The sequence below is a fragment of the Neoarius graeffei genome, chromosome 11, assembly GCF_027579695.1.
Source record: "Neoarius graeffei isolate fNeoGra1 chromosome 11, fNeoGra1.pri, whole genome shotgun sequence".
In the NCBI taxonomy this organism is placed as follows: domain Eukaryota; kingdom Metazoa; phylum Chordata; class Actinopteri; order Siluriformes; family Ariidae; genus Neoarius; species Neoarius graeffei.
This window is the reverse complement of record NC_083579.1, coordinates 14755933-14900111: the sequence shown is the minus strand read 5'-3', so window position 1 is coordinate 14900111 and position 144179 is coordinate 14755933. Positions and strand designations below refer to the sequence as shown.

Genomic DNA, 144179 nt, shown 5'->3' with positions numbered 1-144179 from the left:
GAGGCAACTTTTTAATCCATGCTTTAAAGCGGGAGTATGGACTGAGAGAGTCTACAAGACACCAAGAACACGGGCGATTGCTCTAAGACAACGAGGGAGGCTCAGCCTCCTCTAAAAATTCTGGATCTGAAATAGCAATGTTATAAGTTATAACATTGCTATTTAAGATCCAGAATCATAGAAATATATGTGCTCAACCCAACTACAGTGCGAAATCATTCCGTTATAACTTTCCCCAGTTCGTCTAATGTGTGCGTGAGTTTTTCCCCCTCGTGACAGCGCGATGCAGCCCAGCCTCAGTGGACTTCAATGGCATTTGGGAGCTCTGCGCGTTTCAATCTCAAAATGCAAGACAGTTATTGGACAAATACTGCGAAAACGCCCGCCCACGGAGTCCCAGCCTCAGTGGACTTCAATGGCATTTGGGAGCTATGCGCTTTTCAATATCAAAATGCAAGACGGTTATTGGACAAATACTGCGAAAACGCCCGCCCATGGACTCCGAGCCTCACATGGGAGGGACATGGCAGTTTCCGCGAGGAGACTGGTGATTGGTGAAAGCGGCCGGATATTTTCTTTGATTGACAGCTCGTTTCAACTATAGACAGGCAGTGGTGAATTTCAGTTCAGTCCCATGCGGATTCGCAAGTGCTGTGGTGTATTGTAAGAGATCGGCTTACATTTCGATTTCATTCATTACATACGGTTTCTACCAGCTTTTTTAGTTTGTATATATTTTTATTGTACATAAAGTGTAAATATAGTGCTGTCAAGTTTGCTATCTTAGTTCCAGAAATTTCGTTTATTTGAGTGACTGAACTTGAACTTGAGGGGGCTAGTCAGCTAGCAAGAAAGCTGCGCACGGATGCCAAGCATTGCTGATTTAATTTTGGCGAAGCCATTTGCCAGTCTTCCTTTTGAGAAAAAAATTAAAATTAAAGAGCAGGGTAGACCAACGCCTCAAATTGACTTGGTGAAAAAGGTAGGGAATAATACTCATTCCTTTCAGCTCTCCTGGTATGAGAAAGTGAATTGGCTAACAGCAAGTGACCCACATCAACAACAGTAAATAGGCTACTTTAGTAATATGTCATGGATGGACCAAAAATATAGAATCTATTTAAAATGTTTATGCTGAGTATATTATATTGGAATATATATTTTTCTGGATATGAATTAAACACAGCTACAATTTGGAAAACATTTTTAAACAAAAACACAGCCGAGAACATTTCACACTACAGACCTGGATTAAAAGTGAAGGGTTATCAAAATTGTCAATAAAACATTTCTCAGTCAAAATAAGTAAAATATAGGGAAAGTGTCATTGAATGAAATGTGTGGCACCCAGCTCTATGTTTGGCTCCCCAAGGTCAGTGCTTGTGCCTATTCCAGAACACTCTGCTGTTACTGCTGAGGTTCCTGACAAAGAGCTGCTTTCAATAATGATCAATTTTTAAACAACATGCCACAATTTTAAAATATAAAATGTTAAAATATACCCCTCCCCCCCAACACCACCATCATGACTATTGGACAGTAGGCTAATGGGCCAAAAGAACCTGTTATTTCACAGTTTGTGACCCTGCCAACAATCAGCCAGATCAGAGGCAAGAGTATGGGCAAAATTGATGTGTTTTTTCTTTTTTCTTTTAAAATCTGGAAATATCGTAACCGACCAGCCTCCCCTGTTTGAAAGACTACCAGCCGCCACTGACCCAGAACGTGCAAGGATGTTCGCACAAAGCTTTTTCATTCACAAGAATCCTCATCCACACTGCAAAACATCCTTCTGAAGAAAACTTCTCTCTACCAGAACATGTGATATCGAGTAAACGTCATGTCCTTATCCTAAAGCCAGGGAAGAAAAGAGAAAGAAAACCTCAATCATCAAACAAGGCAATAATGAAGCTATTAGTTTAATACAGGGCAGCACGGTGGTGTAGTGGTTAGCACTGTTGCCTCACAGCAAGAAGGTCCTGGGTTCAAGCCCAGTGGCCGGCGAGGGCCTTTCTGTGTGGAGTTTGCATGTTCTCCCCGTGTCCGCGTGGGTTTCCTCCGGGTGCTCCGGTTTCCCCCACAGTCCAAAGACATGCAGGTTAGGTTAACTGGTGACTCTAAATTGACCGTAGGTGTGAGTGTGAATGGTTGTCTGTGTCTATGTGTCAGCCCTGTGATGACCTGGCGACTTGTCCAGGGTGTACCCTGCCTTTCGCCCGTAGTCAGCTGGGATAGACTCCAGCTTGCCTGTGACCCTGTAGAACAGGATAAGCGGCTACAGATAATGGATGGATGGATGGATAGTTTAATACACGTTTACATTTGGTATTTATGTTTAAATATAATTATTAGGCAAGTGAGTATTCTGACCCTACCATTATTTCTATGCATATTTTGCAACCCCAAAGCTATATACACTTGAATGCTAATTGGATTGAAGCATTCTCAGGTAGTATTTATTCGTGTAATGAGGGAGGGTGTGGCCTAAAGTCATTAATACCCTATATTAAGGTGTGCATAATTATTAGGCGGAGCGCAGGTGACCAAGTGGTTAGAGCGCTTGACCGCTAAACGAACAGTCCCCGGTTCAAGCCTCAGCTCGACGGGGATCTGGGGCTTGCTCCCTGTCCACCCAGCAGTGAATGGGGACCTGGTGGAAAAACACTGGGGAAGTCAAAAGGCGGCGAGAAAAGGAACTGGCCACCCTACCTCACCATGCCGACGGCCTAGACAGAGTGTGCTCTCTAACAGGCACTCCCCCAACGTACGTACCCAAACGTATATATGGGACTCTTTGACTCGCTTTGAATTATTAGGCAGCTTCTTTATATCAGGCAAAATGGGCCAAAAAAAGAGATTTAACAGACACTGAAAAGACAAAAGTTGCAAAATGCCTATCAGAGGGATGCAGCATTCTCAAAATAGCTAAGCTATTGAAACATGACCACAGAACAATCAAACATTTTGTTGCAAATAGTCAACAGGGTCACAAAAATCGTGTGAAGAAAAGACGCTAATTAACCGCAAAAGACTTGAGAAGGATTAAACATGAAGCTACCAAGAGCCCATTATCATCCAGTGCCACCATATTCCAGAACTGCAACCTACCTGGAGTGTCCAGAAGAACAAGGTGTTTGGTGCTCAGAGGCATAGCCAAGGTAAGGAAGGCTGAAACACAACCATCACTAAACAAGACTCATGAGTTGAAACGTCAAGATTGGGCCAAGAAATATCTGAAGACAGATTTTTCAAAGGTTTCATAGATGGATGAAATGAGAGTGACTCTTGATGGACCAGATGGACAAGCCCGTGGCTGGATAACTAACAGACACACAGCACCACTTCGACTCAGACGCCAGCAAGGTCGAGGAGGGGTACTGGTATGGTCTGCTGTTATTAAGGATGGCCGAGTTGGACCATTTTGGGTTGAAGATGGACTTAAAATCAATTCTCAAACCTACTGCCAACTTCTAGAAGATACATTCTTCAAGCAGTGGTACAGGAAGAAGTCTGCATCCTTCAAGAAGGCCATGATTTTTATGCAGGACAATGCACCATCACATGCATCCAAGTACTCCGCTGCTTGGCGAGCCAGCAAAGGCCTTAAAGATGACCAAGTAATGACATGGCCCCCTTCCTCACCTGACTTAAACCCTACTGAGAACTTGTGGGCCCTTCTTAAACACGAGATTTACAATGAGGGAAGACAATACACCACTCTAAACAGCATTTGGGTGGCCATGGTTGCTGCTGCACAAAAAGTTGATCGTTAACAAATCAAAAAACTAACAGACTCCCTGGATGGAAGGCTCATGGCAGTTATTGAAAAGAAGGCTGGCTATATCGGTCAGTGAATATTTCTGAAATGCCAAAAGAGTTTATTTGTTAATTCTGAGTTGTTTATTTGTTACACTTACTCTAAAAATTAAAATAAACAAATGAGATGGGAAAATTTTAGCTTTTCATTTAGTTGCATGATAATTTTGTACACTAAATGTTGCCGAATAATTGTGCACACTTATATATTCCCCCGAGAAAGCCTAAACTTCCTTTTCCTTTGTTAAATATTCAGGTTTTAGGTTTGTTAACAATTTAGATCTGCCTAATAATTGTCCACACAGTGTCCGCCACACACTGTACGACTCGTAAAATTATCTGGAATGCTCAGTAATGTGGAAATAGTGATACTAGCTCCTGCTAACAGGACGTGTGGTCTTGTCGGAGTTAAACATGTGAGATAAAAACACGAGCCAGAACAGAAGAGCACAGCTCAGAGCACAAACACTGGCCAACAACATGCTCACTTTCTGTCAAAGGCACAAACATTGTGCGCTACATGAGAAAAAAAAAAATTGACAAGAAGATTAAAATCAAAAACTCATTCATTTCCATGAGTCTATATTAATACTTTCAAATCACTAACTAGCTCATCTTCATCTCATCTCATTATCTCTAGCCGCTTTATCCTTCTACAGGGTTGCAGGCAAGCTGGAGCCTATCCCAGCTGACTACGGGCGAAAGGCGGGGTACACCCTGGACAAGTCGCCAGGTCATCACAGGGCTGACACATAGACACAGACAACCACTCACACTCACATTCACACCTACGGTCAATTTAGAGTCACCAGTTAACCTAACCTGCATGTCTTTGGACTGTGGGGGAAACCGGAGCACCCGGAGGAAACCCACGCGGACACGGGGAGAACATGCAAACTCCGCACAGAAAGGCCCTCGCCGGCCATGGGGCTCGAACCTGGACCTTCTTGCTGTGAGGCGACAGCGCTAACCACTACACCACCGTGCCGCCTAGCTCATCTTACATTACTACATTATGTTAGAAGACACTTTGCACTCAATGAGGTTTCCAGGCCAATAGTCAACGAGTTTATAATCAGTCCAGCTGTAGAGTGTGTTCAACAACAACCAACTCAAACCAAAGACAAAACCGAAAGTTATTTTGACTCACTTCTATTCCAGTAATAATATTTACTAGAGCGGCGGCTACAATTATCGACACCTTAACGATCTTTTGGCCATTGCAAAAGTAGAAAAGACTTTTAATACGTAAATTGTGCATAAATAATTACTCAAACTTCCACTGGAAAAAAATGAGTTGATTTCCAATTACTTGGCATATCAAATCACGTGACACCATTCTCCAATTATCGACACCTTAACCATCTTTTGGCCGTTGCAAAAGTCGAAAAGACTTCTCATCTCATCTCATTATCTCTAGCCGCTTTATCCTGTTCTACAGGGTCGCAGGCAAGCTGGAGCCTATCCCAGCTGACTACGGGCGAAAGGCGGGGTACACCCTGGACAAGTCGCCAGGTCATCACAGGCGAAAAGACTTTCAATATGTAAATTATGCATGAATCCATTACTCAAACTTCCACTGGAAAAAAATGAGTTGATTTCCGATTACTTGGCATATCAGATCACGTGACCCCGTTCTACAATTATCGACACCTTTGTCTACAGTTATCGCCAACGTTCCACAATAATCGACACCCAGATAATTATTTATAAAAAAAAAAATAATCGGTATGTGGTATTATGTGATCCTGGTACAAGTGCTGTACAAGACCGGGTTGGATGGTCCAAGCTTTGACATGTCAATGCTATCAATTGACAAAGGAAATAAACCAGATCATTTGAAACCATTGACTGAGTTTTCAAGTGTTGTAACCAAATACCATGCTTTCTTGAATAAACGTGGGAAGTGTGTTTTAGTGAAGATTTTATCAATATGCTGTGTTTGCCATTCTTTGACACAGTTCTTCCATGATGCTTTCATTGAAGAAAAGAATCCGATATTGCAAGCCTGCAAGATGTGAGTGGCATTAGGCAGGAGACAGTAGAGAATTACTCCATTTGCAGTGCAAAATTCTGCTGTCACAAGGGAGATGTGGGTGGATGTGGCAGCGGGGGCGTGGTCAAGCGTCGGTCTGTGAATGGAGGGCGGAGTCAGGGAAGGTAGGTGGTAGAATCACTACACCTGATGGGAATTAGCCTGTGTTTGTGTGTCTTCCCCAATGACCGTGCCCGATAAAGAGGAGAGGGAGAGCAGAGGAAGAGAGCTCTCCTCCAACCTGAACACTTGTGCGTGTGTGCGAAAAGCAGAAAATAGAAGAGTTTTGTGAACTCCATACTGGCCTGCCGTGCTTCTGTGCTCCACCCACCTGGTCAAATACTACAGTGGAATGTCCATCAACAAAGAGAATGACAGGAAACTGAATGTGTTTCTCCTTCGCAAACTTGACAAAATGCTTCAGAAATTCAAAAACAAACCACGGTCCATCCAACTATTGTCAGTACAACCATAAATGGCTTCTGGGAAATCCGACAAACCTATATTCCTGAATCTCCGGCCAGGGAAGACAATTCCATCCATCCATCCATCCATCCATCCATCCATTATCCGTAGCCGCTTATCCTGTTCTACAGGGTTGCGGGCAAGCTGGAGCCTATCCCAGCTGACTATGGGCGAGAGGCGAGGCACACCCTGGACAAGTCACCAGGTTATCGCAGAGCTGACACATATGGCCCTTTTCCACTACCCTTTTTCAGCTCACTTCAGCTCGCTTCAGCTCACTTCAGCCCGACACGGCTCGCGTTTCGACTACCAAAAACCAGCACGACTCAGCTCGCTTCAGCCCTGCTTAGCCCCTAAAACTCGCACCGTTTTGGAGTAGGGCTGAAGCGAGCCAAGCCGTGCCGAGTGAGGCTGGGGGCGTGAGCAGACACTCCCCGTGCACTGATTGGTGAGGAGGAGTGTCCTCACACGCCCCGCGAGCGCGCTGGGATCTGTAAACACCGCAAACCCGGAAGAATAATAATTACGAATTACGAGAATTTCTGAAGCCTTATGCGCCTCGCCTCATCTATACGCTCTTGCCAGTATCTGTCCGCATTGTCGGTGACAACAAGCCACAGCACCAAGACCAGCAACACTAACGACTCCATGTCCTCCATGTTTATTGTTTACTATTCGGGTCGTGAGACTACCGCTGAAAAGATCACTGAATCAGTGACATACAGAGCATCGTGGACGAGTTCGCGGAGCGCAAGGCTCGTCGTATGCCCTTCAAATAATGCGCGCAGTAGGCTATTGATGTTTTATTATGAGCCATGTACAGTATGTCGCCTATGCAACTCCAACAGCCCCACTCAGCTCGACTCAGCTCGACTCGGCACGGCACGGCTCAGCCGCGTTTGTAGTGGAAAAGCGGCATTAGAGACAAACAACCATTCACACTCACATTCACACCTACGGTCAAAAGCCACCAATTAGCCTAACCTGCATGTCTTTGGACTATGGGGGAAACCGGAGCACGCGGAGGAAACCCACACAGACACAGGGAGAACATGCAAACTCCACACAGAAAGGCCTTCGCTGGCTTGAACCCAGGACCTTCTTGCTGTGAGGCGACAGTGCTAACCACTACATCGCCGTGCCGCCCCAGGGAAGACAATTAAAGGAGGCAAATAATCCCCTAAGGCAATGAAGCATGCCATAACTGTGATTTGACACTTTGCATTGGAAACAACTTGGTACACATGTCGTGAGGATACAGATGTTAACACCCGATTACTTGTAAATGTCACTTAATTCCACAGGGTGTCGATAATGGTGGACACCGGTGAAAGTGATCACTGTTATTGACACCTCACATGACTCCTCAAACACGCATTTAGATACAAAATGGTGACTGCCAAATGAAAGCGTAAGAAACAAAGTAGGCTTCGACGAGGAGATCATGAAATATTGGTGAATTTGATCAGTAAAAACATGTCCATGATCTTTCCACCATGCTTACCTGCAATGATGATGATAACGTCCGGGATTTCCTCAAATTGCTGATCGTGCTGAAAAAATTCCATCTCTGGTAACGAGCTGTGTCATCAGACGACAAGATCAAAGGGTGAGGCGGGTCTTCCGGTTGATTATTTAACCAATAATAACTGTTGGAACTGAAACTCACCTTTGTAAAATTGTTTTTTATTGGTAAATCTGAAAAGGTGTCGATAATTATGGACTGTTGATAACTGTAGCCACTGCTTTAATATATCTCATTTCATTATCTCTAGCCGCTTTATCCTGTTCTACAGGGTCGCAGGCAAGCTGGAGCCTATCCCAGCTGACTACGGGCAAAAGGCGGGGTACACCCTGGACAAGTCGCCAGGTCATCACAGGGCTGACACATAGACACAGACAACCATTCACACTCACATTCACACCTACGGTCAATTTAGAGTCACCAGTTAACCTAACCTGCATGTCTTTGGACTGTGGGGGAAACCGGAGCACCCGGAGGAAACCCACATGGACAACATGCAAACTCCACACAGAAAGGCCCTCGCCGGCCACGGGGCTCGAACCCGGACCTTCTTGCTGTGAGGCGACAGCGCTAACCACTGCACCACCATGCCGCCTGCTTTAATATATGTTATTAATAATAATAATAATACCTGAGGTATAAATCTTCCATCATTTGAGGTGCTTGTTTACGTTTACAGCTCTGCACAGAGACACTGACTTATCCTCTGTGTGTACGGTGCCATTTCTTTTGTCATAATTGAATAGTTAGTTTGATTCGTCTGAATTTATAGGTTTGTGTTGGCTCACTTCCTTTATTTTTATATTCCTTAATAAATACCAATAATATAAAAAATAAAACCATGGCCTAATGGTTAGAGACGCAGCTTTGGGACCAAAAGGCCACTAGTTCGATTCCCTGGACCAGCAGGAATGGCTGAAGAGCCCTCGAGCAAGGCACCTAACCCCCAACTGCCCCCCAGGGTGCTCTGGATATGTGCTACTTCGCTCTGGATAAGAGCGTCTGCTAAACGCAATAAAAACAAGTGATTTAACCGCTACAGTTTATTCCAGAAATATATGATTTTGTGTCGATCAAGTCAATGTTCACATTAGTTAGTACGATAGTTGTGTAAATTTGCACACCCTCAGGAGAATGAGTAGGATACAAACATTTTCCTGAATTTACAGGACTTTCACGAATAACAAATTTCTTGTGTAAGCACTCATACAAACTTTTTACAAATAAATACATTCGTATCCAGCTTGATTAATGAGGCTCATGATATTAACATAAAAATTAATGTCTTAAACAGAGGTGGAAAGTAACGAATTACATTTACTCACGTTACTGTAATTAAGTAGATTTTTTTGTGTATTTTGTAATTTTTTAAGTAGTTTTTGAAATGGGTAATTTTACTTTTACTCAAGTACATTTTGAACCAAGTATTTTACTTCGCTACATTCGAAAACCGCCCGTTACTGAGTAAAAAAATTAAATGCAGGGAAAAAAAAAAAAAAAACAATTGGCCTAAACTGAAAGGAAACTGCCACAGGCACGCACGTGAAATATCCATATTAGCCTACATGTATCGTTGGATGATGGCTGGTGCCGAGGTAGCCGAGCAAGAGATAGAGGAGGTCATGGAGGAGGTTGAGGATTGCCAAGAAGAGAATTCCCTGTGGAACAGCTGCGCCGGACAGCGAGGGAAATCCTTGGCCGTATCTCAGGTGGGGTTTACATTAGACCGTATCAGCGGATCATCAGATTAACGTTTTTAAAAACGATTCGCGTGCACACAGCAACGCCAATACACGGGTACGCTAATCACATGACTAATTAGACGGCACGTAAGTTGAAATGTGTAAATGTGTAATGTGTAAATTTCTCCTCAGCGGCTCGGCTCCGCAGGCATCCTGCGCTCCAAATCACTCCGCCCTGAACAGCGAGTGCCCTCTGGAGGGTGCGCACTCCGGCCCTGCGCAGCTCACAGAGCGCGCGAGTGAAGCGCACGAGCAGTGATTCGGGACTGAGCCGCTGTGTGTGTGATCCCAGTGCATATCGGGCATGCGCAAGTCACTTACCACTTGCAAGTGGAAGGAAGGCAAGCCTAAAGACAATCATAACTACACAATGGGCAGTATTTGCATCAGTATTTGCAGTATTTTCATACTTTTATACTCTTTAATGAAAGGTGATACAAGGCGGAAGTCCGGGACGTTTTTCAGCAGTCGCGTCACATGACCAACGCCAGCGAATCAGGAAGGTGGATGTCACAGTGACGTTGTCCAATGACGACGTCAGCTAGAGCTCAGCACAGCGTATCCGCGTATCCTCAATGTTTACACAGCACCGGACCAGACACGAACTGGGTTGAATACGTGGGCCCTGGCGGATTCCCGTTTCCCGGTGTTTTAATGTGAACGGACAGTGCATCCGCGAAGAAAACGAGACAGATATGGTCTAATGTAAACTTGGCCTCAGCCAGTACTTTGCATTCAAATGCAAACGAGGCAATAACATAATAATGCAATGCAAAATGTGCCTGCCCCGCCTTACAGAGCTATCAGTCTACAAAACTTCCACATCAAATCTGCAGAAGCATGTGGTGGTAAGTAGATATGTGCATTTACCTGTGTATCCCAAACGTTATATTTATTGTTTGGTTAAAACCTTCCACTGTTAAGTAAAATGTGCCTTCATTATCAATTCTTTTGGCCACCTAGCATCCATACTGATCGCTGTTTCAAGTGAAGTAGCCTAAATGAAATGAATCATCTCACGTTTACAAATTTGTTTTATCAGAACGACAGTCAGAAATAATACGAGTGCATGGTTTTAGTTGCAATTGGTCTCTTATGAAAAAATCCTAATTCATGTATAGACTAGCTCCTAGGCTGTTAGCTGTAGCCTAGACTAGAGCTTTGGGAGGTCACTGATAGGCCATCAAAACATTTTCACTGTCTTGGATACTTTGTTTGAGTTTGGTTTTATTTTCTTTTTTTATTGTGGTGTTTGAGTTGGACCATACAATTCAGAATTTGGCACTTTGCTTAAAATGTTTTATGGGGTGGTCTCAAAATAGTTTGCACATTACCTCTCGACAGGTTGTAAACATTATGCAGTTAATTTGTCAATTATATTTTCTATATAAGGAAGAGCACAGTGTGACTAAAGAATCGCTTAGCTGTCTTTAAATCGTGAGAGCCCTGGGCCCTGTACTACGAACGGAGGTTAACCTACCCAGAAGTAACCCAGGGTTCCCCTGCTAAACCGGGGTTGACAAAACCTGGTTATCTTGTTTGGGGTTAAACGGTACTACGACGCCAGTTATGAAGTTGATTTGTTGAACCTGTGTTAACCTAATCAGGGTTAATGCGCGTTCACGTTAAAGGGGAGCGCAAATCACCACTGTTCACAATGGCACGGTCGCCGTACTTCACGGAGGAAGAATGCACTGTCATAATGCAAAGCTACGAGGAGTTCAAAACAACATTAAGAGCAAAATCTAACACAGCGGCTGCCAATAGAGTGCTCCGAGATGATGCTAAAAATAGTAACCATGCGGTCGGCGCAGCCATCTTGGAAGTCACTCGCTCCAGAGCGCTCATAGAGTACACATCATAGAGTAAACATTCACCGATTCGTTTCCGCGTTAGAGGGCTTAGAAGCTTGGATTTTTTAAGAATTTAGACATCTGAAGTGATGGAGCACTACTGTGAAAGTTTGGATAAGCAGGCACGGGAGCGTTATGCTGAGAAGGTACGTTTCATTGGGAATGTAGATCCATACACTGTTAGTGAGAAGGAATGGAAAGCTGACCCCAGCTTGTTGCCGAATAATTATCAATTATTTTAGTCAGTGAATAAAATGTAGGCCTAGTATGTAACTTGTACTAATAGCATGTGTACATAAACATTACTAGGCCTAGATCTTAAATGCCATTTGATGCAACAATGCACTGCAGTAGACATAAGCTACCTAATGTGACAAATATATCCATTAATCATTGCTGAAAGTACATAGAAAAGATAATAGTTTGTATCACATTTATTTTAGTAACTATGAAATTCAAGACAATTTAACCTACCTGTCACAAAGTGATCAGAACAAATCCAGATACAGTCTAGTTGTCCTAAATTTGATCGGTTAATGGCAGCCAGCCACTGTCGTCTCCTCCGTTCGCTTTTCTCCTGTACTGCAATTCCCTGGTTAGTCACGACTTTAGGGAGTCTGTAGAAGCTTTTGCCACCCTTTTCCCCCCGGCTACTACAGCCAACAATGACACACGTATTCGGCATTTTGCTTCGCTGAGCAACAACAATGCACTGACACAGCGACGTTTGACTTCCAATATGGCCGCCGCCGGGTTCGCGCTGATCTCGAAGCACTCTATAAGGAGCGGCAAGCATGTTGGCAACGAATTGCCGATCGGGTAAATGCGTAAGTACATTCTCCCTTCTACATGTTCCAGAACAGAAGTATAGGATGAGAGAAAGCTTCATGATCAATCACAAGTCACAGAAAATGGTCCTTCGACGTGGCCCCAGTCATATATAGCTTGTTTAATGTCCGAAAAATCCTGAATATGTGCGGAGTCACCAGTTAACCTAACCTGCATGTCTTTGGACTGTGGGGGAAACCGGAGCACCCGGAGGAAACCCACACGGACAGAACATGCAAACTCCACACAGAAAGGCCCTCGCCGGCCACGGGGCTCGAACCCGGACCTTCTTGCTGTGAGGCGACAGTGCTAACCACTACACCACCGTGCCACCGCCAACTTTCGTAGTATAGGTTAATCGGGAAGTTACGCTGCACGTGATCAAGTTACTCTCGAAGTTACCCTGGTAAGCCAGAAAACCCGCTTCGTAGTACAGGGCCCTGGACACTTTGAGTTTGGTTGGTTTACGTTTCATATGTGTCATTTAGTAAGTCTGTTTTAGTGGCTTTAATAGATTAGATTAGATTAGATTAGATTAGATTAGATTAGATTAGATTAGATTAGATTAGATTAGATTAGATTCACTTTATTCATCCCACATCAGGGAAATTCACGTGTTACAGTAGCAAGAAAATGTCAAACAGATAACAAATAAAACTGAAATACAAATTAGACAAACAAAGGATTAAATACAGAGGGCTATTTGCATTATCTACCGTGAAAAAGTATAGAAAAATTGCCTTATTGAGAGGCTCGGAAAAATTGCACATTACAGGTAGACTCTGTGTATATATACACACATATATACATAAATTATATATATAAGTATGCATAAAAATAGCAGGCATTTGTCAGTAAAGAAAAAAATGGATGATAGAATTTACAAGTTATGCCACTTGTACTTGAAAATGTTTTATGGGGTAGTCCAAACAAAGCTTTATACATTATACTGCCTGAAAGGTTATTATGTGGACTAATACAACCCCGATTCCAAAAAAGTTAGGACAGAGTACAAATTGTAAATAAAAATGGCATGCAATAATTTACAAATCTCAAAAACTGATATTGTATTCACAATAGAACATAGACAACATATCAAATGTCGAAAGTGAGATATTTTGAAATTTCATGCCAAATATTGGCTCATTTGAAATTTCATGACAGCAACACATCTCAAAAAAGTTGGGACAGGGGCAATAAGAGGCTGGAAAAGTTAAAGGTACAAAAAAGGAACAGCTGGAGGACCAAATTGCAACTCATTAGGTCAATTAGCAATAGGTCATTAACATGACTGGGTATAAAAAGAGCATCTTGGAGTGGCAGCGGCTCTCAGAAGTAAAGATGGGAAGAGGATCACCAATCCCCCTAATTCTGCACCGACAAATAGTGGAGCAATATCAGAAAGGAGTTCGACAGTGTCAAATTGCAAAGAGTTTGAACATATCATCATCTACAGTGCATAATATCATCAAAAGATTCAGAGAATCTGGAAGAATCTCTGTGCGTAAGGGTCAAGGCCGGAAAACCATACTGGGTGCCCGTGATCTTCGGGCCCTTAGACGGCACTGCATCACATACAGGCATGCTTCTGTATTGGAAATCACAACATGGGCTCAGGAATATTTCCAGAGAACATTATCTGTGAACACAATTCACCGTGCCATCCGCCGTTGCCAACTAAAACTCTATAGTTCAAAGAAGAAGCCGTATCTAAACATGATCCAGAAGCGCAGACGTCTTGTCTGGGCCAAGGCTCATTTAAAATGGACTGTGGCAAAGTGGAAAACTGTTCTGTGGTCAGACGAATCAAAATTTGAAGTTCTTTATGGAAATCAGGGACGCTGTGTCATTCGGACTAAAGAGAAGGACGACCCAAGTTGTTCTCAGCGCTCAGTTCAGAAGCCTGCATCTCTGATGGTATGGGGTTGCATTAGTGCGTGTGGCATGGGCAGCTTACACATCTGGAAAGACATCATCAATGCTGAAAGGTATATCCAGGTTCTAGAGCAACATATGCTCCCATCCAGACGACGTCTCTTTCAGGGAAGACCTTACATTTTCCAACATGACAATGCCAAACCACATACTGCATCAATTACAGCATCATGGCTGCGTAGAAGAAGGGTCCGGGTACTGAACTGGCCAGCCTGCAGTCCAGATCTTTCACCCATAGAAAACATTTGGCGCATCATAAAACGGAAGATACGACAAAAAAGACCTAAGACAGTTGAGCAACTAGAATTCTACATTAGACAAGAATGGGTTAACATTCCTATCCCTAAACTTGAGCAACTTGTCTCCTCAGTCCCCAGACGTTTACAGACTGTTGTAAAGAGAAAAGGGGATGTCTCACAGTGGTAAACATGGCCTTGTCCCAACTTTTTTGAGATGTGTTGTTGTCATGAAATTTAAAATCACCTAATTTTTCTCTTTAAATGATACATTTTCTCAGTTTAAACATTTGATATGTCATCTATGTTCAATTCTGAATAAAATATGGAATTTCGAAACTTCCACATCATTGCATTCCGTTTTTATTTACAATTTGTACTTTGTCCCAACTTTTTTGGAATCGGGGTTGTAGTTCATTAAAAACAATTTGATTTATGACTTGTCCTTTCTTTTTTTACATCAAATAATTGAAAGTAACTAAGTAACTTTTACTCAAAGTACATTTTAAATTGAGTACTTTTTTACTTTTACTCGAGTAGATTTTTAGATGGGTACTTTTACTTTTACTTGAGTAGAATTTAAGCAAAGTAAAGATACTTTTACTTAATTACAATTTTTCAGTACTTTTTCCACCTCTGGTCTTAAATCAGAAGTGGTGTATGTAAACATAATACACTGCTGATAGATATTTATAGCACAGAAACACTGAATTCCTGATTCTGATTGGTCAGAAGGTTCTGAATAAATACGTTTTCTGTAACAGCAGGACAGTAATTCTGACTGCAAGACAAATCACAGGTTTATATTAATTCACTCGCTGGAATACATTTTTAGTTTCTGGAGTAACAGCTCGTTCACAGGGACGTGTACAGTTGATGCTACACATCATGAATAATGAGCTAATAATGAACATGCTGTTATTTAACAAAGAAAAAACGTATCATGGCGGCACGGTGGTGTAGTGGTTAGCGCTGTCACCTCACAGTAAGAAGGTCCTGGGTCCGAGCCCCAGGGCCGGCGAGGGCCTTTCTGTGTGGAGTTTGCATGTTCTCCCCGTGCCCGCGTGGGTTTCCTCCGGGTGCTCCGGTTTCCCCCACAGTCCAAAGACATGCAGGTTAGGTTAACTGGTGACTCTAAATTGACCGTAGGTGTGAGTGTGAATGGTTGTCTGTGTCTATGTGTCAGCCCTGTGATGACCTGGCGACTTGTCCAGGGTGTACCCCGCCTTTCGCCCATAGTCAGCTGGGATAGGCTCCAGCTTGCCTGCGACCCTGTAGAAGGATAAAGCGGCTAGAGGAGATGAGATGAGAAAACGTATCATTGTTGACATGGTGAAGCTTTCTGAAAGGACATTTAGGGAAGGAGTCTCCAGTGTTTTTGTGTACTCCAGTTTGTTAGTAACAGAACAAAATGTTGGGGGGGGGGCTGAGAGAGGAAGGGAGAGAGAAGGAGAAAGACCGGGGGAAGAGAGAGAGAGAGAGAGAGGAAGGGAGAAAGAGTGAGGGAGGGGGAGAGAGGGAAAGAGGGAGGGGGAGACAGACAGTGTGTGTGTGTGTGAGAGAGAGAGGGAGAGAGAGGAAGGGAGAAAGAGTGAAGGAGGGGGAAAGAGGGAGGGGGAGACAGAGAGAGACAGTGTGTGTGTGTGTGTGTGTGTGAGAGAGAGAGAGACAGAGTGAGAGAGTGTGAGAGAGAGAAAGGAAGGGACAGAGAGAGAGAGAGAAAGAGAGAGACAGAGAGCATGTGTGTGTGAGAGAGAGAGAGAGAGAGAGCTGAGTGAACTGTTGATTGCTGCTGTAATGTCGGTGATGAACCTGTTTTGTGGACGCTCCAGATGTTTATAAGAAAAGGACAATGTGTCATCTCATCTCATTATCTCTAGCCGCTTTATCCTGTTCTACAGGGTCGCAGGCAAGCTGGAGCCTATCCCAGCTGACTACGGGCGAAAGGCGGGGTACACCCTGGACAAGTCGCCAGGTCATCACAGGGCTGACACATAGACACAGACAACCATTCACACTCACATTCACACCTACGGTCAATTTAGAGTCACCAGTTAACCTAACCTGCATGTCTTTGGACTGTGGGGGAAACCGGAGCACCCGGAGGAAACCCACGCGGACACGGGGAGAACATGCAAACTCCGCACAGAAAGGCCCTCGCCGGCCACGGGGCTCGAACCCGGACCTTTTTGCTGTGAGACGACAGCGCTAACCACTACACCACCGTGCCGCCAGGACAATGTGTAATTCTTTAATTAATAAATAAAATGTAATCACTGGTGGATTGCTGCAGTGTAAGAGGAATAAAACAAACGGCAGTTGGAAAATTATTAACTTTGAGGCGGAAACAGCTCGATGTAAATTTGCATGACTCTGACTTATTCCTTCATGTTTTATTCCTTACATATAAAATATAATTATTATACTATAATATTTCCCTGCATAATAATCCATGCCTGTGTGTGTGTGTGTGTGTGTGTGTGTGTGTGTGTGTGTAAAAGTTTCACTTCAGTCTTTCTGTATTATGTATTCTGTATTATGGCAGGACCCTCAGGCTGTCATGTGCAGGTCACGGTGGCTGTGTGTCAGGGTTCACGAGGTCACGAGGAGGAACAGGATGCTTAATCACACCCGGCAGACTCGTCATTACTGCAGTGGGCCAGACTGAATTACCATATCACAGCCTGACAGACAAGAAGAGCGACTGAGTGGCAGCTCATGATGACAGGCGATCACTGAGGGAAAGTGCCAGCGCACGCAATCATGCTGGAGGACATCTCAGAACAACAGAAGAAAAAAGAACGTGAACAGTGACATGATAGCTTTGGTACCGAATAGAGAAGATGTTCAGGATGGATTTATGTGAATAAAATGACTCAAACTGAAGGACACCACTACAATCTCAATCGATTTAACTTGAAAACTTTTTTTTTTTTCTTGCCAGGAAGGTGATTAATTGACTGTACATCCAGACTGCTAAGAAGTTTGTGTTATTTTTAGGCAAAACAAGAAGTGGTAATTAAAGTCTAGTCTTAGCGAGAGGAACATCTGTGTTCATCCTGCATAATTACCGTCATTAATTCATGTTAATCAATCTAAAACAAATTATTTTTTAACACCTAGAATAAATCACAAAGGCTTCTTCTTTTCCACTGACCCAATCTGGCTGGGCTGAGTGATCGATCACGAGTAAATAAGACACCGTGCAGCAGCGAGGCTGATTGTACTCGTGCACTTCACACCCACCTGAATCATTCGTCCAAACGTGGAAATGGACTGAGGACGGAATCGGTTCGATCTAAACGAACGGCGCTGACAACAACCGCCGAATCGGGATTGAATCAGACAGAAAAAGATGTCATGAGAATAGAAGGATTTCGGACTGCGCTGTATTTTAATTGCTTGAGCATCCAGTGTGTCGTTATGCAGTGAGGCTGTGTGTAATGAGGCTTTCAATTTACAGCCTCAGGAAGTGATGTGTTAGAATATTTCCAAATGTTACCAAAAATCTCTCACACACACACAGACATAAATTAGAGCATGAGCAGTGTGGTCCTACACTCACATGCACACACCCCTATAAAATCAAACAGATCCAGAGAGGTTTATGAAAAGAGGAAAAGTGGGCCTGAGGGAATCCACCCACACCTGGTGCTGCTTTCAAATCTACTGGTGGACGTGTTAATCAAAAACTCAAGGGGAAAGGGTGCTATCTCACTTACACACTGCCATCTTTATCGATTCCATTCACTCCGACTCACAGCGATTCCACTTCTTTAATTATTAAATTGGCCCAAAATAGATTTTTCGATTTACGCCGCAGCAGTGACGGAGAAAACATACGACCATAACGAAAAGTGATATAAAAGAAACTGAACCAGATGAACAAACGCTGACGAAGATACAGAATGTGGCTGGAGATTTTAATGAATTCAGATCGTTTGGTCTGATCTCTTTCTTTTATTTTTGATGGCTTATTTTAAACATCAATTATCAAATAAAACTGATTTGGGTCCTATTGCACGATTTGGATAGACAAAAGACGATTTTTTTAGATGTAAAGCAAAACCACTGTATGTAAACGACACATCTGTCACTGAGACGCTTTTTGATATTTCACTCAGTTCTGCCCGCAAGCTCGGTTGAAAGAGTCTCCTCTCATTTTATGAGGCTTAAACCGGACCAACCATGTAGCACATGAGTATTTTTTGCCTCCTTAGTAGGAGAAATACTCTGTAGGAATACATGTACAGAATTCATCTCATTCATCTCATTATCTGTAGCCGCTTTATCCTGTTCTACAGGGTCGCAGGCAAGCTGGAGCCTATCCCAGCTGACTACGGGAGAAAGGCGGGGTACACTCTGGACAAGTCGCCAGGTCATCACAGGGCTGACACATAGGACAAGTTTACATTAGACCGTATCTGTCTCGTTTTCTTCACGGATGCACTGTCCGTTTACATTAAAACGCCTGGAAACGCCGGGAAACGGGAATCCGCCAGGGTCCACGTATTCAATCTAGATCGTGTCTGGTCCGGTGCTGTGTAAACATTGAGAATACGCGGATACGCTGTGCTGAGCTCTAGCTGGCGTCGTCATTGGACAACGTCACTGTGACATCCACCTTCCTGATTCGCTGGCGTTGGTCATGTGACGCGACTGCTGAAAAACGGCGCGGACTTCCGCCTTGTATCACCTTTCATTAAAGAGTATAAAAGTATGAAAATACTGCAAATACTGATGCAAATACTGCCCATTGTGTAGTTATGATTGTCTTTAGGCTTGCCATCCTTCCACTTGCAAGTGGTAAGTGATATGTGCTGGGATCTCACACACAGCAGCTCGGTCCCGAATCACTGCTCGTGCGCCATACTCGCGCGCTCTGTGAGCTGCACAGGGCCGGAGTGGGCACCCTCCAGAGGGCACTCGCTGTTCAGGGCGGAGTGATTTGGAGCGCAGGATGCCTGCGGAGCCGAGCGTATCCGTGTATTGGCGTTGCTATGTGCATTGCTATGTGCACGCGAATCGTGTATTGGCGTTGCTGTGTGCACACTAATCGTTTTAAAAATGTTAATCTGATGATCCGCTGATACGGTCTAATGTAAACCCCACCATAGACACAGACAACCATTCACACTCACATTCACACCTACGGTCAATTTAGAGTCACCAGTTAACCTAACCTGCATGTCTTTGGACTGTGGGGGAAACCGGAGCACCCAGAGGAAACCCACGCGGACACGGGGAGAACATGCAAACTCCGCACAGAAAGGCCCTCGCCGGCCACGGGGCTCGAACCCAGACCTTCTTGCTGTGAGGCAACAGCGCTAACCACTACACCACCGTGCCGCCCCCATGTACAGAATTAATTAATTAATTAATTAGATTCAATTTTATTTAAATAGTACTTTAACGATGGGAATTCTCACAAAGCAGCTTCACAGAAATCTAGATATGGATTTAGATTAAAGTGTATGTAACGCCTTATTGTAATGCTTTAAAGGAGAACTGAAATCATTTTTAAACTTGCTTTATTTCTTAATTAATGTGTTACTCAATTACATTTGCGGTTTTAGTAACCTTATATCGTGACTCGTATTGGCAGCTAATTGCAATGAAATATTATACTTATCGGCCTATTCGGTTTTTAGCCATGTTGAATTTCGTTCGTTTGGTCCACGGCAAGCGTCGCTTATCTGCACGATCTTCATGAGATTTGTGCAAGACTTCGAAACGTGAAGAAGTGTCAGCCAGGTGTCAGTGCCGCCATTTTGAAAACTGTTTTCCAAACGAAATATTGCACAAGAACGAGTTTAAATGACGATTATTGCCTACTTTTTTCAAACTTTCCTGATTGCTATCAAAACAAACAAAACTTCCCGCATTATTACAGGTGTTGGCAGATGTTGGTCACTTTGATTTCTGCTGTACGTTTTACTTCCGTCCTATGATGTCTCGCACAGGTCTCAACGAATCTCGTTTATGGCCATTGCTTTGACGTATGGACTGATATATTACATAGCACATTTCAAACACTCATAACTTGCTATAGCAGTGACAAAATAGCGATCAAAAATGCATTCGTATATTAATAAAATGAGATAAATATAATTTTGATAAGAAAAAATTTGCCTTCAGTTCCCCTTTAAAATGAATATTTTATTAAAATCCTGGAAAAAGGGAGCCTTGCCCCAGGGCTAATCTCGCATGACGTCACCCATGGAACCCCGGTTATCTGGGTCATTTCAGTTCATTTGACTCCGTGCTTGTTTACTCACTGAAATTGGATATTGTTTTTGGAATCTTACAAGAATAACGATTAGAAAGCGCTGCATTGTGTTTGAATGTTTAAATCCATATACAACAGGATATTCAGTTCACGAATTTCCAAGAAATGACACTAATCTAAAACGACAGCGGGTGAGGTTTGTGCAAATGAAGCAGGCAAATTTCATGTCACCTACTAATAATAAATCTCATTCATCAAGTGTTCACCACCACCAGAACGACCACATGGGAATTATTGGAGCAAAAAAGAAACCCAATGATTTAATAAATGACATTTGATCTGACATTTGGACAGTTCGTCGATTCCCCTATTATCACCCACTTCATATTTTCTTTCAATAATTACACTGAATAAGTGTACGTTTTAAAGATTATATTATTTCTGCATTTACTGAGGTACGTGTAAATATTTTCCCGATATTTTGCAATGGCCAGCTTAGAATAAAAATCCACAAACCAATCCGTGTTTCCAATTCTCTCTGGCTGGTGGTGCACTATCAGCGGTGAGTGGGACTGTTGTGAACTGAGTGAACTGGCAGTTTCTCGTTTTGGGGGCTCGAAAAGATAACCATTTACTCCAGAATATCCTTGATCTGACATTCCGCTTCATCCAACATATAAGAATCCCAATCACTATCAGAATTCTCTCCAAAACGTGATTCCATATCAAGACTGGTCTAACCACTGCTGTGCACATGAACGAAATTGATACCTGGATTGTTACACATGTGACGTCACGCACCCCTTCGGGATCTTCCAGTTCAGTCTCGGTAGATTCCGTGAAAATCAGCTGATCTTATTGATTTTCCATCAATTTATGGCCTTTTGGATCAGCTATGGTTCGAAAACACATGATAATGTGTACAACAACATAATGATTGTTGCTTTGTACGAGGAAGAAAGTGTGGTTTAGGGACATTACATTCACTTTAAAATCAAAGAAGCTCAGTGGCGACAGCGGCAAGAATAAACTTAGTGTGTGTGTATATACACACTCATCAGCCACTTTATTAGCTACACCCATACACCTGCAGTTTTAATGCATAAAATTATGCAGATACAAATCACGAGCTTCAGTTAATGTTCACAAGGTTCAAACATCAGAATGGGAAAAACTGTGATCTCAAAGTGTGACTTTCCTTCAAGGTGTTGGTTTGAGTCAGATGGACTGGTTTGAGTATTTCAGAAACTGCTGATGTCCTGGGGTTTTCCACACACAGCAGTCTCTAGAGTTTACACAGAATGGTGCGAAAAACAAAAAACACTGCGTGAGTGAGCGACAGTTCTGTGGGTGGAAACAAACGCCTTGTTGATAAGAGAGGTCAGAGGAAAATGGACAGATTGGTTTGAGCTGCCAGGAAGGATATAGTAACTCATATAATGACATACCGGTATAATTACAACTGTGGTGAGCAGAAAAGCATCTCAGCATGCAACAGCAGAAGGCCACATTGGGTTACACTCCTGCAGCCAAGAACAGGAATCTTAGGGCCCGTTTACACGAGGACGCTGTTGGGTAAAAACGACTAAATATTTTATCGGAAGTGCCTTTCGTCTACACGGGGATGGCGTTTCCGAGGCTGAAAAACGGAAAAAATTGAAAACGCCTTCCAGAGTGGATAAGTTAAAAACAGCCCCCGTTGCATATCCGTCTAAACTACCCAATACGCGAAACTCTGCTCGGATCTGCTCACGTCGGGTACGCGTTTACGTCATACATATGTCATATACTGTACATGCCAGCCCGGGAAGTAAGAAAGTAAGTAAAAAGTAAGAGCATGTCTGATTACATCGATCCAACGGACCTTCAAGCTGCTCTGGCAGCTTTAATAAATGTCCAGGAGTCCTTCGAACATCTATACCGAATCTGCACATATACCGTTAATGAAAAGAGGTGGGTATAGTATGCTCTTACTTTTTTACTTACTTTCTTACTTACCATAGCCAGAGTAGTCAAAGTTTTTGCGATGCAGATGTGCAGATCAGACAAGACGGAAGACGTTGCGCATGCGTGCAGACATAGCGGAGGTCTTTCACAGCACCACCTAGCCGCCTGGCATGCACATCCAATTGAATTCCACACATTTATGCGTCACCGTATAGACGCAGATTTCCTCCTTGAAAACGGTCGTGTAGACGCGGAAAAAAGTGAGAACGAAAACGGACTTTTGCGTTTTTGTTTCAGACCGTCCCCGTGTAAAGTGGGCCTTAGAATCAACAAGTTCCTATTAAAGTGGCTGGGAGTGTATATACCAAAGGTGCTCTGTTAGATTCAGACCTGGTGACTGGGGAGGCCATTGAGCTCATTGTCATATTAATGGACCAGTTTGAGATGACTTGTGCTTTGTGACATGGGGCATTATCATGTAATAAAAACATTATAAAATGGATTAATTGTGGTCATGAAGGCGTGCGCATGCTCAGTAACAATACTCTGATAGGCCCAGGCATTCAAACAAAGCTCAACTGTATTAAGAAGTCCAATGTGCGTCAAGAAACCATTCTCCATCCCATTACACTGCCACCACCAGTCTGAACTGTTGATGAGGCAGGTTGGGTCCATGGATTCATGCTGATAATGCCAAATTCTGACCCCACCATCTGCACATAGCAGGAGATCAGACCACATAATGTTTTTCTGATCTTCAACTGTCCGGTTCTTTTTCTTTTGCTCAGCGTAGCCTCAGATTCTTGTTCTTGGCTGACAGGAACGGAACCTGCAACAGTCTGCTGCTCTTGTAGCTCATCTGCCTCACGGTTCGAAGTGTCATGCATTCTGAGATGGATTAAAACATCAAAAGACTAATGTCCTCTCATAGAGGGTATTTGATGGAATGGAATGAGTCTGAAAAAGTCTAAAACTCAAGAACAACAAAAACGTTCATGACTTTATACACATTTGTCTGGTCAGATATGTAACTGATGAAATGATGCCAAGAATAATGCACATGGCTTAATGGTTAGAGAAGCAGCTTTGGGACCAAAAGGTCGCTAGTTCGATTCCCTGGACCAGCAGGACTGGCTGAAGTGCCCTTGAGCAAGGCACCTAACCCCCAACTGCTCTGGCAAGAGTGGTGGCATACCTTGTGTCTGATTAGCCAAAGAAAAGCTGATGATGTGGTCATCAGTTCGGGTGGTGCCTGACCGAAACGAAAAAGGGGAAGCCATGGCCTAATGGTTGGAGAAGCAGCTTTGGGACCAAAAGGTTGCTGGTTTGATTCCCTGGACCAGCAGGACTGGCTGAAGTGCCCCCAACTGCTCTGGCAAGAGTGGTGGTGTACCCTGTGTCTGATTAGTCAAAGAAAAGCTGATGATGTGATCATCAGTTCGGGTGGTGCCTGACCGAAACGAATTCATTTTTTTCTTAATGCACATTACTTTTCTTTTGTTTAGCTACAATTTCTTCTGTAAAGGACCTGAAACAATCCAAAAAGAATTAAATGCATAAAAAAAATAAATAAAAATACTGATCCAACCTCCAAATGATGACAAAATACTCAGCAAGCTCAACCTGAACAAAAATCCATTTCGCTCCATAAGTACGGGCTCCTGTGCCTCACTTACCTTGCTGATTTGATATTTAAACTAAAGAACATTTCGGTATCAAACAGTCTTCTAGACACAAAACTTAGTGGAGTCATCAGGCCCCACGAAAACAAATCTATCTGTCGTAATAGCTCCTATAAAAGTAGACCGAACCATTGCAATAAGGGCAAGTAAACAGGCAACAAATCCTCGTTTAAGTTCGAGTGTGCATTGAAGCACACCAAGAAGTAGAAATGGGATCGGGCCCTGGATGGACCGCACTGAACTGTGACTAAACACAGGGCCAGACAAAAGGCCAAAAGATCATCGGACAAGGACTTTATTAAGAAGCAGCCTTCCCTCCTCCCTTGCTCTCTCTCTCTCTCTCTCTCTCTCTCGTAGAAAATGAATTGCTCGACATGCTGTGTATTGTCTAGATCAGGTTCAATTCATAGCAATTACAGCCGCTTTCAAACTACATAACTCGCTTCATCAAGCAACTTCGTATTTCACACAGAAAACAAGCTTAGAGCTAAAAACAAGCCAAATACAAAGGCTTTCCAAAGCTGAAACAGGCTTTTGTCGTGGTGTTCATAGTCACACAAGCTTTTCATTTTAAAGGGGAACAGAGGGCAATATATAGAGTAAATATAACAATTGATGAACCTTATTCAAGACTTACAAAAGCTTTTTGTTCTAAGGTTGGAAAGTTAGTGTTTTGAAAGTAGCTCGAGCAAACTATTTCCGCAGTTTGAACAGCCCGCCATGATATTAATTTTATCCAATCAGAATGCACGTTCATTTTCTCTGCGTAACACTCATGACGTATGTATGTGCCCAGTTGTGTTGGCTCATTGAGGTTGGGAATAGCACGTGTGAAATACCTGTTTCTGCCTCTTGCGACGATTTCGCAAGTCCACGGGTGGCGCCTATCTCACTGCAGCAAATAAATTCTGCTGGACTCGTGAGCAACTCCACGTTACATTTTCCGCACGAGCACCACGCCGTGTCACCTGCACGCAGACGCTCTGCCCCACGCTCGCCATGCCCATGGTCAGCATCAGTCTCATCCTCGCCGTCATCTGAGCTTTCTTCTCTTATTTCATCACCGGAGTCGAGAGTACCTCTCCTAGGTTCAAACTGGTACCCTTCTAAGCCATAGCCTGCTTGCAGTGTGTCTTGCGGGATCTCTTCGTATGATTCGACAGAGCTGTCGCTTTCACTTGATGCGCCCGACGCCATGATTACACGCTTATCTCCTCTATTTCGGAGAGTTCCGCTAGTGCAGTGGGTAGCGCTGACGTCACGGTCTTTTAAAAATGGCGACTCTTGTGCGGTTTAGCGTATAAAGTATTATATTTACAATTACCAAGATATTTCGTTGTTTTCTAGTACATAAATTTGATAGAATACTTAAGAATATGTTACTTTGTCACATCAGCAACCTTATATATTATATTTTGTACCCCTTTAAGATAAAGTTCTATTAGAGATCTGTCAAAATACGTACATGAAATTAACCCCTTCGGACACAAGGAAAAATGCTATGGAACTTCATGCTATGGAACTTCATGTGTACAATTGTACACCTTATGTCCGAAGAGGTTAAACACACTGCTCAGTGTTTACAACTGAAATGAAATCAAAGTCACATGATGCAGAAAACACCAGGGTCAACCTTCAAACCAGAGTCATAGTGCAAAATAGACGGTTCATTTATAATCAATTAAAATCTACCTCAGGAATGCACGGCCATGTAAGACTGTAACATACACACACACGAAAGGTTTGGCGATTAATTTAATAATTCCATTTGCTATGCTGTCAAATTTGAGTAATTGTGGGTTATCAAAGATGGTACACACCTTTCTTTAAAGCCTTTCATACAAGGTCCTAAATCGTTCTTCTTCCAGCTGCTCCCATCAAGGGTCGCCACAGCAGATCATCCTTCCCAATTTATGATCCACATATTTAATTTGGCATAATTTTTTGCATGGCTTGGGACCAGCACTAACTATGCACTGGCTTGTGCAACCCCAGTGGCTGGGTATTTTACCTCATCTGCATATCTTTGAACTGTGAGGGAAAGCAGAGCACCCAGAGGGAACCCATGAGGAGAACGTGCAAACTCAGCCGTGAGGTTCAAACCAGGAACCTTCTTGCTGTGAGGCGACAGTGATAACCATTGCACCACCAACAAGGTCCTAATTAGGTACAGTTTACAAAACCAGCATCTCCAACATAATTAAAGGAGAAAGGAGCAGTACAAGTTTAGTGTTCCTGGGATAGGCTCTGGATCTACTGCGACCCTGTCCTGGATAAAGAGGATACTGAGGAGGAATGGAGGAATGCTTTCACATATTCAAAAAGCATAAATATGAATATGATTGTCAAGAAAGTGTAGACCATATTACAGTCATCGAGGCTTCGAGTGAAGTTCCACAACTAAAGGTTTGCTTACTGATCCTCGGCAATAATGTCACCACGTCTCCGCAGTAGAGATAATAGAAATGACTGATCTGTGAGTGGCACAGTGAGAGATTAAGCCAAACTTCACGTGAACAGACCCATGAGCAAAGACAGGAAACACAGCAGGTTCTTCTTCTTCTTCTTCTTCTTCCCCCCCACACAGGATAGCCAGCAGAGTATTTTTCATTAACGGAAAAGATTGGGATTTTCGACATATGCAACTGGAAGCAGCTCTGGACCACCAACCTCACTGATGACACAGACAATTTCATATTTTATCATTCACTCAATCAAACCAGTTCCTATCTCAGTCTTTGCTTTATACATGATGCAGCACACTGGCCATAAAAAACAGCACTGCTCGACCTTAATCAAACCCAGGCTAAGCCTTTCTTCAGGAAATGAAACACTGCAGCCCTCCAAGGCAGTATTACTGTCTGAAAACCAGAACGAGAAAAGACAAAATGCAAAACAAACAGGAAAGGAGTTTGTTTTTTGATGAATATTAACCAGCAAGAAGACACAAATACCTGTGGTTTTGTGATAAACTACTACAGGCATGCAGGATTATAGTGAACGCACCGCAAGTACAAGCAGAGTTAGCTGTTAATTGCTCTGCCACGTGGACAACAGCGCTAACACATCTGCCCAACATGACCTGCCTTGTACAGTATGAATGTCTTTGGCCAGGCTGGTCAGAAACACAGAGGAGGTGTGGAAAATTATGAAGAGATAAGCCAAAGCCCACCAATGATGGATCTAACGCACTGGCAGCGGCGGCCAGCAGCACTAAACGCCCTTCCATGCAAGGCACAGAAAGCCTCGACTTCATCAAGGCCCCTCGCAGGATCATCCCCCTTCTTAATGGATTACCGCTGTCTCCACACAAGCACGCCACAAATAATGATAAACCGCCGGCAGATTAAAGCACCTTACACAATCCGCAATTCATTACCTTTCCCCCCCAGATAAGGGCCAGCTAATAAAAATATGATTTTCTTTCCCACCAGAACAGTCACGCTTTTTTATCCATTAGGGGAAACAAAGAAGGAAAGAGAAGGTGAGCTGGGTAAAAATCAAGGGGAATAATGACCATCATTTCAATGATGTAGCCCCCATGGCGTTGGAACAAAAAGACTCTCGAGATTGATGACGCAGAGGTGCACGTGTAGAGTAAGATATTTCCTGAAATTAAACAACTTCCTGCAGGCACTGACATCCTCTAACAAGCTGCCAATGTGAACATTTTCTCTTATTGTTCTGTAAAAAGCAGTTTGAAAACGTCTTCTTGAGCAGAATCACAGACAACTGCTGAAGCGCTGGCTGCCTGATGCAATTTAAAACCATGTTTGTTTTTGGGCATTGGGACACATTTCCAGTTACTGCACTGGGATTTGCACCCGAAACGATTTTTATTCTCCTGGACAATTGTGCATTGAATTTCTAGTCTCCTCAGGACCTTGGGGTCATTACCACTTTTCAAACACACCTGTCAAGAATGTCATCTCTATTTTGTTAAGTCCAGTGGTGGATCTAGGCCGAATCCCATTTCACCCCTTGGACCAACCCCTTGGCCCTTCCCCTCCATTTTGCGCGTTCACGTGAAGGGGTAGGGGTATCCCAATCCCAGTTAATGCGGAGGGGTAGGGGAAGGGGTAGGGCTTCTGTACCCCTCCAAACGGAGATTTTCCTGGAGCTGACTCCGAACGAAGGGGTTTGAGTGATTTCCCACAATGCCATGCGGATTTCAGAAAGATGGCGGTTCCCGCGGCGAAAGATTGTCATAAATGTATTTTCTCCATTATTTACGTGTTTTAAGTTGTTATCCAGAGGAAACACGCCGCTTGATTCGCTTTCGAGCTGAGAATGAGCAGCGATTTCTGAAATCCAAGCTGCTGCTAAAAAGCTTTGGGAGTGAGTATTGTTTTCGGTTGCTTGACTGCGTACGTTTTGTTCTGTTATTCTCGCTTTTATTGTTTACATGAGTGTTCTGACACCTCATTCTGTCGGATGTGGTGCACGAAGCGCCAAAGATATCCCATTCAGTGGTGTTAGTTAACAAATCACACCCTGCCAGCAGAGATCTCTGGTTCTGCCTCTGGCTCTGACTGTAGCGGCTGGTCGCAGCCAATGACGCATTTGGTCGCGTTTTGCTAACATAAACGCTGACGGAGGTACGCGATGACGTATGCGATCGTTGAAGGGCTATCCCAATACGTAAGGGTTGAATTTCAAGCCCTATCCCTTGTAGCTCAGTTTCAAGGGGAAGGGCCAAGGGGAAGGGGGAGGGGTAGGGGTAGAAATTAGAATTGGGATTGGGCCCTAGTCACTAAAATGGCAGAATAGAGACAAAATGCTCACTTTCAAGACTAACATTCCACAATGTCAATATTTTGAAGAGGTACAATACGCTGAGTGAAGATATGAGCTTTATCCCAGTCCAACCAGCAATGGCTGATGTTCAGAAAAGGGGTCACAGACATACCAAGAAAAAAAAACAACTTTCATTTATAAATCATCCCAAATGCTGGACCCGTCACATACAGTTTGCCACAGAGCGGGTCATGAGGTTATGTGTAAAACATGCTGGTCTCTGTGCTGCGGGAAATGATGCCTTAACCACCATGATCCAGCTTGTAAAAACAACGCCCTGTAGGTAATTACCACAGTTTAAAGTCCAGAGCCTGGGTGGACTGGTGCCATCAAGAGGCAAGCAAAAGGCTGGTGGAGTGAAGGGATGTGCCACAGATCCATACTCAACTTTTTAAGGGATGTGTGCAAGGCATAAAAATGAAAACATAGAAGAGGGGATAAGAAAGGTGAAAGAGTATGTTAAAAGCCTGCTCAACATTTATAAGCCAAAACGGTAATAGATAAACACCAAAATATTTACGTGTATTAATTCTGGAAACCTCAGACAAGGTAATTAATATCACAGATGTGAAGAGAGCTAAAGGACTGGCAAAGAGTATATGGGAGACAATAATAAGCATGATATTTATACAAAAATGAGTTTAATCAATATATATAGCCTTATAAAACACTGCAAAAATACAATAGCAGGCTGATTATGAGTTAACAATGTAGAAATAAGAGATTCCACATTCATTGTTGTAAGCTATAGTGTATTTCCACCTTGTGGAACACTAAGTATAAGTCCTGGGTATGACTTTAAACTGCAGCCAGTGGTGAGTCACATGTCCAGGAAGATTTGAGTACTGGGGAAAGTGGAGTTACCCCTTAATCATCATTGCTCTCAAGTCTCTGACCTGGAGTGGAAGCACCTGCCTGGGTTCCAGCTATGGGTTAAATAGTACAACCCCGATTCCAAAAAAGTTGGGACAAAGTACAAATTGTACATAAAAACGGAATGCAATGATGTGGAAGTTTCAAAATTCCATATTTTGTTCAGAATAGAACATGGATGACATATCAAATGTTTAAACTGAGAAAATGTATCATTTAAAGAGAAAAATTAGGTGATTTTAAATTTCATGACAACAACACATCTCAAAAAAGTTGGGACAAGGCCATGTTTCCCACTGTGAGACATCCCCTTTTCTCTTTACAACAGTCTGTAAACGTCTGGGGACTGAGGAGACAAGTTGCTCAAGTTTAGGGATAGGAATGTTAACCCATTCTTGTCTAATGTAGGATTCTAGTTGCTCAACTGTCTTAGGTCTTTTTGTCGTATCTTCCGTTTTATGATGCGCCAAATGTTTTCTATGGGTGAAAGATCTGGACTGCAGGCTGGCCAGTTCAGTACCCGGACCCTTCTTCTATGCAGCCATGATGCTGTAATTGATGCAGTATGTGGTTTGGCATTGTCATGTTGGAAAATGCAAGGTCTTCCCTGAAAGAGATGTCGTCTGGATGAGAGCATATGTTGCTCTAGAACCTGGATATACCTTTCAGCATTGATGGTGTCTTTCCAGATGTGTAAGCTGCCCATGCCACACGCACTAATGCAACCCCATACCATCAGAGATGCAGGCTTCTGAACTGAGCGCTGATAACAACTTGGGTCGTCCTTCTCCTCTTTAGTCCGAATGACACGGCGTCCCTGATTTCCATAAAGAACTTCTAATTTTGATTCGTCTGACCACAGAACAGTTTTCCACTTTGCCACAGTCCATTTTAAATGAGCCTTGGCCCAGAGAAGACGTCTGCGCTTCTGGATCATGTTTAGATACGGCTTCTTCTTTGAACTATAGAGTTTTAGCTGGCAACGGCGGATGGCACGGTGAATTGTGTTCCCAGATAATGTTCTTTGGAAATATTCCTGAGCCCATTTTGTGATTTCCAATACAGAAGCATGCCTGTATGTGATGCAGTGCCGTCTAAGGGCCCGAAGATCACGGGCACCCAGTATGGTTTTCCGGCCTTGACCCTTACGCACAGAGATTCTTCCACATTCGCTGAATCTTTTGATGATATTATGCACTGTAGATGATGATATGTTCAAACTCTTTGCAATTTTACACTGTCAAACTCCTTTCTGATATTGCTCCACTATTTGTCGGCGCAGAATTAGGGGGATTGGTGATCCTCTTCCCATCTTTACTTCTGAGAGCCGCTGCCACTCCAAGATGCTCTTTTTATACCCAGTCATGTTAATGACCTATTGCCAATTGACCTAATGAGTTGCAATTTGGTCCTCCAGCTGTTCCTTTTTTGTACCTTTAACTTTTCCAGCCTCTTATTGCCCCTGTCCCAACTTTTTTGAGATGTGTTGCTGTCATGAAATTTCAAATGAGCCAAAATTTGGCATGAAATTTCAAAATGTCTCACTTTCGACATTTGATATGTTGTCTATGTTCTATTGTGAATACAATATCAGTTTTTGAGATTTGTAAATTATTGCATTCCATTTTTATTTACAATTTGTACTTTGTCCTAACTTTTTTGGAATCAGGGTTGTACATCACCAATAAGGTGCTGGCAGCAGGACGCTTTTTGGTGCAATGTGGCAAATGATCCCAACAGGGTCAATGGCGCACCACCTGATAGCATGCGGAAGAGCCACTCAAATGGCCAACAGATGGCATCACTCGGCAAGTCAGTTGTTACTGCGGGGCAACTTCCATACCCATCAGGTCTGTGGCACTTTTGTGCAGCACTTGGCACCAGGTCTAGAGGTCCAGAGAGAAAACACAATGGGGGCACGACATCGTTTGTCTTACCTTACTGTGCAAGGCGCTTCATTAGGAAAGGAAAATAAGTCTGGTGCGCTCTGGTGTGGGTCTCGCGGCCCATCTGCATTTTTGCGCATCCTAATGGAGCAGTCATCATCACTAGCGATGGACAACCGACAATGACTTCCACCTTAGGAAGGGCCTGCTACGTAAGAAATAAAACGTCAGGAAATAATCATTGCCAGTTCCTGTGGAGTGTCCTTGATTAAAGATAGTGTTATCACTTGTGTTATAGCAGCTTTAAACCGTTGTTCACTCAAAAGCGTCTTTTCTATCCTGAAGTTAACGAGACAAAAATTGCAGCTTGTGATGTTACCAAGAAACCGAACACTGAAAAACTTAACATCAACACTTACACACATTTTTCAAATCTGTTTACACTGAGCATCCATCAAAGGAGTCTGTATGAATTAGATATTACTGTCGAAATGATCAGGTATTAGAAAAACGTTTCATTTGTCTTGCAGACGGACTTACTGTCTGAGCTGATATTATAGGGAATTAAGACCTTCTGACCAATCAGAATCAAGAATTCAACAGCACTAAGGACATACAGTGCTCAGCGTAAATGAATACACCCCTTTTGAAAAGTAACATTTTAAACAAGATCTCAATGAACACAAACAATTTCCAAAATGTTGACAAGACAAAGTTTAATAGAACATCTGTTTAACTTATAACGTGAAAGTAAGGTTAATAATATAACTTAGATGAGATTACACATTTTTTCAGTTTTACTCAAATTAGGGTGGTGCAAAAATGAGTACACCCCACAACAAAAACTACTACATCTAGTACTTTGTATGGCCTCCATGATTTTTAATGACAGCACCAAGTCTTCTAGGCATGGAATGAACAAGTTGGCGACATTTTGCAACATCAATCTTTTTCCATTCTTCAACAATGACCTCTTTTAGTGACTGGATGCTGGATGGAGAATGATGCTCAACTTGTCTCTTCAGAATTCCCCAAAGAAAATAATTTCTTTACACCACAAAGGTGAAGGCTACAAGAAGATCAGCAAAGCTTTACTCATCAGTCAGAATACTGTAGCAAAAGTGGTACAAAAATTTAAGAAAGAGGGAACTACAACCATCTCACAGAGATGTCCAGGTCGTCCACAGAAGTTAACACCTCGACAGGAGCGTCTTCTGATGAGAAGGCTTGAAGAAAATCAGCATGCAAGTTCACTGCAGTTATCTAAAGAAGTAGAAAGCCAAACTGGGGTGACTATTTCCCGGGACACAATACGGCGTGCACTGCAGAGGAATGGCATGCATGGATGTCGTCCACAAAAGAAGCCTCTCCTAAAGCCCAGGCACAAAAAAGCCAGCCTAGAGTTTGCCAGGGCCCATGCTGACAAAGATGAAGACTACTGGGACTCTATACTCTGGAGTGATGAGACCAAGATAAATGTTTTTGGAACTGATGGCTTCAAAACTGTATGGCATCGCAAAGGTGAGGAATACAAAGAAAAATGCATGGTGCCTACAGTGAAACATAGTGGTGGCAGTGTCCTTATGTGGGGCTGCATGAGTGCTGCTGGTGTCGGGGAGCTGCATTTCATTGATGGCATCATGAATTCACAGATGTATTGCTCTATACTGAAAGAGAAGATGCTACCATCACTCCGTGCCCTTGGTCGTCGTGCACTTTTCCAACATGACTAAACACACATCTAAGGCCACTGTTGGATTTCTGAAGAACAGGGTGAAAGTGATTCAGTGGCCAAGTATGTCTCCTGATCTGAACCCAATCGAACACCTATGGGGAATTCTGAAGAGACAAGTTGAGCATCACTCTCCATCCAGCATCCAGTCACTAAAAGAGGTCATTGTTGAAGAATGGAAAAAAGATTGATGTTGCAAAATGTCGCCAACTTGTTCATTCCATGCCTAGAAGACTTGGTGCTGTCATTAAAAATCATGGAGGCCATATAAAGTACTAGATGTAGTACTTTTTGTTGTGGGGTGTACTCATTTTTGCACCACCCTAATTTGAGTAAAACTGAAAAAATGTGTAATCTAAGTTATATTATTAACCTTACTTTCACGTTATAAGTTAAACAGATGTTCTATTAAACTTTGTCTTGTCAACATTTTGGAAATTGTTTGTGTTCATTGAGATCTTGTTTAAAATGTTACTTTTCAAAGGGGGTGGACTCATTTACGCTGAGCACTGTATGTCTGTGAAGGTTCTCAGTCATCCAGGTCATCGTAAACCATAGGTGCAAAAGAAGGCAACTAGACTTGCTTGAAGTCCTTGAAGACATTTCACCTCTCATCCTAAAGGCTTCTTCAGTTCTGTCTGACTAGTGGGGAGTTCCATGTATTTATCCTCTAGTGGCCCAAAAGCAACCCTAAGGAGAATCATTGAGGTCACATGGGTCATTGACCCTCTCAGGCCCTGTCCACACGGCAACGGATTCAGGTGAATCCGATACAATTGTTTATCGTTTAGGCCTGGCGTCCACACGGCACCGGCGTTTTGGGTGCCCCAAAACGCAATCTTTTGAGAACGGGTTCCAGAGTGGAAAGATCTGGCAACGGCGCCGTTGCGAAGTCGTCTGGATGAGTAGAATGGATTTGTTTACGATGACGTCACAACCACATGACTGTGAGTGCTTCACGACGGGTAGAAGTGTAATGAGCTCGATGTGAGTTGTCAACAAATCCTATAACTTGGTTCATGAAACGCGCTTACAAAATATTTTCACTGTGAATATTTATTGTGTAATGGTGCAAAGTGAGAGAGAGAGAGAGAGAGAGAGAGAGAGAATAGCCCTTAGGGCAGAGTCAATCCCACCAGCAAAAATAGGGAAAAAGGGAGCGATCTCACCTCTTAAGATGTTGGTTTAAGTCCTACAATACATTCCTCAAAAAGGGCGTAGAACAACAAATTAATCCATCAACGTGTAGCATTCAATTTATTCCGGACCATTAAAGACGCCGCCTTCCGTGTAGAATCATACATCATCCTCGCCGCCATATTGGATGGGTCAAAGCGGAGAATAAAGATGCCTCATTCATGTGCTTCGTTTAACTGTACCAACAGGTTTACCGTCCAAACAAGATCACATGGGATTACCTTTCACAGGTGAGACTGGAAAAATACTTTTCATTGTATTTGGTCATTATAATGTAATTTTACGAACAGATTTTCCTGACTTTGTGGCTAATATGAAGTCTCGCGCATAATAGTTTATGCGCATGCGTCCTTACTTCTTCTATTGTTCTGGTGTCTCCGAAGGGACCGTCTTACAGCGCCCCTAGAGGTGTGGCATGTGTATTGCATCGTTTTCAGCAAGCGTTGCATTGCCATATGGACCTGATATTTTACTGATCGTTGCCCATGTGGACGCGATATTTTTTTAAATAACATCTCGTTGCCGTTGTCGTGTGGATGTAGCCTCAGGCTACGTTTACATTAGACCGTATCTGTCTCGTTTTCTTCGCGGATGCACTGTCCGTTTACATTAAACCACCTGGAAACGCCAGGAAACGGGAATCCGCCAGCGTCCACGTATTCAATCCAGATCGTGTCTGATCCGGTGCTGTGTAAACATTCAGAATACGCGGATACGCTGTGCTGAGCTCTAGCTGGCGTCTCATTGGACAATGTCACTGTGACATCCACATTCCTGATTCGCTGGCGTTGGTCATGTGACGCGACTGCTGAAAAACGGCGCGGACTTCCGCCTTGTATCACCTTTCATTAAAGAGTATAAAAGTATGAAAATACTGCAAATACTGATGCAAATACTGCCCATTGTGTAGTTATGATTGTCTTTAGGCTTGCCATCCTTCCACTTGCAAGTGGTAAGTGATGTGCGCTGGGATCACACACACAGCGGCTCAGTCCCGAATCACAGCTTGTTCACTTCACTTGCGTGCTCTGTGAGCTGCGCAGGGCCGGAGTGCACACCCTCCAGAGGGCACTCGCTGTTCAGGGCGGAGTGATTTGGAGCGCAGGATGCCTGCGGAGCCGAGCGTATCCATGTATTGGCATTGCTGTGTGCACGCAAATCGTGTATTGGTGTTGCTGTGTGCACACTAATCGTTTTTAAAAACGTTAATCTGATGATCCGCTGATACGGTCTAATGTAAACATAGGCTCAGTCATCCTGTAGGTGTGAGGGTCACTGGAGGCCAGGTGTGAACGGTGTTAGCAGCCTAGAGGGTCGTTAGGGTGATCTATGGGTCGTTGGCTCTCTCTGCCATCATGTGAGTCATTGAAGCCAGCTGAGTCTTGGTGTGGATGTGTATTCAGTTTTCTGGGAAGTGTGCCAAGGACTGCATTGTAGGTGGCTGATAAAGTGGTGTCTCAGATCACCTCCTCTGTTCAGCGATGGTTGTTCCAGGTTGTCGAAGATGGCTTCTTTTACTCCTCTTTCAAACCACCAATCTCCTCTGGCTAAAATGTGTACATTGTAGTCCATTTCTGGACTATCTGAGGCTACATCCACACGACAACGGCAACGAGATGTTATTTAAAAAAATATCGCGTCCAAATGGGCAACGATCAGTAAAATATCAGGTCCATATGGCAACGCAACGCTTGCTGAAAACGATGCAATACACATGCCACACCTCTGGGGCGCTGTAAGACGGTCCCTTCGGAGACACCAGAACAATAGAAGAAGTAAGGACGCATGCGCATAAACTGTTATGTGCAAGACTTCATATTAGCCACAAAGTCAGGAAAATCTGTTCGTAAAATTACATTATAATGACCAAATACAATGAAAAGTATTTTTCCAGTCTCACCTGTGAAAGGAAATCCCATGTGATCTCGTTTGAACGGCAAACCTGTTGGTACAGTTAAACGCAGCACATGAATGAGGCATCTTTATTCTCCGCTTTGACCTATCCAATATGGCGGCGAGGATGACGTATGATTCTACGCAGAAGGCAGCGTCTTTAATGGTCCGGAATAAATTGAATGCTACACGTTGATGGATTAATTTGTTCTTCTACGCCCTTTTTGAGGAATGTATTGTAGGACTTAAACCAACATCAGAAGAGTTTAGATCACTCCTTTTTTTCCCTATTTTTGCTGGCGGGATTGACTCTGCCCTAAGGGCTATTTTTTCTCTCTCTCTCTCACTTTGCACCATTACACAATAAATATTCACAGTGAAAATATTTTGTAAGCGCGTTTCATGAACCAAGTTATAGGATTTGTTGACAACTCGCATCGAGTTCGTTACACTTCTACCCGGCGTGAAGCACTGACAGTCATGTGGTTGTGACGTCATCGTAAACAAATCCGTTCTACTCATCCAGACGACTTCGCAACGGCAACGTTGTCAGATCTTTCCACTCTGGAACCCGTTCTCAAAAGATTGCGTTTTAGGGCACCCAAAACGCCGGTGCCGTGTGGATGCCAGGCCTAAATGATAAACAATTGTATCGGATTCACCTGAATCCGTTGCCGTGTGGACAGGGCCTGAGAAACTCAGGAGGATCTTCTACAAACACAACATCCCTGTATACTTCAGAGCCAGTAACACTCTGAGGCAGAAACTGGTTCACCCTAAGGACAGAATACCCAGACACAAACAGGACAACGTAGTGTATGCAACCCAATGCAGTGAGGAATGCACACTGGGGAAACGAAACAACTGCTTCACAAGCGCATGGCTCAACACAGGTCAGCACTCTGCAGTATATCTTCAACTCAATAACAAAGGAAACTTGTTTCAGGACTGCAGTGTACACATTTTAGCCAGAAAAGACCGGTGGTCTTATAATTATAATTGCAGTAATAATGCTACTCGTGACAAAAAGAAATGGTTCTTCAGAATTCCCAAAATAATTAAAAATGGTGACAAAACAGATGAAAAACTGTCCAGAGAACGCCATGGATTGTGGTTCAAAAACATACATCGTAAGGACTTAACTGAGGAAAAAGCTAATTACACCCACGTGTGTGGTGACCACTTTATATCTGGTAAGAGTTCATTGCGGTGACACGGTGGTGTAGTGGTTAGCACTGTCGCCTCACAGCAAGAAGCTCCAGGTTCAAGCCCCATGGCTGGCAAGGGCCTTTCTGTGTGGAGTTTGCATGTTCTCCCAGTGTCCGCGTGGGTTTCCTCCGGGTGCTCCGGTTTCCCCCACAGTCCAAAGACATGCAGGTTAGGTTAACTGGTGACTCTAAATTGACTGTAGGTGTGAATGTGAGTGTGAATGGTTGTCTGTGTCTATGTGTCAGCCCTGTGATGACCTGGCGACTTGTCCAGGGTGTACCCCGCCTTTCGCCCGTAGTCAGCTGGGATAGGCTCCAGCTTGCCTGCGACCCTGTAGAAGGATAAAGCGGCTAGAGATAATGAGATGAGAAGAGTTCATTGCTAATTAAAGTTATGTTTTCTGCTGATTAAATTGAGCTTTAACGCGAGCACTCTGCTTCTCACCTTGCAGGAGCACTGGCAAACCTACGCAATAAAACAAATCCAGATTAGGCACCAACACTCAAATTAGGAGACGATAAGATCAAGACGAAAACTCATCTCGCAGTATCAAGAAGCAACAGGATAAATGAAAGATTTGCCGAGAAAGACAGATTAGAAGCAGCACAAACCTTAGCTTTGTTCAAGGAGAACAGGAACCCGGTAACTTTGTTTTACTTATGCGCTTTTTGTTTTATAGACGTACCAGAGTCAAATGAAATTGTGCTGAAACCCTCCCAGCAGAGACGCACACTGAAAGTGGTTGCCAAACGGAACTCACTGGGTTACAAATATCTCAAATAGACCAGTGCAATAGTGATATGACTTGTGAATTGGTGGAACTTCAGAAAAAAATAATGGAAACTGATTTAACTTGATAAGATTGCCAAAGTATGCTGTGCCTTGCATACATGTCAACCTATACGGATTGTCCGGAAATTATACGGATTTTAGCTCATTTCAAGGGCGTACGGGCGTATAAACAAAGTCTTACGGATTTTCAGTATTTTCTGACCTAAATTTATTTTGTGTATTTTACTTGAACATCGTCAGCTTTTATTTATAGACAAAGAACAGCGTGTATGCAGGGGCAGATAACCCAGACTATGTGAAACCGGATGTTCATTCCTCAAGCCTCGTGCAGTATCGCGACTGCGAGACTTCGCTCGTTCCGGTCATGCGCAGATGCGGACAGGAGAGATTTCCAAACCTGAGAAAAACTATGGAGGCATTGCTGTGTTTACCTCGCAGCAATGCTGACTGTGAGAGGGTATTCTCACAGGTCAGGAAAATCCACACTGACTGCAGAAAAAACCTGGGCACAGACACCCTTACTGCACTACTGCAATGCAAACTGAACACAGACTTCTGTTGTGACATCACCCCCACAGAAAGGCAGTTACAGCTGGCAAAGAAGGCTGCCAGTGATTATAATCAAGATCATATGTAAACATGACTGACTGTGGACAAAAATGGTGAAGTTTGAGTGCTTTCTCTGGCTATATGAAAAGTTGACTGTGGACAAAAATGGTCTCTGTGAAAAGTATCCCATTGAAATGGGAGCAGCCTACACTTTGACTGACAGTGCACAGACAGTGGAGTTTGAGTGTTTTCCCTGAGTCTGTAAAAAGTATTTTCCTTTGGATTGGGAGCAGCCTACACTATGAACAATAGGATAGCAGTAAATATGTATTGTACAAATGTACATCAAAATAAAAGTTTGGTGCGATTCGAAGGCTATAAGGATTTTATGTTGATTTTATGGATTTCTTCCTCTGATACTACAGGTGGACGCCCAAAGAGGTTGACATGTATGGCCTTGTGTAATTTATCTCCATCGATTGTTCTTTTTGATGAGAGTGATTTTACTTTGTCGATGAAAAGGAAATACAACCCCGATTCCAAAAAAGTTGGGACAAAGTACAAATTGTAAATAAAAACGGAATGCAATAATTTACAAATCTCAAAAACTGATATTGTATTCACAATAGAACATAGACAACATATCAAATGTCGAAAGTGAGACATTTTGAAATTTCATGCCAAATATTGGCTTATTTGAAATTTCATGACAGCAACACATTTCAAAAAAGTTGGGACAGGGGCAATAAGAGGCTGGAAAAGTTAAAGGTACAAAAAAGAAACAGCTGGAGGACCAAATTGCAACTCATTAGGTCAATTGGCAATAGGTCATTAACATGACTGGGTATAAAAAGAGCATCTTGGAGTGGCAGCGGCTCTCAGAAGTAAAGATGGAAAGAGGATCACCAATCCCCCTAATTCTGTACCAACAAATAGTGGAGTTCGACAGTGTAAAATTGCAAAGAGTTTGAACATATCATCATCTGCAGTGCATAATATCATCAAAAGATTCAGAGAATCTGGAAGAATCTCAGTGCGTAAGGGTCAAGGCCAGAAAACCATACTGGGTGCCTGTGATCTTCGGGCCCTTAGACGGCACTGCATCACATACAGGCATGCTTCTGTATTGGAAATCACAAAATGGGCTCAGGAATATTTCCAGAGAACATTATTTGTGAACACAATTCACCGTGCCATCCGCCGTTGCCAGCTAAAACTCTATAGTTCAAAGAAGAAGCCGTATCTAAACATGATCCAGAAGCGCAGACGTCTTCTCTGGGCCAAGGCTCATTTAAAATGGACTGTGGCAAAGTGGAAAACTGTTCTGTGGTCAGACGAATCAAAATTTGAAGTTCTTTATGGAAATCAGGGACTCAGTTCAGAAGCCTGCATCTCTGATGGTATGGGGTTGCATTAGTGCGTGTGGCATGGGCAGTTTACACATCTGGAAAGACACCATCAATACTGGAAGGTATATCCAGGTTCTAGAGCAACATATGCTCCCATCCAGACGACGTCTCTTTCAGGGAAGACCTTGCATTTTCCAACATGATAATGTCGTGGCTCAGATGGCTAAGGCACCATACCATAACTCCGGGGACCCGGGTTCGATTCCGACCCAAGGTCATGTCCCGATCCCTCCCCGTCTCTCTCTCCCGCTCATTTCCTCTCTCTACACTGTCCTATCTATTAAAAAAAAAAAAAAAAACGCCGACGCATGCAAGTCGGTAACGTGTCTGAGGCTTTTACCTCTTCCTGTCGATTGGGTCAAAACCATCCGCTGATATAGAGCGCTCGCGTTATATATAAAACACATTTTTTTTTGTCTTTTAAAAACACATATATGTCGAGTATGTTCTTTAAAACACTGTTCCGCCCTCACCTGGTGGACACATCAGCGCCGTGGTTCGTGACGCTGCAGTTCCAACATTCCCCCTCCCCTTCCGGGTGTTGGACGCTTCCTCGTTGTCATAGTTACAAGTAAAGCGACGAACATGGCTCGGCTGGTGAAGTTGTACGATCAGATAGAGCGCGTTAAAGAGCAGTATTTTATCAGAAACAGGTAAACTCAGAAATACTTTTAATGTTAAATCTGTGAGTTTTTATTCAAATGTGGTATTTTTGGACTGTATATTACATAGATATTTATATGGCGTAAAGATCAGAATCAGAACCAGAACCATGTTTATTAACACAGAGAATTTGGTTCCTCCATGTGGGGGTCTGTCTAGTGATACAGAAAAGGGAGAATAACAAAAAGAGAGAGGGAAAAAAGAATATTTGTATATGTCATCGAAGAAAAAAATGTATACAGGTCCTTCTCAAAAAAATTAGCATATTGTGATAAAGTTCATTATTTTCTGTAATGTACTCATAAACATTAGACTTTAATATATTTTAGATTCATTACACACAACTGAAGTAGTTCAAGCCTTTTATTGTTTTAATATTGATGATTTTGGCAAAAAAGTAAAGGAAAACCAAAAATCCCTATCTCAAAAAATTAGCATATTTCATCTGACCAATAAAAAAATTGTTTTTAATACAAAAAAGTCAACCTTCAAATAATTATGTTCAGTTATGCACTCAATACTTGGTCGGGAATCCTTTGGCAGAAATGACTGCTTCAATGCGACGTGGCATGGAAGCGATCAGCCTGTGGCACTGCTGAGGTGTTATGGAGGCCCAGGATGCTTCGATAGCGGCCTTAAGCTCATCCACAGTGTTGGGTCTGGTGTCTCTCAACTTCCTCTTCACAATACCCCACAGATTCTCTATGGGGTTGAGGTCAGGAGAGTTGGCAGGCCAATTGAGCACAGTAATACCATGGTCAGTAAACCAGTGGTTTTGGCACTGTGAGCAGGTGCCAGGTCGTGCTGAAAAATGAAATCTTCATCTCCATAAAGCTTTTCAGCAGATGGAAGCATGAAGTGCTCCAAAATCTCCTGATAGCTAGCTGCATTGACCCTGCCTTTGATAAAACACAGTGGACTAACACCAGCAGATGACATGGCACCCCAAATCATCACAGACTGTGGAAACTTCACACTGGGCTTCAAACACCTTGGATTCTGTGGCTCTCCACTCTTCCTCCAGACTCTAGAACCGTGATTTCCAAATTAAATGCAAAATGTACTTTCATCTGAAAAGAGGACTTTGGACCACTGAGCAACAGTCCATTTCTTTCTCTCCTTAGCCCAGATAAGACACTTCTGACATTGTCTCTGGCTCAGGAGTAGCTTGATATTAGGAATGCAAAAGTTGTATCCCCTTTCTTGAAGATGTCTGTTCGTGATGGGTCTTGATACACTGACACCAGCCTCAGTCCACTCCTTGTGAAGCTCTCCCAAGTTCTTGAATCAACTTTTCTTGACAATCCTCTCAAGACTGCGGCTATCCCTGTTGCTTGTGCACCTTTTCCAGCCACCCTTTTCAGCAATGACCTTTTGTGGCTTACCCTCCTTGTGGAGGGCATCAGTGATCATCTTCTGGACAACAGTCAAGTCAGCAGTCTTCCCCATGATTGTGGTTGTGTGTACTGAACTAGCTCGAGAGATACACTGTGTTCATACTGTTTTACTCAAACTCGAAATGAAATATTCTAATATTTTGAGATGGGTTTTTTTATGGTTTTGTACTGTATGCCATACTGATTAAAATTAAAATAGAAAAATGCTTGAAACATTTTAGTTTATGTGTAATGAGTCTATAATATATAACATTTTCACTTTCTTAAATAACTGATGGAAAATATTGAACTTTATCACAATATGCTAATTTTTTGAGAAGGACCTGTATATGCATCTGTAATGTACAGTATGGGCAATATAGACATTATACAATATATATGCAATCTACAATAACTATTATAACTATTACATACAATACCTATATTATTACACAATATGTCTAAAATATCTGTATTATACTAATATATGCTATGAACAATTTAAACAGGACACAATATTCAGACAATATGCAGCATATTTACAGACAAGACACAATATACAGTGCCGTGCAAAAGTTTTCATCCCCCTTGGTGTTTCTCCTGTTTTGTTGCATTACAGGCTGGAATTAAAATGGATTTTGGGGGGGTTAGCACCATTTGATTTACTCAACATGCCTACCACTTTAAAGGCGCACATTGCTTTTTGTTTTTTATTGTCAAGTCAAGTTTATTTATATAGCGGTTTTAACAATAAACATTGTCGCAAAGCAGCTTTACAGAATTTGAATGACTTAAAATATGAGCTAATTTTATTCCTAATCTGTCCCCGGGGGTGGCACGGTGGTGTAGTGGTTAGCGCTGTCGCCTCACAGCAAGAAGGTCCGGGTTCGAGCCCCGTGGCTGGCGAGGGCCTTTCTGTGCGGAGTTTGCATGTTCTCCCCGTGTCCGTGTGGGTTTCCTCCGGGTGCTCCGGTTTCCCCCACAGTCCAAAGACATGCAGGTTAGGTTAACTGATGACTCTAAATTGACCGTAGGTGTGAATGTGAGTGTGAATGGTTGTCTGTGTCTATGTGTCAGCCCTGTGATGACCTGGCGACTTGTCCAGGGTGTACCCCGCCTTTCGCCCGTAGTCAGCTGGGATAGGCTCCAGCTTGCCTGCGACCCTGTAGAACAGGATAAAGGGGCTAGAGATAATGAGATGAGATGAGATCTATCCCCAATGAGCATACCTGTGGCGACGGTGGCAAGGAAAAACTCCCTCAGATGACATGAGGAAGAAACCTCGAGAGGAACCAGACTCAAAAGGGAACCCATCCCCATCCGGGCAACAACAGACAACATGACTATAACATTAACGGTCCTAACATAAAGCCAGCTTTGTTGATGCTATAAACCCCCACCAACGGAAACCCGAGCACAAAACCGTTCATGACAACCGTAGTCCCAAAGTCAGCAAGTCAACTGCAGTCCTAAAGTCAGCAAGTCAACTGCAGTCTCCAGCCACAAAAGCACCACTGCAAGAGTCTAGAGCGTCCTCCAGGTGCAACCCCCAACTGTCCACATGGGGCCACCCTCCACAGGAGCGATGCAATGAGACCAGGCAGGTCCGAGCAGCAGAAGAGGTCAGCATCTCAATCACAGGACCGACATGCAACTCAGAGGGACAGATTTTTTTTTTGGAGGGGGGGAGAAGAGAGAGAAAACACAGGTTGTTAGGTATGCCCAATGTCACCTGAATAAGTAGGAACAGTATACATATTGCACTGAGTACAAGCAGGGACTCCGGCAACTAACTATGACAGCATAACTAAAAGGGGAGAGCCAGAAGGTAACACAGGCATGAGGGAGCCCCGGGATGTAAAGCAGCCAGCCACTACACCGTCAACAAACTCGAGTGAGCAAGCGAGTGGGGACTGACAGCATCCATACATCCCAGTTTACCAAAACACTCTATGTCTGAGGACCCTCCAGATCTACACCTTTACCTCATAAACACCATGAACAAAAGGCTTGACGAAACAGATACAGTGGTGCTTGAAAGTTTGTGAACCCTTTAGAATTTTCTATATTTCTGCATAAATATGACCTAAAACATCATCAGATTTTCACACAAGTCCTAAAAGTAGATAAAGAGAACCCACTTAAACAAATGAGACAAAAATATTATACTCGGTCATTTATTTATTGAGGAAAACTATCCAATATTACATATCTGTGAGTGGCAAAAGTATGTGAACCTTTGCTTTCAGTATCTGGTGTGACCCCCTTGTGGAGCAATAACTGCAACAAAACATTTCTGGTAACTGTTGATCAGTCCTGCACACCGGCTTGGAGGAATTTTAGCCCATTCCTCCATACAGAACAACTTCAACTCTGGGATGTTGGTGGGTTTCCTCACATGAACTGCTCGCTTCAGGTCCTTCCACAACATTTCGATTGGATTAAGGTCAGGACTTTGAGTTGGCCATTCCAAAACATTAACTTTATTCTTCTTTAACCATTCTTTGGGAGAACAACTTGTGTGCTTAGTGTCATTGTCTTGCTGCATGACCCACCTTCTCTTGAGATTCAGTTCATGGACAGATGTCCTGGCATTTTCCTTTAGAATTTGCTGGTGTAATTCAGAATTCATTGTTCCATCAATTATGGCAAACCATCCTGACCCAGATGCAGCAAAACAGGCCCAAACCATGATCCTACCACCACTATGTTTCACAGCTGGGATAAGGTTCTTATGCTGGATTGCAGTGTTTTCCTTTATCCAAACATAACACTTCTCATTTAAACCAAAAATTTCTATTTTGGTCTCATCCATCCACAAAACGTTTTTCCAGTAGCCTTCTGGCTTGTCCACGTTATCTTTAGCAAACTGCAGACAAGCAGCAATGTTCTTTTTGGAGAGCAGTGGCTTTCTCCTTGCAACCCTGCCATGCACACCATTGTTGTTCAGTGTTCTCCTGATGGTGGACTCATGAACATTAACATTAGCCAGTGTGAGAGAGGCCTTCAGTTGCTTGGAAGTTACCCTGGGGTCCTTTGTGACCTTGCTGACTATTACACGCCTTGCTCTTGGAGTGAGCTTTGTTGGTCGACCACTCCTGGGGAGGGTAACAATGGTCTTGAATTTCCTCCATTTGTACACAATCTGTCTGACTGTGGATTGGTGGAGTCCAAACTCTTTAGAGATGGTTTTGTAACCTTTTCCAGCCTGATGAGCATCAACAACACTTTTTCTGAGGTCCTCAGAAATCTCCTTTGTTCGTGTCATGATACACTTTCACAAACATGTGTTGTGAAGATCAGACTTTGATAGATCCCTGTTCTTTAAATAAAACAGGGTGCCCACTCACACCTGATTGTCATCCCATTGATTGAAAACACCTGACTCTAATTTCACCTTCAAATTAACTGCTAACCCTAGAGGTTCACATACTTTTGCCACTCACAGATATGTGATATTGGATCACTTTCCTCAAGAAATAAATGACCAAGTATAATATTTTTGTCTCATTTGTTTAACTGGGTTTTCTTTATCTACTTTTAGGACTTGTGTGAAAATCTGATGTTGTTTTAGGTCATATTTATGCAGAAATATAGAAAATTCTAAAGGGTTCACAAACTTTCAAGCACCACTGTATGTTTTCAGCCTAGACTTAAACACTGAGACTGTGTCTGATTCCTGAACACTACTTGGAAGGCTGTTCCATAACTGTGGGGCTTTGTAAGAAAAGGCTCTGCCCCCTGATGTAGCCTTCACTATACGAGGTACCAGCAGATAGCCTGCACCTTTTGATCTAAGTAGGCATGGCAGGTCATAGAGGAGCAGAAGTTCACTCAGGTGCTGTGGTGCAAGACCATTCAGTGCTTTAAAGGTCAATAGTAGTTTTTTATAATCAATACGAAATTTGATTGGGAGCCAATGCAGTGTGGATAAGACGGGTGATGTGGTCATATTTTCTAGTTCTAGTAAGGACTCTTGCTGCTGTATTTTGAACTAACTGGAGCTTGTTTATGCACTTATTGGAATATCCAGATAGTAAGGCATTACAATAATCCAACCTGGAGGTAACGAAAGCATGAACTATTTTTTCCGCATTATGTAGTAACATGAAATTTCTTATCTTAGCAATATTTCTGAGCTCAAGGAAAGCTATCCGGGTGATGTTATCAGTGTGAGTTTCGAATGAAAGACTGGGGTCAATAATCACTCCAAGGTCTTTTACTGCTGCATGTGAAGAAACAGAAAGGCCATCCGGAGTTACTGTGTAATCAGAAAACTTACTTCTAGCTGCATGTGGTCCTAGTACAAGTACTTCAGTCTTGTCAGAGTTAAGCAGAAGGAAATTAATAAGCATCCAGTGTCTAATGTCCTTTACACATTCCTCAATTCTATTAAGCTGGTGTCTCTCATCAGGTTTTGCAGAAACATACAACTGTGTGTCATCATCATAACAGTGGAAACTAATACAATGTTTACGAATAATATCACCCAGAAGTAACATATATAAAGAAAAAAGCAGTGGACCCAAGACCGAACCTTGTGGAACACCAAACTTTACCTCAGTATGTCTAGAAATATCACCATTTATATCAACATACTGATAGCGATCAGTTAAATAAGAGCTGAGCCAGGAGAGGGCCGTTCCCTTAACTCCCACAACATTTTCTAGTCTATCCAGAAGAATGGAATGATCAATGGTATCAAATGCTGCACTACGGTCAAGCAACACAAGCAGCGAGACACAGCCCTGATCAGACGCCAACAGTAGGTCATTTACTACTTTAACCAAAGCTGTCTCTATGCTATGATTGTGACACAAACAGTAATTAACATGAAAAAACAAATCTGGAGTGTGCATAAGTATTCCCCCCAGCTGCAAGCCTCTTGGGGTATCTCTCTATTAGCTTAGCACATCTAGCCATTAGGATTTTTGCCCATTCATCAAGGCAAAACTGCTCCAACTCCTTCAAGTTAGGTGGGTTGCATTGGTGTACAGCAATCTTCAAGTTATGCCACGGATTCTCAATTGGATTGAGGTCTGGGCTTTGACTAGGCCATTCCAAGACATTTAAATTTTTCCCTTTAAACTACTCCAGTGTAGCTTTAGCAGTATGTTTACAGTCATTGTCCTGCTAGACTGTGAACCTTTGTCCCAGTCTCAAACCTCTGGCTGACTCAAACAGGTTTTCCTCCAGAATTGCCCTGTATTTAGTGCCATCCAGCTTTCTTTCAGTCCTGACCAGCTTTCCTATCCCTGCAGATGAAAAACATCCCCACAGCATGATGCTGCCACCACCATGCTTCATTGTAGGGATGGTGTTCTCAGGGTTTGGGTTTGCGCCACACATGGCATTTCCCATGATGGCCAAAAAGTTAAATTTTAGTCTCATTTGACCAGAGAATCTTCTTCCATGTGTTTGGGGAGTCTGCCACATGCTGTTTGGCAAACTCCAAACATGATTTTTTTAAGCAATGACTTTTCGGGCCACTCTTCCATAAAGCCCCACTAAAGTGGTCCTATGGACAGATACTCCCATCTCCGCTGTGGATCTTTTCAGCTCCCTCAGCGTTATTGTTGGTGTCTTTATTGCATCTCTGATTAATGCCCTCCTTGCCTGGTCTGTGAGTTTTGGTGGGCGGCCTTTTTCTTGTCAAGTTTGTAGTGATGCCATATTCTTTTCATTTTGCTATAATGGATTTAATGGTGCTATGTGGGATATTCAAAGTTTGGGATATTTTTTATAACCCAACCCTGATCTATATTTCTCCACAACTTTGTCTTTGACCTGTTTGGAGTGTTCCTTGGTTTTCATGTTGCTTGCTTAGTAGTGTTGCAGAGTCAGGGTCCTTTCAGAACAGGTTGTTTTATACAGACATTATGTGACAGATCATGTGACACTTTGATTGCACACAGGTGGATCGTAATCAACTAATTATATGACTTATGAAGTGAGTTGGTTGGCTCAGCTCTTATTCAGGGGTTTCATATGAAAGGGGGTGAATACTTATGCACACTCCAGATTTCTGTTTTTTCATCTTAATTATTGTTTGTGTCACAATAAAAAAACAATATGTACCTTTAATGTGGTAGGCATGTTGTATAAATCAAATGGTGCTAGCCTCCCAAAAATCCATTTTAATTCCAGCTTGTAATGCAACAAAACAGGACAAATATCAAGGGGGATGAATACTTTTGCAAGGCACTGTACTAAAACTATACACACAACACAGTCAGAGTACATTGAATTCAGTGAGGTCATGCAAAAAGGAGGATGGTATCTGAGGTACAACAATAGTATAATGGCAAGGATGGTCCAGGTCAGATGTTTATGACATAGATGGCACGGGGAAAGAAGCGACTCTTATGTCTGGTGGTTCTGGTTCGCAGTGCTCTATAGCACCTGCTGGAGGGGAGGTGTTAGAGAAGGTTGTGTCCAGGGTGTGAGGAATCCTTAATGATTTTCTCTGCCCACTTCCTGGTTCATGAAATGTACAAATCCTGGAGGCTGGGCAGGGGAGCACCGATAATCCTTTCTGCTAACCTTACTGTTCACTGCAGTCTGTTCCTGTCCTGTTTTGTGGCTGCTCCAGACCAGACTGCTTGCTTGTCTTAAGATGTGCACAGGACAGATTCAGTGACAGTGGTGTAGAGCTGTGTCAGCAACTCCTGCGACCGACCATGCTTCCTGAGTTGCTGCAGAACGTACATCCTCTGCTGGCCTTTTTAAAAGATGGAGTCGATGTTGGATTCCCACTTCAAGTCTTGTGAAATGGTAGTTCTCAGGAACTTGAAGGTCTCCACAGTTGACACAGGACTGCTGGATATTGTGAGGGGGAGTATCGCACAGGGGCATCTCCTGAAGTCCACTATCATCTCCACTGTCTTGAGCATGTTTAGCTCCAGGGTATTCTGACTGCACCAGAGAACCAACCGTTTCAACCTCCTGCCTGTATGAAGATGTGTCACCATCTTGGATGAGGCCTATGACTGTGGTGTCATCTGCAAATTTCAGGAGTTTTACAGTTGGGTCCATGGAGGCGCAGTCATTGGTGTCAAGGGAGGAGAGCAGTGGAGAACGGACGCATCCCTGAGGAGCACCAGTGCTGATTGACCACGGGCTGGAAGTGACTGCCCCCAGCTTTACTTGCTGTTCTCTCTCTATCAGGAAGCTGGTGATCCGCTGACATATCGCAGGTGAGACATTGAGCTGGGACAGTTTAGAGGAAAGGATTTCTGGAATTATGGTGTTGAATGCCAAGCTGAAGTCTATGAACAGGATTCTTGCATAGGTTCCTGGGCAGACAAGATGTTGCAGGATGTAGTGCAGTTCCATATTGTCTGCATCATCCACTGACCTGTTTGCCCTGTATGCAAACTGCAGGGGGTCTAGCAGGTGACCTGTAATGCTCTTCAGGTGAGCTAACACTAGTCGTTCAAAGGACTTCATGACCACAGACATCAGAGCAACAGGCTTGTAGTCATTCAGTCCTGTGATGGAGGGTTTCTCGGGGACCAGAATGATGGTGGAGTGCTTGAAGCAGGAGGGAACTTGACACAATTCTGGGGGTCTGTTGAAGATCTGTCTAAAGATTGGAGCCAGTTGGTCAGCACAGGCTTTAAAGGAACAGTCCACCGTACTTCCATAATGAAATATGCTCTTATCTGAATTGAGACGAGCTGTTCCGTACCTGTCCGAGCTTTGCGCGACCTCCCAGTCAGTCAGACGCAGTCAGACGCGCTGTCACTCCTGTTAGCAATGTAGCTAGGCTCAGTATGGCCAATGGTATTTTTGGGGGCTGTAGTTAGATGCGACCAAACTCTTCCGCGTTTTTCCTGTTTACATAGGTTTATATGACCAGTGATATGAAACAAGTTCAGTTACACAAATTGAAACATAGCGATTTTCTATGCTATGGAAAGTCCGCACTATAATGACAGGCGTACTAACACCTTCTGCGCGCTTCGACAGCGCATTGATATCTGAGCTCCGTATCAATGCGCTGCCGAAGCGTGCAGAAGGTGTTAGTACGCCTGTCATTATAGTGCGGACTTTCCATAGCATAGAAAATCGCTACGTTTCAATTTGTGTAACTGAACTTGTTTCATATCACTGGTCATATAAACCTATGTAAACAGGAAAAACGCGGAAGAGTTTGGTCGCATCTAACTACAACCCCAAAAAATACCATTGGCCATACTGAGCCTAGCTACATTGCTAACAGGAGTGACAGCGCGTCTGACTGCGTCTGACTGACTGGGAGGTCGCGCAAAGCTCGGACAGGTACGGAGCAGCTCGTCTCAATTCAGATAATGCCGCTTTTCCACTACAAATGCGGCTGAGTCGGGCTGAGCCGTGCCGTGCTGAGTTGGGCTGAGTCGAGCTGAGCGGGGCTATTGAAGTTGCATTTCAACTACAACCGCGCTGAACCATGCTGGCTGGAATTGGGTGGATACATTGGGTGGAGTTAGCGAAAGTGGGTGGACGTCACGTGATGTCGTTAAGCAGCGCAAACAGTGACATCAGTGAGCTTTTAAGCGGTAGTCTCACGACCCGGATAGGAAACAATAAACATGGAGGACATGGAGTCGTTAGTGTTGCTGGTCTTGAGCTGTGGCTTGTTGTCACCGACAACGCCAACAGATACTGGCAAGAGCGTATAGATGAGGCGAGGCGCATAAGGCTTCAGAAATTCTCATAATTCGTAATTATTCTTCCGGGTTTACGGTGTTTACAGATCCCAGCGTGCTCGCGGGGCGTGTGTGGGCATGTGAGGACACTCCTCCTCACCAATCAGTGCACAGGGGAGTGTCTGCTCACGCCCCCAGCCTCACTCGGCTCGCTTCAGCCCCACTCCAAAACGGTGCGAGTTTTAGGGGCTAAGCAGGGCTGAAGCGAGCCGAGTCGTGCTGTTCTTTGGTAGTCGAAACGCGAGCCGTGTCGGGCTGAAGTGAGCTGAAGCGAGCTGAAGTGAGCTGAAAAAGGGTAGTGGAAAAGGGCCATAAGAGCATATTTCATTATGGAAGTACGGTGGACTGTTCCTTTAAGACAGGAGGGGGAGACTCCATCTGGGCCTGGTGTTTTCCTGATTTTCTGACTCTGGAAGCGCCATCTCACATCCTCTTCACACACCTTGAGTGAAGCCTTAACATCAGGGGAGGGGGGAGGGGAATTACAAAGGGTGTGATAAGGGCTGTTGTTGATAGGCTGAAGTGGGTGAGGGGTATGAAACCTGCAGTAGAAGGCATTCAGGTTGTCAGCCAGGTCTTTGTTTTCCTCAGCAAGGGGGATGGTCTCATGTAGTTGGTAATGTCCTGCAGGCCTCTCCACATTGATGCAGGGTCGTTGGCTGAAAACCTGTTTTCCAGCTTTTCAGTGTAGCTTCTCTTATGGCCCTTTTCCACTACCCTTTTTCAGCTCACTTCAGCTCACTTCAGCCTGACACGGCTCACGTTTCGACTACCTCAGAACAGCACGACTCAGCTCGCTTCAGCCCTACTCAGCCCCCAAAACTCGCACGGTTTTGGAGTGGGGCTGAAGCGAGCCAAACTGAGCCGAGTGGGTCTAGGGGCGTGAGGAGACACTCCCCTGTGCACTGATTGGTGAGGAGGAGTGTCCTCACATGCCCACACATGCCCCGCGAGCACGCTGGGATCTGTAAACACCGTAAACCCGGAAGAAGAAGAATTACGAATTACGAGAATTTCTGAAGCCTTATGCGCCTCGCCTCATCTATACGCTCTTGCCAGTATCTGTTGGCGTTGTCGGTGACAACAAGCCACAGCACCAAGACCAGCAACACTAACGACTCCATGTCCTTCAGTTTATTGTTTACTATCCGGGTCGTGAGACTACCGCTTAAAAGGTCACTGATGTCACTGTTTGCGCCGCCTAACGACATCACGTGACGTCCACACACTTTCGCTAACTCCACCCAATGTGTCCACCCACTTCCAGCCAGCACGGTTCAGTGCGGTTGTAGTTGAAATGCAACTCCAACAGCCCCACTCAGCTCGACTCAGCCCAACTCAGCCGCATTGGTAGTGGAAAAGCGGCATTAGCTACTCTGATTTCCTTAGTCAGTGTGTTTCTGGCCTGCTTGTATCAGTCCCTGTCCCCACTTTTGTAAGCATTCTCCTTGGCCTGTCAGAATTGCCTTAGTCTGGATGTGAACCATGGTTTATTATTGCTGTAAGTGTAGCAGGACTTGGTTGGTACACACATGTCTTCACAAAAGCTGATATAGGATGTCCCAGTGTCTGTCAGTTTGTCCAAGTTGTCAGTTGCAGCTTCAAAAACACTCCAATCAGTTCAGTCAAAACAGTCTTGCAGTTTGTGTTTTGCCTCGCTGGTCCATTTCTTCACAGTTTTCACCACAGGTTTTGCAGATTTTAATTTCTGCCTGTAGGTTGGGATGAAATGGACTAAGCAGTGGTCAGAGAGCCCCAAAGCTGCATGGGGAACAGGGCGAGATGCATTTTTTAGAGTTGGGTAACAATGGTCCAGGATGCTATTATGCCTGGTGGGGGCAATTAAAATGCTGTTTATATTTTGGTAGTTCCAGGTTTAATTTTGCCCTGTTAAAGTCCCTAAGAATTATGAAAGTTTTTGTTTCCAGCTGGCTAACTGATCAGCCAGGGTTTGTAGAGCATCATACATGCTGGCCTGGGGTGGGAAGAAAACATCAACCAGGGTGAAGAAAGAAAACTCTTGCAGTGAATAAAATGGCTTGTAATTTAGAAACAGTAACTCCAAATTCGAGCTGCAGTATTTACTGAGCACTGTGACATCTGTACACCATCCATCCATTATCCGTAACTGCTTATCCTGTGCAGGGTCACAGGCAAGCTGGAGCCTACCCCAGCTGACTATGGGTGAGAGTCAGGGTACACCCTGGAAAAGTCGGCAGATCATTGCAGGGCTGACACATATGCCGCTTTTCCACTACAAACGCGGCTGAGTTGGGCTGAGCCGTGCCGTGCTGAGTCGAGCTGAGCGGGGCTGTTGGAGTTGCATTTCAACTACAACCGCGCTGAACCGTGCTGGCTGGAAGTGGGTGGACACATTGGGTGGAGTTAGCGAAAGTGGGTGGACGTCACATGATGTCGTTAAGCAGCGCAAACAGTGACATCAGTGAGCTTTTAAGCGGTAGTCTCACGACCCTAATAGTAAACAATAAACATGGAGGACATGGAGTCGTTAGTGTTGCTGGTCTTGGTGCTGTGGCTTGTTGTCACCGACAACGCCAACAGATACTGGCAAGAGCGTATAGATGAGGCGAGGCGCATAAGGCTTCAGAAATTCTCGTAATTCGTAATTATTATTCTTCCGGGTTTACGGTGTTTACAGATCCCAGCGTGCTCGCGGGGCGTGTGTGGGCATGTGAGGACACTCCTCCTCACCAATCAGTGCACAGGGGAGTGTCTGCTCACGCCCCCAGCCTCACTCGGCTCGGTTTGGCTCGCTTCAGCCCCACTCCAAAACGGTGCGAGTTTTAGGGGCTAAGCAGGGCTGAAACGAGCTGAGTCGTGCTGTTCTTTGGTAGTCGAAACGCGAGCCGTGTCGGGCTGAAGTGAGCTGAAGCGAGCTGAAGTGAGCTGAAAAAGGGTAGTGGAAAAGGGCCATTAGACACAAACAACCATTCACACTCACATTCACACCTATGGTCAATTTAGAGCCACCAATTAGCCTAACCTGCATGTCTTTGAACTGTGGGGGAAACCGGAGCACCTGGAGGAAATGCACGCAGACACGGGGAGAACATTCAAACTCTACACAGGATGGCCCCTGTCGGCCACTGGGCTTGAATCCAGAATCTTCTTGCTGTGAGGCAACAGTGTTAACCACTACGCCACCATGCCGCCCATCTGTACACCAACCTTCATTTATATGGAAGCAAATTCACTGCCTCTCTTTTTCTCCCCGACAGCACCGCTACATGGTATATATACACTCGGTATAAGTGGAAACCCAGGAGAGTAGACCACTACTCTCTAGGGATTGAATCACTTAGCTAGGTTTCAGTGAAACACAGGGCAGCAGGACATGTAAAGTTCTTGTTCGTCCTGTTGAGAAGAAACAGCTCATCCATTTTGTTGGGCAAGGAGCGAAGATTCACCAGGTGGATTGATGGAAGCTGAGCTCTAAAGCCCCGTAAAAGGAGTTTCACGAGCGCACCATCTTGAAAGTGAATTACATATACATGTGTACATTTCTGTATAAATGTACACCAACTGCTGGAGCCAAGTTCATTGTGTGTGTAAACACAGTTGGCCAGTAAATCAGATACTGATTCTGATCATCTCATCTCATTATCTCTAGCTGCTTTATCCTGTTCTACAGGGTCGCAGGCAAGCTGGAGCCGATCCCAGCTGACTATGGGCAAGAGGCGGGGTACACCCTGGACAAGTCGCCAGGTCATCACAGGGCTGACACATAGACACAGACAACCATTCACACTCACACCTACGGTCAATTTAGAGTCACCAGTTATCCTAACCTGCATGTCTTTGGACTGTGGGGGAAACCGGAGCACCCGGAGGAAACCCACGCGGACACGAGGAGAACATGCAAACTCCGCACAGAAAGGCCCTCGCTGGCCACGGGGCTCGAACCCGGACCTTCTTGCTGTGAGGCGACAGCGCACCACCGTGCTGTGAGGCGACAGCGCACCACCGTGCCGCCCTGATTCTGATCATAAAAATGTAAAAGTGAGGGAGGCCTGGGGAACACCAGAACTTGGATATTTTATTGAACTGATGAAGCCTTTTTATTGATATTACAGAATTGCTGAAGAAAACAGACAGAGAGAAAATGCTGCAGCAATCAGAATTCAGAGCTGGGTTCGAGGCTGTCAGCTGCGCGCCTATCTCAGGTACGAGTGCCAACAACAAGCTCATTCTTTTACTTTGAATTTGATAGTATAAACTTTCGTGTGATACTTCTGTAATTTTAAGATATTAATCCAAATTTTGATCACTGATTAGGTCAAAGTAGGCAATTTTTCATTCTTAATATTTTATATGTCTATTTGTAAGCATGTGATGATTTACTCAAGGCACGATTCGATTCGATGGACAATATTGGGTTCACAATTCAATTTTCACACAATATTTTTGAAATTTTTTTTTAACCAAAAAAAGCAATATTTATTTTTCTATTCTTTCTGACTTAAATAAATGAACCCTTTTGGTTCATTTTCTTAATAACCAACAATAATTATTTACCCACATTTGTAAAGGTTGGAATAAAATATAATAGCCCGTTAATTAAAATATTCTTTTCGTTAAAAATAAAAAAGTGAATAATAAATATTCATTTTCTTAATAAACTTAATGAACATTTATTCTGCCTCAGTTTGCTTCTGTTTTCTAAATCTTTCAGCAGTCTGTGAAAAGAGAGCTCTGATTTCTTGTTAAATCTATTTGTACAGTCAATCACACAGCAGCTCTTTCACACTTTACATCCATTTCTGTGTGTTTTCTCAACATTAGAGCTATGTTACTTCCACCTACAGTGGTCACATGTATTCCCTCTATTGCGCCCTCTGCTGTCTAAATAACACAATTACAGTGAGGAAAACCTAAGATATTACACAGCCTGATAATAATCACCATTCATTTATTAGTTGATTGATTCAAATCATCATAAATTTATATACAGTAATGGTTTATCATCACACCATATATCATTACATGTTATTTGTCTTCAGACCAATATTTTAGGATAAATTCTTCTTTGGTTTTCTCCCACCTCCCAAAAACAATATATCTAAGCTACAGTGTCTTGCAAAGCATCCCAAGGGGACACTGCATCCCCTTTGGTGTTTGTCCTGTTTTGTCACATTACAGGATGGAATTAAAATGGATTTTTGGAGGGTTAGCACCATTTGATTTACACAACATGCCTACCACTTTCAAGGTGCACATTTTTTTTATGTGACACAAACAATAAATAAGATGAAAAAACAGAAATCTGGAGTGTGCATACGGTAAGTATTCACCCCCTTTTGTAGGAAACCCCTAAATAAGAGCTGGTCCAACCAATTCACTTCATAAGTCACATAATTAGTTGATTACGATCCACCTGTGTGCAGTGAAAGTGTCACATGATCTGTCACATTATGTCTGTATAAATCAACCTGTTCTGGAAGGACCCTGACTCTGCAACACTACAAAGCAAGCAACATGAGAACCAAGGAGCCTCCAAACAGGTCAGAGACAAAGTTGTGAAGAAGTATAGATCAGGGTTGGGTTATAAAAAAATATCCCAAACTCTGAATATCCCAGGGAGCACCATTAAATCCATGATAGCAAAATGGAAAGAATATGGCATCACTACAAACCTGACAAGAGAAGGCCGCCCACAGACTCACAGATTGGGCAAGGAGGACGTGAAACAGATGCAACAAAGACACCAATGATAACACTGAAGGAGCTGCAAAGATCCACAGCGGAGATGGGAGGATCTGTCCATAGGATCACTTTAAGCCGTACACTCCACAGAGCAGGGCTTCATGGAAAACTGGCCAGAAAAAAGCCATTGCTTCAAGCAAAAAATAATAAAACATGTTTGGAGTTTGCCCAACAGCATGTGGCAGACTCCCCAAACACATGGAAGATGATTCTCTGGTCAAATGAGATTAAAATTGATCTTTTTGGCCATCGTGGGAAACGCCATGTGTGGCGCAAAACCAACACCTTGAGAATACCATTCCTACAGTGAAGCATGGTGGTGGCAGCATCATGCTGGGGGGATGTTTTTAAGCTGCAGGGACAGGAAAGCTGGTCAGGATTGAAGGAAAGATGGATGGCACTAAATACAGGGCAATTCTGGAGGAAAACCTGTTTGAGTCGGCCAAAGGTTTGAGACTGGGACGAAGGTTCACATTCCAGCAGGACAATAACCCTAAACGTACTGCTAAAGCTAGAGTGGAGTGGTTTAAAGGGAAACATTTAAATGTCTTGGAATGCCTTTGTCAAAGCCCAGACCTCAATCCAATTGAGAATCGTTGGTATAACTTGAAGATTGCTGTCCACCATCACAACCCATCTAACTTGAAGGAGTTGGAGCAGTTTTGCCTTGAGGAATGGGCAAAAATCCCAGTGGCTAGATGTGCTAAGCTAATAGAGACATACCCCAAGAGATTTGCAGCTGTAATTGCAGCAGAAGTTGGCTCTACAAAGTATTGACTTTGGAGGGTGAATACCTATGGTATGCACACTCCAGATTTCTGTTTTTTTTTTTTCATTTTAATTATTGTTTGTGTCACAGAAAAACCAAACAATTTACACCTTGAAAGTGGTAGGCATGCTGTGTAAATCAAATGGCACTAACCCCCCAAAAATCCATTTTAATTCCAGCTTGTAATGTAGCAAAACAGGACAAACACCAAGGGGGATGAATATTTTTGCAAGACACTGTAAATTAGGAAATTTTACACACACACATATATAAACATGCAAAAATGCATGTGTGCTGTGCATGGTGTCCTGTGATAGACAGGTGACCCCCTTCCAGGGTGTATTACCCCCGCGACAGGTGTCACTATGTACAAATGTAACTGTTGTTCATTCAGAATCACCTTGATACCTTCTTGTGCATGTGTGCACTCATGCTGGGACCTTCCTCAGAATCACAAAGGATCTAATATGACTTTATTTTTTGTATAAAAACCTACTGTTATACAGCCATCATTCCATCAAACTCATCAAGTTCCTACCAGGTCATCGCTGGTTCCAAATAACAGGGAACCCTGGTTGTTCTCCAGGGCACAAAAAGCACATTTATATCCACAACTTCTGTTGTATTTCCTCCCTCCAGCTTGGTTCGTGAGGAACCAAACCAACTTAGGACCAAACGGAAAGTTGTTTGGAGATGACTGTAGCCGAAAGTGTGGTGATGTGAGCATTGTAGAACTTGAGATTAACATCCATCCCAAGCGATCCAGTCACTACTGATTGGCCGAAACGCAGAGTTGTTGATATTATCAATGCGTCTCCAGTGAATGCCTGTGGTCAGATTTCAAACATCATTTCCACTGAAGCAAGGGTGGTATGTACATTTATTTCACCAGTCAGTCTCAGGCAGAAATGTCCTCGGAATCCTACCTCATAGGATCTGCATCAAGCATTTTGACTGCATGGTCTGTACGATGCTGGCAAGCTAGTCAGTGATCTCAACTCGGCCTGGTAGCCACAGAGTTCTGAACGGCTCCAACAAGAATAAAAAATATTCACTACAGCTGTGAGGAGAGTTATAGGAATCAGTCTCCAGTCATCACAAGTCATCACGTTAGCTCCAAGGTGCACATGAGCTCTAATGGGTATGAGATGAGAAGAAAGTGGACAGTGAGCACATGCCAATGGTGTTTATATGAAATACTGAGTTATGTGGTCACTTTGTGACTTTGTTGGAAGGTCTTGAAATAGAACTCACATATACAGTGGGGCAAAAAAGTATTTAGTCAGTCACCAATTGTGCAAGTTCTCCCACTTAAAAAGATGAGAGCGGCCTGTAATTTTCATCATAGGTATACCTCAACTATGAGAGACAAAATGAAAAAAAAAAAATCCAGAAAATCACATTGTCTGACTTTTTAAAGAATTTATTTGCAAATTATGGTGGAAAATAAGTATTTGGTCAATAACAAAAGTTCATCTCAATACTTTGTTATATACCCTTTGTTGGCAATGACAGAGGTCAAACGTTTTCTGTAAGTCTTCACAAGGTTTTCACACACTGTTGCTGGTATTCTGGCCCATTCCTCCATGCAGATCTCCTCTAGAGCAGTGATGTTTTGGGGCTGTCGCTGGGCAACACGGACTTTCAACTCCCTCCAAAGATTTTCTATGGGGCTGAGATCTGGAGACTGGCTAGGCCACTCCAGGACCTTGAATTGTTTCTTACAAAGCCACTCCTTCGTTGCCCGGGCGGTGTGTTTGGGATCATTGTCATGCTGAAAGACCCGGCCACGTTTCATCTTCAATGCCCTTGCTGATGGAAGGAGGTTTTCACTCAAAATCTCATGATACATGGCCCCATTCATTCTTTCCTTTACACGGATCAGTCGTCCTGGTCCCTTTGCAGAAAAACAGCCCCAAAGCATGATGTTTCCACCCCCATGCTTCACAGTAGGTATGGTGTTCTTTGGATGCAACTCAGCATTCTTTCTCCTCCAAACACGACAAGTTGAGTTTTTACCAAAAAGTTCTATTTTGGTTTCATCTGACCATATGACATTCTCCCAATCCTCTTCTGGACCATCCAACTGCTCTCTAGCAAACTTCAGACGGGCCTGGACATGTACTGGCTTAAGCAGGGGGACACGTCTGGCACTGCAGGATTTGAGTCCCTGGCGGTGTAGTGTGTTACTGATGGTAGCCTTTGTTACTTTGGTCCCAGCTCTCTGCAGGTCATTCACTAGGTCCCCCCGTGTGGTTCTGGGATTTTTGCTCACCGTTCTTGTGATCATTTTGACCCCACGGGGTGAGATCTTGCATGGAGCCCCAGATCGAGGGAGATTATCAGTGGCCTTGTATGTCTTCCATTTTCTAATAATTGCTCCCACAGTTGATTTCTTCACACCAAGCTGCTTACCTATTGCAGATTCAGTCTTCCCAGCCTGGCGCAGGTCTACAATTTTGTTTCTGGTGTCCTTTGACAGCTCTTTGGTCTTGGCCATAGTGGAGTTTGGAGTGTGACTGTTTGAGGTTGTGGACAGGTGTCTTTTATGCTGATAACGAGTTCAAACAGGTGCCATTAATACAGGTAACGAGTGGAGGACAGAGGAGCCTCTTAAAGAAGAAGTTACAGGTCTGTGAGAGCCAGAAATCTTGCTTGTTTGTAGGTGACCAAATACTTATTTTACTGAGGAATTTACCAATTAATTAATTAAAAATCCTACAATGTGATTTCCTGGATTCTTTCCCCCCATTCTGTCTCTCATAGTTGAAGTGTACCTATGATGAAAATTACAGGCCTCTCTCATCTTTTTAAGTGGGAGAACTTGCACAATTGGTGGCTGACTAAATACCTTTTTGCCCCACTGTATTCAGTCACATATTTTTAGCATAAACTGAAACGTGTATGGTGCTAAAATTTAAAAGTGTTTTTTTTCTCTCCCCATGCTGGTGGTCCATTACAGTGTTTTCATGAGCTTAAAGTGCTGTGGACAATTGCTGCCCTGTGAGCTACATTTTATCTGGCCTTTCCAATGCTAAATCATTGTCTATTTTAGTCTTTAGACATCGAAATTAGCAAGAACATTTGGTGCTCCAGCAGTGTAACCTCCATATATTTCTGTGCAGTCAGCAGACAAACTTCCAGACAGTAGGTTCATTTAGATTACTTTAGTTAATTGATCAGTGTGTTAAGTGGTTAATTAGGCGCAATCTGAGCGCCTTAAGTGCAGTTCTTGGGTTACCACCTTCCCTATATACGCATTGATTTTCTGGGGTTATAAATGGTCTTTTTAAAACTGATGGCCGTGTTGAGTTCAGCATTGCCATACACATGCATTTAGAGGGGATGGTTTTGATGAATGAATGCAAATGAACAGTAGTCTGAGAAGCGCCAGCCATTTAGGGCTCTTAGGAGGAAGCTTTCTAAATGTTCCTTTCACTGTTAATATCTAACAAAGATGATTAACTTGGAAATATTATTGCAGCTATCTACACTGGAACGCAACCATAATACAGAAAACATGGCGGGCTTTCAGCGCACGGCAGTACTTTAGGCAAAGGCTAAAGGTAAGCTGTGCCATTGTGTAATATTGATTATGTTATGATTACCCTCATTAACATTCAGCGGTTACAGGCATGCCATGACTTACACCTCAAGTAGCTTTGTAATTTGACAGCATGTATTGATTAGCGATGAAATGCCTTATCCAAAAGAGGCTGCTGATGTAGTGCACTTATTCCTCTTCTGACAGTCATTACGGAGGCATTCTTTTATATTGGTTCTTTAACAGCCAACTTCAGAATTATTGGCACTCTTCAAGAAAACTGGCAACAAAATTATACAAAGCACGAATATTTCAGTATTACCTACAAACAACTAGATAACTGATTTGCTCTTCCTCTTTTTATTCAACTGTAGCATTTTTTAAATATAAGTGTGTGGTAAAATTAGACAGCCGAAGAAATGCATCATATAAATGTAAAACACATCATCACCCGGCGGCACGGTGGTGTAGTGGTTAGCGCTGTCGCCTCACAGCAAGAAGGTCCTGGGTTCGAGCCCCGGGGCTGGCGAGGGCCTTTCTGTGTGGAGTTTGCATGTTCTCCCCGTGTCCGCGTGGGTTTCCTCCGGGTGCTCCGGTTTCCCCCACAGTCCAAAGACATGCAGGTTAGGATAACTGGTGACTCTAAATTGACCATAGGTGTGAGTGTGAATGGTTGTCTGTGTCTATGTGTCAGCCCTGTGATGACCTGGCGACTTGTCCAGGGTGTACCCCGCCTTTCGCCCGTAGTCAGCTGGGATAGGCTCCAGCTTGCCTGCGACCCTGTAGAACAGGATAAAGCGGCTAGAGATAATGAGATGAGATGAGATATGTAAATAGTTAAAAATTAATTACAGTCAGGTTGTGAAATGAAAAAAAAAAAGGTTCAAGTCTGGAACAGTTTCCATAATCAGATATTCAAAATAGTTGATTCTTATTGTTGCTAAGTTCCTTCACAAGAACAACCCATAAAGGCAGCTCCTGATTTTGTCAAGCCTCTTCGAAACTACAGTTAAATACACTATATGGTCAAAAGTTTGTGCACCCCTGACCATCACACCCATATGTCCTTGTTGAACATCTCATTCCAGATTTATTCTCCTTCACTGTTATCATGAGCTCCACTCATCTCTTCTTTTTTCTTCTCTACTGGGAAGACTTCCCAGTAGATTTTGGGGCATGACTGTGTGGACTTGTGTTCATTCAGTTCAGCTACAAGAGCATAAGTGAGATCAGACACTGATGTTGGGATGTTGAGGCTCCAGTTCTAGTTCGTCCCAAAAGTGTTCAGTGGGGTTGAGTTCAGTCAGGGCTCAGTGCAGGACACTCGAGTTCTTCGTTCATTCCAACCTTCACACACCATGTCTTTATGGAGCTCTCTTTGCGCACAGTTTCAAATGGTCCCTTAGTTCCAAATTGTAATGTTAGAATTTACAAAGACATGTTGTGTGCTTCCAAACTTGTTGCAACAGTAGGGAAGAACCACATATGGGTGTGATGGTCGGGGTGCACAAACATTTGGCCAGAAAGCATATGTGGTGATTAAATGAGACCAAATAAGCTTTTTGACTGCCGAGCATCTCATCTCATTATCTCTAGCCGCTTTATCCTTCTACAGGGTCGCAGGCAAGCTGGAGCCTATCCCAGCTGACTACGGGCGAAAGGCAGGGTACACCCTGGACAAGTCGCCAGGTCATCACAGGGCTGACACATAGACACAGACAACCTTTCACACTCACATTCACACCTACAGTCAATTTAGAGTCACCAGTTAACCTAACCTGCATGTCTTTGGACTGTGGGGGAAACCGGAGCACCCGGAGGAAACCCACGCGGACACGGGGAGAACATGCAAACTCCACACAGAAAGGCCCTCGCCGGACCCGGGGTTCGAACCCAGGACCTTCTTGCTGTGAGGCGACAGCGCTAACCACTACACCACCGTGCCGCCCACTGCCAAGCATGCTTAAATATTAAATCTTAAAATAGCAACTGCAGACACGTTATAGTCCCTATAGCCACTGTAGAAAATGGTGCTTTTGTAGCTCTTTAATGTCACTGTGAAGCACCAGAATATTTTGGTATAATACCTGGTTGTCTCTGCCATGATATTAAGACCTGGCCATAGATTTATAGTATCTTTAAAAAATAATTATCCATCTCAGGACAGAAGTTACAGGTAACATATTTCATTGTGATGGCCACCCCAGGCTTCAGTTTTAAACCCAATTTAAAACCTGTGGTTTGAACTAACAAGGACATCCAAAAACTTAAATGAGCTTGAAATGTTCTGCATAGAGAAGTGGTCCATGAACCTCTACAAGTGGATCAACAAAGTTCCCGCCCACCAGCCAGCTCTCCCCATCATACAACAGCTACCAGCCGTTGAGGGTGTTTCCTCCAAGACATGCTGCTTCATCCAAGACATGTGAAACCACCCCACCACATATTTTCAATGAAGCTGCTCATGCTGCATAAGACACTCAGAGGAAAGCACTATCTACCCTCTTCCGCATACATGAGTTGACAGACACTCAAGATTGGCCCTTGTCACTGTGATTGACAGGGAAGAGACAGTTATGCGTTCCCTCCCACCCAGAAAGCATGGTCAGTTTCGTTCCCTTGCCTCCTTGGATGGCTGCGGCATCGTTGGGATTCAAGCGTGTGATCTCTGAGTAATAGGGCAAACAAAGTTCTGTTGTGTCACTTAGGAGCTCCGGAGTACTGACAAGTTTGGAACAAATGTTTTGCTCAAAAATGCACTTAAAATATTGTGTTAAATTAAGAAACTATGCAACATCCCTATATGCTTAAGCTCTAATTATCACATTCTGTGTTATTTATTTAACATTGTTGCTCATTTTCATGCAGGGTGCCAATATTAATCAGGGTGCTTGAGTAAACTGAGTGAGAATTCTATTCTTCCTGAATAGTGTTCACAGTTAATAAATCATATCCTTACCCATAGTGAATATTCTGTGCTTTGGTTATCCAGTTTATTCCCCATGGGGCGGCATCGATTATCAAACTCAGCACAGAGTGTTTTGCCATATATCTCCATTAAGTTCCAGTCTGACTAGCATAGATTTTCCTCAGCCATGACGGCATTGTGTATTAGGAACAGCCGTGTCCCTTCAATACGAGGTCTGACTTCCCTTTACATCCTGTCTCTCAGCTTGGACTGTGTTGCTGATTAACTATTCCCTGTAAAGCAGATTCCTCTGGTGGTGGGGGGGAACGGGTCAGAAACCTGTGGTCCAGTGTCTATAACATAACACTGTCTCCTTCTCTCTTCACAGACAGCATATTTTCTCATGAAGATGAATTTCTACAGTAAGATGGCTGTCAAGGTAAATACATCTTCTTCACTTGGTCTCGAGCTTACAGTATAATTTGATGAAATCTACCAGCAGATCTTCTCACCGTTTGATAAGCAGAAGTCAGAATGTAGCTGATTCACAAATGATGAAGCACACATTATATTACAGCTCGGCACTGATAGTGCCACAGTTGTCCCAAGGAAAAAAAAAAGCTGTATATTAAATCCAGTGTTGTAGTCGAGTCGCTAGTGACTTGTGTCCAGTCCATCGATGGTATAGACTTGACTACAACACTGGATTTAATATCCAGCAGTTTTTGTTTCCTTGGGACAACTGTGGCACTATCAGTGCCGAGCTGTAATATAATGTGTGCTTCGTCATTTGTGAGTCAGCTACATACTGGGGCCTTGTGAGAGGCAAGATGGTGGCATGCATGTACACAGCGGCTCGGTGCTCTCTGTTGGATAGCAGCATTTTCGTTTTATGTGCGTTTTGTGTACTTGTCCATGCATTGGACGCTCGTGTCACCTATGAGCGAACTGAACTCCTTGTCATCGGAAAACAGCATTAGGTCTATACCATCGATGGACCAGACACCATTCCTCCAGAGATCCTGCACCCTGGAGGGCTCGAGAATGAGATCCACTACCCATTTGGGAGGCGCTGGAGGTGGCGCCGGGACAGAAGGCAGAAACAGGGTAAGAAGAGCGGCTTGCAGGCTAGGCTATGAGCTAACCCATACCGACCACCCTTCTCAGTCTCTGAGAAGGGTGGTCTTCTGGCCAACTGCCGGTCACTCGTCAACAAGATCGATGAAAAAAGGCTGAGGATTTCATCAAACAACATGGGTGACTATGTGACGGTAATCACGGAGATGTGGCTGGATAGCACTATTCCTGATGAAGCTATCAGACTAGCAGGCTACACTGTGCATCAAGCCGACAGGACTGCAGACTCCGGTAAGACCAGAGGAGGAGGAGTATGTATTTATGTAAACGACTAGTGTACAGCCACAGACATTGTTGGGAAGCACTGCTTCCCAGATGTGAAATACTTAGTCGTGAAATGCAGGCCATTTTACATGCCGAGGGAGGTTACTGCTATCTTCATTACAGCTGTTTACATCCCACCACAAGTGAACACTAAGCTAGCTCTGGAAGAGCTGCACAGCTCTATTGGCAACAAGCTAGATGGGCACCCAGAGGGAGCGGTGATAGTGGTTGGGGATTTTAACCACACAGAACTCAAGACAGTATTACCAAAACTCCACAAAAATGTATGCTTTCCAACCAGAGATAAAAACATCCTGGACCAAGTGCATACAAATATCCAAAGGGCATATAAAGCTGTACCATCTCCACACCTGGGATTATCAGACCACATCTCTCTGACATTAACTCCATCTTATAAACCAGTTGTCTGCAGTGCCAAACCAGCTGTGAAGACAGTACAGGTATGGAATGAGGAGGCTGTTACATCACTACAGGATTGTTTTGAGAATACAGTGTGGGAGGTATTTTCACAGGGGGCTGATTTGGAGGAATATACTTCTAGCATCCTGCATTCTATTAATTTCTGCACCGAAACAGTACCGAGCACCAAAACCATCAAGGTGTTCCCTAATCAGAAACCCTGGTTTGATTGTAATGTGAGGTCGCTAGTCAGGCCGAGAGATACTGCCTTCAGGTCAGGAGACATGCTGGCTTATAGAACTGCCTGTAGAGATCTTAAAAAGAGCATTAGAGAGGCCAAAGGCAGGTACAGACAGCACATTGAAGGTCACTTTGGGAACAAAGACCCCTGGAGCATGTGGAGAGGTATCAAAACTCTAACTGATTATAAACGTAACACCATACTGGTCAGCCAGGACAGGGACCTTCCAGAACCGCTTTTTCGCCTGCTTTGATAAGCAGTACAAGGCGACAGCAGACAGAACTCAATCTGGGGAAGAGCAGACACTCACTCTCCAGCACCACCAGTTGAGGTCTACCCTGAGAAGGATCGACGCCAACAAAGCGTCTGGCCCGGATGGGGTATCGGGCCGTATACTGAGGTCCTGTGCCGACCAGCTAGCTGGAGTCTTTACAGACATTTTTAACCTCTCCCTACAACAAGCTGTAGTTCCCACCTGCCTTAAGTCCACCACCATTGTCCCTATCCCCAAAAAATCTGCCGTTACCTGCCTCAGTGACTACCGCCCAATTGCCCTCACCCCAGTAATCATGAAGTGCTTTGAGCGGATGATACTGTTATACATCAGAGACAGCATCCCTGCAGACCTGGACAGCCACCAGTTTGCCTATAAGGCAAACAGATCTACTGAGGATGCTGTCTCCATCACACTCTACACAGCCCTGTCCCACGTGGAATACCCAAACACGTATGTCAGGATGCTCTTCATGGACTTCAGTTCTGCTTTTAACACCATAATCCCTAATAAACTGGTGCACAAACTCTCTAACCTCGGTCTCCCCACCTCACTCTGTTCATGGATTCTGGACTTTCTCACAAACAGACCACAGAATGTCAGAGTAGGGAACCTGACGTCAGTAATTATAACCCTGAACACAGGAGCACCCCAGGGATGTGTACTCAGCCCCACCCTCTTCACCTATGACTGTGTCCCCATCCACTCATCCAGCACCATAATAAAGTTTGCTGATGACATCACTGTGGTCAGACTCATCAGGGACAACAATGAGACCCACTACAGGCAGGAGGTCCAACACCTGGCAGAGTGGTGTGTGGATAACAACCTGGTCTTAAACACCACCAAAACAAAGGAGATCATTGTGGACTTTAGGAGGTCCAGGAGGACCAAACAGACCCCACTTTCCATCAATGGGGAAGAGGTGGAGAGGGTGGACTCTATAAAATTTCTAGAGACTTACATCACCAGGGACCTAATATGGGCGCTTAATACCTCTGACCTGGTGAAGAGGGCCCAGCAGAGGCTCTTCTTGCGAAAACTCAAACAGGCCGACTTACCCCCACACCTGCTTACAAACTTCTACAGGAGTACAATAGAGAGCATCCTCTGCCAGAGCTGTAATGTGTGGTATGCAGACTGCACTGCAGAGAACAGGAGGGACTTGGCCCAGGTGGTTAGGTCAGCTCAAAAGATTATAGGGGCTGAGCTCCCGCACCTGGACTCTGTGTGTGCTGATTGCCTGAGGAAGAAGGCAAGGTCGATAAGCACAGACAAAACCCACCCAGGACACACCCTGTTCATCCCAATACCATCAGGAAAGAGGTATCGTACATTACAGACTCGAACCACAAGATTGAGGAACAGCTTTTTCCCAAGAGCTGTAGCCTCCATCATCCCCCAACCCCCCGCCCCCTCTGGAAACTTCTGCGGCCTCCACTTAGGCCTCCACTTAGAACAAGAGCTGTAGCTCTCACCACTTCCCCCTTTCCTCCCTCCCACCCTTTCACCCATATAGGACTGGGGAGCAACTTCAGAGCTGCAGCCTCCATTACCCACAACCCCTGCCCTGAACCACTGCCCCTCCCACACACACGACAGCGTGGACTTGATATGGACTCATGCATAGATGGTAGTGGTATGTGTGTGTGTTTGTATGTCAGTGTATGTGTGCGTGGGTGAATGAGAGTGAGATGTGTCGCTTTCATTATTGCACTTTATTAGCACCAATGCATTTTACAGCCTACTGCTGTGGCCTCTACTTATGCCTCCACTTAGAACTACATGCACTTTACATGATGCTGGCCTATATGTATTTACCTTTTCTTGTTATTTATAGTTGTAACTGTTTTTATCACCGGCCCTTGTCTTATCACTTGTGTGTTTTTTGGGTTTTTTTTGGTCATATTGATTTCCCTTTTCTTTTTTTCCCTTTTAATTAATGTTAGGAGAGTGCCAAACTGAATTTCATTGTGAATCACAATGACAATAAAAATCCTTGATCCTTGAGCCTTGAAACATTGAATCCAAGTCCAATCTCGAGTCCCCAATGTTCAAGTCCAAATCATTAAAGGGCTGATGACACGAACATGACTCTATGCAATTTCTTAAATAAACTATACAACATGGCAAACATGTTAGATTTCTGTTATAATTACATGAAAAGAAGCTGTTGTTACGCGAATATCCAACTTTTAATTGCACAGCGCAAGAAAACTGGGTCCGTGGCTCGCGGCCATGTTGTGACGTCAGCGGAAGAACATGCTGCGGTTCACTGGCTGTCTACTCAATAGAAATGGCGCATGAAAACGCCGGTGAACTCTCTAGCTCTTCCTCTTCTGGGAGTCTAGAATTGTGTTGTGAGTGGGATAGATCGGAAGAATCAAGTAATGACGAACACGGGTGCATCCAACCGTACAGGTTTGAACCTGTTACTGTGCAATCTGAGAGCGACTCCAACCCCGAGATGGACAGCGGACAGGCAGACAGCCCAGCATTGAACACCACAAGGTTGGATAACAAGGATTGGTAGGTCAACCCGTATTTGTTCAAAATGTTACGGAATCAATATTTTAATATTGTGTATTGTTGTCTTGCATGTGTAAACACTGCTTATATCATGTAAGCCGTATGCTACACTGAATACATAGTTCCTAATGGAGCATGCAAACGGCTAACATAATAAGCTTACGACTATGCCTGATCCGTGATACATTTAGGATAATATTGGCAGGCACGTCTTCTAGTTTATGGCTTCTTAGTTTTATCCTTGAATGAAGCAAAATATTTGATAACCTACATCAGCGTAAGCAAATGACAATCTGTAGCCTACTTGTCTGGCTAAGTTAGCTTTCCCTCAGTGTTTGCTTTGAGAAACAAATTCTTTCAACTTGGCAATAAGAGACCACAATGCAAAGGCAAAATACTACAACTGCTACTACAAATCTGTCACATCAACAAACCAGGGTACTTGCTACCGTTCCCTAACAACGCATGGCAAAGGGTAAAGTGTAGTGTTGCTACGAGTACTTGCTAAAGCCTCCGGTGGAAGATCCTCGATGTGCTGATAAGACATACAGTTCTATATAACACACAAGTGTCACGATAATCACAAAACAGATGCAAATTGTTAAAATACCTAATTTTTAAACAATCATGTATTGATCTCTTCCAAATAGAATCTATGATAGCCTACCCTCTTTACCCTTTGCCTCTCGTTGCTAGGCGGCAGTTACATGAAAGCCGCAAGCTTTCACAAGCAAATACATGACTGATATCACGCCGACTTTATGATTACATTTATGATTATCATGAATGTGTACTCTATGATGTGTACTCTATGAGCGCTCTGGAGCGAGTGACTTCCAAGATGGCCACGCAGACCGCATGGTTACTATTTTTAGCATCATGTCGGAGCACTCTATAGCTCTACGTACCTTTATCTTATGTCGTTTCTCAACACATGTTCTGACAGGAGGACTGTCTTTGGAGGAGTCGCCTTGTCCCAGGCGACTGCTGGATCCGGCATAGCTACTAGTAGACCCCCTCCGGAATACTGTAGGCACTGCTGATGGTAGCAGCACACGTTTGTGCTGAACTGAACACCCAAGAGATTCCTTTAAGCTGGGAAGGGTGTCAAAACAATCCAAATTGAAGTGTTCAGAGCACAGGACGGATGTTGGTGAGGGCTCCCACTTGTCACGAGTGCGCCTGACCTGCTTCACCCACTTCGCATGCAGCTCGGGATCTCTGGGAAACTTGAATAAACTTACCCCATCCTTGTGGGTTTTGGAGCAAAAGCCGGCAACACAACGCGAAGGCATAATAACTATAACTATAACTATAACTATATATATATATATATATATATATATATATATATATATATATATATATATATATATATATTATAATAATGTATAATAATGTATAATAATAATACTAATAATGATAAACTGAACACCTCTCGCATCAACAACAAACTGGTAAGTTAGGAGGAAGATTCTTTCGCTGACGTCATATAGCCCCTCCTCCTCATTCGTCTCCTGGGTGCTGCAGCCCCGTCAAATTTGCCCAAATAGCCGTGTTTTTTATCATAACTTGTAAAATAGGCGCCTTCGTGAATTAATATATGGATCATCGGGAATTACTTTTTATGTTATAAAGCATCGCCAAAGATGTCAAAAACGTGTCATCAGACCTTTAAAGAAAATTTTAAGTTGAGTCCAAGTCGAGTCCAGTCTGAGAACAAGACTCCAACCGCACCATTTGATGGTGGCTGTTGCTGCCTTTCTGTAAAACCATCTCTGCTACTGTGTTGGACTAACATTACTGCATGACTGCCCCATTTTAGTTAATAGGCTACAGATAAAAAGCTTGTTCATCGCTCAGCAAGCCCCGCCCACTATCAACAAGGCAAGTAACATGAGAGAGGGTTAACACTAGCTAGTTCATCGGTTAGCAAGCAAGCCCCGCTATCAACAGAGCAATGAACACAGCATGTCCCTTACTTCTCTGGGTGGAGTCTTGCCAAATGACGATTGAAGTTCAAGGTTATCCCTGTCGTCTCCTCGATAGTTCTTCTACATATGGAACACATACCAGTGTCATTTTCTCCCACTGCACGAAAAGTCTGTATAAGCAAAGTGGACAATCCTAGGGGCGTTCTCTCCAGGCATTTTAGCACCATTAAAATTAGTTTGTTCCTCAACATGACGTATGAACAGGTGAATGTGCATTTTCTTGCACGAAATCAGTATAAAAATTAATGTAGATAAAAATATCTTATGCCAAACTATTATGGCATGTTACAAAAAATAAAGAAAAATCAGAGTCCTCGTCCGCATGGGTTTCCTCCGGGTTCTCCGGTTTCCCCCACAGTCCAAAGACATGCAGGTTAGGTTAACTGGTGACTCTAAATTGACCGTAGGTGTGAATGTGAGTGTGAATGGTTGTCTATGTGTCAGCCCTGTGATGACCTGGCGACTTGTCCAGGGTGTACCCCGCCTTTCGCCCGTAGTCAGCTGGGATAGGCTCCAGCTTGCCTGCGACCCTGTAGAACAGGATAAAGCGGCTAGAGATAATGAGATGATGAGATGAGAGTCCTCGTCTCCAATTTACGAGTCTAAATGCAGTTAGTGCACGAGTCCGAGTCATCAGTGCTCAAGTCCAAGTCAAGTCACGAGTCCATAAAATTAGGGCACAAGTCGGACTTGAGTACTACAAGCCTGATTAAATCATCTGCACATTAATCTCATTAGAATGTATAGAATGTATCTGCTTAATTTTATTGATAATTTTATATATTTTTTTAAGAACATTTATTCTTACGAATCAAACAATTTAGGGTTCAGTAACAGCTACTCAGTTAAGTCTAAACAGGCTAAAGTGCGGTGTTTTTTTTTTAACTTTTTTTAAAGACTTTTTATTAGAAACTTACATCAGTTCCACATGTTATATTCCAAGCCATATAAAATAGCGTCTTTTTATTTGGGTGATGCATTGGCACTTTTATAGGGCTATCAATATACAATGAAATCGTAGCTTTACAGTTCCATGTAGCTTTTTTTTTTCCTGAAGTGAAACTTTATAACACTTCCAAAACTTCACAGTTTATTGGCAGGTCCCCACTGAGGAATGATAGAAATCACTAGAAATCAGGAATGAGTGAAGGTTTATATATCCACTGGCGTGTTGAATGTGAGCCCTCAACCTGTGCTCTCTGTCCATCCTTTTCACTTGAGTCTAAAAGGAGCGACGGAGCTTGCCCTCTTCCCAGAGGCCCCAGCATGTGAGGCCGAAGGTCTTGTCGCCACTTAGACACAAACAGAAGCCGCTCAACAAGGCAGATGTGTTTTATAGCTCTTGTAAAAGAAGAGATTGTTATGTCTAGGAAGAAAAGGGAGTGTAAAAATATTACGGGAGAAATCAGGGGCTGGTGTAAAAATGGAAGAATATCTGTGTGTGTGCATATACGCACAGAGAGAGAGAGAGAACGCATCAAATGGATCATTTATGGGTTTTTTTAAACATGATTGCGTGATCACTTTTATTGTCTTTATTTTGTTGAAGGTTTATGAGATCAGGATTAAATGGTTACTGATAAATAAAGCTAGGATTTTATCTCCAGCATTACAGATGCTGATGTCCATACAGTCCATAGAACATCATTAATCAGTCAGTCTATCAGGAAGTAATCAATTAATTAATGATCCAATCCCATAAAAACGCCGAGCAGACAGTGTTTATGATTAGCCGTGTTTACAGCTGTTTGCTGTAGATTTTTATTGGTTATTGGAGAGTTTTGTAATTGTAAGACACAGTTTTATCAATTATTATTTATTAATAGCGATGCTCGTTTTCCAATCTAGTTTCCTTGCTCACAACGATTCTGTACCAAAAGCCAACGTGTTAGCTTGTTAAGAGAAACCAGTGTTTATAAGGGTGCACACATTTGTATTAGATCTAATTGAGCAATACGCATCATCGATTTCACTCGTCTAAAAGGTCACTGAGAACTTGGATTTGCAACGTGCAATTACTTTATTTAGAATTATCTATTGACTGCTGATCAATGCCAATTCTCATTTTGTTTTGTTTTTGCCTTATTATTTTTCTGCTGCTGTTGTTTTAATCTCCTAATTATCCTGAAGGACACGTGTCCACTCCAGCGTGGGACTGCAGCATTAGAGTTCGAGTAATGCTGTAGTCCTACACACTTAGTTGTGTAACCGAGTGTAACGGCAATGTCTAAACCTTCTTCGTTTATGGCATTTCTTTAAGTGTAAAGTCAATAATATTATTTCTATTAATGAGCACATTCATCTCAATAAGGAGGCGACCAAACACACAGTGGCGTGTCGTACTTAATTAAAAACACTGGCATTACACACACATATGACAATCCAGTCTGAAAAAAATGTCAGCTAAAGACATTTCTAATGAAATATGTCCTTGACAGATACAAAAGACATGGAGAGGCTTCTACACAAGGAAGTATGTGCACAATTACTACGCACGCAAGAGATATTTGGAGGATTTGGCAAAGAAGAATGAACAAGTCAGGTGGGAGAAAACACTGCAAAGGAATATTATTTACTGTGAATGATACTGTATTTTGTATTATCTTGCACACACACACACACACACACACACACACATACACAACTGTACAGTTGTGGTCAGAAGTTTACATACAGTGACATGGATGTCATCTTGGATATGAATGTCATGGCAATATTTGGGCTTTCAATGATTTCTCTGACCTGTTCTTTTTCTGTGGTGAAATGGTTGTACAACATATTTCTTTAATAGAAAAAAACCATGAATTTGGTACAGAAGTTTTAATTTATTTTGGGTTTTCTGAAATCAACACAGGGTCAAAATTATACATACGCTCACTTAGATTATTAATTAAGAGGTGCTGAAACTTCCAAAATGTCTCTTATCTTGCCAAAGCCGAGGTCTCTTAACTTCCTGTTAGTGATCATGACTGACTACAGCTGGTAGCTTCTCTGTGCCTTCATAAAAAGGGTTTATTTACAGCACTCATTGGATTGACCAACATACAGTAAAATGGGAAAGTCCAAGGAGCTCAGTGCAGATCTGAGAAAGAGGATTGCAGATATACACAACTCCGGAATGTCTCTTAGAGCAATTTCTAAGCAACTGCAGATCCCAAGATCAGTTCAAACAATTGCATGTGTTATTGTGAGGTGTATTCACTTTGCCAAGCCACTTTGCTTCAAGAAAACCCAAACTGTCACTCTCAGCTGAAAGGAAATTGGTTTGGATGGTCAGGAACCACCATGGCACAGCCCTGCCGTGAACTGGAAGCTGATGCATCACTGTCTACAGTTCAGTGAGTTTTATATCACCATGGACTAAGAGGCTGCTATCCAAGAAATTACCCCCTGCTCCAAAATTGACACCTTCAAGCTTAACTAAAGTTTGAAGCTGACCACACAGACAAGACAAAAAAAAGCCTTCTGGAGGAAAGCTGTATGGTCAGATGAGACAAAGATTGAGTTGTTTGGCCACAATGACCACCATGTACAGAGGAACACTGTACCAGCCGGTGGTGGTGGTAGGATCATCATGCTCTGGGACTATTTTGCTGTCAGTGGAACTGGTTCACTGCAGAATGTGGATGGAATAATGAAGAAGGAGGACTACCTCAGAATTCTTCAGCATAAACCATCAGAAACTTGAACACAACTTGGGAGTTACAACAGGACAATGAACCCAAACACGCATCAGAGCTGGTTGTGGAGGATAAAGCAGGCTAACATTAAGCTTAAAACAAGTCCTGACTTCAACTCTATTGGAAATATATGGACTGTGCTTATAAGTCGAGTCCATGGCAAGAAAAAAAAATTAAGTTAATTGAACTCTACTAATTCTACCATGAAGAGTCGTGAAATATCCAACCAGAATTCTGCCAGAAGCTTGTTCATAGTAAACAAAAAATGTTTGGTCAAGGTGAATCTTGTGAAGAGACATTTTACCCAAACATGAGGTGTGCTGTGTGTATATTTTTGACCTTGTATGTATAATTTTATATTTGTATGTGTGTGTGTGTGTGTGTTTCTACATAAAAATACTACAAAGTGCAGTAAACAGTAATAAACTAAACAAAGCCGATATTTGGTTGAGTATCGTCTCAGGTACACTGGGTGCAGTTTTATAAGGAAATGAGCTGTAGGTTTTACTGAGCGTCTTGCAGAAGCAGCCCCAGTTCTTCTGGACACTTTGACTGTCACACTCGTGTCTCAGTTCAGCAGCCTTCGTTATGATTTTTGTCTGAAAAGTGTGTCTTATATAATCTGCTGCTTTCTGTACTGACATGCAAACATTTTTCTGCTACGTTTAATTTTGTGCTGGAAAACTAATGTTCAAAATTGAAAATGTTCTTGTACTGGCTTGATAATGTAGTGATAAAGTTATAAAATAAAGGTGGGGGAAGAATGAGAGAGAACAGAGGGAGAGAGAGAGGAGGGAAGGAGAGAGAGAGAGAGAATAAAAGGGTCACTGGTGGTTTCAGACATTTGCCTTGTGTTCAGTGAAAACATTAATAAACTTGTGAATAATTGATTTGGTTGCGAGAGTTCCATGAATTAGAGTCGTGTGTGTGTGTGTGTGTGTGTGTGTGTGTGTGTGTGTGTGTGTGTGTGAGAGAGACCTGTCAGGGGCGATGGATCAGCCACTGTGTGATTGACAAAATCACTGAAATCATTTAGCACATGAACAGATATTTACAACCCCGATTCCAAAAAAGTACAAATTGTACAAATTGTAAATAAAAATGGAATGCAATGATGTGGAAGTTTCAGAATTCCATATTTTATTCAGAATAGAACATAGATGACATATCAAATGTTTAAACTGAGAAAATGTATCATTTAAAGAGAAAAATTAGGTGATTTTTAAATTTCGTGACAACAACACATCTCAAAAAAGTTGGGACAAGGCCATGTTTACCACTGTGAGGCATCCCCTTTTCTCTTTACAACAGTCTGTAAACGTCTGGGGACTGAGGAGACAAGTTGCTCAAGTTTAGGGATAGGAATGTTAACCCATTCTTGTCTAATGTAGGATTCTAGCTGCTCAACTGTCTTAGGTATTTTTTGTCGTATCTTCCGTTTTATGATACGCCAAATGTTTTCTATGGGTGAAAGATCTGGAGCCGGTTTCACTAAGATAGACTATGACTATAACTTAGACAGAGGGTATAGTCGGACTTAGCATAGACGTCTAACAAAAACTGTTGCACAAAGCAGTTAAGACTCTGACTATCTTAAGTCGTACTATGCCGCAAAGGATTGTTGGTAATTTAAGACTCTTTTCAAAAAAAAAAAAAAAAATGGCGGACAGCAACCGGTCAGTGCCGTTCACGCACTCAGAGAATTTAGCCATTCTTGAAGAATTTAATTCCTACAAAGGGGTTTTGTTGGGGAAATTCAATGAGGAGTGTACCAACAAAAAGAAACATGACGTGTGGAAAAAAAATCACCGATGCGGTGAACAGCGTTAACCCCGCTGCGGTACGAGACGTGTCAGCTGTGCAGAAGAGGTTTAAAAATATGGTGCCAGAAGCAAAAAAGGAAATATACAAGCGGAAAACGGGACCCCCAACGGGAGGAGGGAAAGCAAAGAAACTAAAAGTCACCACCGAAATGGTGATAGAGATCTACGGAGGCGAGTCGCCGTTATTATCTACATCACTCCTCCATCTGCGCGAGTCTCTTCAATTTAAGTTGCAGTCTTTCCTTTTGGAGCGACTGCAACTTAAATTGAAGAGACTCGCGCAGATGGAGGAGTGATGTAGTAGTAGTGTGTGTGTGTGTGTGTGTGTGTGTGTATGAGAGAGAGAGATAAGTGATGAGTGGTGATGTAATTATATGCATAAATGAATTGATATATTTATATTATTTATAAGTAATAAAATGAATAAGCTGGCATTACACTGTTTGTTCTTTATTGAATACTTTATAGTTAGATTATAATAGCCTAAATTTGTGTATTACATACTTGCACTTCACTGCCTTAACATTTCAAGCTTTCTTGTAGTTATTGACATTGATGGCACTTATGGCTTGACTGTTTTTTTTTTTTTTAATTAAATTTTATTCATTTAAGAAAGTATGTCCAGTAATAATAGTAACAATAGTAATAATAATAACAATAGTAATAATAACAAGAACACAATAACAAGAACAACACTATAATAATAATAATAACAACAACAACAACACCACACACACACACACACAGTTATTACCATGGTGATATAGCCCTTAGACCCATATTAGACTGGGGGGAGGGTGTCTTACTTTTTAAGCCTAAAATTAGACTTAAAAAATTAGTCTTAACTTTTGTGAAACTGTCTTACTTGCATTAGACTGGTCTATAAAGAAACTTAAGACCAATCTTAACCCATAGACCAGTCTAAACTACTTTAGTGAAACCGGCTGCTGGACTGCAGGCTGGCCAGTTCAGTACCCGGACCCTTCTTCTACGCAGCCATGATGCTGTAATTGATGCAGTATGTGGTTTGGCATTGTCATGTTGGAAAATGCAAGGTCTTCCCTGAAAGAGACGTCATCTGGATGGGAGCATATGTTGCTCTAGAACCTGGATATACCTTTCAGCATTGATGGTGTCTTTCCAGATGTGTAAGCTGCCCATGCCACACGCACTAATGCAACCCCATACCATCAGAGATGCAGGCTTCTGAACTGAGCGCTGATAACAACTTGGGTCGTCCTTCTCCGCTTTAGTCCAAATGACACGGCGTCCCTGATTTCCATAAAGAACTTCAAATTTTGATTTGTCTGACCACAGAACAGTTTTCCACTTTGCCACAGTCCATTTTAAATGAGCCTTGGCCCAGAGAAGACGTCTGCGCTTCTGGATCATGTTTAGATACGGCTTCTTCTTTGAACTATAGAGTTTTAGCTGGCAACGGCGGATGGCACGGTGAATTGTGTTCACAGATAATGTTCTCTGGAAATATTCCTGAGCCCATTTTGAGATTTCCAATACAGAAGCATGCCTGTATGTGATGCAGTGCCATCTAAGGGCCCGAAGATCACGGGCACCCAGTATGGTTTTCCGGCTTTGACCCTTACGCACAGAGATTCTTCCAGATTCTCTGAATCTTTTGATGATTTTATGCACTGTAGATGATGATATGTTCAAACTCTTTGCAGTTTTACACTGTTGAACTCCTTTCTGATATTGCTCCACTATTTGTCGGCACAGAATTAGGGGGATTGGTGATCCTCTTCCCATCTTTACTTCTGAGAGCCGCTGCCACTCCAAGATGCTCTTTTTATACCCAGTCATGTTAATGACCTATTGCCAATTGACCTAATGAGTTGCAATTTGGTCCTCCAGCTGTTCCTTTTTTGTACCTTTAACTTTTCCAGCCTCTTATTGCCCCTGTCCCAACTTTTTTGAGATGTGTTGCTGTCATGAAATTTCAAATGAGCCAATATTTGGTATGAAATTTCAAAATGTCTCACTTTCGACATTTGATATGTTGTCTATGTTCTATTGTGAATACAATATCAGTTTTTGAGATTTGTAAATTATTGCATTCCGTTTTTATTTACAATTTGTACTTTGTCCCAACTTTTTTGGAATCGGGGTTGTACATACATCGACATGTTTTATAGCGTGAGTAGAGCAAAACATAAAAACTCCTTTTACTCAGATGAGAAAAGGAGAAAACTGCAGAAATGCTGCTGATACATCAGTTAGACATTTCACTCTGTTATATTGATCATAATGTGTTTATTATCGTGTATGTAAAGATTCTTCTGCAGTTTTCAAACATTGGACAATTATCTAATATCTAAGAATGTCCATACAGCAGCCCGGCTCGTATGTTCCAAACTTTTCATCAAATACGATGGGACGCTGTAAAAGACCTGCCATTTTTTAAATTAATCCTCGGTGTTTTCACACACATTAGAGAAAGTGACTCATAGGTGAGAAAGCCCATTAAAATCCAGCAGCAGCATCACCTCAGTGAGTGGAGTCTCTGGTGGCTGGAGCTGGAGTTACTGATCCAAGGAGCACTTAACAAATTTACATTTAATTTTAGCAAAACCCTTAAGATATTTTCCCACAAAATATATTGGCCACATTAACATGTGACTCCAAGTTTTTATCAAAAGTAAAAGATGGTATCATTTTTAGCCCTAAAGCATGCATGCTTTATTAATGTAGAAGCTGGCTGAAATGAGGGGCTAATTTTTTTAATTTCGTAACATTCACTTCCGAGAACCCATGGGCAAGGAACAGCTGGCACACGACTAATCTGCACCTTTCACACTTTAGAGGAGTCATTTATCTTCGTGGAAACTCATGGATTTAAATTTTAGTAATACAACCAATACAGAGCAGCTGTAAAACGTATAAACATCTCAGATTACATCTCTCTCTCTGTTCACTCTCTCTTCCTCTTTCTCTCTCTCTCTCTGTTCTCTCTTCCTGTGTGTCTGTCTCTCTCTCTCTGTTCTCTCTCTCGCTCTTCCTCTCTCTCTGTTCTCTCTTCCTCTCTCTCTCTCTCTTGCTCTCTTTGTTCTCTCTTCCTCTCTCTCTTGTGCTCTCTCTGTTCTCTCTTCCTCTCTCTCTCTCGTGCGCACTCTCTGTTCTCTCTCTGTTCTGTCTTTCTCTATCTCTCTCGCTCTCTTTGTTCCCTCTTCCTCTCTCTTTCTGTTCTCTCTCGTGCTCTCTCTGTTCTCTCTTCCTCTCTCCCTCTCTGTTCTCTCTCCCTCTGTCTGTCTCGTGCGCACTCTCTGTTCTCTCTCTCTCTCTCTGTTCTCTCTTCCTCTCTGTCTGTTCTCTCTCTCCCTCTCTCTCTCTCTCTGTCAACAATGAAAGCTGATCTCAAAAAATGATCTCAACCAACAACAGCAAAACAAATGACTCATCCTTGTCTGTTCGTTGGCTGAGGTTTGATGGCAGGAGCCGTGATGTTGCAGTGTCCATCCCCGTCATGCCGTCCCCTCCTGCAGATCTTAATGAAGTCAAGGCCCGAGTTCACCGAAGCAATTCCACAGCAAGAGTTTGTGCAATATAACAATTCATCATTTGTCAAGAAGACACTTAAAGTTGCGCTGCTTAATAAAGGCTTCCTGTGGGCTTGAGCCATTAGACGTGAGCGTCTTGCATATTTACTGAATGCGGAGTGTCGTTGCCACCGTGGCCTGTTTCCTGCATGAATTATTTCTCTATCTGTAATAAACAGCTGGGTAATTATTACAGCCATAATCAGAGGAATGTCTCTCCACAATGTTGGATCACGGCGAGTGTTTAACTCTTCAGCAGCGTAGGGAGGGAGGGAGGATTGATGGACTGCTGAATGGATGTCAGGCTACTTTTGTGACTCTTGTGTACCTTTCAAGGGCATGCGGGAAACGGCCTTCCTTTACTTAATGCACTGCAAACATTTGCACAGTGTTTAAGTGCCACAGTAACGAAGAAATAATTAATGAGTCTGGAATGCAAAAATGTTGTTTAATTTATGAAACATTTAACGTCCTCACGGAATCACAGACAGACAGAAACTTCACACAGGGTTCGAGATTTAAGGGTTAACAGTTCATGAGCTGTGGAATGGAGAGGAGGAATGTTTGTGAAAATTGCTTGGTGTAACGTTTCAGGATCAGCAGACGTTCCACACATTTGTTCGGAGTTAGAAGTGTGTGTGGTGTACGCATGTGTTGTGGTGTAAGGACACACAAAGGTCATGTGTGTGAGCCGCTCCCGTGTCTCCCCACTGGTCCATCAGCACTAATGAGCTTTATATGTTTCCCCATCGCCTTCCTCAGACACAGATTGAGATCCCCTCTACGGTTACAAATCTGTTTGGCTTTTGTCCACTACAGTGCAATTAATAATAAGTGTGAGATATGGGTCAGGAAGGTCACACCCGCTGGAGGACCAAACACATGCAAGGGAACTGGGTTTTAAACTTCAGATCGCCACTACATCAATTATTATTATTATTATTATTATTATTATTATTATTATTATTATTAAATCTGTACTTTACCCAGTATTATGAGTATTGTGAAGAATGAACAGAGGCTGCTGTAGGTAGAATGTTGTGAATGAGATGACACGAACTTCTCTTCCCATTAGTACAGAAGTCTCTCTCCTGCAGACTACGGCGCGTGTTCTACAGATTTCATGTTGTAATTTAATCTCGTGCTCGGAGAGAAGGGCTTCTGCAAAAGTGGTGATGTTTAAGTGTCAATATCCTCAGTTCTGTAATCGCATGGAAAAGGGAATGATCACTGAAAAGTGAGAGCTTGGGGAGGAGGCTGCTGAACGACTGCTTGCTCGCTCCCTCACTCTCTCTCTTTCTAAATTTTTTTCCCTCCATTCTCTATTTCTTCTTCCTGACCATCATTTCCTTCTGTTTTCTTTCCCTCTCACTATTCTTTCTTTCTTTCTTTCTTTCTTTCTTTCTTTCTTTCTTTCTTTCTTTCTTTCTGTAAATGTAACTCGTGTTACTTTACACTTTTTTATTTTGTGATTTATTTGCATATTTACACCAGATGTGGCACTAAAACATTGTCGTGATCATCTCTCTCTCTCTCTCTCTCTCTCTCTCTCTCTCTCTCTCAATTTTTTCCCTCCATTCTCTCATAATATTCTGTTTCTTCTTCCTGACCATCCTTTCCTTCTGTTTTCTTTCCCTCTCACTCTCTTTCTTTCTTTCTTTCTTTCTTTCTTTCTTTCTTTCTTTCTTTCTTTCTTTCTGTAAATAGAACTCATTTTACTTTACACTTTTTATTTTGTTTTATTTGCATATTTACACCAGATGTGGCACTAAAACATTGTCGTGATCATCTCTCTCTCTCTCTCAATTTTTTCCCTCCATTCTCTCATAATATTCTGTTTCTTCTTCCTGACCATCCTTTCCTTCTGTTTTCTTTCCCTCTCTCTCTCTCTCTCTCTTCCTTTCTTTCTTTCTGTAAATCGAACTCATTTTACTTTACACTTTTTATTTTGTGATTTATTTGCATATTTACCTGATGTGGCACTAAAACATTGTTGTGATCATCTCTCTCTCTCTCTCTCTCTCTCTCTCTCTCTCTCTCTCTCTCTCATTTTTTCCCTCATTCTCTCATACTCTTCTCCATTTCTTTTTCCTGACCATCCTTTCCTTCTGTTTGCGTTCCCTCTCACTATTCTTTCTTTCTTTCTTTCTTTCTTTCTTTCTTTCTTTCTTTCTTTCTTTCTTTCTTTCTGTAAATGTAACTCGTGTAACTTTACACTTTTTTTTATTTTGTTTTATTTGCATATTTACACCAGATGTGGCACTAAAACATTGTCGTGATCATCTCTCTCAGTCTCTCTCTCTCTCTCTCTCTCTCTCTCTCTCTCTCTCTCTCTCTCAATTTTTTCCCTCCATTCTCTCATAATATTCTCTGTTTCTTCTTCCTGACCATCCTTTCCTTCTGTTTTCTTTCCCTCTCTCTCCCTCTCTCTTCCTTTCTGTAAATAGAACTCATTTTACTTTACACTTTTTATTTTGTGATTTATTTGCATATTTACACCTGATGTGGCACTAAAACGTTGTGATCATCTCTCTCTCTCTCTCTCTCTCTCTCTCTCTCTCTCTCTCTCATTTTTTCCCTCATTCTCTCATACTCTTCTCCATTTCTTTTTCCTGACCATCCTTTCCTTCTGTTTGCGTTCCCTCTCACTATTCTTTCTTTCTTTCTTTCTTTCTTTCTTTCTTTCTGTAAATATAACTCATATTACTTTACACTTTTTATTTTGTGATTTATTTGCATATTTACACCAGGTGTGGCACTAAAACATTGTTGTGATCATCTCTCTCTCTCTCGTGAGATTACAATCCAACAGTCAGCAGGTTTTCTTCTATACTGTATGTCGTATGTGTTCTATGCCACTATATTACCAAACTGCTGTATGTATAATTTAACACAAACACACATCACTTTTGTGAATATTCTTTTGTCTATATTCTTTCTAAAATAATTTCGCATTTCTTGCAATTTTACATTTTGCAGACATGACATAAAAATTAGGAATATTATTTTGTTTTGTTTTTTTCATTTGCATTGAAATTGTTTTATTTTCGTATAAAGTCTAATTCTAAATTCTTTTCATGTATTTTTTCTGTGTTTTCGGTGTTGTTTTGTTTTTAGGAGAGAACTCGAGGAATTAGCAGAGTACCAGCAAAGAGAACAAGCGCGCATTGTAATGGAGAGAGAGGAGCAGGAGAAAAACATGCAAGCTCAACGATTTCACTTTCTTCTCAGCACCAAACAGGTCAGCACCACGCACACGCACGCACGCATGCACACAAATCTGTTCAGCAGTAATGTTTGCAGTAATTGACAACCAGGACTCTTGAGAGTGAAATAGAAAAGGCATGAATTGTGTTTTGGTGATCATGTTCCTGAAGCGTATCAGATGATGCCATCATGTTCGAAGGTGAAGGAACTCAGATCAGGACTGAGGAATATTTCATTCGTAATTTTATCAAAACTCAGCCAGGCAGTTTAGGACAAACTCACAAACATTCTTTTAATACTTTTAAATCATGAAAGCAAGAAACCTGGACAATATTTACTGTGTTAGATTTAATATGTTCAGAACACAAGGGAAAAATAGTGTTTAAGTGCATTAAGGGTTGTTTTACAATCAGGGTCCGCAAGCTAAAAATCACATTTAACACTTATTATCTTCAATATCAAAAGGCTTGACCAAATAAACTTGGTTGTTTATTGTAGCCCTGTGATAGCTCTATTTACCATGCAAAAAAAAAAATGTGGTGATAACGTTATTTTTGGTGAATGTATGGCAATATATGTCATATTTAGCAAAATTACTCGTGTCATTTAGAAAAAGTGCTTTTTTGACCACAGGTAGCTCCAAAAGGGATGCACTTAAATCATTCTTTATACCATAAAACACATATTTAGTTCCATATCATTGGAAACATAGTTAAGTTTTAATGTTGAATGCCAGTAAGTTTTCAGACTATTTTGATCAAATTAGTATGTAATTGTGTCAAAAAAATGTCCTCTCCGAGACAGCTAATTTTTCAATATAAAATAACGTATCTAAAATGATTATTTTCATCCTAAAATGTGGTCAAGATATTGGGACATAAATATTAGAGACAGCTAACACAAAGCTTACAGCCTTATATTTAAAAGCACTCTGGAAGTAGTGGATTCTGAATTGTCAAAAAAAAGTCCTCTCCGAGAATCACTTCATTTGTTTCTCCCATCTTATAGCAGATTACACAAAACTACCATACACATATGTCAAAAAATTACCTGAAATCTGTTCTTTAACTTGTCCTTCACTTAAAAACTGGTACGAGAACCAGTTTGCCTGGCGATTTGTCCAGGGTGTACCCCGCCTTTCGCCCGTAGTCAGCTGGGATAGGCTCCAGCTTGCCTGCGACCCTGTAGAAGGATAAAGCGGCTAGAGATAATGAGATGAGATGAGATGAGATGAGATGAGATGAGATGAGAACCAGTTTGAATCAATTTGAATTTTGGACCCCTGTGACACAAACTTTGTACCCTGATTGTAAAACAACCCTTAAGTGTTTCAATACATGTTAAATATTTACCTGTTTCTTTTACTCCAGCATTAGAGTTGGAGAGTTTCTCTGGCAGTTTCTTTTGTTTTTCCCCCCAGGTATATTTTTTGTTCTGGGGTTTTGGTTTTCTTTTCCGTTCTCTCTTTTTTTCCATTTGAAATAATGGTTCTCACTGTGAATAGTCAGTATGATCATTTCGAGGTTGTGTGACCCCTTTTTACCCAATTCACGATGTCACAGCAAACTTATCAGAGCAAACGGCTTCAGGGGCGTGTCTGAATTTTTCAAGCTGTAGGAAAGAAAATGTGTGTTAATAAGAGCATGTAAACTGCAGATGAAAAAGTTTGCGAGTAATGAGAACTGATCACATCGACTCAGGCTGGAACATTTAGGGCATGTTGTAGTGTTTTTAGCAGGAAAACCATGAATCACACACTGAATTCTGTTCTGTAGTTAAGATCACAACAGCTACAGTATAAAATAGAAGAACCAAGTCACACGAACCGAGAGGGATGCAATTTTGTTTGTTTGTTATTTATTATACAGGGGTATACTGGTTTACCTCTGTCTGCCCGTCCATCCATTCATATTTCCATCCGTCCAAAACACCCTTTTTCTCAGCAACCACAAATCATAGCCACTTGGTACTTGGTACCAAACTTCAGCTTGGGGTTCTATACTGTGTAAACCGTTTTCAGGTCTATCGCACATCGACTTCCTGTTTACCGACTGAATGCATTTACAAAATGGATTTACAAAATTTTCGTAACACATTTCTAAGCAACTACAAATCACAGCTGCTTGATATTTGGTACCGAGCTTCAGCTTGGGGTTCTATACCGTGTATACCATTTTCAGGTCTGTCACACATCGACTTCCTGTTTACCGACTGAATGCATTTACAAAACATATAGTATGGATTTACAACATTTTCGTTACACTTTTCTCAGCAACTACAAATCACAACTGCTTGATATTTGGTAGGGAATTTCAGCTTGGGGTTCTATACCATGTACACCGTTTTCAGGTCTGTTGCACATCAACTTCCTGTTTAGTGACTGAATGTATTCACGAAACATATAGCGTGGATTTAAAAAAATTCGTAACACTTTTCTCAGCAAGTACAAATCATAGTTACTTGGTACTAAACTTCAGCTTGGGGTTCTATACTGTGTATACCGTTTTCAGGTCTGTCACACATTGACTTCCTGTTTACCGACTGAATGCATTTACAAAACATATAGTATGGATTTACAAAATTTTCGTTACACTTTTCTCAGCAACTACAAATCACAACTGCTTGATATTTGGTAGGGAATTTCAGCTTGGGGTTCTATACCATGTACACCGTTTTCAGGTCTGTTGCACAGCGACTTCCTGTTTAGTGACTGAATGTATTCACGAAACATATAGCGTGGATTTAAAAAAATTCGTAACACTTTTCTCAGCAAGTACAAATCATAGTTACTTGGTATTAAACTTCAGCTTGGGGTTCTATACCGTGTATACCGTTTTCAGGTCTGTCGCACATCGACTTCCTGTTTACCGACTGAATGTATTTACGAAACATACAGTACCAGTCAAAAGTTTGGAAATACCTTCAAATTCAATGTTTTTTTCTTTATTTGAATTAACTAAAAGACACTTTGTGTCTTAAAGTAATGACTGACTGTTATTTCTCTTTACTTAGTTGAGTGGTTCTTGACATAATATGGATTACTACAGTTGTCGAACAGGGCTGTTTACTGTATTTTTATTATTTACTCTTTACTGGTTGATGGTGTCAAATGCATTAAGAAGGCAAGAAATTCCATTTTTGACAAGACACACCTGTTAATTGAGAAGCATTCCAGGTGACTACCTCATGAAGCTGGTTCAGATAATGCCAGTAGTGTGCAAAGCTGTTATCAAGGTAAATAGTGACGACTTTGAAGAATCTAAAAGATGAGACATGTTGTTTTTTTTAACACTTTTTTGTTTACCATACACTACCGTTCAAAAGTTTGGGGTCACCCAGACAATTTAGTGTTTTCCATGAAAAGTCACACTTTTATTTACCACCATAAGTTGTAAAATGAATAGAAAATATAGTCAAGACATTTTTCTGGCCATTTTGAGCATTTAATCGACCCCACAAATGTGATGCTCCAGAAACTCAATCTGCTCAAAGGAAGGTCAGTTTTATAGCTTCTCTAAAGAGCTAAACTGTTTTCAGCTGTGCTAACATGATTGTACAAGGGTTTTCTAATCATCCGTTAGCCTTCTGAGGCAATGAGCAAACACATTGTACCATTAGAACACTGGAGTGATAGTTGCTGGAAATGGGCCTCTATACACCTATGGAGATATTGCACCAAAAGCCAGACATTTGCAGCTAGAATAGTCATTTACCACATTAGCAATGTATAGAGTGTATTTCTGATTAGTTTAAAGTGATCTTCATTGAAAAGAACAGTGCTTTTCTTTCAAAAATAAGGACATTTCAAAGTGACCCCAAACTTTTGAACGGTACTGTATAATTCCATATGTTCCATAATGTTATTTCATAGTTTTGATGAGTTCAGTATTGTTCTACAATGTAGGAAAAAAAAAACATCAATTTGAAGATGTTTCCAAACTTTTGACTGGTACTGTATAGGGTGGACTGTGACGCTATTTCAAGAAGCAAAATGCCATTTCAAAATGACAGTTTACCAGGATGCTATTTGAAATCTCTGGGGAGGACACTGCTCTTTACGTCCTTGTTTCAGGGTTAATTATTTGTTTACGTCAACATTCATAATAAGTGTCCTATTTCTTCAATTGCTTGCATTCTGATATAAGCGAGAGCAGGGGTATGGGAGCGTTCGCCATGACGTCACGAAATGGTCACGTGATATTTTGGTTGGCAAGAGGCTATTTATAAATGGCTGATCAGAGTTATCGGGTCATTAATTAATTATAGTAGTGTCATGTTGTGTTATCGGCTGTGCATGCAGATTTGATAAGAATGATCCCAAGAGCTTTTACCGTATTCCAAAAAAACCTGAAGCTCGCCAAAAGCTTTGGATCGCAGCATTTAAGCGTGACAAGTGGGAACCTACCGACAACGACCGTGTTTGCTTTCAACACTTTTATCTGGTAAGACACATGATTTTTTATTATTTTGTTTTGCAGTTTAATATTATGATGTTAGATAAAATTTCCTCATCAGAAATAATTTGTTGTTTTATGACAATGCTTAGATAGCCACCAAAAGATGAGTAAAAATGCACAAATAGCTGATTTGTATGCAGTACACATGAGTACGATTTCCGCAAACGCACTCGCGGCAAATTTATGTACTTTTTGCAGGATAAATATTTGACATTAGAAGATTGGTCGGGGGCAGCACGGTGGTGTAGTGGTTAGCGCTGTCACCTCATAGCAAGAAGGTCCGGGTTCGAGCCCCGTGGCCGGCGAGGGCCTTTCTGTGCGGAGTTTGCATGTTCTCCCCGTGTCCGCGTGGGTTTCCTCCGGGTGCTCCGGTTTCCCCCACAGTCCAAAGACATGCAGGTTAGGTTAACTGGTGACTCTAAATTGACCGTAGGTGTGAGTGTGAATGGTTGTGTATGTGTCAGCCCTGTGATGACCTGGCGACTTGTCCAGGGTGTACCCCGCCTTTCGCCCGTAGTCAGCTGGGATAGGCTCCAGCTTGCCTGCGACCCTGTCGAACAGGATAAAGCGGCTAGAGATAATGAGATGAGATTGGTCGAACTTTTCATGATATGTATTTGAAGATAAATAGCATAGCCTGGATTTAAAACACTGCTTGTGCATTCTAAATGTAGAACTTGCTGAAGTTTAGTACTGTACTGTATATCTTTGGTGTGTGCGTGTGAAGCAACAACATTAACTTGTTTTTCAAAGATTATATTGTGCCTATTTAATCTTTGTCTTTTTATTATTAGGCACAAAAAGCAAATATAAACGAGTATTTCAGTAAAACAGCTGAATAATTAACACTTGTATGCATCAAGAGACTTGTAGGCTTTCATTGATTCTTTTGTGTATATTGAAGGCGTGTCAGTCAAATACAGGTAGATATCGCCGAAGGTCAGGTCAGGCCAGGTGCTTGGATTTGGGTCCCATTCGTCTGTAACTGCGTAAGGATCAGGCAAACTTTGGTGCCACTGTTGTAGAGAAGCTTTGCTGCATATCTTTGCTTAGCATCAGTTGGCAACGAACTTGCATACAGCGATAAATCGCCACGAAAACTAGGTGATGATGCAATTTTGTCAGCTATTGTGAATGGTTCTTGCCAACCAATTTTATGCTCATGCGCAATATTACATCACGCTCTAGTTTGGCAAACGCTCCCATGCGTAAGTGAGCAGTAGCTCACAGCTGATCTTGTTTTTTTTCTCTCTCTAATGCTAACCGGTCCATTTTAAGAAGATCCACAGGCTGGGTGATTTAGTGTGAGTTGGCTTTACACTTTCCCATGGCCTTTAAATAATTTCTGTTTTTCTGTGGCATCCATGATCATCTTCTCAGCAGGGTTACATCGCTGTCACGACGCCATTGTCATTAGGGCAAGGAGATGCTACTGGAACTAGCAGAGCAGTCAGTGTGCAGAAATGAAGTAATAAAACGTATCAGCTAATGGCAAATTGAGAACAGATGTGTGGAAGCAGCAGGATAAGGGGTTGAAATGGGGAAAGGGCCGGGCAGCTGTCGAGTGGGTCCTCTCACTCTGAGAATCACCATCGTTGGTTATAGTGTTTGTAGACATACTGCCTGCTTTAAACCAGTGATCACAGCCCTGTTCAAGAAATCTACATTCCTATACCTTAATCCAGCACATCTGCTGCACCTCATTAGTGTACCTCATTAGCCACGTCAGCTCCGGATCATTAGGTCTGGAACGGAATTCTGTACAGTGATAGATTTCCAGGAACAGGGTGCTGTAAACATTTCACTTAAACACGTTTCACGTGCGCATTATTCAGCACAACACGTTAAAATCTATCGAGAAGGTCACAGACCTCGAGCTCAACCCACGATAAAGCAAGAATGGCATTAGTATCTTTCAGAGAAGCACTCTCTCTCTCACGTGCGTTCTCTCTCGCGCACTTTCTCTTAGTCACTTGCACGCTGCGTGTGTGTGCTAGGCAACTTCTGTTCCCACAGTCTGACCTTGTCTGAGGGAAATGAATGGGTCTCCAACGGTTCATCGTTAACCAGAGAAAATTCTGCTGGACAAAAGTGGCTGTGCTGACATAGATGTAGTTGCTCAGTATGAGGGTCAAAATCATTGCTCTTTTTCTGGAAGACTGCGGCAAGTTGGGAGTTTGCAGTGTACCGCCTCAACAGCATCCTCAGCATCATGAAAAAAAAAAAAAGACTCAAAAATGGTCCATTAGCAATTGATGTTAGCAGGTATAGTGGCACAAACATGCAGAATATGTGAAGGATGCCTGGGATAAAGAGCTAGACATTCCAGCCAGGTCACCTCCAGCAAGGTTGAAACTTCTTGGAGGAAGCTAACGTTCATGCGCTCTGGAGGACGTGACAGGTGCTGAAGTGATAGATATACGTCTACTCACGGGAGGTGACGAGTATAATTGTTTTGCTGAGGTTGAGTGATTAAAAGCAGGTTGATTGTCAGTAAGACGGTGTGCATTTTTCGAGCAGGTTTTGCATGGATACTTTTAATAAGGAGGTGATCAGGTTGCAAGATGAGAATAGGTGGAACGTGAGAACAAAAACACACCAATCAGGCTCCTCAAGGCCACTGAATGTCTCAGTACGATGTTAGTGATGTATATTCACCATATTAAAACAAGCAATGTGTGTGTGTGTGATTTACAGCGCCCAGGTGTGTTCAACTCACCGTTCCGCCCAGAGCCTGATGAGATGGAGCTGAGGTTAAGGACAGTAAAACCTTTGCGGACAAGATCCGCTCCCAAAGTTACAGTGACCAACTGGCCGCCATCCGGCTTCCTGTCCAGCATAGAGAGACTCCCACCAATACACAAGACACCACAGGTAGAGTCACGGCATGTCATGCATTAAAGGAGAGCTGAAGTCATTTTTAAACTTGCTTTATTTCTTAATTAACATTATTCAATTATGTTTTCGATTTTAGTAACCTTATATCGTGACTCGTATTGGCAAGTAAATATTATACTTTTCGGCCTATTCGTTTTTTAGCCATGTTGAATTTAGTTCGTCTGGTCCACGGCAGGCGTCACTTATCCGCGCGATCTTCACGAGACTTGTGCGAGACTTTGAAACGTGACGTGTCAGCCAGGTATCAGTGCCGCCATTTTGAAAACTGTTTTCCAAACGAAATATTGCACAAAAACGAGTTTAAATGACGATTACTGCCGACTTTTTTCAAACGTTCCTGATTGCTATCAAAACAAACAAAACTTCCGGCTTGATTACGTCAGCATTCGAAAGAGGGCGCGCGCGTCTTTTGACAGCGTCGGTCACTTTGATTTCCGCTGTACGTTTTACTTCCGTCCTACGATGTCTCGCACAGGTCTCAACGAATCTCGCTTACAGCCATTGCTTTGGCATATGGACTGATATGTTACAGAGAATATTTCAAACACTCATAACTTGCTCTAGCAGTGACAAAATAGCGATCAAAAATGCATTCCGATATTTAATAAAATGAGATAAATAGAATTATGATAATAAAAAAATTGCCTTCAGTTCTCCTTTAACGCTTCCGAACATAACCGAATGCTGGAATGTTCTAGAAATATAGCTGGTTATGAAAGAAAGCTTCACAACCGAAAGAATCATTCATGCCAATATAATCCGACAGGCTTGTAGTCCTTGAGACCGACTCGTGCCCTAATTTTAAGGACTCGTGACTTGACTTGGACTTGAGCACTGATGACTCGGACTCGTGCATTAACTGCATTCGGACTCGTAAATTGGAGACGAGGACTCTGATTTTTTTTTCTTTTTTATTTTTTTGTAACATGCCATAATAATTCGGCATAAGATATTTATCTGTACATTAAATTTTAGACTAATTTCATCCAAGAGAATGCACATTCACCTGTTCATACGTCATGTTGAGGAACAAACTAACGTTAATGGTGCTAAAATGCCTGGAGAGAACGGCCCTAGGATTGTCCGCTTTGCTTATACAGACTTCTCGTGCAGTGGGAAAAAATGCACTGCTATGTGTTCCATATGTAGAAGAACTATCGAGGAGACGACGGGGACAACCTCGAACTTCAATCGTCATTTGGCAAGACTCCACCCAGAGAAGGAAGTGACACGCTATGTTCATTGCCCTATTGATAGCGGGGCTTGCTTGCTGAGCGATGAACTCGCTAGTGTTAACCCTCTATCATGTTATTTGCCCTGTTGATAGTGGGCGGGGCTTGCTGAGCGATGAACAAGCTTTTTATCTGTAGCCTATTAACTAAAATGGGGCAGTCAAGCAAAGCAGTAACGTTAGTCCAACACAGTAGCAGAGACGGTTTTACAGAAAGGCAGCAACAGCCACCATCAAATGGTGCGGTTTGAGGCCCTGTCCACACGGCAACGGATTCAGGTGAATCCTTTACAATTGTTTATCGTTTCGGCCTGGCATCCACACGGCACCGGCGTTTTGGGTGCCCCAAAACGCAATCTTTTGAGAACGGGTTCCAGAGTGGAAAGATCTGGCAACGTTGCTGTTGCGAAGTCGTCTGGATGAGTAGAACGGATTTGTTTACGATGACGTCACAACCACATGACTGTGGGTAGAAGTGTAACGAACTCGATGCGAGTTGTCAACAAATCCTATAACTTGGTTCATGAAATGCGCTTACAAAATATTTTCACTGTGAATATTTATTGTGTAATGGTGCAAAGTGAGAGAGAGAGAGAGAGAGAGAGAATAGCCCTTAGGGCAGAGTCAATCCCGCCAGCAAAAATAGGGAAAAAAAGGAGCGATCTCACCTCTTCAGATGTTGGTTTAAGTCCTACAATACATTCCTCAAAAAGGGCGTAGAAGAACAAATTAATCCATCAACGTGTAGCATTCAATTTATTCCGGACCATTAAAGACGCCGCCTTCCGCGTAGAATCATGCGTCATCCTCGCCGCCATATTGGATGGGTCAAAGCGGAGAATAAAGATGCCTCATTCATGTGCTGCGTTTAACTGTACCAACAGGTTTGCCGTCCAAACGAGATCACATGGGATTACCTTTCACAGGTGAGACTGGAAAAATACTTTTCATTGTATTTGGTCATTATAATGGAATTTTACGAACAGATTTTTCTGACTTTGTGGCTAATATGAAGTCTCGCACATAATAGTTTATGCGCATGCGTCCTTACTACTTCTATTGTTGTGGTGTCTCCAAAGGGACCGTCTTACAGCGCCCCTAGAGGTGTGGCATGTGTATTGCATCGTTTTCAGCAAGCGTTGCGTTGCCATATGGACCTGATATTTTACTGATCGTTGCCCATGTGGACGCGATATTTTTTTAAATAACATCTCGTTGCCGTTGTCGTGTGGATGTAGCCTGAGTCTTGTTCTCGGACTCGACTTGAAATTTTCTTTATTGACTCGGACTTGAACACTGGGGACTCGAGACTGGACTCGGACTCGAGGTTTAGTGATTCGATTACAATACTGTAATCCAAAACAAACATTCTGAATGAGTAAGATTATATCATCAGGCAGTTTATGAGTTACAAGACAAAAAGAACTTTTATTAAAAATACCATTAGATTTTTTTTAGTTATTCCTTTGTACACAAAGTGTAATATATAACTTCCACCATTCAGTATTCAAATATGCGCACAAAACAAATATCCAGTAATAACAATACATTTGAATGGACGGCAGTTATCAAAGGAGACTACAAGATAACCATGGCTGATTTCGGTTTTGGCAGGAAGCTGTTAGAGAACACTCTAAAGAAGAATATCTGAATCCTGCCTCCGTTCTCACCTTTATACGATCCACTGTGGAAAACTGTGGAACTGTAAAAGTGGCGTGAAGCACATCGATCAGATTCGGCTCGTTATTCAGCCAATCCTGTCTGTTCGAAAAACGCCTTTTCAGAGTGTGTAAGCTAATCCAAATGGAGCTCGTCATCTTATCCAGCTTCAAGAGGGAATCTGACGATGCATATTTGCACACGTGTTATTTACTCTGCATGACTTTTACGGTGACCGATTCTCATTATTGTTTTCAAACATAAGCGAGCAGAAATAAGGTGTGGGCTATTTCTTTTTATTATACAGAGGCCGAGTTGCTCATCATGGGCTGTGGATTCAGCAGAACCCAGAGAAACAGAACAGATAGGTATTATTTATCGCGATTATACCACCACAAAACCCCCGTCTCTTACTCATTGTAACTTTCTCCCCGTGATAAGCATCTGGGAGTGATGGATTGATTATGTGTGCCATTTGGGGAAGCCGGGGGATTGGTCAGTGCCGGGTGCTGATCTGGTCTCGATAGCATCAAGGGCATTTGTGGCTGCATGAATTAGCAACCGCAATGTCTGAAGGTCATATTAAGAAACAAAGAGCAACACAAAGTGAAGGAGTTTTGACCAGAAGCTTTCTGTGCGGAGCAGATGATACCGTGGGCATCATTTCATGTGCACCAGTGTGTTCTGCCTTCACTGCCTCGGGACAGAGACATACAGAGACGTAATTCACGATATCATCTCATATACAATCAGTACACGATGTACGATATTTCATTAATACCCTGAAAAAAGATGTTTTCAGGTTGAGCGCAGCTTTTGAAGTTACTTTTTTTTTTTAAAGAAGAAACAAAATGAGTTTATTCACCAAAATGAGAGAAAACAGTATGTCTCCTTTGTTGTGATTAAGTCCTGAATGCTATGAGTATTTTAACTTTTTAATCACTTTTAAATATTCGACAATCAATTTATATCCATTTAATATTGCAGTGTTATATGGACATTTAATGGCAGACTCTTTGTAGCAAATAGTGAGATAAAACACAAACTGGCTTTGGTGTATGTGGTATCATAGGGTGAAATATTTCTACCTTTTTACCCCTAATCCCTTTCATGGTCATCATGCCTTTGGCATCACTAAAACTGAGCTTTAATACCACAACGGTCGCAGGGCCTGGGGGCCAGTTGGCTGCAAGAGGGAATCATCAATAACAAGTAGAGTGAGCAATAAAACATTTACGTTATCCCTCCCCATTCATGTCAGGGGCCTTTCAGACCAGCTGCAGAGGTTCAGCGGCAACGCCACCGGCCCCTGGAGCCGAGTCTGCGCGTGGCCACATCCATCACGGCCCTGGAGGAGGCCAAAGAGGAGCTGCAGCAGCGTGAATGGAGGGCTCCTCTCATCGACCAGCCGTGAGTCCGACACACACACACACACACACACGCAACAGAAGAGCATTTAGATCAAGACAACAGAAGAGCGTATGAAATCTAAAATGAACGTACTGTATAAATCAGGATTTGAGAAAGTAAGTAATGTCGGTCTAGTCATGGCCAAACACAAGCTGAACTGGGAAACGAAAAGTGCTTAAGATCAAGTGAGTTCAGTGAGCACACCTCTGTGTATCAGGCAACACGTCACACTGGATTTAATATTCACGTCATAAATTCGGATCCCTAAATGCCAGCTGGTGTTTTTCCAGTCACTCAGAAGTAATTGCATTTTATTTAAAGGAGAACTTGCTTTATTTCTTAATTAACGTTATTCAATTACGTTTTCGGTTTTGGTAACCTTATATCGTGACTCGTATTGGCAAGTAAATATTATACTTATCGGCCTGTTCGGTTTTTAGCCACGTTGAATTTAGTTCCTTTGGTCCGTGAAGGGATCAGGCGTCGCTTATCTGCGCGATCTTCACGAGACTTGCACGAGACTTCGAAACGTCAAGTGTCAGCCAGGTGTCAGTGCTGCCATTTTGAAAACTGTTTTCCAAACGAAATATTGCACAAAAACGAGTTTAAATGACGATTACTACCTACTTTTTTCAAACTTTCCTGATTGCTATCAAAACAAACAAAACTTCCCGCTTGATTACGTCAGCGTTCGAAGGAGGGCGCGCGCGTCTTTTGACAATGTTGGCAGATGTCGGTCGCTTTGATTTCCGCTGTACGTTTTACTTCCGTCCTACGATGTCTCGCACAGGTCTCAACGAATCTCGTTTACGGCCATTGCTTTGGCATATGGACTGATATATTACATAGCATATTTCAAACACTCATAACTTGCTATAGCAGTGACAAAATAGCTATCAAAAACGCATTCCGTTATTTAATAAAATGAGATAAATAGAATTTTGATAATAAAAAATTTGCCTTCAGTTCTCCTTTAAAAGAACTCCAACTCTGGCTTAAAGGGCAATAGATCTTCTCGTTTTATCCTTCCAAACTTCAGAGCAGATGGTAAAAACTCAGAAGGGGCCACTTTTAAACAAGTTAGCAAGAAAATAAGTGCCCGCTTGAATAAAACACTGCTTTCACAGCTATTAATGTCCCACCACATGCATTCCATCCTTGCTGAAACATTATTAGAGCGCCTCTCAAGAATATAATCATTCCAGTGGATTATCATAATAACATTTTCAAACAATATTCCTTTAACAGTTTGGTTTGAAAGCCTGTCCATTTATTTAAATTAACAAACAAACTTAGTGTGCAGTGTTTATTAATCAGGATGGCTCCAACTTTCGACAGTAAATTAGCTAACTCCATTAACGCAGCCCACTCCAGCCAGGCTGGTGTACGAGACGCAGTTACTGTGCAAATTGTATTATAAACATGGCAGCTCTGGGCCATGCTGAGGTGGGATTCGACCATGTTTTTGATCTGGCATCCAGTTCTCAATCTGAAATGTTTCAAAAAGCTTCCGAAATCTCCTTTTCTTCTACCACACCATCTTAAATTTAAAGACGTCGTCTTAAGATTCTCGTTCAGCCTAATACCGGGTGGGTTTTGGACTGGACGTTGAATTATTTGGCAGTTTTAATTTCCTTGCAGCCTTTTGGACTGGTTATTCATACGGAACAAGCATGAATTGTTAACAGATCACCGTGCTGTTGATTCATTTTCTTTAACAGCAGCCCTGACAGTACTGCTAATCGTAATTCAAATCACAGGTTTACAGTAAAGTACTCCTCCTAATACCGTTTCTTTTCTATAATAATGGCGCAGTCTCATGGTGGACACTCGACATAATCGAAAACTAGTAATAAACTGATTACAAAATGCTGTTATGCCTATTTGAAAACAAAACAAAACTGAACAATAGAAATACAGTGGTGGCTACAATTATCGACAGTCTATAATTATCGACACCTTTTCAGATTTATCAATAAAAAAAATTTACAAAGGTGAGTTTCAGTTCCAACAGTTATTATTGGTTAAATAATCAACCGGAAGACCCGCCTCGCCCTTTGATCTTGTCATCTGATGACACAGCTCGTTACCTGAGATGGAATTTTTTTTCGCACGATCAGCACTTTGAGGAAAACCCGGACGTTATCATCATCGTCGCAAGTAAGCATGGTAGAAAGATCATGGGCATGTTTTTACTGATCAAATTCACCGATATTTCATGATCTTCTTGTCGAAATCTACTTTGTTTCTTACTCTGTCATTTGACAGTCACCATTTTGTATCTAAACGCGCGTTTGAGAAGTCACATGTGTGAGGTGTCGATAATAGTGATCACTTGTTGTCCACCATTATCAACACCCTGTGGCATTTACAACTGTTATGGATCGATCTTTGTGTAACATTTTTGGAGTAGATGAAGTACTTTTTAAAAAAAAATAAAAGTGCTGTGATTTATACTATTTTTTTCTGATTCATAACAGAATGGAATGTTTATAGAGTATTTGGAATTCGATTGCGATAGAATTAGCCGAGAATTAAATTCCTAGCATATTAAAAATTACATGCTTGAAATATTCAGATTTTTCTATTCCGTTCAGAAAATATTGTTTTATAGTTTGTTGTAAATATCTACCACATATTACAATATCAGTAGATGTTTTATATTTTGGTTCGAGGAATGACATGCGACCTTTGATCTGGATTTTCATGTGGTTACAATCTCAATCGCCTGTTGACATTTATTGGTAAACGACAAAACTAGAAATTAATACAAACAATGACGAATGATTAACAAAATGTGATCTATGAAAATACTTAGAAAGTGGGTAGAAAGTGGAACAAAAAGATTTTCTGACGCAGATTAAACATTATCAGTTCATTTGTTACAAACATTCGAATTACTTCCTCATTTACGTAAGCACCGACATTGATATATTTATATAAAAGATATTTTGTACGAAATATAAGTCTATGTAAAACAAATTTCGAATTAAAATTCTTTGGTTAACTTAATACCACATACCGATTAATTGTTTTAGAAATAATCATCTGGGTGTCAATAATTGTGGAATGGTTTCGATAATTGTGGACAAAGGTGTCAATAATTCTGGAACAGTGTCACATGATCTGATACACTAAGTAATCGGGAATCAACTCTTTTTTTTTCCCCCAGTGGAAGTTTGAGTAACTATTCATGCACAATTTATGTATTGAAAGTCTTTTCTACTTTTGCAACGGCCAAAAGATCATTAAAGGAGATACGCAGAACCATGGCCTCACTTTTTGTTTATAAATGCCTTGAGACCTCAAGAATGGCATAGGAATAGTTTTAAGCATTAACAATTAAAATGATTAATTTAGGTAGCAGTCTGAGTGAATGACCTTGACATCTGTGACATCACAGCAGGAAGGGTATTGGTCTCGTCACCATTTTCGCTATACTAAAACACAGAGCTAACTGCAACTTCGAGCTTCCATTTTGAGCTAATTTATCAACATGCCACGTAGATGTGTTGCTGGCGGGTGCAGCAACATGACAGAAGGTGGATTTACGTTGCATTCATGGCCCAAGAATGTTCAAACTGCAAAGATTTGGACGCATTTTGCGAGAAGTTCACGGGCATATTGGGTGCCTATGAAGTGGTCTCTTCTCTGCTCTGCACATTTTACTAAGGACTCGTACGAGACCTCTGATCTGTTGAGGAGTGTTGGCTATAAGCTGTACTGAAAGAGGGTACAGTATCAACAATTAAAGGAAAAGAAAACAACAAGAAAAGGAAAGTAAGTTCAGTTGCACCAGTTCTCCTGGAGCATGAACCGAGGGTTGTTGCTAAAACCTTGGACGGGACGGGTCGGGATATATCACTCGGACAGTGACCTCCCCGAGGTTGTTGCTAAAACCGGTGACGTCCCGTCCTAGGTTTTAGTAATTGCCTGAGCTGAGCAGTAATGGCGGAGTACTCAGTATGGAGAAAATGGAGAATGAGTGGACCAGCCGTCTGATTTCTCCGCTGGATATGCTTGCCTCAGCAGCAATATCTTGCCCTTACGTGGAAGAAGCGAATGAACGGAGGACTGAAAGTCAGATTGTTTCAAAACAATCGGCCACAAGGTCGGCCTTCAAGAAGCGAGAACACAGACGCGTAAGATTTGACTCTCAAAACAACAAAAAACAACAACACTCGTTGTTTACCTGCATTTAGATTAATACATGTAACTTGTATTGTGTGTTTAAGTTACCAGTATAAGATTATTTAATTTGCTTCAGAATGTGATTGTCTCAGTTCATCTGATTATTTAATTAGCCTTTTACGTTTTATCAGTGAAAATGCATGCATGCACATGTATGTTGCATAAGTTATAACACCTATCCTGTTTTAATGAGAGTCAACCCACAATCAACGAAGTCAAATCAGTCTTAGTTGAGCAAGTCGGTCACGGTATTTCTTACTTTCACCATAAATTTTTTATTGATATGACTTTGGTCTATAAACTGTCAAAGGCCTCAGCCTTAAAACCGGTTCCCGCTGTGATGTCACGCACTCAGGGCTGGCTGGCTCAGCGGGGCAGCTCGAATGCCAACTTTGCGGTCGATTTTAACTCTCAAAAAAAATATATATATTTTTTTATTCCCATTTATGCAGCATACAAGAGTCAAGGATGGAGATACTATCCACTCAGAAATGTATTTAAAAATAAAGGTTCTGCGTATCTCCTTTAAGCTGTCGATAATTGCTGTATTTTAAAACAGTCTATAATTGTTGAACGTTTATCTGACATTTGTTGCGTTTGTAAAGAGCTTCAAGTGTCAGCAGCTTGTACGTTTTCCACCATGGGAAAGTCTTCAAGACAGACAAGTTTGAGCTGTCTTGTTTCTCACTACCACGACAAGCTGCTTTTTTTTTTCTTTTTAACTCTGAAGTAATTAAAAGAGAGTTGAATTAAAAATAGGCTGGTAAGGTCATAACTGTTTATAGCTACTATAATGTCAGCGATCAGAGAAACAAACTTGTTTTGTGGACGTTCCATAGCATTTACTATAATGGGATAAAAGTTAGCACTGTGTACAAATAAGATTATGATTATCGTGCTTCAGTATGCAGAGCTTTAAATGCGATATAAAAAGTGAGAAAGGAAACTCCCCCCTACACACACACACACACACACACACGTGCATGTTCTGTCTCTCTATCAGTATCTTTTCCTCTTTTTCCCGTGTGTTTGGGGGCTGCCTGGTGTGTTGTCACTGCACACTGCCTCACACTGCCAAGAGATCCCCTGTGAGGAAGCCAAACTCCCCTTAATGGCTTTGAATGAATAAAAACTAGCCTATTAAAATGCAATTCAGAGGCAATGAAAGCAGTAAGTGAAACAGCCGGCTAGCAGCAGAAGCCTTGTGTATTCGAGGACATTGGGGCCACATTAATTTTTACTCTGCGCTGTCTGTCCCATGTGCACATTAGCATGAGTTGCACTGTAATCTGTCTTGCAGGAGCGGCTGGTGTCTCCACTGGGGAAGGATGTATGTATGAGGCCATTATTTAAAGTGCTGTGTTTGATGCAAACTTTTTTACAACCCCATCAAAAAAATTTTATCAGTTATTTTTTCTTCCTTTATTAGGCTATTAGGCCATAATTATTTATTAGAGTATTATACATAGTTTCTCTCCTTGAGGCGTACAGGGAGAAGAAATAACAAAATCACGCTGATTCTCTCTCTCTGTCTCTCTCTCTCTCTCTCTCTTTTATAGTTCACTTTTTTCATGGCCTGATTGTCAAATCTTACACTATTTTACTTTTTGTTTCCCTCACCAATCATATCGCACACAAGCCCGCCTACCCGCCCACCCCCACGCATGATTACCCACAGGAGAAGAGGCAATTATAAAGTATCCATATGCCAGGAATGATTTATAGACAGTTTACCTTTTACAGAGTGCTTTGATATATATTTTTCCCCCTCTGTTTAGTGACAGTTCCCGTGTTTGCATACGGCTTTTACATGATCTCCAGTACGCTTTCTACATATTTCATTCCAATTTACAATTTAACACCTGCATTTGTTGTTGGATCATCATGAAAAACTTATAAATATGAGAAGCGTGGGGCCTTTTAGTGCAGAAAAAGCTTGCAGGAAGTGCCAGAATTGTTGGTTGTTTGTTTGTTTTGTCGTGAGCCAAGCCAATGCCCAGAGGACGTTTAGCCGTGCTCATGCAGACACCTCTTGTACTGCGCCGGATAAATCTTCCTCCAGGCAACGTGTCTTGGGTGCAATTTACAAAATCAACCTCGCTGTAATTAACATCTGGCATTTTTCCTAAGTAACAGCCATTTGCATTGAACAAGTGCCCAACAAACACACAGGCGACTCTAACAACCCACAAGAAATCAAGCGATTAAGAAGCCATTCCGATTTGGACCAGAACCCGTTGAGGGAGGAATGAGCCGACATGGTGATGTATAAAGGTCGATGAAACATTAGCTGCGAGTGGATGTACTCGATAGAACTAGAGGCTATTACAGCAATTTAGGACTCTGATTAAAAATCTACCGCTGATTGTGGCAACTTTAGCGATGTGGATTTTTCATCTTTTACTGCCATTTTACAGCATTCTTTACATCAGAGAATGACTTCTTAATTTCCTGACATTAAGAGCTCATCGGGGGGGGGGACACATACGGAAATTATTCCATAGATATTAACTTAGTATTTTTTCCCCCGGATATGAACAGGTTTCTGCCTTTCTCAAAGGCCCACCAAAACAAAGAATATAAGGCTCTTCTCCACACACACTCTCCATATGGACAGAAAGCATACGGGAGCAAGCACTTCCGCGAGGAGAACAAGGTGCAACTACAAAGGAAAAAGGTACGCTTATAATACACACACACACACATACAGTGGTGCTTGAAAGTTTGTGAAACCTTTAGAATTTTCTATATTTCTGCATAAATATGACCTAAAACATCAACAGATTTTCACACAAGTCCTACAACCCCAATTCCAAAAAAGTTGGGACAAAGTACAAATTGTAAATAAAAACGGAATGCAATAATTTACAAATCTCAAAAACTGATATTGTATTCACAATAGAACATAGACAACATATCAAATGTCGAAAGTGAGACATTTTGAAATTTCATGCCAAATATTGGCTCATTTGAAATTTCATGACAGCAACACATCTCAAAAAAGTTGGGACGGGGCAATAAGAGGCTGGAAAAGTTAAAGGTACAAAAAAGGAACATCTGGAGGACCAGATTGCAACTCATTAGGTCAATTGGCAATAGGTCATTAACATGACTGAGTATAAAAAGAGCATCTTGGAGTGGCAGCGGCTCTCAGAAGTAAAGATGGGAAGAGGATCACCAATCCCCCTAATTCTGTGCTGACAAATAGTGGAGCAATATCAGAAAGGAGTTCGACAGTGTAAAATTGCAAAGAGTTTGAACATATCATCATCTACAGTGCATAATATCATCAAAAGATTCAGAGAATCTGGAAGAATCTCTGTGCATAAGGGTCAAGGCCGGAAAACCATACTGGGTGCCCGTGATCTTCAGGCCCTTAGACGGCACTGCATCACATACAGGCATGCTTCTGTATTGGAAATCACAAAATGGGCTCAGGAATATTTCCAGAGAACATTATCTGTGAACACAATTCACTGTGTCATCTGCCGTTGCCAGCTAAAACGCTATAGTTCAAAGAAGAAGCTGTATCTAAACATGATCCAGAAGCGCAGACGTCTTCTCTGGGCCAAGGCTCATTTAAGATGGACTGTGGCAAAGTGGAAAGCTGTTCTGTGGTCAGACAAATCAAAATTTGAAGTTCTTTATGGAAATCAGGGACGCCATGTCATTCGGACTAAAGAGGAGAAGGATGACCCAAGTTGTTATCAGCGCTCAGTTCAGAAGCCTGCATCTCTGATGGTATGGGGTTGCATTAGTGCGTGTGGCATGGGCAGCTTACACATCTGGAAAGACACCATCAATGCTGAAAGGTATATCCAGGTTCTAGAGCAACATATGCTCCCATCCAGACGACGTCTCTTTCAGGGAAGACCTTGCATTTTCCAACATGACAATGCCAAACCACATACTGCATCAATTACAGCATCATGGCTGCGTAGAAGAAGGGTCCGGGTACTGAACTGGCCAGCCTGCAGTCCAGATCTTTCACCCATAGAAAACATTTGGCGCATCATAAAACGGAAGATACGACAAAAAAGACCTAAGACAGTTGAGCAATTAGAATCCTACATTAGACAAGAATGGGTTAATATTCCTATCCCTAAACTTGAGCAACTTGTCTCCTCGGTCCCCAGACGTTTACAGACTCTTGTAAAGAGAAAAGGGGATGTCTCACAGTGGTAAACATGGCCTTGTCCCAACTTTTTTGAGATGTGTTGTTGTCATGAAATTTAAAATCACCTAATTTTTCTCTTTAAATGATACATTTTCTCAGTTTAAACATTTGATATGTCATCTATGTTCTATTCTGAATAAAATATGGAATTTTGAAACTTCCACGTCATTGTATTCCATTTTTATTTACAATTTGTACTTTGTCCCAACTTTTTTGGAATCGGGGTTGTAAAAGTAGATAAAGAGAACCCAGTTAAACAAATGAGACAAAAATATTATACTTGGTCATTTATTTATTGAGGAAAATGATCCAATATTATATATCTGTGAGTGGCAAAAGTATGTGAACCTCTAGGATTAGCAGTTAATTTGAAGGTGAAATTAGAGTCAGGTGTTTTCAATCAATGGGATGACAATCAGGTGTGAGTGGGCACCCTGTTTTATTTAAAGAACGGGGATCTATCAAAGTCTGATCTTCACAACACATGTTTGTTTAAGTGTATCATGGCACGAACAACCATCTCTAAAGAGTTTGGACTCCACCAATCCACAGTGAGACAGATTGTGTACAAATGGAGGAAATTCAAGACCATTGTTACCCTCCCCAGGAGTGGTCGACCAACAAAGATCACTCCAAGAGCAAGGCGTGTAATCGTCGGTGAGGTCACAAAGGACCCCAGGGTAACTTCTAAGCAACTGAAGGCCTCACATTGGTTAATGTTCATGAGTCCACCATCAGGAGAACACTGAACAACAATGGTGTGCATGGCAGGGTTGCAAGGAGAAAGCCACTGCTCTCCAAAAAGAACATTGCTACTCATCTGCAGTTTGCTAAAGATCACGTGGACAAGCCAGAAGGCTATTGGAAAAATGTTTTGTGGACAGATGAGACCAAAATAGAACTTTTTGGTTTAAATGGGAAGCATTATGTTTGGAGAAAGGAAAACACTGCATTCCAGCATAAGAACCTTATCCCATGTGTGAAACATGGTGGTGGTAGTATCATGGTTTGGGCCTGTTTTGCTGCATCTGGGCCAGGACAACTTGCCATTATTGATGGAACAATGAATTCTGAATTATACCAGCGAATTCTAAAGGAAAATGTCAGGACATCTATCCATGAACTGAATCTCAAGAGAATGTGGGTCATGCAGCAAGACAATGACCCTAAGCACACAAGTCGTTCTACCAAAGAATGGTTAAAGAAGAATAAAGTTAATGTTTTGGAATGGCCAAGTCAAAGTCCTGACCTTAATCCAATCGAAATGTTGCGGAAGGACCCAAACCAAGCAGTTCATGTGAGAAAACCCACCAACATCCCAGAGTTGAAGCTGTTCTGTACGGAGGAATGGGCTAAAATTCCTCCAAGCCAGTGTGCAGGACTGATCAACAGTTACTGGAAACGTTTAGTTGCAGTTATTGCTGCACAAGGGGGTCACACCAGATACTGAAAGCAAAGGTTCACATACTTTTGCCACTCACAGATATGTAATATTGGATCATTTTTCTCAATAAATAAATGACCAAGTTTAATATTTTTGTCTCATTTGTTTAACTGGGTTCTCTTTATCTATTTTTAGGACTTGTGTGAAAATCTGATGATGTTTTAGGTCATATTTAAGGCAGAAATATAGAAGATTCTCAAGGATTCATAAACTTTCAAGTACCACTGTACACAGAATACACAGTCTACACAAGCACAATAAAAATGATTGAGCAGGAAAAGAGATAAAGACACAAAAACACCCCATCTTGAAGTCATGTCAGAAATTTGTCAAATCTGACAGCAGTTTAATAAAATACCCAAAAGTAGACGAGAGGGAAATGCTCTGTGCTCGTGCCACCCTGAAGTCCTCACATTAGGTAATTGACTGTGTCTTTGCTGAAGGCTGTTCATGGATGAAAGTTCTTTATTGGCTCTTACCAGTAGGCACTGCCCTCTGCATCCAGTGCAATTGCCTGGAAATACCTCCTCCTAGTATGAAATAAATACGAGAGCCTGCAACTGACACTGCTCAGGCATGTGCATCCAGGGCTGCATGGACCTGCAGCCTTTGATAACTCGAGGAACATAAGAGACCATGATCTCCACATGCCATCTTTTCTATTCATCCCTGTCTGAAGATGACTGAATCTTTCCCCTGTCTGAGTTCATCATGGCATCACATGCTAAAACGTGCAGCCCGTCATGACACAACACACTAACGCTGTCAATTCTTTTGAAGCCAGCTTGATAGTTCAGGGGTGGAAAGCCTGTCCTGCTGGCGTTCAACAATAATGAAGGCTCTGCGTAACAAGCGTGTGTGTGTGTGTGTGTGTGTGTGTGTGTGTGTGTGTGTGTGTGTGTGTGTGTGATTAGCATAATTGACGCAACTGAGAATGTCATTTTGAGGATTATCACTGATCCATAGGTAGAAGGGAAGCCCCCACCCAAACACAGACACACACACACACTCTCAGGGGTTATGCCCCTCCGAGAGAGGTCTCTCATCTTATTGATAACACACACACACACACACACACACACACACACACACACACACACACACTGAGTGTCATCAGAATACTTCTTCAATAATAATGGTGGCTTTGGACCCATGGTGATTTCTACATGTATCAGTGTCATAAACTTTGTCAATACAGAAGTATTAATTACCAACGCATTAAATAATTGTGATCATGTACTGATTCGTGGCTCCTCAATGAAAGATTCAGTCCTTACTGTAGTACTAGTAAGCAGTCAGGTATTTCTATATCACTTCTCCATTCAGTTATGAATGTATAATGGTTAAACAGTGTTCAGCTACTTTTCTGTCATTTACTTGCAAGATTAAAGACACTGATTTATTTATCCCTTCACTTGTAATAATGAATAATAATCTGTAACATTAATGGATTAATAATTAACACTTCTGCAGTGAGAAACTACAGCACTGAGAGATGCACAGTAGATCAGAACTGGAATAACAAAGCATTACTTTTTTGGTCAGCATGTTAATTTAAAGCGAGACGGCCTTTCGATTTCATAAAATCGGTAAAATTTAGTTCCCCCTGAAATTTGGTCATTGTGATATATGTTTATTTCTGTTATATCTCAGAAAAAAGCAGACCATTCTGTGGCTGGGAAGTTGATTAATTTGAAGGGATTAAAGCAAATAATGTGCATGAAATCGCTCACTTTGCGCAGTCAAGCAGACAGAGGAAGTCTGTGTGTGCGCGTGCGCACATGCGCAGGTTTACCTTTGAGCGTGCACTGACAGTTCCATCATTCTGTCGTTAAACGAACAGCTGACCACACCGAGGTGCTCGCTGAGCGCCGATATTTATTAGTTTGGTCCTGCGTTTCCTTTCCTTCGTATATAACATTACATCTTTTCTTCTCACTTTCCGTTACTGTAGTCGGTCTTTCACATTTCATTCGCACACTCACGCCCTCCATTTTTCTCTCCTATTTCAAATTTGTATCCCACAATGCCTTGCGCGAACAGGGAAAGCCCACCACGTGATTCATGACGTACTGGAGGATCTTGAATTGGGTCATGGTGAAGCAGGAAAAAATAGCAGAGAATTTAGGGCCATGTGGCCCTGAATTCATTAATTCTTCTATTTAAAAAAAACTAATAAAATTGGAAGTCTTTGATTCAAATTCAGTAGCTTTCCATCCACTAAACAAACATAATTGGGTGTCGGGGAAAATTCATTTTATGACCGACACTTGAAAAATCTGAAAGGCGGTCTAGCTTTAATATTAATGACTAAATAATTAGACATTAGTCAGAATAGTTTATTATAGTGATTAGCAATGATATTGAAACTATGATAAAAGCACTTTATTGTTTAAAGGAAGTGTTTAAAGGATACGCGTCTTTAAAAATCTGTTTTGCATGACTCGGACTGCCGTCCATGCATGAGGCTTCCCTACGACATGGCTGCCTTCAGGTTGCTGGGAAAGTTTACAATGATTCTGAAAGAAAATGTAAGAATTAAAAAAAAGAAAAAATGATTTAACATAACTTGGAGGGTGGCACGGTGGTGTAGTGGTTCGTGCTGTTGCCTCACAGCAAGAAGGTTCTGGGTTCGAGCTCAGTAACTGACGGAGGCCTTTTAGTGTGGAGTTTGCATGTTCTCCCCGTGTCTGTGTGGGTTTCTTCCGGATGCTCCGGTTTCCCCCACAGTCCAAAGACATGCAGGTTAGGCTAATTGGTGGCTCTAAATTGTCCATAGGCATGAATGTGTGTGTGAATGGTTGTTTCCCACGCCTAGAAATGGGAGGGTTATAGCAGGAAGGGCATCTAGCGTAAAACTATGCTCCAATTAATATGACATGTGGATCAGTAGGGTCTACATAGACCCTGACCTGGCAACATTGCTGAACAATGGGGAGGAAGATAAATGTAACTTGGGGTATTGAAAGGGATGATGATAAAAGTCTGTAGGGTTAGGGTCTGTGTAGGGATATGTACAGTAATTTGTGAAGTATCCATCCATCTTGGAATATCACTACAGTGACGTGGCTGCTCTGACAGCTTCAGCCATGAAAGTGTCTAGGGAACATTACAGGAGTGGTTTCCCATTGCCTTCTACTGGATTATTATAGAAGTTTTCTCCTCTCAACCATTCACACCTATGGACAATTTAGAGCCACCAATTAGCCTAACCTGCATGTCTTTGGACTATGCGGGAAACCGGAGCACCCGGAGGAAACCCACGCAGACATGGGAAGAACATGCAAACTCCACACTTAAAGGCCTCCGTTGGCCGCTGGGCTTGAACCCAGAACCTTCTTGCTGTGAGGCGACAGCGCAAACCACTACACCACCGTGCCGTCCTCCAAGTTACTGTATGTTAAATCTTTTTTGTTTCTTTTTTTTTTTTAATTCTCACATTTTCTTTCAGAATCACTGTAAACTTTCCCAGCAAACTGAAGGCAGCCATGTTGTAGGGAAGCCTCATGCATGGACGGCACTCCGAGTCATGCAAAGCAGATTTTTAAACAAGCGTATCCTTTAAACAATAAAGTGTTTTTATCGTAGTTTCAATATCATTACTAATCACTATAATAAACTATTCTGACTAATGTCTAATTATTTAGTCATTAATATTAAAGTTAGACCGCCTTTCAGATTTTTCAAGTGTGGGTCATAAAACGAATTTTCCCCCGACACCCAGTTATTTTTGTTTAGTATACCGAAAGCTACTGAATTCGAATCACAGACTTCCAATTTTATTTATTTATTTTTTAAATAGAAGAATTAATGAATTCAGGGCCACGTGGCCCTAAATTCTCTGCTATTTTTTCTTGCTTCACCTTGACCCAAATCAAGATACTACATCATGCATCACATGGTGGTGGGCTTTCCCTGTTCATGCAAGGCATTGTGGGATACAAATTTGAAACAGGAGAGAAAAATGGAGGACGTGAGTGTGCGAATGAAATGTGAAAGACCGACTACAGTAACAGAAAGCGAGAAGAAAAGACATTGCTATATACGAAGGAAAGGAAACGCAGGACCAAACTAATAAATATCGGCGCTCAGCGAACACCTCGGTGTGATCCGCCATTCGTTTAGCGACAGAATGATGGAACTGTCAGTGCACGCTCAAAGGTAAATCTGCGTATGTACGCACACACGCACGCACGCACACACACGGACTTCCTGTGTCTGCTTGACTGCGTAAAGCGAGCGATATCATGCACATTATTTGCTTTAATCCCTTCAAATGAAATAACTTCCCAGCCACAGAATGGTCTGCTTTTTTCTGAGATATAACAGAAATAAACATATATCACAATGACCAAATTTCAGGGGGAACTAAATTTTACCGATTTTATGAAATCGAAAGGCCGTCTCGCTTTAAATTAACATGCTGACCAAAAAAAGTAATGCTTTGTTATTCCAGTTCTGATCTACTGTGCACCTCTCAGTGCTGTAGTTTCTCACTGCAGAAGTGTTAATTATTAATCCATTAATGTTACAGATTATTATTCATTATTACAAGTAAAGGGATAAATAAATCAGTGTCTTTAATCTTGCAAGTAAATGACAGAAAAGTAGCTGAACACTGTTTAACCATTATACATTCATAACTGAATGGAGAAGTGATATAGAAATACCTGACTGCTTACTAGTACTACAGTAAGGACTGAATCTTTCATTGAGGAGCCACGAATCAGGACATGATCACAATTATTTAATGCGTCGGTAATTAATACTTCTGTATTGACAAAGTTTATGACACTGATTCATGTAGAAAAGACCGTCGCTCTTGCACCTTCTTGCTGTGAGGCGACAGTGCTAACCACTACACTACCGTTATGAAGTATAAGACAGCCAAATGAGGCCACAGCAGCCTTCACTATAAATATTTAAATTATATACATATCCAATAGGGCGGCACGGTGGTGTAGTGGTTAGCGCTGTCGCCTCACAGCAAGAAGGTCCTGGGTTCGAGCCCCGGGGCCGGCGAGGGCCTTTCTGTGTGGAGTTTGCATGTTCTCCCCGTGTCCGCGTGGGTTTCCTCCGGGTGCTCCGGTTTCCCCCACAGTCCAAAGACATGCAGGTTAGGTTAACTGGTGACTCTAAATTGACCGTAGGTGTGAATGTGAGTGTGAATGGTTGTCTGTGTCTATGTGTCAGCCCTGTGATGACCTGGCGACTTGTCCAGGGTGTACCCCGCCTTTCGCCCGTAGTCAGCTGGGATAGGCTCCAGCTTGCCTGCGACCCTGTAGAAGGATAAAGCGGCTAGAGATAATGAGATGAGATGAGACATATCCAATATACAAAAAGAAATTCTGCGCTTCAGCTAAAGCCTTCTTCCTTCGAACGATGAAGGATGTGGAATGAAATGTCCGAGGCACCTCTTGGAAAAGTCTCCACTGCTTTTTAAAAATGATATCTTGGAGAAGTGAGAGATTATACAGGAACCAGGACTCCGAGGTTTACTAATGCTGCCAGAAGATCAGATTTTCACGTCTATGTTCATTTTTGGGAAAAAAGAAAAGGTTGTTTTCACCTTCACATGCATTCACACCTTTCCGATCGCATTACGGCTGTGATGTGGACGTTCCCGCATCATGTTGTACTCTCGTCTTTATCAGACCTCACCGAGCTCTTTGAGATGCAAAAGTATTTCTTGCTCTTTAACTCTCACAGGAAAAGCTTTGTCCCTTGATAGCGATCCTAAACATAAATTGATTCTAAAGAGGAAATTAAATAGCACTTATTACACTGTCTAACTAGTAAGCCAGTGTCATTTGTCTGGGGCTTGATGAATGTGCCATATTTGCCTGTGCTTGCTGCTTAGCGGTGAGGTACGCGCTGCACACAGACCTGTCTTAATAATGAATTTCCACATCGTCTCATTCCTTTCTCTCTCACATCGACCCACGAGAAGATAATGATGGATATGGTTATTTTCAGGTGCGTTTGTGATTAAATTATACCCATAATCTTTTTTTCCCCCCTTCCTCTACATTTCTTCTTTCCTCTTCCAGTTCTCCTTAAAATGTGAGCCTGCGATGTGCTGAGATTAACACGCCTTTACCCGAAAAGCAGCGCACGGTGATTTATCTCAATTGTAAAGTTAAAAGGAACGGGTGTGAAGATGGCAGAGGCCTCAGACGTTCTCACATCCATAGCTAATGAACTTCTGATGCTGACTGTATACCTGCCTTTTTATGGAAACACGTTTGCCTTTCTGAACATGCTGGTTTCGTTTGTGTGTCTTTCCCAGTGTGTATTGATTGCTGTATTGATGTTAAATGAATACACAGAGTGTACCATATCAGCGGCTGATGCTGATGCTGATGCGTCGTGAAAGTCCAGGTGGTGAGGATGACGGGTGAAGCATACTCCTTAATTAGCACATTAGTTAACACCCTCTTGATGAGGACGGCCCTTCATCAGGCTGCCCTTTGCATGGCCAAAGCGTGTGTTTTGAGCTTTGCATCAGCACCACTAGCACTAGCTAATTACAGAGCCTAATGAAGTGCAGACGTTAGCCGCACCTCGCCGCAAAACCCTCAGCATCACCTTGTATTAGACTTTCATCAATCACACTTTTAAACTGATATATCTCAGCACTGAAAGCCCTCTCTCTCACGACACACATTTCTCCTCACTCGCTGTTCGAATGTTACTTTAGTAATTGCTTTTTCCGTTCCATGTCTTCGCCACCACTCCACATTCTAGCATATACAAGCAGGAAAATTTATAGCAGGGATGTGACTGATGTATGAGGCGTGTTTAAATTGAAATGATACCCATTATGAAAAAAGAAAGTAAAAAAAAAGGAAAGAAATAGCCTGCTTTTTTTTTTTTTTTTTTTTTTTTGGTACAGCTGATGATTTTAACCCTATAATCAGTCACACAGCAGTCTGGGCTACATTAGTGACCGAGAGGCTCTGGGTGATCCACTATAACTGTTTTATAGGGTGATAAAATATCCCAGCCCCTTTATTTACCATGTAGTAAACAATTCTCCAGACGTGCCTCTTTCTTTTTTATGTTATGTATGTATCAATTAACACTGCGCTTACTTCCATCATGTCAGCATTTCCCTTTTTTATCGTTCCGTATCCAGATGATGTCAATGAAAAATAGCTGGAAGCATTTAAAAGGGCCTTGTTACCTTTCAGTGTTTCTAAATAAGTTGCTAGAAACCTCAAGTGTTGATGCTGTGATGAAATCCAGTGCAGATTGATCTCTGAATGAAACAGCCTGGGAAATACACCATTCGTATTTTCCATCCGGGACATGGAGAAGCAAAACCGTGACATGAATCTCTATATGTCAGTCCTGACAAAATCAATGAATTGTTTTGATAAATTTGGGTACTTTTGTACCCAAATCGATATAATAATAAGAGAATCACATGTTGGCTTGAAGATATGAAGTTTATCTTCTCGTGTTGAAAAACTTGCAGCTTTCATACGAAATACTTCGCGGATCTGAGTGACATATTTTTTTTTTTTTAAAAATGCGTACCCTGTGAGTACATGTGGCTACTGCTTATAAATAAAATAGTTTTCTGATCCCAGGTCCATACAGTAAATATAGCATATATACAAGTTATCAATTCTACTCGCCTCATCTCTTGCAAGCATGACCAAGCTGTGAGCAGCATCAGGGTTTGTAGTATTTTGGTTACCAATTTTTTTTTTTTTTACAGTGCTGTGAACGATATCCAGAGCATTTTTTAAGGATTTTCCACTAGGAGACCAACTGGTCTGGGCAATACAATCACAAGCCCCAGAGTCCATGCGGCTGCACCACTGCAGCATATTCTGTGATGCAAATTGCCGCATTACGAATCCTCGTTTCAGCCAGCATAATATCAACATAGTTAATGCAGTGCCAAGTTTTCCTTGTTAAATGTATACTTACTGTACATGGTACTTGGTTAATTAATTGCAACTGATTGAACCAAATGATAAGACATAACTTGGTTTAAAATTTGGTCTCCCAGTGAAGCTGGTTTGGCATTGACTAGGAGACCAAATCTGGCCACTGGGAGACTGTTTGGTCTCCCAGTAACTATGTTAAAAAATGCTCTGACGATATCTCTTTTGAAAATAATAAGAAAGCACTTGTTCATGAATTGTCTGAGGAGCATTATTTAGTACTAATGAGCACATTTTGTTTCACAAGTGTAGTGTAAAGACTCTAAAATAAAATGAAAAAATTAAAGCGAACAGCAGAAGTTTGATATCGGCTTTTCAATATATCTGCCAAAAAGCTAAAAAAAAACCTTACAAAACCTTTCATTTGACCTTCCAGAAGGACCAAACAAAAGCTGTAATAATCAAAAGGGAAATTTTCTTAAAATAAACACCACTTACTTGATATCGAATCAGTAGCCTTGGCAAACCACGAGGTGAATTTCGTTTATCTTTTTATCTGCCGATTATGTTCCGATACTACGAAGTTATAACGAGGTTTCTCTTATTTCGTTTCTGCTTCTGATCAGTTCTGAAGTTTATCAAGAAGTAGAACGGGTAATCGAACTTGATCAGGATAAGTGCTGATTGGTTACAATGTTTCGCTATTGTTACACTCATTCTTACAACACGATGACATAGTGGCTTCACCTCTCGTTCTTGTGTACCTTTGATAACGCGAGATCAACTGTTCGTATCGCAAGATCACGATTCACCGTTCTGGTGATTGTAATACTTATGCGCATGTGCAGTGCGCTATTGTTACACTCATTCTTACATTCTTACATACATTCTTATGAGGACATAGTAGCAACTGCCTCGCTTCGCCTCTACTGTATGAGGCAGAAGCCACAAAAATATTGGCTGGCTTTGAGTGGTGTATCAGAGATAGTCCATTCAGCTAGCATGATATTGAAGGAGTTGAAAAGAATACATTATTATTGTTAGTATACATAGGTACAGTGGTGCTTGAAAGTTTGTGAACCCTTTAGAATTTTCTGTATTTCTGCATAAATATGACCTAAAACATCATCAGATTTTCACACAAGTACTAAAAGTAGATAAAGAGAACCAGTTCAACAAATGAGACAAAAATATCATACTTGGTCATTTATTTCTTGAGGAAAATGATCCAGTATTACATATCTGTGAGTGGCAAAAGTATGTGAACCTCTAGGATTAGCAGTTAATTTGAAGGTGAAATTAGAGTCAGGTGTTTTCAATCAATGGGATGACAATCAGATGTGAGTGGGCACCCTGTTTTATTTAAAGAACAGGGATCTATCATAGTCTGATCTTCACAACACATGTTTGTGGAAGTGTATCATGGCACAAACAAAGGAGATTTCTGAGGACCTCAGAAAAAGTGTTGTTGATGCTGGAAAAGGTTACAAAACCATCTCTAAAGAGTTTGGACTCCACCAATCCACAGTCAGACAGATTGTGTACAAATGGAGGAAATTCAAGACCATTGTTACCCTCCCCAGGAGTGGTCGACCAACAAAGATCACTCCAAGAGCAAGGCGTATAATAGACAGCGAGATCACAAAGGACCCCAGGGTAACTTTTAAGCAACTGAAGGCCTCTCTCACATTGGCTATTGTTAATGTTCATGAGTCCACCATCAGGAGAACACTGAACAACAATGGTGTGCATGGCAGGGTTGCAAGGAGAAAGCCACTGCTCTCCAAAAAGAACATTGCTGCTCATCTGCAGTTTGCTAAAGAGCACGTGGACAAGCCAGAAAGCTATTGGAAAAATGTTTTGTGGACGGATGAGACCAAAATAAAACTTTTTGGTTTAAATGAGAAGCATTATGTTTGGAGAAAGGAAAGCACTGCATTCCAGCATAAGAACCTTATCCCATGTGTGAAACATGGTGGTGGTAGTATCATGGTTTGGGCCTGTTTTGCTGCATCTGGGCCAGGACGGCTTGCCATTGTTTGTGCCATCACTGATGGAACAGTGAATTCTGAATTATACTAGTGAATTCTAAAGGAAAATGTTAGGGCGGCACGGTGGTGTAGTGGTTAGCACGGTTGCCTCACAGCAAGAAGGTTCTGGGTTCAAACCCAGCGGCTGGCGGGGGCCTTTCTGTGTGGAGTTTGCATGTTCTCCCCCTGTCTGTGTGGGTTTCCTCCGGGTGCTCCGGTTTCCCCCACAGTCCAAAGATATGCAGGTTAGGTTAATATGGGAGGGCCTTGGGCTGAGGTGCCCTTGAGCGAGGCACCTAACTCCCAACTGCTCCCCAGGTGCTGTTAGCATGGCTGCCCACTGCTCTGGGTATGTGTGTGTTCACTGCTTCAGATGGGTTAAATCCAGAGAGGAAATTTCACAAGTGTGTGATGAATAAAGTTGTGCTGCTTTGCTTGCTTAGGACATCTGTCCATGAACTGAATCTCAAGAGAAGGTGGGTCATGCAGCAAGACAATGACCCTAAGCACACAGGTCGTTCTACCAAAGAATGGTTAAAGATGAATAAAGTTAATGTTTTGGAATGGCCAAGTCAAAGTCCTGACCTTAATCCAATCGAAGTGTTGTGGAAGGACCTGAAGCGAGCAGTTCATATGAGGAAACCCACCAACATGAGTTGAAGCTGTTGTGTACGGAGGAACGGGCTAAAATTCCTCCAAGCCGGTGTGCAGGACTGATCAACAGTTACCGGAAACATTGAGTTGCAGTTATTGCTGCACAAGGGGGTCACACCAGATACTGAAAGCAAAGGTTCACATACTTTTGCCACTCACAGATATGTAATATTGGATCATTTTCCTCAATAAATAAATGACCAAGTTTAATATTTTTTTATTATTTGTTTAACTGGGTTCTCTTTATCTACTTTTAGGACTTGTATGAAAATCTGATGATGTTTTAGGTCATATATATGCAGAAATATAGAAAATTCTAAAGGGTTCATAAACTTTCAAGCATGACTGTACATACACATTCCTTTCGGGTGTTCAGCGCGTCTTTCTCTTTCAAACTTCTCTCAAAATCTTACGTATTTAACGAAGCAAATCTGGCAGCCATGTTTGTTTACAAATTGTCACAGTCACTCGCTAGCGCAGAAGTTTTACATCTCCGACGTGTGATGTCATGTTGTCTTGACAACCATGCAATATCGTAAACCGTATTCAATGCTCATTCTCCACTGGGTAGAGTGATGTAACACACATACAGTAGGATAAGCAATATGCTAACAATATTGCATGCTGTCTAATGAAATGAATGAAACCTGCTAGAAGGGAATAGAATACATGTTTTTATTCCATTGAAAAAGTGTTCTGTATGTATAATATTTCCTGATATTTCACTCCAGTGATGTCACTCCCAGTGTTTTCCCGCTGACGAGACGCGCGTTGACAAAATGGCGAACCGGTTCAAAGTTAAAATTCTTTGTGGGTGTGTCCATATAATATCAAGAACATTACACAGTGATGTGAAGATATGAAGTTAATCTTCTCATGTTGAAAACATTTCATTCGTTCACTTCACTCATTCATGATATGTACATTCACTACTCGAAGATAAACTTCATATCTTCGCCCAACTGTGTAATATCCTATATATATATATATATATATATATATATATATATATATATATATATTTCGTCTTGGACTAGCTCACTATATTCCCGACTTTTATTCAAATGCTTGCTGTGTCTTGAATCCTGAAACAGGAAAAAAAATAATAATAATAACAACAACACAATATGTGATCAGTGTCTTTCCAGTGCATGCAGGAATAAAAATAATAATAGTAATAACAACTTTGAAAGGCATCTTTGCATTAAGTGAGTGCCAGAGACTCACCCTTTCAAACCAGCACTCTCTTTAATAGTTATGCTCCACTGAACCAATACCGTCCTGTCGTTCGGCTGTACGTTCTCCACACGGCCAACAGATCTCATCCTTCAAACAGCCAGACATGACAGCCTTCATTCTGCATCGTAAGGAATGCAGGGAAACAAAGAACAACATGGAAATGACTGTATGATTACTTTGGTTTAAAGAAACGAAAGAAACAAAGAAAGATGCTCATGCGATCTGAAGGGTGCATGAGACTGGTTAAAATAACAAACAAACAAAAAAACACACACGGTCAAACCAGGATAAAAACAAATGCGTCCTTTTGCATTTGTGCAGACGTCTGTCTACTGGGTTCAGAAGAGTTCTCAGTTGTTCCACACAAATTGATCACAAATTTATCTCGAGACAACGGATACAATTCTGTTATTCAGATCTCGTTATATTTATTTGTAGAATTCATAAACATAAGTCGAATTATCGTTACACTATTTGTATTTTTTTTTAATGACACGATCAATAGCTCCCTGTGCTTTCGGTGTGTCGTTTTAATCCTGTTACGTCTCGGCTGAATATGACATTGAAAAACGAGTTGGATTAAGGAGGAGCACCTGCTGAAAGGAGCAGCGCCCCTTTACATTTCTAAATCACAGTCATGGGGAACGTAGGGAGACGAATGAAAGCACTAAACCCTGGTGAAAGAGTGGGATTAGAGGAACAGCTTCCACACCCAGCGTGTTCTGGAATTTAATTGCGTGGCCCAGTTGATCTGGATAAAGAATAGTATAAAAACATTTTTTTTTTTTTAAATCTCCTCATATGTGGCTGTTAGTGGAGTATTGACGCACCATATAGAGAATGACATCATCTGTTGGATTCATATTCGAGGCTTACAGCTTGTCAGAATGTTGATGTTTATCAGAAGATGGCTGTTGATAAAGCAGGAACTTGAGCTCAGGTTTGTGTTTGTGCTGAGGTTGGGTTCTTCACGTGTCAGTGTGGGCTTCCTCCCAAACAACAAGAAGTAGGGGGATCGGCTCAGATCAGATGCCCTTAGGTGTAAATGAGCATGTGTGTGTGTGTGTAAACTCAAGCGTTCTCGAACTGTAATTAATAGTCCAGTGCACACACTTCCCTTCTCTTCTGATCTCATATCACCATCAGTGATGTCTAACTCACTGAAGATGTCATTAATATTACACAAATATTACACACACTGTATGATTCCTTTGTTTCCTTTTTCGTCATGTTCCGGCAGAGTTTTGTGTGTTTTGTTTTGCTTTCGTCTCTTACACTCGTAGCCCACCTCAACCTAAAGTCGTTTCTTCACATGGGAGGTAAATAAATAAAATAAGATGATAAAAGAGGACTTTGGGATGTGGGATGCATATTTCATCAAGCACCTGAATAAAGCCGAATTATTATTATGCATTGCCATCTTGGGCTTGAACTGATTACCATACACCATAAAGGGCTTCTCTTTTTATCAGTCCAACCCTGATTGTTTTTTTGCCTGTAGATATTTTTGCCTGTAGATATCGTATCCGAGCATACAGCTGCCTCATCAGACTTTCTCTAGGAAACCAAAAAAAAAAATGTTTTGCAATTTTCGTCAAGTTAAAATAAATTTCATATTAGCTTCATGAAAAGGTCCAAAATGAGATGGATTAGTGTGTGTGTGTGTGTGTGTGTGTGTGTGTGTGTGTGTAAAGGTTGTACACTTTAAATACATTTTTAATATGCATACAGTGCCTTGCAAAAGTATTCATCCCCCTTGGTGTTTGTCCTGTTTTGTCGCATTACAAGCTGGAATTAAAATGGATTTTTGGAGGGTTAGCACCATTTGATTTACACAACATGCCTACCGCTTTAAAGGTGCAAATTGTTTTTTTGTTTGTTTGTTTTTTTACTGTGACACAAACAATAATTAAGATGAAAAAAACAGAAATCTGGAGTGTGCATAAGTATTCACCCCCTTTCATATGAAATAAGAGCTGGTCCAACCAATTCACTTCATAAGTCACATAATTAGTTGATTAAGATCCACCTGTGTGCATTCAAAATGTCACATGATCTGTCACATGATGTCTGTATAAATCAACCTGTTCTGGAAGGACCGTGATTCTGCAACACTACTAAGTAAGCAACATGAGAACCAAGAAGCCTCCAAACAGGTCAGAGACAAAGTTGTGAAGAAGTATAGATCAGGGTTGGGTTATAAAAAATATCTCGAACTTTGAATATCCCATGGAGCACCATTAAATCCATTACAGCAAAATGTAAAGAATATGGCATCACGACAAACCTGACAAGAGAAGGCCACCCACGAAAACTCCCAGATTTGGCAAGGGGGGCATTAATCAGAGATGCAACAAAGACACCAAAGATAACACTGAAGGAGCTGCAAAGATCCACAGCAGAGATGGGAGGATCTGTCCATAGGGCCACTTTAAGCCGTACACTCCACAGAGTGGGGCTTTATGGAAGAGTGGCCAGAAAAAAAGCCATTACTTAAGAAAACACGTTTGGAGTTTGCCCAACAGCATGTGGCAGACTTCCTAAACACACGGAAGAAGATTCTCTGGTCAAATGAGACTAAAATTGATCTTTTTGGCCATCATGGGAAATGCCATGTGTGGTGCAAACCCAACACCCTGAGAACACCATTCCTACAGTGAAGCATGGTGGTGGCAGCATCATGCTGTGGAGATGTTTTTCATCTGCAGGGACAGGAAAGCTGGTCAGGACTGAAGGAAAGATGGATGGTGCTAAATACAGGGCAATTCTGGAGGAAAACCTGTTTGAGTCAGCTAGAAGTTGAGACTGGGACGAAGGTTCACAGTCTAGTTGGACAATGACCCTAAGCATACTGCTAAAGCTACACTGGAGTGTTTTTTTTTTAAAGATTTTTTGGGGCTTTTTTCACCTTTATTGGATAGAACAGTGTAGAGACAGGAAATGAGCGGGAGAGACAGGGAGGGATCGGGAAATGACCTCGGGTCAGAATCGAACCTGGGTCCCTGGATTTATGGTATGGCGCCTTATCCACCTGAGCCATGACGCTGAGCTTCAACTTGGGGTTCTATACCATGTATACCGTTTTCAGGTCTGTCGCAAGTCGACTACTTGTTTACCAATTGAATGTATTAATGAGACATACAGAGTGGATTTTGACGCCATTTCAAGAAGCAAAATGCTATTTCAGAATGACAGTTTACCAGGATGCGATTTGAAATCTCTGGGGAGAGACACTGCTCTTTACTTCCTTGTTTCAGGAGTAATTATTTGTCAAAGTCACCATTCATAATAAGTGTCCTATTCCTTCGATTACTTGCTTTCTGATATAAGCAAGAGCGAAGGTATACGTAAGTGAGCAGTAGCTCACAGTTGATCTTGTTCTACATGGATTAAATTCCATAACTTCCCGACAGCAATTATGACGGACCTGAGCCAGCCAGGACTCTGCACCGGGAACCCAGGCCCACGCCACCCAGTGGCAGTGCGCTGACCCCCCACCTCGACCTAACGTTGTAGCACAAAATAGAAAGGGTCTACATGTTCCTATCTGGTACTGTTAGAACCAGAAAAGGCTGTAGTTTTATGAGCAACTTAGTTTTGGAGGTTCACCCTAACAATTCCAACAAGAAATGCAAAAATATCTCACCTCCGGCACATTTTCATCCAAGGCTTCAGCCGACATCTTGTTTTGGACCGGAAAAAAGGCCTACATCATCCCTAGCACTCTCATTGGTTCAAAATTAGGTGAGGGGAAACCCATTTCATGTTTAAGGGGAATTTCCAAATCCAATTTTATTATATGATAAAATTCCTGCTGCGCGCTCACTGCACACAATGCGTATGGCACAACGCGTCACCTGTTTCTGCTGTTTCCAGCAATGAATGTGAAGAATTGTTCAGGTTTTAGGAGCATTCTTTGGACACTTTAAAATGTAATTCAGTGGACATATTACCACCAGTCATTAAATTCATGGTTGCAAAATAAAAATTCTATTTTGTTGATTTATATAACCTTTTTAAGTTGCAAACATTATGTTAATGAGTTGTATTGATAGAATAATGTTGCTAATTACTTCAGTTTAATATTGTGTGGAATTTAAACTCACATTTCTGTGATAATTGATTTAAAACAAAATTCAGGTTGTGGGATTTTAATGAAATTGGTTTGATAAGTTTATTTTTCTCAACCTTGAGTTCAGGATTTTAAGTTCCCTTCCCTAACATGCAAACACAGACAGTTAACATTGAGTTTTAGAAGACCTTTAGACTGAACAAATACGATACAAAGGCAGGCTTGTAGTACTCAAGTCCAGGACTCGGACTCGAGTCCGACTCGTGCCCTAATTTTAAAGACTCGTGACTTGACTTGGACTTGAGCACTGACAACTCGGACTTGGACTTAGACTCGTGCATTAACTGCATTCAGACTCGTAAACTGGAGACGAGGACTCGGATTTTTTCTTTACAACCCCGATTCCAAAAAAGTTGGGACAAAGTACAAATTGTACATAAAAACGGAATACAATGATGTGGAAGTTTCAAAATTCCATATTTTATTCAGAATAGAACATAGATGACATATCAAATGTTTAAACTGAGAAAATGTATCATTTAAAGAGAAAAATTAGGTGATTTTAAATTTCATGACAACACATCTCAAAAAAGTTGGGACAAGGCCATGTTTACCACTGTGAGACATCCCCTTTTCTTTTTACAACAGTCTGTAAACGTCTGGGGACTGAGGAGACAAGTTGCTCAAGTTTAGGGATAGGAATGTTAACCCATTCTTGTCTAATGTAGGATTCTAGTTGCTCAACTGTCTTAGGTCTTTTTTGTCATATCTTCCGTTTTATGATGCGCCAAATGTTTTCTATGGGTGAAAGATCTGGACTGCAGGCTGGCCAGTTCAGTACCCGGACCCTTCTTCTACACAGCCATGATGCTGTAATTGATGCAGTATGTGATTTGGCATTGTCATGTTGGAAAATGCACGGTCTTCCCTGAAAGAGACGTCGTCTGGATGGGAGCATATGTTGCTCTAGAACCTGGATATACCTTTCAGCATTGATGGTGTCTTTCCAGATGTGTAAGCTGCCCATGCCACACGCACTAATGCAACCCCATACCATCAGAGATGCAGGCTTCTGAACTGAGCGCTGATAATAACTCGGATCGTCCTTCTCCTCTTTAGTCCGAATGACACGGCGTCCCTGATTTCCATAAAGAACTTCAAATTTTGATTCGTCTGACCACAGAACAGTTTTCCACTTTGCCACAGTCCATTTTAAATGAGCCTTGGCCCAGAGAAGACGTCTGTGCTTCTGGATCATGTTTAGATACGGCTTCTTCTTTGAACTATAGAGTTTTAGCTGGCAACGGCGGATGGCACGGTGAATTGTGTTCACAGATAATGTTCTCTGGAAATATTCCTGAGCCCATTTTGTGATTTCCAATACAGAAGCATGCCTGTATGTGATGCAGTGCCGTCTAAGGGCCCGAAGATCACGGGCACCCAGTATGGTTTTTCGGCCTTGACCCTTACGCACAGAGATTCTTCCAGATTCTCTGAATCTTTTGATGATATTATGCACTGCAGATGATGATATGTTCAAACTCTTTGCAATTTTACACTGTCGAACTCCTTTCTGATATTGCTCCACTATTTGTCGGCGCAGAATTAGGGGGATTGGTGATCCTCTTCCCATCTTTACTTCTGAGAGCCGCTGCCACTCCAAGATGCTCTTTTTATACCCAGTCATGTTAATGACCTATTGCCAATTGACCTAATGAGTTGCAATTTGGTCCTCCAGCTGTTCCTTTTTTGTACTTTTAACTTTTCCAGCCTCTTATTGCCCCGTCCCAACTTTTTTGAGATGTGTTGCTGTCATGAAATTTCAAATGAGCCAATATTTGGCATGAAATTTCAAAATGTCTCACTTTCGACATTTGATATGTTGTCTATGTTCTATTGTGAATACAATATCAGTTTTTGAGATTTGTAAATTATTGCATTCCATTTTTATTTACAATTTGCACTTTGTCCCAACTTTTTTGGAATTGGGGTTGTATTTTTTGTAACATACCATAATAGTTTGGCATAAGATATTTATATCTACATTAATTTTTGTACTAATTTCGCGCAAGAGTGTCACACCTGCACGCCTTGGTGCATACATCAGATAGACTTTTGGGCACGCTTCGGACAGCACGTGCGCCAAGCGGACTCTCACACGTGCGCTGTAAACGACTCGGACCTGCACAAGATCAAGGCGCAATCAGTGAAAACACACTTACTTTGCGAAGTATTGAGTTGCATTGTTGACACATTACTGAGCCTTGTTTGGTTTCCTGATTTCCTGTTTCACGTCTTTGATTCTGCCGAGTCTACGATAGCCTGTTTGTGCCTCGCTCAACCTATTGCCTGTTTCACCATTTTATGATTTTGCCTGCTGTTTTGGATTGTTTATGTGTCTTCGCTTGTATTAATAAACACACCTTCTGCACTTACATCCGTCTCCCAATCATCTCTGACAGAATACTTCACATTCCCTGATAAAGAGAATGCACATTCACCTGTTCATACATCATGTTCAGGAACAAACTAATGTTAATGGTGCTAAAACAGCCACCGTCAAATGGTGCGGTTGGAGTCTTGTTCTCGGACTTCTCATAATTTTCTTTAATGGCTTGGGCTTGACTCGGACTTGAACACTGGGGACTCGAGACTGGACTCGGACTCGAGGTTTAGTGACTCGACTACAGTACTGTACAAAGGTCATTTCAAGGTGAAGATCACTGCATTTAGAAATAAATTCTACTAAATAATGAATTTGGGCGTATTCTCAGTTGTGATATATGGCCAATAGTGCACTTGTGTATGAAGGTACGGCTCCACCTGCTGATACGGTTGATGGAATACTTCGTACTCCTACACACAGCTAATACTAGTCATGTTTAACAGTGTAATTTGGCCATCGTAGCATTTAGCATCACAGTGGATAAGAATGATAAAGTTTTCATGGCATAATATGTACTCTGAATCTCAGCTATCGCAAGGAAATTAAATATATTTTTTGTGATGTTTCAGAAGCAGTTCCTCAAACTTGGTAACTGAGAACTGACACTTGTGTTTATGCTGCCAATTATTCAGTAATTGATAATTAAAGTACCCCTTTGATCGTAGAGGGAACTGTAATTCCCCGAACTCAGTGTAGTTTATTGGTTGAGCAGAATTTCATTAGAAGTTGTAATAACTCAAAAATATTGATGCAAACTCTTGCATTCTTTTGTTGTTCTTGTTGTTGAGTGATTTGTTTTTACAGCATGTACAGTCTATTTGTGAATATGCGTCACAATCAGGGGTTTTACCAGCAGTCTGATTGCGACACACGGCCTCCTGCAGCTTTACGCTCAGCTCTACAATCAGAGTTCGCATGCCTGCATGTAAATGAGAATATTCTTGGAATATTCATTCTCATTAGCCATGTAAACAGCTTAGTAGGAATATTGTCTTTTTCGGAATAAGGACAAAACCCTGAGTATTTTGTGCATGAAAGCGTAGGGAATGATAATCCTCCGTATTCTCCCAAAGCAGGCAGTCATGTTACTGTTAAAGGGGAACTGAAGTCATTTTTAAACTTGTTCTATTTCTAAATGAATGTGTTATTCAATTACGTTTTCGGTTTTATTAACCTTATATCATGACTCGTATTGGCATATTGTATTACACATCAGCCTTTTCGATTTTTAGCCATGTTGAATGTAGTTCGTATGGTCCACGGCAGGCGTCGCTTATCCACGCAATCTTCATGAGACTTGTGCGAGACTTCAAACGTGAAGTGTCAGTGCCACCATTTTTAAAACTATTTACACAGCGGCCTATTTAAGGACTGTGCTGATGCATTTGCATCGCGAAGTATTACGATACGCATTACCGAGCCTTTCTACCCGTTGTCTCGATTTCCTGTTTCACGATCCTTGTGCCTGTTTCTCGTTCTTATCCTTGCTTAGCCTTTGATGTACTGTTTGCGCCTCAACCGACCCTTTTGCCTGTATTCTCGTTTTTGATCTAGCCTGCCATTTTGGATTGTTTGCCTGTGTATATATTTGTCTCACTGTATATATATAAAATGCACTTTATTAAACTGTATACTTCTGCACATAAAGCCGCCTCCCTCGTGTACGTGACATGGAGATTATTCCATACAACTTCGAACCTACGTGGAGTAGAGTTGGAAAGATGACAGGATAAGGACTAGTCTGTCGCGCTGGTATTTACATCATTACTGTCGCACAATTAAAACGTGTCAGATCAGGCGGCTGGTGGGTTTTCAAAATAATAAATACATGCATGCATTTTTGTGATAAATACATATACTGAGCGCATTTCCCACATAACCTTAACTAAGGTTTCGGACAAGACTACAGAATGGCGTCCCCACTATATAGTGCCCTATATAGTGAGTAGGGAGCGATTTCGGATACAGGGAAAACTTCCGGCTTGATTACATCAGCATTTGAAAGAGGGCACACGCGTCTTTTGACAACGTTGGCAGATGTTGGTCACTTTGATTTCCGCTGTGCGTTTTACTCCCGCCCTACGAAGTCTCACACAGGTCTCAGCGAATCTTGTTTACGGTCATTGCTTTGGCATATGGACTGATATATTACATAGCATTTCAAACACTCATAACTTGCTATAGCAGTGACAAAATAGCTGTCAGAAATGCATTCCTATATTTTATAAAATGAAATAAATAGAATTTTGATAATAAAAAATTTGCCTTCAGTTCCCCTTTAAAAGATGTGCACTGTCAAATATGTCTTGTGCGCTTGTGAAAAGCATCCCCATTGTGGCGTTGGTTGTTCGTATGTTACTTTCATGGGGAAAAAAAAAAGCCCAGTCATTATCTCATCTCATCTCATTATCTGTAGCTGCTTTATCCTGTTCTACAGGGTCGCAGGCAATCTGGAGCCTATCCCAGCTGACTACGGGCGAAAGGCGGGGTACACCCTGGACAAGTCGCCAGGTCATCACAGGGCTGACACATAGACACAGACAACCATTCACACTCACATTCACACCTACGGTCAATTTAGAGTCACCAGTTAACCTAACCTGCATGTCTTTGGACTGTGGGGGAAACCGGAGCACCCGGAGGAAACCCACGCGGACACGGGGAGAATGTGCAAACTCTATACAGAAAGGCTCTTGTCGGCCATGGGGCTCGAACCCGGACCTTCTTGCTGTGAGGCGACAGCGCTAACCACTACACCACTGTGCCGCCTAAATTATTATTATTATTATTATATTTTGTATTTATAGACATGATTATCAAATTGTTTAGATATAATTTAACACAGGGGTGTCCAAACTGATCCATAAAGGGCCGTGTGGCTGCAAGTTTTCATTCCAGCCATGCAGCAGCACACCTGACTTGGCTTATTCAATCAACTGAACTGTCTTCACACAGTCAAATACTTGCAGCCACACCCACCCTTGATGGGTGTGTCAGTTGATTGAATGAGCCAAATGAGGTGTGCTGCTGCATGGCTGGAATGAAAACCTGCAGCCACACGGCCCTTTATGGATCAGTTTGGACACCCCTGATTTAACACAAATATTTCAGTTCTATTTTTGATTCCCAGTGCGATCCAAATAAACACAGTCCTGTGCAAAAGTCTTTATCACATGTAAAGAAATGCTGTCGACCAAAAATGGCTTAAAAACTCATCTCATTATCTCTAGCCGCTTTATCCTGTTCTACGGGGTCGCAGGCAAGCTGGAGCCTATCCCAGCTGACTATAGGCGAGAGGTGGGGTACACCCTGGACAAGTTGCCAGATCATCACAGGGCTGACACATAGACACAGACAACCATTCACACTCACGGTCAATTTAGAGTCACCAGTTAACCTAACCTGCATGTCTTTGGGGGAAACTGGAGCACCTGGAGGAAACCCACGCGGACAACATGCAAACTCCGCACAGAAAGGCCCTCGCCGGCTGCAGGGCTCGAACCCGGACCTTCTTGCTGTGAGGCAACGGCGCTAACCACTACACCACCATGCCGCCGGCTTAAAAACTCATGAAATTAAATGTTTCAACATTAAAAAAAATACTATAAACAGTAATCAGTAAGTCATAATAAAAGAAACAAGGTCAATATTTGGTGTGAGACAAACCTTAGCTTAAAAAAAAAATAATTGTATTCTCAGGTCCAGTGAGTGCAGTTTTATAAGGAAATGAGCTGTAGGTTTTACTGAGCATCTTACAGAACCAGCCATGGTTCTTCCGCACACTTTGACTGTCGCAGTCGCTTCTTAATTTTGCACCGAAACCAAGGTTGAGGTTATTATTCGCTGAGGCAGATAATTGTTTTAGTATAAATACACAGGTGATTATTTTTAAAAAAAAGTGCATTTAAAAAAAAATTATCACAGTCTTCAAAAGCAGGATGTAAATGTAATAACTTGTGTCACTTATGTACGCCAAGTCACATTAAATACTTTGTTTTGAAACAGATAAAATAAACCACAACTCCACCTTACCTTTGAATAGTTTTAGACCAAACTTCGTAGCATCTTTAGTGCTTTTCAGAACAGCATTTTCTTTCATCATTTGTAATTCTTCCTCACTTACGGTGACGAAGTGATTGGCCGCCATTTTGCCGAGTCGCTCGAGGTGATTATTGAGAAATAGTCCGAATCTCTCGACCAATTTCTATAATCACCTCCATATTTCTACTGTATATTTTATTAAAATAAATCCAATGAGACGAAACCGTTTTATGACATGATTTCAAAGTTTTCGTTGAGCCTGATACTCATTCACACAATTACACAATTGTTTCTTTGTTACACACACACTCTGTCCACGTCTCGTAACCCGACTCTACATGTGTTTGATGTGCCTTAACTGTTTTCTCGGTTTATAAAAAAATCAAACATTTTAAGCAGTAATCTGCTTTGTCAAACTTCACAATGTAAAGCGCTGTAGCAGCTTCAGAGGGAACCAGAAGCAGCGGTGTATGAAAGAGTCCTCTGCCTTTTCAGCTGGGAATTACACCATCAACTTCACGCTCGTGAGCATAATGTAAACCCGCTTGAGCTGCAGGCCACTGAGATGTCAGCATGTCGGACTGCGGAAAGTGCATTGGATGCATTAGGACTTGACAGGGTCCTTTTTTGAAATAAGTGAAATTAATGGAGCTCTTTTCATGTAGGACAAGGCCGCAGCACCCCTTTCACACTGCTTACATTCAGAGAAAAGTCAATACTTTTTTATTACTCGATTGTGACCTACATTCTGCACTACAAGTGCTAGCCTGCTAATTGGTTTCAGGGAAAAAAAGGGGGGAAAACAGAATAGCTCCATGGCAAAAAAAAAAGGTGAAGTAAATAACTCAGCCTCAGGTTTTGTTTAATTCCTGCGTCTGTTTTTAAGGGTAAGGTTCGAGCAGGTGAAAGTTACGTCGCTGTTTAATGGACGCGAATGCAGACTGCTCCAGGCTCGCCACACCCAGTCTAGAGTTCTTGGGTCTGAATATTAATGAATGTCTTCCTATTTATAGTGTAATAATTATCTCATCTCATCTCATTATCTCTAGCCACTTTATCCTGTTCTACAGGGTCGCAGAAAGGTTGGGGCCTATCCCAGCTGACTACGGGCAAAAGGCGGGGTACACCCTGGACAAGTCGCCAGGTCATCACAGGGCTGACACATAGGCTACGTTTACATTACGTCGAATCAGCGGATCATCAGATTAACGTTCTTAAAACGATTCGCGTTTACACTAAAACCGTTAGCCGTGCACACAGCAACACCAATACGCGGATACGCTCGGCTCCGCAGGCATCCTGCGCTCCAAATCACTCCGCCCTGAACAGCGAGTGCCCTCTGGAGGGTGCGCACTCCGGCCCTGCGCAGCTCACAGAGCGCGCGAGTGAAGTGAACAAGCCACGATTCGGGACTGAGCCGCTGTGTGTGAGATCCCAGCGCATATCACTTATTACTTGCAAGTGGAAGGATGGCAAGCCTAAAGACAATTATAACTACACAATGGGCAGTATTTGCATCAGTATTTGCAGTATTTTCATACTTTTATACTCTTTAATGAAAGGTGATACAAGGCGGAAGTCTGCGCCGTTTTTCAGCAGTCGCGTCACATGACCAACGCCAGCGAATCAGGAAGGTGGATGTCACAGTGACGTTGTCCAATGAGACGCCAGCTAGAGCTCAGCACAGCGTATTCGCGTATTCTCAATGTTTACACAGCACCGGAGCTGATACGATCTAGATTGAATACGTGGACGCTGGCGGATTCCCGTTTCCCCGCTTTTTCAGGGGGGTTAATGTAAACGGACAGTGCATCCGCGAAGAAAACGAGACAGATACGGTCTAGTGTAAACGTAGCCATAGACACAAACAACCATTCACACTCACATTCACACCTACGGTCAATTTAGAGTCACCAGTTAACCTAACCTGCATGTCTTTGGACTGTGGGGGAAACCGGAGCAAACCCACGCGGACACGGGGAGAACATGCAAACTCCGCACAGAAAGGCCCTCGCCGGCCACGGGACTCGAACCCGGACCTTCTTGCTGTGAGGCGACAGCGCTAACCACTACACCACCGTGCCGCCCCAGTGTAATAATTATCATATATAAAATGTTTCAGGAGGAAAATGAACGGATTTAAGGAATCAAATGACACATCACATAATATTACATTCCAGTTATTTTTACTGAACTAAGGGGATGTTCGAGCACTGGGTCTCTGGAAGCATGAATACAGAGTGTGTGAAAAGTCTGGAACCAGTGAGAATCTGTTGAGCAAATACAGGTGAACAAGCCACAAAAATATGAAACAGCAGCTGAGGGAATGCAGACAGCGTTCCCTGTAAAGGCGAGCATGTCGAGTGTATGCTGTAAATAATAAATACTAAAGTAAAGGAGAACTGAAGGCAATTTTTTTATTATCATAATTCTATTTATCTCATTTTATTAAATACAGGAATGCATTTTTGATAGCTACTTTGTCGCTGCTATAGCAATTTATGAGTGTTTGAAATATGCTGTGTAATATATCAGTCCATATGTCAAAGCAATGGCCGCAAACAAGATTCGTTGAGACCTGTGCGAGACATCGTAGGACGGAAGTAAAACGTACAGCGGAAATCAAAGTAACCAACATCTGCCAACGTTGTCAAAAGACGCTCACGCCCTCTTTCGAATGCCGATGTAATCAAGCCGGACGTTTGTTTGTTTTGATAGCAATCAGGAAAGTTTAAAAATGTAGGCACTAATCATCATTTGAGCAATATTTCATTCGGAAAACAGTTTTCAAAACGGCAGCTCCGACACTTCACGTTTTGAAGTCTCGCACAAGTCTTGTGAAGCTCGCACGGATAAGCGACACCTGCCGTGGACCAAACCAACTAAATTCAACATGGCTAAAAACTGAATAGGCCGATAAATATAATATTTAATTGCAATTAGTTGCCAAGACGAGTCACGATATACGTAAGGTTACCAAAACCGAAAACGTAATTGAATAACACATCAATTAAGAAATAAAGCAAGTTTAAAAATGACTTCAGTTCTCCTTTAAGTAAATGCAGTTCTACTTTCATTAGTTCTTGACTTCTCGGACACGCCGTATCTACAGTATACGCGTTCCACCTCTTCCTCGAGCTGATCTATCGGCTGCTCCTGTGGCTCTGACCATGAGACCTCGTCAAGTCAACGCAAGTCCAACTTCCTCTGTCTTCCATAACATGAACTCACTCTATATCGAGGAGGAGGAGGAGTATTGTCAAAAATGTGGCTCGTTCAGGTTGATACTCTGATTTCCATGTTAGCAAAACACACATATTTCCTTTTAGGTCTTTCGAGGGTCCGAAATAAAAGTATTCTAGACGGTGTTCACTCGCGTTACCTCCGTCGTCATTAGTGTCAGCACTGAATGGTGTCTACAAGGACAGCAGTCTGCAGCGTTTCCCGAGGCCATGGCACAAAGATGATTGTCACGCCGGCCGACGCTGACTGACAGACAAATCGCATGCATGCCTGCAAGAAGGGAAATCGTCAAAGCCCCAGTCTATGACATTAGTTTGTCCTTCATCTTTTTTTAGTCGAAATAAAATATATAATTAAAGCATCTCCCTTCCCTTCCCTTCCCTCCCTCCCTCCCTCTCTCCTCCTGCTTGTCTAACTTGACTCTCCACTTTTGTTGCTTAGCCGGAGCTCATAGCAAGCAGGCAAGCCGTGTTGGACCATCTCTGCCTCGGGGGGGTCGGCGAGCATTAGCTCTCATCTAGTGAAACAGAGAGGAACACAGCAACTAGGCCACTTGTAAAAAGCTGAATCCAGTCCAGCTAAAAATACCTGACACTTTTTGCAGAGCTGCAAAAAATAGAGGTCAGGATGTGTGTGGTGGCTCTGGCATTCATCATTAACAGGCTGACTGAGCTCGGGATAAACTATTAGGATTATGATGAAGAGGGCACGCTACCTACAGCAGCAACTTCTGCACCCCCGCATCACATTAGAGCACACGCCGGACTGTGGAGTGAACCCACTACTCTGGGACTGTTCAGAGCGTTGAATATACTGAAGTTAATCTAAATAGAGAAAACTGCACATAAACAACACTAAACACTAAGAACAAATTTAATAAATCAGAGTTCCTTTGATTTGTCTTTCAAACTGCATCAGCGCTGGGTTTCCCAAAAGGCTCTTCACGCTCAGCGCGTCTTAACGAGGAGAGAGCGTTCATTGTGCCGCGATGCTTTCAGGAAACTCGGCACATTTTTCTCCGTGCAGTCGTATAAGTCGTAATATCAGGATCTTGTGTCCACTTTGGCTGTGTCTCCTGCCCTGCTTGTGTCTCATACAGCCATCAGAACGTTTTTATCCAAACACGGCTCTATTACTTAACACCCTGCTTTCTTTAATGACACATAAAATGTCCTTTATCGCATTGTTTAAGAAATATTGACATATAAAATGTGCTCTTTTAGAACATATTTTAATAAATTCGTAAAATGCAATTTAATTTATTTAAAAATATATTTTTGTGTGTTATGTCTTTTGCCCTGATGAGCTACATTTTACATGTTATTAAATCTCAGCATTATTGTTTGATGATGCGGAGACTGAATGTGCTCTAATTATGAAAACTTCTTCTCTTTTCCAGCCATTTAAGACGGTCTTCACAACCTGCCACGTCTTTGACAAGTTCGGACGACTCTACTCCAACGCTGGGAAAATTGTTTAACAGAATAAATCGATCAAAATAAAATATAATCAGATAAAATGTAAACTGTGTTGTTTGATTGTTTGTTTCCTTGTTTTTTTGTAATGAATATACAGTGCAAAAGTCTTGGGCATATGTAAAGAAATGCTGTCAACCAAAATGGCTTAAAAAATAATGAAATTAAATGTTTCAGCATTAAAAAAATACTATAAACAGTAATCAGTAAGCCATAATAAATGAACCAAAGCCAATATTTGGTGTGAGACGACCCTTTGCTTAAAAAAAAATAAAATAAAAATAGCACTCTCAGGTACATTGAGTGCAGTTTTATGCGGAAATGAGCTGTAGGTTTTACTGAGCATCTTACAGAACCAGCCACAGTTCTTCTGGACACTTTGACTGTCACACTTGCTTCTTAATTTTGCACCAAAACCCAGCAGCCTTCATTATGCTTTCTTTTTTAATCTGAAAATTGCTCTCTTATGGAATGCTGCTCAGATACTAATTTTTTTTTTTCCTGTAACATTTTATTTTGTGCTGGAAAACGAACGAACGTTTGGAACTCTAAAAATTTTTGTAGTGACTCAATAATGTAGAAGAAGTCAAAATAGAAATCTATAACAAAGTTTGTATGAAGAAAAAAAAATTATATATATATATATATATATATATAAGACTTGCACAGTATTCTATGAACCATGTCATTTGCTCTATTGCTGTAATTCAATTATTTTTATTCTTCCTCTGTGATTACACTGGTCTACAGCAAAAATGCTTCTGAAATAAATATAGTCAAACTTTACTAATTCTGGGTCGCTGAGAACGAAAATGAAACTTAAAATTGTTCATTGGCTCTAGTTTTCAAGATTGGCTCTATGAATAAATCTATCCCTGTGTCTGAAATCGCTCACTTGTTCACTACTCCCTACTCCCTATATAGGAAATTACTATATAGAGGACTTTATAGTGAGCTCACTGGTAAAATGAAAAAACGCTTTCGGATGCTTGTCCGTCACGCTGGTATTTACGTCATTACTGTCGCACAATTAAAATGTGCCAAATCAGTCAGCTTTCAAACTAATAAATACATGCATGTATTTTTGTGATTAATCCATATTATACTGAGCATATTTCCCATATTAATAAATACAAATTATGTGCATTTTTCAGTTCTTTTTAAATCAAGGTTGAATACTTTCTTCTTTGCCGCTGCCTTTTATTAAACTAAATTTGAGACTTTTAATTTGATTTCTTTCAGCATGACTGCAATGCATGATGGGATATATTGCTTTGGTTAGTGGCCATCATTGTACACTACTTTTCGTGATGCATTGTGGGATACTTTGAGTGCACTATTTAGGGTGTAAATAATCCTCACTAAGGTTTCGGACAGCACTACAAAATGGCGTCCAAACTATATAGTGCCCTATATAGTGAGTAGGGAGCAATTTCAGACACGGTATGATTGGGTTTGGATAGTGCTTACTTTTTGGCAAAACAATGAATGCAATCTGAAGCCAGTATTGCATCATACATGTTTTCATGTTATTCCAAGAAGTCACTGATGATGCAATCATAAGTCAACTTACATCACTCTACTGAACAAATTGCTCTATATCAGCTCAAAAAAAATACAGTGCTATGCACTCGAGATTAAGTCTTTGCTTGACAAGCGATGCTCCGTTTCATAAATAACAGAGACAAGCTGCCAAAAAGCACTGAGTATACACTGAATAAGGACTAATCCTATTCATTACTTATGCATAATTGGGGTTTTTCTGCCATTTGGTTCATAATACATTTTATTTATATATAAACTTTTTGCTGATTTTCTAGTGTTACATAAAGAGAACAGGTGAAATATCATGTAAACCAACCATAAACACATGAACAGACCTAGGTTTACAATTTACACTTAAAACGTTACTATCTACACAATGTACATAAGGATAAAATGTAAGATCTTAAATATCTTGGAAGCCGTAGCTAATTTAAAGGCAAATTTTTTTCTTATCAAAATTCTATTTCTCTCATTTTACTAAATATCGGAATGCATTTTTGATAGCTATTTTGTCACTGCTATATAGCAAGTTATGAGTGTTTGAAATATGCTCTGTAATATAACAGTCCATAAGTCAAAGCAATGGCCGTAAACAAGATTCGTTGAGACCTGTGCGAGGCATCGTAGGACGGAAGTAAAACATACAGCGGCAATCAAAGTGACCAACATCTGCCAACGTTGTCAAAAGACATGCGCACCCTCTTTCGAATGCTGATGTAATGAAGCCGGAAGTTTTGTTTGTTTTGATAGCAATCAGGAAAGTTTGAAAAAAGTAGGCAGTAATTGTCATTTAAACTCGTTTTTGTGCAATATTTCATTTGGAAAACAGTTTTCAAAATGGCGGCGCTGACACCTGGCTGACACTTCACGTTTCGAAGTCTCGCACAAGTCTCACGAAGATCGCGCGGATAAGCGACGCCTGCCGTGGACCAAACGAACTAAATTCAACATGGCTAAAAACCGAATAGGCCGATAAGTATAATATTTAATTGCAATTACCGTATTTTCCGGACTATACGTCGCTCCGGAGTTTAAGTCGCATCAGCCAAAAAATGCATTATGAAGACGAAAAAAACATATATACGTCGCACCGGACTATAAGTCGCACTTTTTTGAAGGGTTATTCTATCCATAGAATCTGTGATTGTATCTGATAAGCGGTGCGTGGTTACTGCGCGACTGCATTGTTTATTTAATAAACGAACCGCTGAGCAGTGATAACGCGCCCTTTGTCCTGTAAGTAGCCTAGTCTGATTATTTTAAATATCTACTACTATCTTTAATACTATCACTATCGTTATTACTAATAGCCTATATTATTATTATAACTAATATTAGTAGCCTATTACTGATGCATTAATCAGTTTGCTTTTAGATTATTTTTACCGGTAGGGCTTATTATCGCCCCATGGCTCTTTCATCTGTGTTATTAAAGCTGTAGTCATCATCGAGGAGAGTCATTCTTCATTTTTGTCAAATTTTATTTCATTAAATCAGAGGTCAAGTAGGCTATAGGTATATCATCTCCAAAGACAACCGTCTAGTGAAAAAAAAAAAAACAACCGCTTTTAAATACCCTACTTAAATCCTTAAAAAGAGTAATTTAACTCATGTCTTGTGTGATCTGATCTCCAATGGTGAAATAAACCGGTTGTGATATGAGTAGTCTGTTATTTTAGAAGATAAATTTAATATATAATTTAATATATAGCCTAATAAAAATAATATTTTATAACATATCACGACATATTACTGTCTGTAACTGTTCGTCACTAAAGCGTTTTCTAAGATCATAATGTCTGATATTTTTTTTTTTTTTACACACAATAAGCGCGTGTGCGTAAAGTTATAGTAAACCACCCCCCACCTTTTTTTTTTTTTGAGTCGCCGGACCCACCCACCTCCTGCGTTCCGGGACCTCCCACTTCACAAATTAAGCACTGCCTAAAATCATTACATAACTTATTTAAATAACTATAGGCCTATCATTAATAATAAAACACAGGTCAATCAAGTTTATCAAGCTGATGATTTCACTCCAAATCAGCAAATCCATTGAATTCCTTATCCTCGGTGTCGCTTCTGAACAACTCTGCCTCCAGCGGCAGACGAAGCGCCGTTTCCTCTTCTTCTGCGTGGCTGTCGTCAGACTCAGCATCAGCTCCAGTTATTCCGCGGTGAAAAAAAAAAAACCATATATACGTCGCATCGGAGTATAAGTTGCATGGCTAGCTGAACCATGAAAAAAAGTGTGACTTATAGTCCGAAAAATACGGTAGTTGTCAATACGAGTCACGATATAAGGTTACAAAATACGAAAACGTGATTGAATAGCACGTTAATTAAGAAATAAAGCAAGTTTGAAAATGACTAAAGTTCCCCTTTAATTGTCATATTTGAATTCAACACACCAAATTTCATAACAAACAGCCAATTTAATCTCTGAAGCAGACTAATTCTGAAAAATTGTTGACCAGTGTAATTGCAGGTATTTTACAATACATATTTTCAAAAGAAATAAGATTAGGATTATTCAAATTACATGGATAAATAATAATTATATTTATGTCTTATATTTACTGTGTACTTCCAGTGATTTCTTTTTATCTCAACAAAAGGAAGAAATGCTTATAATAATATTGCGCGTCGTGGTGTGCAGTGTGATTGTGGATTTGACAGCTGTCCATCAACAGACACATGGTAAGGAGGCAGCTACCTTATTGCATGCGTCCAATTTCTCCTCGTCCTGGAACCGAGGCCACTTTCCCACGCAGTTTCCACTGAACAAAAAATGTCCTTAATTTCACTGAGTGGGAGAAAGGCGAAGTCGGCCAAGTGAGGCTTCTCCGACAGAGATTTAATTTCCACAAATAATTCTGAGTGCTTTGTTCTGTTGTGGTAGTGTGTGTGTGTGTGTGTGTGTGTGTGTGTATACCCATGTGGTGTGTGTCTAGGTGAAGCCTGCAGGCGACCATCACCACCACCCTGCAGATGAATCAGTGGCAGAAGCGGCGATAATTTGCAGATGCACAAGCTATCTCTTTGATTGCTTTCAGTCTACAGTAGTCCATCACTTCACAATAACTCAAGCCGCTGCTGACTCCTTCCTTAAAAAACGCTGCTTTCCCATCAGAGTGATACGCCGCGTTCCATCAGGCCGATTAGAAAAAAAAGCCCTGGCGACTTATTCTGATTGCTCACTCTTTTCATACCAAGTTTGATAATCCATGCAAGACCCACGTGAGTGGAAACAAGGGCAGGGGATTGTAGGAAAGGCCATTTTTGAATGATTCATGAAATCCGATTGATAAATATTCAGCAAAAAGTTTCACATGAGAACATTCTTGACATTCCAACCATGGTGTATTCCTGAGAAAAGTTCTAACTCAGGATAAAGAAGTTCCTGAATATGAAGGAATTCATTTTATCTCTTGAAACATCTTATAGCTCCTGCGTCGATGCTCTCATTAGGCAGGAGCAACATAAATAAGTCTCATCGTCAAGCCCTGCAGTGTGTTCTTCACAGAGCGTGTGTTGGGTTTGGCTGCAGCTTGAGTGTGGATTTGAGCCAATGCGTGCGGTGAAAAGTTGCTGCAGCGACAGCGGGAGGTCCTCTGCTAGTCTGATGGCCATATGCAGTGATAAAATGCTATAATGAGTGAAGACAGGTACAAGAAATATTCAAGATTAGCTTAGCTTTAAGATCAGATGCCCTTTATCATCATACGGATAGTAAAGTCATTAGGGGAGTATTATTTAACAGCTATTCCGTTTTCCGGTTGAGAGTACGTTGTGCGCATTCTGGCTGCCGCTTCTCACCGGAGTGTTTTATTTTATTTTGTCTCTTTGTGTGTGTGCGTGCGTGTAGTTTGACATTTGTTTTTGTTTGAGTGTTTTTGTCCTCCGGTTGTGATGTAGCTCTGGACCCAGTTTATTACCCAGAGTACCGAAATTCATCTCATCTCATCTCATTATCTGTAGCCGCTTTATCCTGTTCTACAGGGTCGCAGGCAAGCTGGAGCCTATCCCAGCTGACTACGGGCGAAAGGCGGGGTACACCCTGGACAAGTCGCCAGGTCATCACAGGGCTGACACATAGACACAGACAACCATTCACACTCACATTCACACCTACGGTCAATTTAGAGTCACCAGTTAACCTAACCTGCATGTCTTTGGACTGTGGGGGAAACCGGAGCACCCGGAGGAAACCCACGCGGACATGGGGAGAACATGCAAACTCCGCACAGAAAGGCCCTCGCCGGCCACGGGGCTCGAACCCAGACCTTCTTGCTGTGAGGCGACAGCGCTAACCACTACACCACCGTGCCGCCCAGTACCGAAATTATTCATATTATATATCAATGACATATGTAGAGTTTCACAAGTACTGAAATTTGTTTTGTTTGCAGACGACACCAATATTTTTTGTTCCGGTGAGAATTTGCAGCAGACTTTGGAGACAATCACAACTGAAATAAATAAACTAAAACTATGGTTTGACAAAAATAAATTATCATTAAATCTAAGCAAAACAAAGATCATGTTGTTTGGGAGACACAAAATAGATTGTAATGTAGAATTGATAATAGACAATACTAAGATAGAAATGGTACAGGAAATTCAATTTCTTGGTGTGATTTTGGATCATAAAGTCTGCTGGAAACCTCATGTAGGATACATGAGAGCAAAACTGGCAAATTGCTCGGCAATTCTGTGGAAAACAAAACATATTCTTGATTGCAAATCTTTGTGTACTCTATATTACTCGTTATTTTTGCCATATCTGACTTACTGTGTCGAAGTCTGGGGAAACACCTACAAAACCACTCTGCAGCCGATATGTACAATACAGAAAAGAGCAATAAGGACAATAAACAAAACAGGATACAGAGATCACACAAACCCACTATTCATAAAATCACACATGTTGAAATTTATGGATCTGGTCAAATTCAGAACAGCACAAATAATGTACAAAGTGAGAAATAATCTATTGTCAAAAAATATACAAGGAATGTTTAGTGAGAGAGAGGGGGGATATAATCTAAGGGGAGACCTAAATTTTAAAAAACCAAAGGTTCGAACAAATATGAACAGTATGTGCGTATCGAGCTGTGGGGTGACTTTATGGAACAGACTGGAGACAGAAATAAAACAAAGTGCAAATATAAATCTGTTTAAAAAAAGGTACAAAAAATATTTTTAAACAAGTATATGGAAGAGGAAGTATGTTAATGGATGATGAGGGATAAATCTATAAATAGAATAGGGTTGACTGTTATATTAGAACTAACAGTATATGGTATATATTTATTTATGGGGATAGTTTATATATTTATATTTACAGGGATAGGTATGTAGTGTAGTAGATATTTATTTTTGTATTTATGAAGTGTATATATGATATATAGTGTGTGTGTGTGTGTGTATATATATATTTGTAGTTATATATATATATATATATATATATATATATATATATATATATATATATATATATATATATATATATATATATATATATATATATATATTTATGAAGTGTATATATGGTATGTAGTATATATTTATATTTGTAATTATATATTTAGATAGATATTTATGAAGTGTATATATGGTATGTAGTATATATTTATATTTGTAATTATATATTTAGATAGATATTTATGAAGTGTATATATGGTATGTAGTATATATTTATTTTTGTAATTATATATTTAGATAGATATTCATGAAGTGTATATATGGTATATATTTTTATAGGTGTATTAATGTAGTTTGGATTTCGGGGTAGTTAAAAAGGGGTGGGAAATTAAAAACGTATTGTACTTCTTCCCGGGGCGGCACGGTGGTGTAGTGGTTAGCGCTGTCGCCTCACAGCAAGAAGGTCCTGGGTTCGAGCCCCGGGGCCGGCGAGGGCCTTTCTGTGTGGAGTTTGCATGTTCTCCCCGTGTCCGCGTGGGTTTCCTCCGGGTGCTCCGGTTTCCCCCACAGTCCAAAGACATGCAGGTTAGGTTAACTGGTGACTCTAAATTGACCGTAGGTGTGAATGTGAGTGTGAATGATTGTCTGTGTCTATGTGTCAGCCCTGTGATGACCTGGCGACTTGTCCAGGGTGTACCCCGCCTTTCGCCCGTAGTCAGCTGGGATAGGCTCCAGCTCACCTGCGACCCTGTAGAACAGGATAAAGCGGCTAGAGATAATGAGATGAATGATGTACTTCTTCCCACTCCTTTTTCGAACAATGTGCGGTGTTTTGTAATGTCTTAGCTCTTTATGTTATTTTATTTATTTTTTTAATTTCTCGTTTTCTTTCTTTTGTATGTACAAATAGTTCCATACATTTTTTTATACATGTTTGAAATAAATAAATTCATTCATAAATTCATTCATTCATTCATTCATTCATTCATTCAGTTTTGGGCACCTGTTCCCTCCAGGCCTTGGTTCACCATGGGTGATGCCTGTGCTCCTCGCTATGGACTGCAGTGAGCTCGTTGCTCATTTTAACATCGTGGTTGTCCAGTGCTCTGTGCAGCAGTGCTTTAATGCTTGGCATGATGTTCCGAGCGATGTTGCTCGGTGGTGTCGCGGCGACTGTAGGTGGTTTGGGTCATACCAGCGCTCTGCATGGTGGTGCATCTGTGCTCGCTTTGTGGATCCATGGTGCAGTGTTCCAAGTGATGTTGCCTGGCAGCGGCGCTGCAGCTGTGCAGGCGGTGTGGGACTTGTTTTCGTGCCTTTTGGTGAGACTATGGCTGCTACACCATTGGAATGACATCCTGACCTCTATTTAGTGGACTTTTTTTTTTCTCCCTATAATTGTAAAGCGACCTTGGGTTTTGAGAAAGGCGAAATGTAACTGATTATTATTATTCCACGAAATCAAGTCATACATGCGCTGATACTGTAGCTGACGAGGTGCGTAGCGGCGAGTTGGCTATAAGCCATGTACGACCAGATTGAGTGGAATAACTGTTTTATTCTATCCACATTCACTGGATTTTGAGAAACAAAGCTTTTTTTTTTTTGCAAATTCAATAAATAAAAACTTTATACAAAACGTCCGACAAAATCATTTCTGCTTAGAATGTAAACAAACCAGCGAAATGGCAGGAACAATTTGTGAAAAATGCGATAATAATAATTCTTGAAAAATAAAAAAGATACTTTTTTTTTCTCATCAAATACATTTATTACATATTTTGTTGCTTGTTTTGTATTTTGGGGGGTTTCTTCTCTTCTCTTCTTTTTCTTCTTTAGGGTTTTTTGGCGATTGGCAAAGCAATTTAAAGGTGCATTACCACCACCAACTGGGCTGGAGTGCTGGAGTGTGGAACAGGAGATATGGGGGGGGGGCTATATTCTTTTAGCTATTGCTGTTTCTTTTAAATACCTGATAACAATTTTTGGTCTTTTGTTTTCAAGTAGAGTTTTTATTTCATCCTTGGTTGGTTCAGCAACACGCTCCGCCATTTTGTTTTTCTCTACTCACGGTATATGAGCTGATAGGCTAGTAGTAGAGTAGCCAATCAGAGTGTGCAGTGAAGTGCAAACCAGTGAAGTACGAGTCAAAGGACACTGCTTAAAATATGAAATACAGGGCAGAGTGTTATGGACAAAATGGTGACTGTTTTATGTCAGTCCAATCCACTCAAAAGAGCCAATCAAATGTATTGTTGGTGAAGAAATTTCCAGAAAATGCCTGGCTGATCAGGTTTTTCGATATACGATAAGATTCGATCGATTCACAATAATCAGATACAGAGCATATTAGTTATAGAGAAGCGTGCATTAACCTGGAGAAACTGGAGCCCTTTTCTTTTCATGTTATTTAATCCCAGGTATTATTTACACCGTTTTGACAAAATACGGACATGATTAAAACATCTTACTGATCTGTATCTGATGTATGGCTCTCTCTTCAGTCATTGAAATTAGAGTCTGATCTTGAATGACTGAAAACACCTGCCCAGGACCATTTCCAAGATGGCCGCCAGGTGGACAAAGTTTACTAGAAGCACGTCCCTGAAAAAGGTCTACAGTTGACTTGCTATCTTTAGGACTGCAGTTGTCATGAACAGTTTTGTACTCAAGTTTCCAGTAATGAAGAGTTATAACATCAACTAAACTGACTTCATGTTAAAACTGTTAATGTTATAGTCATGTTGTCTGTTGTTGCCCAAATGAGGATGGGTTCCCTTTTGAGTCTGGTTCCTCTCGAGGTTTCTTCCTCATGTCGTCTGAGGGAGTTTTTCCTTGCCACTGTCGCCACAGGCTTGCTCATTGGGGATAGATTAGGGATAAAATTGGCTCATGTCTTGGGTCATTCAGATTCTGTAAAGCTGCTTTGGGACAATGTCTATTGTTAAAAGCGCTATACAAACTTGACTTGACTTGACTTGACTTGATTAGCAGCTATGTGAAGAATTACTGTGCAGATGTGAACATAGCTGTATTACTGTATACTGATTCTAATCGTTTCAGTAGTATTTTATTCATGTTTCAAGCATTTGATTCTTGAGGAGGAAATGTTCTTTATGAAGCTGTATGTTAACGTGGTTGGTTAAAAAATGATCCTTAGGCTGAGCTTCAGACAGAACATCCCTGCATTTGAGTAACAGTTGAAGTGTCCAGGTACTGCTCCTCACACACAGCAGGAAGGTGTGAGAAGGAGAAGTGCTGATCATGATCATGTCCGTCAGTGCAGTGCCGTTGGTCAGAGTGATCAGTCAGTGAGGGGGTCTTCCTCCTCCTCCTCCTCCTCCTCCTCCTCCAAAGCGGAGCGGATCCACGGGGAGAGGAGGTGAGTCGGAGGGCTGACAGTGAAGTGATGTGCTGTCTGAGCTCGCTGCTGGCTCACAACAGGACATGTCAGAGTCACTGGCTTGCCTCCTACCTGTCTGTCTGCTCTGTCCATCTTCTATTCTCTCTCTGTATGGACGAGAAACTCTCACACTCTTGCCCAGACTGCTTACAAATATTATACGTGGCTAAACTCAACTAGTCAATCATATTTTCATCAAACCAGACTAAAACACTCAGCTGCAACGAAGAAAGGTTTATTTGTTCGATCAGATCCTGTGTTGAAAGTCATATAGGAATAAAACCAGTTTTCCAGTTATGTTCTTTTACTCCATGGTGTACTCTTAAAAAAATAAAAAATAAAAAAGTTGTTTGTTTCAAACATATACAGTGGTGCTTGAAAGTTTGTGAACCCTTTAGAATTTTCTATATTTCTGCATAAATATGACCTAAAACATCATCAGATTTTCACACAAGTCCTAAAAGTAGATAGAGAGAACCCAGTTAAACAAATGAGACAAAATATTATACTTGGTCATTTATTTATTGAGGAAAATTATCCAATATTACATATCTGTGAGTGGCAAAAGTATGTGAACCTTTGCTTTCAGTATCTGGTGTGACCCCCTTGTGCAACAATAACTGCAGCTAAACGTTTCCGGTAACTGTTGATCAGTCCTGCACACCGGCTTGGATGAATTTTAGCCCATTCCTCCATACAGAACAGCTTCAACTCTGGCATGTTGGTGGGTTTCCTCACTTGAACTGCTCACTTCAGGTCCTTCCACGACATTTCGATTGGATTCAGGTCAGGACTTTGACTTGGCCATTCCAAAACATTAACTTTATTCTTCTTTAACCATTCTTTGGTAGAACGACTTGTGTGCTTAGGGTCGTTGTCTTGCTGCATGACCCACCTTCTCTTGAGATTCAGTTCATGGACAGATGTCCTGACATTTTCCTTTAGAAATCACTGGTATAATTCAGAATTCATTGTTCCATCAATGATGGCAAGCCGTCCTGGCCCAGATGCAGCAAAACAGGCCCAAACCATGATACTACCACCACCATGTTTCACAGCTGGGATAAGGTTCTTATGCTGGAATGCAGTGTTTTCCTTTCTCCAAACATAACACTTCTTATTTAAACCAAAAAGTTCTATTTTGGTCTCATCCATCCAAACGAGCAGCAATGTTCTTTTTGGAGAGCAGTGGCTTTCTTCTTGCAACCCTGCCATGCACACCATTGTTGTTCAGTGTTCTCCTGATGGTGGACTCATGAACATTAACAATAGCCAATGTGAGAGAGGCCTTCAGTTGCTTAGAAGTTACCCTGGGGTCCTTTGTAACCTCGTCAACTATTACACGCCTTGCTCTTGAAGTTATCTTTGTTGGTCAACCACTTCTGGGGAGGGTAACAATGGGCTTGAATTTCCTCCATTTGTACACAATCTGTCTGACTGTGGATTGGTGGAGTCCAAACTCTTTAGAGATGGTTGTGTAACCTTTTCCAGTCTGATGAGCATCAGCAACACTTTTTCTGAGGTCCTCAGAAATCTCCTTTGTTTGTGCCATGATACACTTCCACAAACATGTGTTGTGAAGATCAGACTTTGATAGATCCCTGTTCTTTAAATAAAACAGGGTGCCCACTCACACGTGATTGTCATTCCATTGATTGAAAACACCTGACTCTAATTTCACCTTCAAATTAATTTCTAATCCTAGAGGTTCACATACTTTTGCCACTCACAGATATGTAATATTGGATCATTTTCCTCAATAAATAAATGACCAAGTATAATATTTTTGTCTCATTTTTTTAACTGGGTTCT

At 41.8% G+C, this 144179-nt stretch overlaps 1 protein-coding gene across 1 annotated transcript; it reads left to right on the top strand.

Moving 5' to 3' along the window:
• Positions 1–41215: 41215 nt before the first annotated feature.
• Positions 41216–131997, top strand: spata17 (spermatogenesis associated 17). The gene is made up of 10 exons (XM_060932895.1): positions 41216–41283; positions 55454–55543; positions 61337–61418; positions 64693–64743; positions 73602–73705; positions 83338–83461; positions 90582–90758; positions 94934–95082; positions 101815–101950; positions 131917–131997. Exons 1-10 carry the CDS (start codon positions 41216–41218, stop codon positions 131995–131997), a joined length of 1062 nt encoding a protein of 353 aa, XP_060788878.1.
• The last annotated feature ends 12182 nt before the right edge of the window (positions 131998–144179 follow it).

Coding starts and splice junctions, on each gene's coding strand:
- spata17 (XM_060932895.1), top strand. CDS start 41,216: ATGGCTCGGCTGGTGAAGTTGTACGATCAGATAGAGCGCGTTAAAGAG. Junction 55,544..61,336: donor CAGCTGCGCGCCTATCTCAG/GTACGAGTGCCA, acceptor ATATTATTGCAG/CTATCTACACTGGAACGCAA. Junction 61,419..64,692: donor ACTTTAGGCAAAGGCTAAAG/GTAAGCTGTGCC, acceptor CTCTCTTCACAG/ACAGCATATTTTCTCATGAA.